Raw genomic sequence first — 144179 nt, forward strand, 5'->3', positions numbered from 1 at the left:
GCTAGTGGGAATGTAAAATGGTGCAGATGCTGTGGAAAACAGCACGACAGTTTCTCAAAAAATTAAACATAGAATTACCATACAATCCAGAAATTCTAATTCTGGGTATATACCCAAAAGAACTGAAAGTAGGGCCTTGAACAGATCCTTGCCTACCAATATTCATAGCAGTATTACTCATAACAGCCAAAAGGTGGAAGCAACCGAAATATCCATTGACAGATGAATGGATAAACAAAATGCGCAATGTGATACAATGGAATCAATGGAATGTTATTCAGCCATAAAAGTAAAGGACAATTGGACACATGCTACAATATGGATGAACCTTGAAGACACTGTGTGGAGTGAAATAAGCTCGTCACAAAAAGACAAAGATTGTGATAGAATAGTCAGATTCATAGACACAGAAAGCAGAATGATGACGGCCAGAGTCTGGGAGGGTATGGGGAATGGGGAGTTACTGCTGAATGGGTATCGAGTTTTAGTTTGGGAAGATGAAGAAGTTCTAGAGATGGATGATGGTTGCATGATAATGTGAATATACTAATGCCACTGAACTTTACACTTAAAAGTGATTAAAATGGTAAATTTCACGCTATGTATATTTCAACACACACACACACACACACACACACACACACACACACCCCACACCCGTGCATGGGTGCCTCTGGCTGGCTAAGATTTAAAATAACTTTTAGGCCCTATGCTTGCACCAGCAGGAAGTGAACTGGGAAAGCTGCACATTCTCCAAGGAGGTCATCCTCCCCAAAGCCCATCTCGGATGGGGCCATGAAGGATAGTCAAGGGGCCAGAGGGCACAGCCAGGAGGCATGGAGAACGCTGGACAAAGGAGTCCCTCCGAGAACTCAGGGCCTAATCAAGGAATGTCCCCCGGCCCCAGGGAAGAGGGCTTTGTCAGTCTGACCAGTGGGGATTCAGAACTGCTTTGGACCAGAGACTGCTACACATCTTCAATTCTTCCCTTTCCTGGATACATGTTTGGACTGAGGTTACTCTTGCTCTATCATTGTATATTTTGTTTCTTTAGTTCATAAGGAACCATATCAGAAGCTGACTGAGAGACTTGGAGCTGAATATAGTTACTGGATGGGATCTGGGGTTATCTCCCTTGGGAAGGGGTGTGTTCTCTGTGTGAGAAGAGCAAAAACAGGTATTTGGCTCAGACAGACAGACTGAGGCAGACTGGGCCACACAAAAATCTGTGTTTTCTTCTTCCTAAACCCACATCCAGACTTCATGTCCCAGTATGGTTGCCAGATTTAGCAAATAAAAACACAGGATGCCCAGTGAAATTTGAATTTCAGATAAACAACCAAGAATTTCTTAGTATAAGTATGTCCTGTGCAACATTTGGGACATAATTTTACTGAAAAAAATATCTGTTTACCCTAAATTCAAATTTCACTGAGCATCCTGCTTCTCATCTGGCAACCCGACTTCCCAGCCTCCCTTGCAGTTAGATGAGGTGGGTGACTGAGGTCTGGCTGGCCTCTTAAAACCTCTCCGAAAGCAGAGGACTTTGACCTTCTCGAGTCACAAAATGGAAGGAGCCTGGGTCCCAGATGACTGGGTAGGATAGGCCTCCCTGCCCAAACCTGCACTAGACCACCATGTAAACGAAAAAGGAACTTGTATGATGAAGCCACTGAGTTTTGGAAGTTGTTGATTACAGCAGTTAGTCTATCTTGAATAATATCCCTAATCCCTAAATTCAATAGCTCTTCTCATCCTTTCCTTAACAGCGAATGACCCTGGTAGCCATTTCTTTCTTTTTGAAACTCTCCCTTGGGGCACCTGGGTAGACCGTCTGCCTTGGGCTAGGTCATGGTCCCAGGGTCCTGGGATTGAGCCCCACACCAGGCTCCCTGCTCAATGGGAAGCTCCTTCTCCCTCTCCCACTCCCCCTGCTTGTGTTCCCTCTCTCGCTGTCGCTCTCTAATAAATAAAATCTTTTAAAAAAGAAACTCTCCCTTCCCCAATACTATTTTTTTTCTAGTCCTTTAATGATGATGATGAGGAGGAGGAGGAATAGCCACCGTTCACGAAGTTCTTACTACGGGCCAGGTGCTCTGCTAGTGCTTCATCTAGTATCTCATTTAATCCTTTTTTTTTTTAATATTTTATTTATTTATTCGACAGAGATAGAGACAGCCAGCGAGAGAGGGAACACAAGCAGGGGGAGTGGGAGAGGAAGAAGCAGGCTCATAGCGGAAGAGCCTGATGTGGGGCTCGATCCCAGAACGCCGGGATCACGCCCTGAGCTGAAGGCAGACGCTTAACCGCTGTGCCACCCAGGCGCCCCTCATTTAATCCTCTTAACTACTCTGTGTAGTAGGTGCTATCACCCCCATTTTCAGGGTGAGAAAACAGGTGTAGAGAAGCTGAATCACTTGCCCAAGGTCTTACGGGCCCTCCTCCTCTCTCTACACCTTTTGACAGTCCCATCCAATCGTGGCTGCTGTAATGATCATGTCTTGTGTGGATGGCTCCCTGACCTCTCCTGGTCTCCACTTGCACGTTTCCTGGCATGTGAATGTGCTGATGGCATCGCAAACTCAGCTTGTCCCAAGTGTGCAGCTACTCCTGTGTCACACTGTTCTGAATACTTTTCACTTAATTTCCACGACAACCCTGAGATAGATGTTATTTATATCTACGAGGTAGACAGGGTTATCCACATTTCACAGACGAGTGAACTGGGGCCCAGAGGTTCAGTATCTGGCTCAAGTTTACACAGGAGGACACAGCAGCTCTCCACGACAATACCTCAGTTCTACTCCAACTGAGCTCTCCCTGTCCTGTTCCACTGCCTGCTTCCTATACTCATTCTCTGCCCTTAACTTCCAAATCCTCCCCGTCCTTCAGGGCCCAGCTCGAAGGCTATTCCCCCACCAGGTCTGTTCGGGTAGTCCAAGCTGGAAGGGATCTTCACCTTGTGTGAATTTACAGAGGACTTACTCTGTACCTCACTTATCTTTTCGTAAGCATACAAGCAAAACTTTAATTCCCCCTCACCATAAAAAGTTCGAGAAAGGTACAGAGCAAGAAGTTTATGTGGCCCTTCGGTCCCCAGAATTTATCAGTTTCTACCTTTTTTTTTAAGATTTTATTTATTTGGGATGCCTGGCTGGCCCAGTGGGTTAAGCGACTGCCTCTGGCTCAGGTCATGATTACAGGGTCCTGGGATTGAGTCCCGCGTCAGGCTCCCTGCTCAGCAGGGACCCTGCTTCTCCCTCTGCCTGTTCTGTCTGCTCTCCTTGCCACTCCCCCTGCTTGGGCTCACTCTCTCTCTCTCTGACAAATAAATAAATAAAGTATTTTTAAAAATATGTTTAAAAAAAAGATTGTATTTATTTATCTGAGAGAGGGCACGAGTGGGGGGCGGAGCAGAGGGAGAGGGACAGACTTCCTGCTGAGCGGGGAACTGGATATGGGACTCAATCCCAGAACCCTGAAATCATGACCTGAGCCAAAGACAGACACTTAACCAACTGAGCCACCCAGGCGCCCCTACCAGTTTCTATGTTGATTAAAGTTTCTGTGTATCTGCTACCAACTCTATTAGACGATTATTTGAGGACAGGACGCATAGCGAGTCATGTCATCTTTAGTCCCTAAAATAGGCATTCATAAACAATTGTTGAAAGAATTGATCAATTTCAAAGCCTCTGAGCCTGCACACACTACATTTTTAGACGAAGGTGAGAAGGTCTGTTCAGGAAAAGAAGCGATTTTTCCCCAAGGGGACTGGTAAAGACATGTCAAACACTCCCTCTCCTCCCACCTTCATTAAAGAACAAAAAAGCATCTACTTCTTAGGTGTATGAAGCGTCTGGTTTCTGTTTTAGCTGGGTCTCAGAAGGAAATGACTTTTCTCTGAAATTGTAGACGCCCAACCCAGCTGCAGCATTGTTAGGCCTCAGGGTAAACAGGAAGCTTCCCGCCTTGGGCCCTTCATGTCCCTCTCCCAGACTATTAAAGACTGTTAATAGGATGGTAAAAGGACAGCTGCTGGCCATAAAATCAGCCCATTCCTTAGATCCTTGGAGAATAGCAACTAGATCCCTCCAAGTTCAGAAAGAAAACTATGTCCGTCTCCAGGTCGCACACCAGGTGTGTCCACCTAGCTGGGGTCCTCAGTTATCTCCTCTATGATCAACTGTAACCACAATGGCCTTTTCAGAATACCAAAATTTGGTTCCTTGGTATTAGTTGAGGTGGGATTTCCATTTATAGGGTTTCTGGTCCTTGAAATTATTTGTTTCTGGGAGCAATCCATCCTGATCATCCCCCAAAAAGAGGTAAAGAAGAGACTCCATGAGAGCAAAGGATCTAGCGTTCCTACCTCTGAAACAGGGCTGAAACAGGACCTCAAGTCTTCCTGCACACAGGGTGGAAGTCCCTGGATTTGCAGCTGTTGGTGAGGAGGGAGGGAACAGTTCCTGCCAACTGGAGGGACACTAGGGCAGGGGTTATCCTCTTTTGCCAAGAAGGGCACTCGGGTGTCTTGGCAGAAGGCAGAGGGCTGCCCTGATCTGTGTGTACATTTTCAGAAGCATTTGACTCTGGACCAAATGCTCTCAGCTGTGCTAAAGCCGGGGCGATGGATGGGAAATGCTTATTGGGCAGGCTGACTAGAAGCTCCAACAGAGGGTGCTGGGGCTCGGCCAGGAGCTTCCCTTCAGCTGGCAAGTTCAGCTCTCTGTCATGGTCAGAGGGAGTGTGTCAAAATTCCAATTCTTGGTGCTCTCCAGAAGCTATGATTACCCATCTATTTTGAAGTTTCTGCTTGTTGGAATCTTTAGCTCAAATAGGGAATGAGGGGTGATGACGCAGAGCCTCTTACCTCGCTCAAAGGGTGAGCACAGACAGCTCAGCAGGGGTCAATGCTCTTACCACCAGCACAGTGATGCGCTCATAACCAAACGGGGGCCAGGAAGACACCATTTCATTCAACCTTGGACTTACCCACAATTTATCAATTCATGCTGCCCTGTTGGCTCCCAATCAAGCACGGGCACTTGGGCACGGCAGGAAAACCCATCACCACCTTGACCGTTTACTTGGCTGGCACAGACTGACTCGCCCAGGACAGGGAGCCTTATTTGCCACGTGTCACTGCTTTCCCTCATTCAAAGGAAAGGTTGCTTAAGTTACTCCTCAGAGTTGCCCCTGAAGAGGGGGAGTTTCTTCTGAGCACTGGAAGCAGGAGAACTGGATATCTTCGCTTAAAATCACATGTTTGAGCTTCTACATAAGAGTTTAGACCAGGATGATCCCATTGCTTAAGGCAGCTCTTAAGATCTTAGAGCAGAAAGGGACCTACTAGATTATATGGCCCACCCGCCTCGCCTCTCCCAGGAGGATACTATCATTTCCCCCAGTTTCAGAAGAGGTCACTAAGGCTGTGGAAACTCTCCCAAGGTCATACAACTGGTAAATGGGGTTTTACTGAGAGGACTAGAATCCAGGTCTCCCGGTTCTTTGTGCAATGTTCTTTTTACCATGATTTTTTCCTTAAGTATTTTGTATTATTTTAAAAAAATGTAATTCAGGGGCGCCTGGGTAGCTCAGCCAAAGTGTGTGACTCTTGATCTCAGCTCAGGTCTTGATCTCAGGGTCATGAGTTCAAGTCCTGCCCAGTGTGAAGCCTACTTAAAAATAAATAAATAAATAGAAATGCAATTCATTGCATGCATAACCAAAAGTTGTTTACTTTGCATATCTTTGTAAGATTTTTCATATAAATAAATGAACAAATCATGAAAATAATCAGAAACAATGTCCCATTTTAAAAAGATCGTCCTACCTATTACTGCCGGTACACTGTTCAGGCCTCCACCATCATGTGTGGACTATTACCAGCCTGTCAGCTAGAGCCTTTGACGAAACTGACATTTAAATACTTTACATTTAAATTTACATGTGGGTCAGCGGTAAGTTTACAACTATCTCTGCTATGTTTGGTTGACGAGACAAATGCAAGTGTACTTTTGACTTGGAGAGTAAGATTTCTTCACTTACAGAGAAAATAGGTACTACTCTAAAATTTGCCATAGCCAGACCAAATGGCTCTCCAGTGGCTCACACTTCTTCCATTCCTGACCAACCTTCAGAGAGACTGGAGGTTCCTAAAGGACAAAGCAAGGGTCCCAGGGCAACAGAGTCCCAGTGTGTATCTGTACTTCCAGACCCCTGAGACTCCAGGTCAAGTCCAAGGTAGGAAGTTGCAATGTAGGAGCAGTCCCAGGAGCCAGTAAGACAGGAAGTAACCCAGAATGCATCGTGTAACTAGAGAACAGGTTTTCCAGTTGTATAAAAGTCCCATGATAGAATTTCTGGGGACCTTTTGTCCTGGTAGGGAGTCCCCTGCAAGGGGCTTCCAAGGCACAGTCTCTAGGGATCTCAGCAGTGGCTCATGATTCTGAAGCAAATAAGCTGGAAACCAGTATACAACAGGAGTAGAGGAACCCAGAAACCTGGTAAGAACCTGGAAAGCATAAGAGGGGGAAAACCCACACATTTATTGGAATATCACTGCTTCCTTGGACCAGCCCGGGGCTTTCCTGCTGCTGGGTAAACTACAGCCCCATGACTAGAAATGGATTGTTCTGGAAAAGAGATTCAGTAGAACTTAGGACCTGCCTCATAAAGAGCTGTGCGTGACACCAGCCAGGTGACCTCAATGTTACAAATAAGCAGAGCTACAGACTTATTACCACAGTAATGGGCCAATCAATACTAAAAACTATGGGGTCCAATTTTAGCCTAGAGCCTGGACTCTAACCGCTAGGCTGTGCCACAGGGCTTTGGGAACCTGAAGTGGTTCCCTCATCCCCCAGAGGGAAGGCAAAACAGAGGGAAAGGGGGCAGGGGATCCTGTGGCTCAACATTTTCCCTCCTAGGGGAATTCAGAGCCAAGTCTCCCCATGGCCTCCCTCATCTAAGCTGGAAACTCGAAGCTATGCTGGCACTCACTCTACTAGTTAATCCAGCTGCAAACACAGAATGCTACTTTCTATTTCCCCTGTGCCTCTTACTCACGCAGCCTGGAGAACTCCACAAACAGCTGATGTGCACCTCCAAGAGGCAGAAGCTGCTAAGGAGTGGCCAGCATGGGGGAACCGACAACCTCGGGGTTATGTGGGAACGGGGGCCATAGCCAGGAATAAAAAAATGGGAAGTATCAAAGGCTGCCCACCCCTCGATCGCCTCCCCCACCCCAAACATTGCACAAGGGATCTCCTCCAAAGACTGAGCACCTGCCAGAGCTGAGAGCGCCTCAAGTCAACATCCAAGGAGACACTCGCTATAACCGGTGTAACTGTACAGTCGGGGAAGTTCCCGCGCTCTCCTCTGTGCTTACTCCTTTATCTCCGTCACATCAGGTCCTTCCACGACTCTCGTGTCTCTGCACGCACCCTTCATTTGCCCAGAATACTCTTCCTCTGCTTCTTAAATGCAATTCCTTCTTACTCTTTAGGACCCAGCCTTAATAGGACACCCTCCTCAACTCCTTTAGTCTATTAGCTTCTTTTTCCTCTGTGTTTCCACAATATTTATCGCAAAACAGCAACTCCTCTTCCATCCCACTGTACTAGAATTTTATCTGTTAAGTTTCTGTCTCCCAGTTTCTACCATGAGACCCACTAGGGCAGCAATCTTATCTCACTCATGTTCCATTCCTCAGTGGTCTGACCCAGGGTCTGGACAAAGAAAGCCCCCAAAGGGTTGGTGACTGAATAAATTAGGCACAGGTCACTCAAATGGGAGAAGCTAGCAGGCTTCCTTGACCCTGGCCAAGGGGTTCTGCCTGTATTCACGCCCCTACCCCAGTCAGGAGCCCACCTCACCTGAACATGCATGCACAGACCGCCAAACAGCAACAGCGCCACAGCGTGGACCAGGTACACAAACACCCGAGGGCCGAGGAATCCAGGGTCAGGTTTCTCCAGGGTCTTATTGTTCTTGCTCCTTTGCATCCCAAGTGTAAGGCAGAGCCAAGGGTGGGTGGTCACATATGTCCATGTTGCCCAGGCAACCAGTATAGCCACTGGCACGGCCAGTAGGAAGTTGGGCACCTGCTTGAGCTCATAGTATCTCAAAAAGCCAACATTCCAGTAGACATCCTGGATATAGCTATATATTAGGGGAAGTTCCCAGGAGCACCAAGGCGGCTCATTTCCTTCCACAATCCGGTAGCCCTTGTCCGCAGCTAACTGCAGCAAGGGCTTAGGGATGGGGCGGGCTGAGCCTGACAGACAGAACTGGGTATAGGCATAATACTGAAAGAGGGCAAAGGGAAGGCCAAGCATGAACACAGACAGGAACACAGAGCCCATCAGCTTCGAGAGCGGTCTCAGAGGATTCAGCACCATGAGAGAGGACAGAAAGCCTTGGCACTGAGAATACACGAGGAAGCCAATGCTGACCAGCCCATTGGAGCGTACGCCAGTGGCGAGGGCAAAGAGGAGTCCACTAGTCCAGCTTCGGCCCCTTTCCAGCTGCCCCATGGCGCTGAATGTCAAGAGGGCAAACAAAGCTTCTGAGTAACCAGCTGCCAGAAAGACATTGGCGGGGCTGAGGCAGAAGAGTAGGGCTCCATAGAAGGCCTGGCGGGGACAGCACAAAACCAGACAGCCCAGGTCGTGAAGTGCAACAGCAGCCAGCACAGAGAACAAGGAATTGAACAACGCTACTGAGATTAACAGGCAACTCCGTAGGTTCAGTAATGCCCGCAGAGGCCTCAGTAGTTCAGCTCCCACCAAGAGAGCCAGGGGGAAGCCAGGGAAGAAGGCAAAGTTGTGCTCATACAGATAGCCATGCTCGGCAATGAACAGGAAGTGTTCGGCGTCCCAGCGAGACAGGCCACCCAGGAGACCTTCCACAAGGTGGTCCACAGAGCCTGAGGGGGCGAGGCGAGGAGGAGAGAAGGCTTCTGCACGGTGATCGGGGATGATGGCATTGAAGAGAGCCTGTGGGATGAAGGAGAACTAGGATGTCGGTTGAGCAATTGGAAGGAAAGAATTACCATTTAATAAAATGAGGAAGAACAGACTTGTTGGAGGACAACCAGGAGTTCAGTTCTAGACTAGCAAGTTTGAGTTATACATTCCAGGGCAGAGGTCAACGAGGCAGTGAGATAGAGGAGTCTGAGGGTCAGGAGAGCTATCAGGGCTGGAGACATAAATTTAGATGTCATAATTGCACAGAAGGTATTCAAAGACACGAGACTGAATGAGATCACCTGGGGAGGGTGGAAGCAGGGCTAGAGAAAAGAGATCTGAGGATTGGGCCCTGGCCGTGTCAACATCTAGAGGCTTGAAGGAGCGTGAGGATCCAGAGGGAAGATAAAGAAGGAACAGTCATTGAGGTACGAGGAAAACCAGGAGAGCAGGGTATCTTAGAACCAAGTGAAGCAAAGGAGTGATCAATTCTGTTAAATGCTGCTAGCAGGTCAAGGAAGATGGGGTCTGAAAAGCGACCGCTGGATTTAGAAATGTGTAGGTCACTAAATTTGAAAGAGCTATTTCAGTGGAGTGGAGGCTAGAGAAGACTGCCAGGACTGGGTCCGGCAGAGAAGGGGAGAAGGAAGACGGCGCACACAGACAACTATCTGGATGAGTTTGGCTGTAAATGGGGTAGTAGGTAAATGACAATATGGGACAGAAGTATTTATGAATGGGAATAATCCGGTGGAAAGAAAACCACTGAGCATGCAGGGGCGAGGGGAGAATTGCTGGAGCAGGCAAAAGGGGGTGGGAACTGCTACGCAGGTGGAGGAGCAAGGCTGAGAGAGGACAGCAGGGTTCGGCCCGCTTTGGCAGTGGAGGCACACAGGTGCAGATGCAGGCATGGGAAGGAAGTGGTGGGAGCAGGCACAAGGTCACTTCTGATTGCATCTATTTTTCTGAGTTTTCGCTCAGGGAAGCAAGTTGGGGAAAAGGTCTTAGGGACTTGAATAAAAAGATAAACATGTAAAATAAGTCATCTATGACCCTAGTTCTCGAAATAGGCTGTGCACTGGAATCATCCCGGGCGTTTCAAAAATACTGATGTCTGGATGTCGGGGTCCCTCCCCCAGAATTAATGATTCAACTGGTATGGGATACAGCCTGGACATTGAGATTTTTTTTTCTAAGCTCCCCCAGGTGATTCTGATGTACAGAACAATTTCAGAGAATGGCAGGATGAATGGGCCAGGGAACTACACTAAGATCGCCAGGTAGCACTAAAGAACTCGCTTGGGCCAAAGATCTTGAAGAAAAAGAGACTAGTCAATAAAGCTGTGTGTTTCTCTCTAGGCATGATGCAGAAGTAGAGAGAGAATGAAACTGAACCGTGGCTGGGCTTCTGTCTTGTGACTAAGCCGGGGAGAAGGGAGCAAGCAAGTTGTGCACGTGTGCCTGGTGGATCATGGAATCTAGCTGGGTAAGGAGGGGTGCAGAAGCCAGAAGGTGGGTGAGGCACAGTGAAACGGAGGTAGAATCAGTGGATCAGAAGTCCTGAGGGGGTGGAAGAGCCGTTAGAACTGGGGTATTAGAGGGAGTGAGCTGGAAAGATAGGAGATAGTGGTTAGTTGTATCAGCTTTATTAATATTGAAACCACCAAGAAATCAACAGGAGTGCTGGAAAGAGCAACAGTGAATCAGGAGCTAAAACCTTCAAGGAATGAGCTGTCACTAACAGAGATGACAGCAACAATGAAGGGTAACTGGGGAGATCATCTGATGGCATGAGCTTTAAAGCTGGAAGAGGGTGGGGGAGAGAGAGGGATAATGAAATAGCATTATTGTCAAATGTCTTTTTGCATCATTAGACTGTCAGCTACTCAAAGGAAAAGAGACCATGACTTTTCCTTCTCACCACCAAGCACAGCTCTGGGAACAGAGCAGGCACTTGATACAACCCTGGTGGTTGAGTGAGAGGAGAGGAGACATACGCATTTCCAAATCACCATCTGAATTAGTCCTGCCTCCCTATCCCAGATGCCAGTTCACAGTCCTGCCCCGGGGGGGCCTGCCAATCACTCATCAGATGCTGTTCAAAGCCATCACTGGGTCCGTTTCCCCAGCCCCACAACTGGGGTATAACCCCATTCTTAAGGCTCTTTCTCTTTTTGGTCAGTTTCTTTATCAGGCCACTTTAAACAGTGAAAACGAATGGGACAGGAGTGACAGTCACAGATAACAGCCCTAGACTCCAAGCTGAAGCTACTTTTAACTAAACCTGGGACCCAGCAGAGGCTGCTATGCCTCATAGTGCAGGAAGGGAGAAAGGAGGTTTCCAGAAAGGAAAAAGAGAACCCTGAGAAGATGGCATTTGTGGAAAAAGAGCACACATAATTATGCTAATATAACACCCCTAGATTGTTGACATACATTCAACAACACATACTGAGAACATACTAAGCACTGCGCACTGTGCTAGGCACCAGAGAGAATTCATATATATGTGAAATTTGATTAAAATATGTATCAAGAAGAGGCTGAGGGGGGAAGGAAGTTGCAAAAGTGCAAATGCACTCTGAGGCTTTTGGTGGGTGAGGCAGCAAGGGGAGACACCTGGGGGAAGAGCGGGGGACACTGCTGACTAACCGAATACACACAGACGGCCTCAGGACAGTGTCACTGAACTGACTGCCACCGTGCTCAGTCTCCTGGTAAGGGGACCCAGGGCAATGCCTTGGGCTGTCTAGCTCTAAAGGTATCTGTGGTTACAGAACCTCATGGTCTATTGGAAAGACCACTAGCTCAGGAGTTAGGAAAGCTGGGGTCTGATTCCGGCCCTTCTCTAACCTGCTATGTATCTTTAGGGAAGCCATTGAACCTTTCGGGCCTCTGCTGCTTCATGTGTAAAACAAGGGATTAATAGACCATTTCTGGGGCACCTGGCTGGCTCGGTTGGTAGAGCATGCGACTCTTAATCTTGGGGTCCTAAGTTCGAGCTCCATGTTGGGTGTGGAGTTTACTTAAAATAAATAAATAAAATCTTTTAAAAAACCACAGACCATTTCTAAGAGTCCTGCCCACCTTTCGGTTATCAGGTATGGGTGTCTACAGTTTCAAACACATGGAAGGGCACAACTGGGAGGGAGAAAGAATATGGGGACGATTCTTAGTGCCTAGCCCAGTCACGTGGCAACAGCATGTTCAGGACAAAAGATCAGAGACTGACCTGCAGCACCAGAGTCAGGACGCGGCAGCTGACTGCAAACCTCAGCACCTCTTTCCTGGACGGGTCCAGGGGCCACATCCTCTCACCACCGGGAATTCAGGGGTGTTGCTGCCTGGACTGAGCTTCCTCAGGCTTCTAAACTCCAAAACCCAAGGAGGAAATGTCACACATGGGACGAAAGTAAATTGTTATTTTTTTTTTTCCCACAAAACTAAATCCTTGAAAGCATTCTCCACAGGAGACTCCCCCTTCAGCATTACAGGGCAAATTTAACTGCCTAACTGCCCCGATGAGGGAAAAGCATCTTGAAGACAGATGGGACCACTTGGTGTCACTTTGAAGCACTGTATTGTCAGGAAAATTCTACACAGATAGGCATGCAGTTGGCAACTAGGCTCACAGAAAATCTTCAAAAGCCTGTTGGCTACCCCTGTGCAGGAACTAAAAACTCGGGTTCAAGTCCTGACTTTGTCACTCGCAAGTTCTCATTCAGTCCTTCTGAGTCTCAGTTCTTTAGGTATAAAATGGGATCAGACTGCTGTTGGTTTTTTTTTCCCCAGACTATTTTCTCTCACAAAATTGTCATGATGGTGAAGTGGACGAAAGTGTGAAGAAGTACCACCAAATCCATGTTGTGGTTGCTATTATTTGGTGTGTGCCCTTTTCCCCTTGCCCAGAATAATAAACTAGATCCCAAACCAGAGTCCCAAAAGTGGGGCACAGAACTCAACTGGAAGACCATAATGACTACACACTCTAGCCTAGCTCTCTGATGTGTGTTCAGCTGGTCTGTTAAATTAAGTGGAGAAGGAAAAGAAAACCACCACTCAGCAGGACTTCAGCCAGCTCACATTGCTAAAACAAACTGAGGGGGAAGACAGAGTCGACTACTAGGGATGGAGAAAACTGCTATTTCCCCATCTCTTTGTTGGAATGGGAGCAATGTATAAACAATTGCAAAGCCATTCTGAGGCAAGGAATGAACTTTAAAGCTTTTTTTTTTTTTTCCCTTAAACACAACTCCTTGGGCTAAAAGAAGTAGCAATGGCTCCTACAGAACATTCAAACACCAGTCTGGGAAACCAGAAGTGGGGGCAAGAGCACCAGAGGCAGCTCACTGATTTGGGGTGAACTATCCCTAAAGGAAAAAACATTTCAACTGAGAAATTAACAGGGAGGGCAGGAAGACTTTTCTTTCTTATCTGACTAATATCTATCAAACCTGTAGGTACCATTTATTTCTGGAATTCTCTGATGCTCACCAGACTATTGGATATGCTCTCATTATACTCTGCTTCGTCGTCTTTACTGTTATGGCTTATTTAAGTTGCTTGTGAGGGCAGCGGCTTTGTCTATCTTGCTCCCAACCATACCTCCAGGGCCTGGCATTACAACAGGCATTTCAAGCCTGTGTGAGTGGAAGGGGTGAAAACAAGATATGGCATCACCAGTTCACTGGCTTGGGATATAAAATCACTGCTTTAAGTATTCCTCCCACTATATCTCACGTTAAGATCGAGACCCAAGTCACAGAAGCCACAGGAAAATACAATTTCTCCAGCAAGGGTGCAATAGCAACAATACACTTGGTGTATCGGCCAATAGCAACAGTACACTTTCCTCAGCACAAGGGGGCGCCTGCTGCTCACTCCATCACGAGGAGGCCTGGAGGAAGGGAGGGGCCGACAACGCCACACCGGTTTGCTCATCAAAATTCAGTTCAAAGGCAAGCTTTTGAAAACCCCACAGAGCCGCGGTAGTTTGTGAATCCACCCAACATTTCCAGCATCCGACTCGCGGAATCTAGAGGAATTGTAGAAACAAGTACGGCCAACCTCACACGGCCGCTGATTCTGTAGGCTACGGTGAATTCACTTTTTCCCTTCCTTCCCTTCCCACCCACATGGGGAAGAAAAGTTGGGGACAGAAAAGCACTTAACCCACCTCTGCCTCTTCACCAGGCTTCCATTCTTCCTTTCCTTTCTCCAGAGTCAAGCTCTAGCCCCAGCGACCACAGGAGACTTGTAACCTACACTTAGCTTACAGGTAAACCAAGTAAAAACAAAATAAAGCCAGTGAGTTGTCCCTCTCGGGTAGTTGAAGACCTCACTTCCCAACAACCCCTTTGCGAAATCAGACTCTTGAATTGGCAGGACACTTAGATCAACTAGTTTTACCGTATTTTCCCGTGAGATAAATATGCCAAGTACTGAGTAATAAAAATCTCCATGGTTTTTACATCAGAGATCTCATTAGACCCTGTGAGGCCAGTATAATTACCATCGCCATTTTATGGATGTGGAAACTGAGGCTCTTTGGGGTCAAGTGACACACCCTAGGCTATATTTAAAGAGAATGTCATCTTTTCCCTTCCTGGAACCTCATGGTCTTCCCACCGGCCTTCAACCGGGCTAAAGGGGATGTGCTCTTCCAGAGCCAGGGTAACCACCCAGGACTCCAAGTCCCATACTTGTCCAAAGACAGCGCATGCTCTTACTGGGTACGCTTAGGGAAGGCAAGGCCCTAGCTGAGACTCCGGGGAAGCCTAAGTTGGAGCCCTGGACCCTTGGAGTAAGACAACGTCCTCTGTAGAGTGGGGAAGTCTCCGTGACTTCTGCCAGCCCCAGCCGGGTCCGAAGCCCATTCTAAACCTTTCCTTTCGGACACAGTCCCAAACGGGCAGTGGGCACCTCCTCTCCCCAAAGGGGCCGCGGCTCAGGGGCTACTCCCGAGGGGGCCGGCTGGGCCGGCCCGACCCGGCCTACGGCCGGAAGGCAGGGGAGGGCAGGAGTCTGTAAAGGAAGTGGCGGCACCGGGAGGCCGCTATGGCGGAGGGGCGGGGCTCCCCGCTTCTCGGCGGCCTCCGCCTCATTTCCCTCGGCCTCCGTTTGACGACTTCCCTCCCCCCACCCCGAGAACTCCAAGGCTCCCGAGCTGGCGCCGGGTCCACAGCGCCGGCCCGTCTCGACCTCCCAGGCGGGGCCCGAACCTCAGCTCCTCCATCCGGGACCCCGAGCGGCCCGCGCCTGCGCACCGGCTCCGCCGAGGCGGCCCCGCCCCCCTCCTGCCCGGACTCGGAGCTGCCCCGCCCCCCTCCGCGGCGGCCATGTTGACTCCGGGCGCGCGGGGCGGGGACGGCGTAGCCTCAAGACTCCGTGCCCTCCGCCTTGGCACCTTCCCGCCTTGGTGACACCTGAAGAGTTTCCTCTGGCGCTTCGCGCGCCTCAAGTCCCCTCCCCCGCCTTCAGTTAGCCCGTCCGTGCTGCTGTGGCAGAGTCGGCGCTCTCGCCCGGGTTGCATCCCGCAAACATCCACTGAGTTCCCCAATGTGTGTGTGCGGAGGAGGCTCTCGGAGTTGGGGGCCGCCCCGCGGCCTCTTCACAGCAGCCAGAGCCGCACTTTCCCCGCTGTCAGGCATCAGCCGCTCAGCACAGGGCCTGGCACACAATCGATGGTCTCTGAATAGAAAGAAGCGTTGGGGTTTCTGTGGCCGGCAGTGGCACCCTACGTCCCGGGTGTGAGGAAAGTGGGGGATCCCCCTGCCTTTCCCCTCCTCCAGATACCGGGGACCTCGTGTCCTACTTCGATCCTCAGCCCCCCCTCAGGTGGCTAGTGAGGACGGTGCCCAGAACGCCCCCCAGGACTCTTCTTCCTCATTCAAACAGTTGCTTTCGTAGGAAGTGGGGCCAAAAAAGAAGAAGCAGCGGCAGCTAACTCAACAAAACCGGCTGTTAGGGAGGAGCGGAGGAGCGGCCAGTGGGTACCCCTGTAACGGAAACTGTTAGAACAACTTTGCACCCTCCTTCAAGGAAATAGATAATAAATCCTACTCCGTTGGTGGATTTCTTGTTTCTCAGGATTCCAAAGCCTTCTGTGGTTTCAGTTATCGGCCTTCTAAACGGAGCTGGGGTCTGGGTTAGCCTCTGGCCACAGACCTGGCGAGGGAGGGGTTTATCTTCTGCCACAGCTACGAACGTGGGTGGGAACAAAGGGATGGTTGCTATCTCTCCAGGCAGAGAAGACTAGCCTACATCAGTTCTGTGGGGGCCAGGGATGGCTCTTTCTGATTCTGACTCATTTCAGGCTCTGACACCGAAGCTGTCCTAAGATACTGTTGTGTGTAAGGTGGATCAAGTAGAAATCACATGTTAGTCCTGAGTTGGAGGAGGGAAAAAGATGGAGAAGACTCTTCCCCAGTTATTTCAGTGACACACACTTGTTCTCAGCTCCAGAGGCCTGTCAGTGAATCCGCAAAGCTGTGGTGCACACTCGTGACTGGGGCCTGAGGTTGTGGCTTGAATCTCTAGAAGTCCATGAGGCTCCCAGCAGCACTCTGTTTGCAGAGACAAAACCGAGCAATGAACTGTACTTGCTTTGTGAATTCACAAGAGAAAAAGACATGCATTCTTAAGGTTTCCTCCATCCATACCAAATTCCCTCAAAAATCTGTTTGTAAAAAGGACAGGGGTCTCCTGTGACAAGTCAGAATGTTTTCCAACGGCTCAACTGTCACCCGTTAGAGGCAGAACTTTGTCCAGATCTTCAGCTCTACTTTCCAGCAATTTCTCCTTCCTTTCCTTCTCTGCTACCCACCCCCCTCCTCTTCCGCTCTGTTTCCTGTTTCATTTTCTGGCTCCTGCTCTGACAGGAAAACAAGAAAGCTGAACCTTGTGCTCTCAAAGCCCTGGCTTGTCAGAATGGAGGAAGACTGGGTGGGATGGGAGGGGGTTCTACAAGGGCCTCCAAGACTGTGGGTAAGTAATTGAGGCGGCAGCTCTCTCCAGTCTGCTTTTAGAGTCTGCAGCTAAAATGGAGCCTGCATCTACACAGGGAGCCAGCTGAGCAACCAGCACTGTGGGAGAGCCAGGGAGACAGAGATGTATCCAAGGGCCCCAGAAAGACTCTATACCACCCAGCCAGTACCAGTAAGAAGCAAATATCCCCGTGCCACCAATAAATGGTTTCATAATACAAATCCCTGACCTAAACAATACAAGCAATGCATCACTGTTTCTAGAATCCTAGAAGGTAAGAGAGTTACAGCATTTGTTTCTTGACCTTGCCTGGCTCTGCTCTTGCTGCTTCCCCTGCTTGAAGTGCCTCACTGCCAGACCACCCTTTGGCCAGCCCACTACCTTCAGGTCTCAGCGGAAAGGTGGCCTCCTCAGGGAGGCTTTCTCCCACTACCCAGCCACATCCAGCACCCTGTACTAACCCATCACTCTGTTCTGTTATCTTCGTAGCACCTATCACCACCTGATTGTCCTGTCTATGAATTTTACTGCTTTCATTGTCTGTTTCCCTCTTATGGAAAATATGCTTGTGAGAGCAGGGGCCACATTCACCAAAGTATTACCAGCATTCAGAACAGTGCTTCGCACATTGTGTGTACGGTAAAGATCTGGTTTATAAATCAGTTTGTTTAACCTGATACCTAAATTTTATGGATGTGGGAACTAGGCTCAGAAAAGGGAAGTGGCTAGCCTGAAGTTACAGGGCTGGTGGCACAGGCAAGACTTGAATTCAGATCTCCAGGCTGGTTTTTTTCCTGCCATTCCACACTATTTTAAACTTTCTCAGGTTTACTTCTTTCCCTCTCTTCCTTTTGTTCCGTACAACTAAGAATCTGTACAGGCTATGCCAAGAACCCTGCATTGGGCACACCGTGTCTTAACAGCTCCCATGCGCTCTTTCCTCTACTAAATTCCTATCTTACCTCTTTGATTTAGTCCACAGAATAGGAGTGCCTACTACGTGACAGGGGATGAGGCAGTAGTAGCACTGAGCAAGACAAACACAGTCCTCGTCCTCATGGAGATGACGGTAATATCTACCTCATGGGTTCTATAGTGCTTGGCCCAAAGCGCTCGATGAAGACGGGCTGTTGTAATTCCCTGAACAAAAAGGGGGAAGAGCGATGTTCCCACTGGAGGTGTGAAGAAGGAAGTTCGGTAGTTCTCATGGAGCACTCACCATGCTGGAGCAACCCGACAACTCATTTCTTTCTGCAGCTGCCTTGCTTGGCTCCTGTACCATGTCCGAAGATGGCCTTGGCCCCAGACTGGGCAGAGGAACAGACCAGTGTATCCATTCTCAGTAATTCAGTTTCAGACACAAACCTTTCCATGGCCCCAGTCCTATGTGAATGATGGGATAGCTGACCCTGATCTTGGCTTTGAGGCCACGCCATTATGGGACAAAAGTGACCACACTAGCTTCTGATTCTGTCACTGCCAGCTTAGCAGGCAGGGGCTAATGCCTGTGATGACAGGCAGAACTTTATGCTCCATCTTTTCTTTGTGGGCATTCACTGGCAGTTTCCAAGGGTGCTGGGTGACATTTACGTCCATCCTGAAATCTGGGGTGGCACCAGTCAGGTTTTGGACATTCCTTTTGGCCTCTGTTGTATCATTTGAAGATGTCCAACCACCGCAGGACAAAGACCCCACCCTGCCTCTCAATTGCAGGAGCCAAACACTGATCCTTTAAAGGCCATGGACACTAAATATTTTTCACCCTTCCTTCGGTGTTTGCCTTTCAGTAGTTAGAAAACCTTGACCCCACTGAGAGGCCTAGTGGGAAGGGCCTTAGCCACTTGGGGGTGGCAGGGGCTGCAAGGCAAAAGAGCCAATGAGGTTGAGAGTATTGTTTAGGCCAGACTTGGCAGCTCTCCAGCTATGAAAGAAGGTTAAGGTCATTTGGGGGGTGGGGAGGGAGGAGCCTGGGAAAAGAACTACTGGCCACACCTCTGGGTTCTCTACTGGCGAGGTTCTATTTACTTCTCAAAAGCAAATTACTCACAGCTCAGTGGCTAGCAGTTCTCTCAGCCTGTGGTAACTCCAGTCAGAAACTGGAGACCAGGCAAGGCTCCCCCTGCATTGCAGGGGAGCAGATGAAAGGAACCCAGGAAACCAAACTCCTAGGTAATGCTCCACACATAGCCCAGAAATGCACTTTCTAGACTAGAAAATGGAGTTCAAGAGGCCCAGTACAAAAATAGCCATTAGCAACACCACTCACCAAAATATAGATATGAAAAGTTTCCCATGTAGTTTTTTTCCAGAAGAGTCCTTGGAAGGCATCTGGGTTGACGAAGGTTAGCCATTGTCTCTACCTCCCCCTCAATCAATAGGGGAATAATGATTATTCATTCCTGACCCTGACCCAAATATTAACAACCACACTTAGTTCGATGAACACCTGATTGAAATTCTTGGGACAATTTTTACCTCATGCTGAATATGACAAAAACAAATGTTGCCTACTGAGCTCCACAGCCAGATTCAGTTACTCCTGGTTGTCCTCTGACCCAGGAAGGAGGGCTTTGGTCATGGGACCTCGCTTGGTGTGTGAGCTCAAACCAGCCACTTTCCTCAAGTGTAAAATGGGAGCCAGAATACTGACTCACAGGTACAATCTTCAATCCTTCCTTGTAGGATTATTTGATGTACTGTGTCTGGTACACAAGTAGGTACTCACTAGGAAACTGTTGTTTCAAGTTTCACTTCTAAGTGTCCACAACAACGGTATTTTCTCTGTTACTGCTTCTGGTCCCTCCATTGTTTCCCTAAGGAAGGAGATGAACAGAGAAGCCATATATTGCAATGTTAGCCTTATAAAAGTAACTGCATCTAGCCAACATCTACAATTTTATTCAACAACTACTTCAGTGGTCACCCTGTGTCGTAGGACCCGGATGTAGCAGTGAACAAAATAATGCCCTGAGAGAGCTTACATTCTAGTGGGAGATGACAGGTGAGTATAACATACGGTTGACCCTTGAACAGCAAACAGGGTTTTAACTGCGTGGGTCCACTTAATTTTTTTTTTTATACAGTGCAGTACTATAAATGTATTCTCTCTTCCTTACGATTTTCTTAACATTTTTTCCCTCTCCCTTGATTGTAGGCATACTGTGTGTTATACACGTAACATACAAAATATGTGTTAATCCACTGTTTATGTATCAGTAAGGCTTCCGGTCAACAGAAGGCTATTAATGTTAGGTTTGGGGGGAGTCAAAAGTTAATACATGTATTTCTGGGGGTTGCCTGGCTGGCTCAGTTGGTAAAGGATGTGACTCTTGATCTCGGGCTCATGAGCTCATGACTTCAAGCCCCATGTTGCGGGTAAAGATTACTTAAAAAACAAAAAGTAAAAATAAATAAAAGCAACATTTGTAAAATTTGAAAAAAAATAAGAGTATTTTTGCCTGGGTGGGGTGTTGGCACCCCCAGTCTCCGCACTGTTCAAGGGGCAACCGTATAATAGGCCGCAAGTAACAAGGGCCACAAAAAATAAGGCAGAGAGGGAAATAAGGTAGGGGAGCAGACATTGCTATTTTAAATAAGGTGGCTAGAGAACGGTTCACCGACATAGTATTCGAGCAAAGATCCAAAGAAGAGGACTTCAGCCACGGAGTTATCTGGTCAAAGGGTATTCTGGACGGAGGGGACAGGAGGTGCAAAGGCCCGAGATGGAATCATTCCTATGTGGGGGAGTGAGCAACGGGGAAGAGAGAAGGGGCCCAGAGAGCTAACAGCAAGCCAGACAACTGAGGGCCTCGCAGGTCATTCTAAGTATTTACTCAGAGTGAGAAGACTGAAGGATTTTGATCTTGGGTTTTAAAGGGAGTGTCTGAGTGCTATGTCGAGAATAGGTTCAACCAGGCGAAGCAGAAACAAGGTCAGTTTGGAGGATACGTCAGGATTTAAGAACGATACGATAGTGTCTTGAACTACAGTGGTAGTGGCTCAACTGAGGGTTCTTTTTTGGAAAGGGCGAACACACTGGATGTGGAAATGAAAGCAGTTTTTTGTTTTCCCAAGCAATGGAGCTGTTTACTGGGAAAAGTATGGGAAAAGCAGATTTCTAGGGAAAGATAGGGCATTTTAGCTCGGAGGTGTTCAAATTAAACTTCCACACAGTTAAATTGGAGGCTGCCTTGAGATAAATGCTTGTCTGTTAAAAATTTCTTAGAAAAGCAGATATCCTCCCTTAGCCAGCTATTTCCAAAAACAAAAAAATTTTTTTTTCTAGAGTATCACCAATTTCTTTGGCTATTTATACCCATTTTATTTCAAGAGGCTAACGTGCCTTTTATGCCTAGAACTTCCCCTTGCAGGTGAAATCATCGCAGATGCTTTCTTAAATTTACTTACACTGTGGAAGGTAAAGCGGAATATGGTATAGAAATGACAGGGTCCAGGATGCCACCATTCAGGGAAGAGAGCACACCAAGGGAGATTTCCAAGAACAGGACCAGCAACTCCCACCCTCCCCACCCGCCAAAGGTCAAGCTGTTAAATAGTTTGAAAACAGCAAAAAGCCTCACAAACGTCTTACCAAGATTTAATGTACATTTATTCTTAACACGTGGAACATATAGTATAAAGATTTCATACTGAATAAATGATATTCATTAAGCCAAAAAAGGAAAAAAGGAGGAATTTACATCAAGTTTTAGCTACATTGTTTGAAATACAAATATGCAGATTTTATCACTGAAAAAATCTCAATTGTGTTTCTTCATCAGGAACTTCAACTGAATCTAGAACTTTTTCACACCTCGATTAGAAAGAAAACAAAACAAAACAAAAACCCAGAAAAAAATAAACTATAAGTTGATTGGCTGCTGAGACAGCAAGGACTTTTTACAGAGACCTGTACAGCATCGCGCCAAGAGGGGCGATGTCTGGCAAGAGATTAAATAGCTGTGTCTCACTTTGTGCAGGTCACCAACTTGTTAACTCGTCATACTATAAAGGGGCAGCTGGGAGGGGGACCAAACTGTGGGGATCCAAGGGTATGTGCAATGTACAACGTCATATATATACACACGTGGCAGCGCAGCCGCTGCAGCTAAAGGTTAAAACCAGTTCTAAGAGGTGATCTCAGGGTTATTCATACAATCAAGGAGGAGAGAAAGAGGTCAGGGTGTTGTAGGTTCACACATGATACTTTGGGGGAAAAGCCTTTTTTTTTTTTTTCTCCTCAACATTTAACTAAAAACATTTTTAAAAACTACAGCTTGCTGCTGACCCAGCGTTTTCTCTTGTTTCCATGTGAGACATTATTATTACAGTATGTTTACAGTATCAGGTGTACAGTACAGTACATGAAAGGGTCTACACTCTACTGCACAGGCCTCTCCAGTGAACAGGGTCTGTCCACAACTGCGAACTTCTCGGCTCCTGCAAGATTGTGAATGTACAACAATAAACCACACACAGTTCAGCAGTCACCTTTTTTGTCCTTCAGAGGTTTTTTTTTTTGTATTTTTTTCCTTTTTTTTTTTTTTTTTTTTTACCATTAAAAACAGTTATGAAATGTGGCATCCCGTTGATGCAAGGGCCGGGAAAGCCATTTTTATTTTATTTTTTTTTCCCCAAACTCACTGTAAACGACAGTAACTTTGGTTAAAATAAAAAAGTCTTCTATGTAGGCAGAGCTTTGTCTTTTCAAATAGGGTGGGGTCCTGAGGGGGGTAAGGTGAGGACAAGGAACAGAAAGGTGTGAGGGGGGAGGAGGGGGAGAGGAGGAGGAAAGAGAAACAGGAGAGACTTTTTACCCAAGGGAGAAGCTGGACAGCACAGGGTAAACTGGATTCTGAGGTGGTTTTGCATAAATAAAGGGCAACAGTCAGTTTCTAAGTTCTCCACACACGCACACACACACAGGGAGGGAGGTGTCCCACGGCTGTCATGACTGGCCAATCAAAAACAGTACATCACAAATGACTTGTGAAACCAATGAGTTCATCAACGGTGATACCGAGATGTCCAACAGCCGTGACTCGTACAGCGTGAACTCCGAGTGGTTCTCGTCCACCTTGGCCAGGGCCAGCAGCGCGCGGGCAGCCCGCCGCATCATGTCCACGCTAGTTGGCTCGAAGGGCGGGTTCTGCATGTGGAGCAGGCTGGCCTGGCTCTGCTGGAACTGGGTGGCAGCAAGGCTGTCCTCCAGGAAGCCGAGGAGGTTGCCGATGCTGCCCTTCTGCACGGCGATGGCGCGGGCTGCCAGGCTGTCGCCCTGCGCCAGGTTGGCCAGCAGTACCACGGCCATCTCCCGGCATACCGGGTTCTTTCGGTCACTGAGGAAGCGCACCATGGTGCTATACAACTTCTCCAGGCGGCTGAAGGGGGGCGTGGCCAGGATCAGGTCCACATTGTTGTCCTGGATGCTGAGTTTGCTGAGGGTTTCCAAGACCAGTCTCTGGGGGGAGAGGACGGCGTTGGGGCCCAGGGTGGAGAAGGGGTCCTGGGCTTCAGCGGAAGGGCAGACTGCCCAGTGTAGGAGTCCGTCCAGGACAGGCAGGCAAATGCTCTCGGGGTACGGGGAGAGGTCCAACTGCCCCGAGATGTTGGCGAGTGTGACCAAGGTGTTTTCCCGGAGCATCTCCAAGCAGTCCCACCACCACTCCACTTTGTTGCAGCTCACCCCTTGGTCCTGCTCCTCCTCCTTCTCGTAAGTCAGTGGGGCCTGCTTCCGCTCTGGGTGCTTGTGGTGCAGGAGGATCAGCTTGCCCAGGATCAGCAGCAGCCCTGGGTGTTTGGACATCTCAAAGTCATTGCCTGGCACAAACGACAGGCTTCGGATGGTATTGGAGACACAGACGCAGCGCTTGGCGAGGGAATCCTGCCAGTCCAGAAGGGTACACAGTGGGGTCTCATCTTTACTGTGGGGTTCGTCCTCTAGGATCTTGATGTTCCGGTGGCTCTGTGCCGGGCTGATGCTGAATGGAAACTTGCTGCTCTCCTTGGTGGCCTCTGCACTCTTAGCTCCCTCCTCGGTCAACGTGCTGGACCGGGTGGACAACATGTCATCCATTGTGGCTGTGATCCGTTTTTCTGGAGGGCCGTCAGGCGGGGGGCCCTCCTGTTCTGTTGTCCCTGGTGTACCCTCTGCTGCTGTGACATGTTTCCGGGTGACTGGTGGGCAGGGCACATGAGGCCGGGTCGGCAGCAGCTCTGTCTTGCTCTCAAAGTGGGTCTGGATATGCTCAGTGGTGTCCCCCCCACCAATCCGCCAGTGCAGCAGGCCACTGTCAAACTCCTGCACGCGCCCAAGCTTATCTGAGCAGTCCACCACAAACGGGTCATTCTTCTGCACGATCTTTACTGGAAGCTTGTCAAACTTACTAATCAGTTTCTCCTCACTACTCTCTGAGGCTGCCTTGTCCTTGCCCGAAAAGGCCATCTCCTCGTCATTTTCCACTACTTCCTCCTCTTCTTCCTCCTCTAGTTTAGGACCTAGAAGGTCTTCCTCCTCCTCCCCCTCCACGGGGGCTGGACTAGACGCCTTGCTGAATCTCCCAGGGTCCAGTAGTGTTCTCTGTCCTGGGTCACCCACCTCATACTCCTTTAAAATGCCAAAGATCTCGATCAGGCAACGTCGGAAATATTCCACAAGGAGCTCTAGCAAACCTGGGAGCTAAAAGAGAAAAACAGGAAATAAATGAAGGGAGAAGAGTGGGCCAAAGGAGAGAATCCTTGACCTGGGAGGCCTCCCACGGTCTTCTACTTAATCTCCCCCACTCTCCTTGTAGGTCAGACATCAGTATCCCTGGGAGAGACCGAGCTGCTCCTTTCCCGAAGGCTCTCCACACAGCAAGTCATTCAATCTCTCCTACGTCCAGCACACAGTTCTTCCTTCTGCTCAGCCTACCTTCATGTAAGCCTGCCTCCAGAATGGACATGCTGACCAACAGCTCTGTACCTCACCATCTCTTGGCCTTCTTTTTCCCAACCAATTCCTGCTTTTCTTCACCAGACCCAGCTTCCCACCTGCTGGTCTTTGCCACTGTCTCTCTTGGGACACTCTACATTCCACTGTCAAGTATAGCTCAAGACTAGGCATGGTGGGATGACCCCTTCAACACGAGCTGAGAGAGGGAAAGCAGTGTGGACAGATGTTCACCTGCTCTCTTCTTCAAGCTCCCCAACATTCCAGGAGGCTGGACCTCCATGAATCAATCATGCAACGTAATGAGTGGGATGAGGCTTCAGTCCTCCAAACATTGGTCCAAGCTGGTGCTAGGTAGACCCAAATTCCAGCTTGGATCTGTATAGGCCATTTACCTCTAGAAGAAAACACTAACCTCCAGTCAAGATTAATCCCGGCTGAAGAGAGTAAAGCAGAATGGAAAAAATAAGGGCTTTAGAATTAGAAAGATCTAGGTTTGCGTTCTGGCTTTTCTAGGAACTAGGCGTGTAATTTATACTCTCTAACCTATACTACTCCTATCTTTCCATTGAACACGATGGAAATTCCTACACCTGACACAGTTGTTCTGAGGTCTAAATGGAATATACCAAATGCCTGGCATATGGGAATTGCTCAATCAATAGCTGTTCCTTTCCTTTTCACGGGGGGCAATTTTATGTAATGGACATAAAGTCAGGCTTTGGAATCAGAAAGACTGCTGACGGCTGCGTGAACTTGGGCAAAGAGAAGACTCTGAGCCTGTTTCCTCATCTCTAAGAGGCCACATGTGTCTCAGAAAGCTGTTGTGAGGATGACTTGAAAGAAAATATATGAAGGACCTAACACAAAGTGACGGCACAAGAAATGGTTAACTCTTAATAACAATGCCCTCTAGTCAGTTCCCTGATAGATGGGTTGGGTACTAAGGAGGATCAAAAGAAAGAGTGGGATGGTGCAGCACAACTCTTCCCAGCTGTTGGGGAGACTCGAGGTGCACGTCCTGTGGGGAGAGGATCTGGAGAATCACCTCGGCAAGAACAGAATTAAAATACCACCACCACCACCACCACCACCACCCGCAAGCAGACTTCACTCCACTTCCCCTTCTACACCTTAGGAAAATGGGCTCAATAGAGAGCTCCTATATTCACAGCGGATGAAGACAGGGAAGAAGAAACTGCCGTGCTCACTAATGAAGACCACAGGTTTTTCTTGGTAGTCTTGAAAGTTGGTGTCTTCACTCACATCAACAGAATCTGCATTTCTTACCTATACCAAAAAGTTTCTCCCAAATTCCCTTTGAAGTCAATCCTGATACCTTACACAAATTATTATTGTTCTCAGTGTTCTGGGCCCGTGGCCAGTGGCAAAGTACTGGCATGGAATCAAAGCACTGGCACGGAAGATACCAGAAAGTGAGCGAGAGAGGGGAGACCACGTTGGCTGGGGATGGCTTAATTCCCTGTGTCACTTAGTGCAGTCTGCTTCCAGAAGATCCCAGGCCCTCCCATTCGTCCAATCTTTCCCAGGCACCTGTACTCACCTGACTGAGGTTGAAGGTCATGATGCTGTTGTCATCATACAGCAGGATGTTAATGGTGTCTAATGCCCATGTGCTCTCTGCCAGCAGCCCAGACTTGAGGGACATCATTACCCGCCATGCCTCCGGGGTTCCTGAAATAAACCTCCATGTCGCCCATCTACCAAGCCCAGGTTGGCCGGATGCTCCCCCAGGGCTGGCCCATCAGTCAGGCTACTCTGAAGATAACACATGGCGGGAGGCAGTTCCTATCTAGGATAGGACACACATCTGCTTCTAGGCTCCCTTAGGACATCATTGCATGGCGCTTGCTTTGGTAAAGCCTGAAATCAGCTGTTTTCCTTATCCAAAGTTCTTTGGCTCTATTTTAGACAAAATTAGACCAAGATCTTAACCCATCAGAGTATTAGGATGGAGAAAGAAAAATGGACAAGTTTTTCAGGGGCAGATGAAGCAACCTGGTCAGGGAGTCTCCTTACCGATGTCTTTCATCGTGAGCCGCCTCCTCTGCTTCAACACAGGCTGTGTTGCTTCGACAGAGCCAGGTGGGAAGGTGATGTCCCGCCGAATCATGGGTGGCTGCACGGGGGCAGGTGCTATGTGCGAGGCAGGTACTGGGGGACCTGCCTTTTGCATCTTCATCCCAGAGTGTAGGAATGGAGACTTGCTAGGAGAGGTGCGGTTCTCCATTGGCCGGGGCAGGGGAGCGGGGCTGGATACCTGAGGAATGTGATTCTGCATGCTTGGCGGGGGCTGGTAGTTGGATGGAGGGGGCCTTGTCATGGGGGGCACGGGGGCAGAGGGACCATATGGGGGCTGACGTGTGCCATGGGAAGGCCACGGGCCTTCATGGTTGGCCCTCTGATCCGTATGCAGCATTTCATCTGTTCGGTTCACGCCATGATAGGCGGGGCCCTGGGGGGCAGAGGCAGTGCTCTGCCTGTTGGTGTAATTGTAGGTCATGTCATTACGCCCCTGCCACATGGTGCCTTGCTGAGCAACCTCAGCTGATGCTTGTATGGGGCCGCCCATCATCTGCGGTGGCATGTTCTGCTGGGCATTGGAGCCGGGGGGTGCAGAGACACGGTCTCGGCCAAACTGGAATGGAAACTGGTTCTGGGGGCCGCCCGCTGGTCGGCGCTCAGTAGCAGCAGTGGCAGTGGCAGGATAGGCGTTGCCATACTGGTTGTACACATCTTGCTGAGGGGAAGGCTGGGCAGCTTGCTGCTGGCTGGCAGGCTGGGGCTGGGCTGGGGGCAACTGCTGCTGTTGGGGCTGCCCCTGCCCCGTGCTGTACGGCACACTGTACATCTCCCCTTCGTGCCGCTTGGCTGGAGGGCCGTATGTGCCATCCATTGGCCGTTTGTAATTCTAAGACAGGGACAAGGAGAGGGGAAGTTAATATTCTGCACTCAGGGACAGAAGACCCACAGCCGCCAAGATGGCTACACTGGACACTTGCCAGGTATACTTCTGTGCCCCCAGGAGAGGACATGGACTCCAAGGGAAGAAAGGAATCACCTTTACAAATGATCTTTTCAAGTTGTTTCTGAAAGCAAGCATCAGTCCCTATTTCCCCCTGGGTCCCCCTTTCTTGAGGTAGAAAAATGCAGCAAAGTTCAAAAATCAAAATAAGGTCGGTTTCTAGATCTTTTGGAGAACTAGAGAGACTGGACTGGAATCTAAACAGGGATGAGACGGAGGGCTCGGCTCTTCAGCAGAACTATGTGGCTAGGAGAATACCGAAGTATCTAGAGCAAGCCCTTCTTAAACTTTTCAACTTGGTCTTCTAACCGGCTCTCAAGGGGAACCTGCTGCCCGCCTCACCTGCTGCTGCTGCTGATACATTGTGGTCTGCTGGCTGGGGAAGGGGCTGCCGGAAGGGGTGCCTTGAGTGGAGAACTGATTGCCATAGGAATCATGTCTGCAGGAGGGAGAGAAACAGAGGATCAGGGTGGGAAACGGCGAAGCCTGAGCCAGAGCGGCACGAACACCAGCCTTCACTCACCGTTGCTGCTGCTGCTGCTGCTGCGGGGGGTAGCGGCTGGGAGAATACATCCCCGAGTCTGGGTTGGAAGGCATGAGATTCGGCTGTGGGGCTCCAGTGCCCATGTTTCCCTCAGGTCCTATTCCAGGCTCCGTCCTAAACACAATTGGAGAAGTGGATTGAGTCCACAATAGCTGTGGGAGGCTGGGGTGGGACAGGAGCAGGGGCCATGCTCACCTCACTCTGTCATAAGGACCTCCATAGGGATAGTGCTGTCGCGGTCCCATCGCCACATTTCCCAGCCCAGGGCCGGCAGCTCGGCTGTAGGGGTCTCCCATTCCGCCATTGGGGCCCTGCCCTGAGGACATGAAGGGATCGCTCCCTGGAGCTGTGCGCAGAAAGGAAGGCAGTGAGCAAACTAGTAAGCCAGCAGGCCTAGCAACCTACACCTTGCCTGCCCCAAAGATCAAGCCTTCTTCAGGGCTCGGGTTTGTTCCTATGGTTTCCCTGACAGGTTCAGAAGAGATCTAAAGAGGCTCCAACCAGCAAAGAGCATATACTTGTTAAGGTATGATAAGGTGAGCCTAGGGAGAGGGAGACAAGAAAGGAGGTAGGGATGAAGAGTGGTGGTTAGGTCTGGAAAGGCCTTATCTCTGAGAATGGCTTGACAAGAACCCTGAACCACTCTCAAGATATTCCCCCATTTCCTGGCCCCGTCCTCAAGCAGTTGGTCACCTTTCCTCATGCCGCCATAAGGATCCTTATTTGGCTCGTAGGACATGCGCCCCATCATGTCAGAGGTATTCATACTGGGCTGGTACCCAGGGTTTGGAGTCATGGAATTCCGCTTCTGGAATGTGGGGTCACTTCCATCAGGAAAGGCATCCTGGATCCCAACCGAATTGCTCCTGCTCCAGAGTGAGGAAAGACAATTAAACCCCAAATAAAGCAATTCCTCCAGTAAGCAGGGCACATGAGAGTCCCTGGCTGGGCGGGCAAAGCAGGGACCACACTGGGCTGCACAGAAGCTCATGCACTTCTGCCCAGGTCCTCCAAACCACCTGCCCCAGCACCTGGCCTTACCTCATGCCTGGCAAGGGGGGGATCTGACTGTGTGGTGTGGATGCTGGAGTTGGTGGTTTCAGGTCTCCTCCTTCTGCCATGGAACTGCTGGTTGACTGAGGTGTCTGTGGCCCCTGCATAGACCCAGATCCCGCTGTGGACAGAGATGTGGGGTGAGCCAGCAAGTGTTTAACTTTCACAGAAATACACAAATGCCTTGGGATCTCTTTGGAGGGATTGTTATAGGGCTAAAGCTGGGGTTCTTTAAAGCCTAAATCACCCTTCTCAGCAGGGGATATGTAAGGCCAAGTAATGAAGGAAATTTGAGGGTTCTCCTTCTTCTTTCTTTTTTTTAATAAAGGCTCCGTACCCAGTATGGAAGCTGACGTGGGGCTTGAACGACCCCGAGATCAAGACCTGAGCTGTGACCAAGAGTCGGACGCTTAACTGACTGAGCCACCCAGGTGCCCTGGGGAATTTCAGGTTTCTGCTGCTCCCTGCTACTGTTTCACATTTGGAGAACAGGAGTAGTGTGGTGATGCCATCACCATGCTAGTGATTTCCTTGAGTCTCTCCCAGCTTCCCTGACTACTTTTCTTTACTTCCCCAAGGACCCTGTCTAACCTACTAAACCCCATAATGCTGGTGCACAAGTTCCCAGTCAGAGCCCCTGGAACCCTAGGTAGGAAGGCTCCATCTTGCCCCAAACCGGCAGTGTACTTTAGGAACCTAGGAGCTCCTACTCACAAGCATCTAGCAGTGTCACCTCTCAGGTTCCAATGTTCCTCTAAGCTGATGAGAGCAGAACTACCAGTAATTAATGTTTCCATTAGTTACCATTCCCAGCAGCAGATATCCCACTGCTTAGGCCTCCCCAGCTGATGAGTCATCTCAGGCACTCATTACACCCTCAGAGGTCAATACCAGGGCACATGTGTTTACACCCACCTTCTAGGAGCCCTGGCCTTCTTCCCTCCCCAAGCTTGCCCAGGCCCCAGCCTCCTCTCAGAAAGGAGGGTGGGCAGAGGCACTCCCATCAGAGAGTTCCATTCATATCCCCTCCCCACCCCCTCCTGCCCATTCATTAGCATCTCAGCTCCCTGGGGAATTCAGGGCTCTAGTCTGAGCTGCATTCTGAGGCGCTGACATCAGTGGGCCAAAGCTCCCAGATGGCCCTGCCTCACTGCGATTTGTCAGATTTCCCCACTCCTCTGGTGTCCCTCCTACTCGCTAGTTTACAAACATTTGGCAAGACGCCAGGTGCACAATGAAAATTAAAACTTAAGGGCTGCTGCAGACTACCTCTCAAGGGAGTCGCCACTGCCCGCCCTTTAGTTCTGCCAACGTGGTAAGCCCTGGGGTAGGGCAGGGCAGAGCACGTGTCCTTGGGGCCAGGCACTGCTGAATAAGGAGCCTGGGCCCTTGCATGCTACCCGTGAAGGGTGAGCCTTAGTAGAGCTGCTCACCCGATCCTTACCAGGAGAGGGAGGCTGGATCTTGGGCTGGGACTTCTTGGAATCAGCAGCTGCAAAGATGTCTGGGGGAGGATCTTCTCCCCGTTCAATCTTGCACTCAAAGGCATAGAGACACTGGATGTACTGCTTTTTCAAGGAGCTGGCAGCACTGCTTGAGGTGCCCACATTGAGGTTGGTCGCAAGTTCCCGCCATTTTTTGTTCTTGTTGACCTGTACAATCAACCAGAAGAGTCGAGGTACATCTTCCACCTGGTCTTCCTGCTCACAAGCCCCAAACCCCGTCAGGCTGCCAGGCACTCATCTCTTATGGAATCGCGGTTCTCAGTGAACCGCCAAAGTTAACCCCCTCAGTGCGTAGTCCACAAGAAATGTTAAATCCAAGCTAGCTTCCCTCTACCCTCAGCAGGCTCTATCCATAGATCACTGCAACGAGTAGACAGTGCTTATTCAGAAGAGGGCAAATTTCACATCACTATTAATGGGAGAGAACAGAATTCAGAAGGTACGATGCTTTACACAAGTATATACTACTGAAAAATGGTGTGGAGATCACCATCAGATCCAAACCCCTTCAAAGGCAACAATAAACATCAGTATTGTCCAAAACGGAGTCGTGGCAGTATCAGCTACCGTTCTGCCTGACTTACTTTGTCAAACTGGAAGTTTCCATATCTGGGCCGTTTTCTCGTGGGGCTCTTTGCAAATTGTACATTCTTGTGCCACTGCTGCCCTGCTTCTCAGTGACATGGCACTAACTACAAGCCCCCTTCCCTCACCACTGTCTTGACTGCCCAGGAGACATTTCAGGCCCTCTAACTTCTCTGTGCCCTCCCAGCAGCCAGCCTACACTGGTCTCCTTTCCTAAGCTTCAGGACACAGTGACCAAGACCATTCCCCAATCCCTACAATCAGATGGTCTTTCTGCTCTAGCCAGGCAGGTCTCCTTCTTCATGTATTCTTATGCTAACTCATCCACCTCAAAGGCTGGGAACACCAGTTTTCCTGTCCCAACCCACAAAGAAAGCTCAACATGTTGTAGTATCTACTGACCTGGTACCTGTGATACCAGAGAGAAGAGTCATAAGGAAGCAAAGAGAGGGACAACCTAGATGGCGGGGAGGTGACCAGGAACACTGCCCAGAGCAGGCTAACATCTGAGCTGAAGCCTGAAGGTCAGAGATGGCACTGGTTGGGTATATACCAAACTCGCTCCTATCTCCATGCCATCTAGGCTGGTCAACTGGATGACCCCTTCCTCCACCTACACCCTACTAATCCTTCACAGAAACTCAAACTCATCTTCTGCCTTCCTGAAGCTTCACAAACTAACTTATAATGGCACTTTCTCCTCTGAACTCTCACGGTCTTTAGCATTCGGTTATATCACAGCACCTAAAAGGCTGGCATCCTTTCACAAACTGGAAGACAGGTGCAGGCTTCGGGATTCCCTCTGTACTGCATCCTAGGTTTGGTGAATCCAGAAGCCCAGCCAATCAAAAGTATGTCGAACCTAACCTGATGCCCCCTCCCTTTCCCTACAGGCAGGAGAAGCCCGACCAGGAGAACTCAATACTGGGGAGAATGGCAGGGAATAAGCCCAGGGTCACCTCAGAAGCCTGCTATGGCTTTGCTTCCCACGCCGGTTATGCGGCGGTGTGCACGTGTCTTGTTTTGTTTTGTTTTCCTTTGTGGGGGAGGGGAATAAAGCCTGAAGGGAGAAGGAATTCATAACTGACTGTTGGTTGGCTTCATTCCAATCACTTTCTTTTCTGCTGGTGACAGCTGTTTTCCTCTTCTGATTTAGAAGGTTTGGAATACGTCTCTCCCTGCCACGCCTCCCCCTGAGCTCAGCCACAAACTCAGATCCAACAGCAGGCTCCTGATCCGATGACTACAGAACACACACGGGAGGAAAGTTTGCAGCACTGCCTCAACTACAGGCCTCCTGGGCGGAGTGTAAGGCGAAGCTGTAAGGTGTCAGAGCAGGGGCAAGGCTCAGGGTGCTGTGCAGCTCAGAGGTTTTTAGCACAGATTAATGCACTCACTTAAGTCTGCCATATGGAATAACTGAACACAACTTCCCCGCCTGCTTCATCCTTCGTAAGCGATTTCTATTAAGTAGCTCCTGAAATCCCATCTTCACTGGGATTGGAAGGAAAGGGTCAGCAACTACTCTGGCTACGCCTGTACCATCTTGGAGACCAATTTACATGGCAGAAATCTTGCTGCCAGCTTTGCGTATTATTTCTAGCTTTTGACAAGTCTAGCAGGATACACACTATCCCTACTTTACGAATAAGGCAAGTTAGGGCTCAGAGTGGTCATACACCTTGATTAATGTCACACGTGTTAAGTGGCTAAGAAAGAATTCAAAACCAGACCCATCTCTCCAAACCATGCCCTTGCTTACTATGCCAAACTGCCTCCTGCATTTTCCCTATCTTCGCACCCCAGTGAGACCCTAGATGTATGGTAAACTCAACGCTAATTACTTCATACTATCCAGGGGAGGGCTCAGCCTCTTGTCTTTGTCTTATCTTCTGGAAGCCCTGTGCTTCCAGTCTGTCAGTATGTGCCTCAGAGAGCAGGAGACGGTGATGTCCCTGTGGGATGCTTGGCACCAGGTGAAGCCACTGAGTACCTAGAGAGAGGCTTGTTGAAACCACAGAGGAAGCCAAGTGCTAGGCACTCACCTGAGTCAATCCACCAATCTCCTTCACAGACACATAGAGGCGATAGAGGTCCAGAGGTTTCCTACCCACAGCAGGCAGATTTGTCATGCCCATGGCCTTCTCCTCCGTGAAGGCCAGATAACGGTCCACCCACATCTTCCTCTCAGGCTCACCACCCAGCTCATACAACTTGGTGATCTTCTCATTGGTTGTAGTAGAAGAACTGGATTTCTGGAAGGGGCAGGTCAAGATTCATAGGAACCGGTCAGATTCAAAGCCTATGCTAAGGGTGGTCTCAGAAGTCCCTTGATTAGGGCAGTGGTAAAGCTTCTTATTCTGGGGTAGACACTAACATGTACCTTGCCTTTGCAAGGTCAAAAGACCAAATGGGAAATAGAAATTCTTCCTGTAAAGGAAGGAAGCTAACACTGCCTATATATTATGCATAGGGTGCCGTGCTAGACGCCTTTATATACTAGGCATTATTAATAATCCTCCTCTTAAAAGATAAGGAAGCAGGCACAGGAGGCCATTCCTAAAATCTCATCCTTTTTAAGTAACAGAGCTAAGTGTCAAACCCTTATCCACCTGACAACAATGTCACTATACTACTCCCATGCTATTACCCAGGAGCCTGGGCATGCTTTTATAGAGTGTTTCAGAGAACTCAAGAAACTCAAAATGTGATTTTCAGACAATGGGATGGACTAAAATGAAAAGAAACTTCCTCCTCTCAAGAAAGGAAGGGTCTCCTACCTGCTTGAAAGGCTTTGGATGTTAACTATCCTGTCTCAGACAGGAGGATGGCTAAAAGGGTCTCAGAGTCAGAGGTGAAGGTCCACAGGACATGGCAGCTATACATTTTTATTTCCCCTACTTTATAAGATAGGGAAAATTGGGTATGACAAAGGGCAGAAATGTTTCAAATGATTCAAACACTGAGCAGGTACCCAGACTGCCGCACGACCCAACAGAGAGCACACTCAGGACCATCCTATAGGGAGGCCAAGCAAGGACCCAAACCCCCACCTGCCTCATCTTCCTCTTTATAGAACACAGGGCACCAACCATTCCTGCTGCTCTGAGTAAGGACCAGGAAGAGAAGAGCAACTAGTTGCCCATGGCACATACCACCTATCAATGCATGAGGACAGGGTGCACAGTTTCACAAAGGGCAATACAGAGAACTCTACACTGCAGGCCTGGCATTTCCTCTATCACAGACAGCTGTGAGAACATTGTGTTATTTACATCAGGACCCTTTAGGCTAATTGAAACCTAATTCAATGAGCTATTAGCCTGGGACCCTTTATGATTAGAAGAGGCAAGAGTAGCCTTTTCTGAGAAGATCTAATCCGTGTCATAAAAGGCTAGAGTCTAGTCACCCTCTTTTCTTTTTCCTTCCTATCCCTGGAAAGGATGGGACAGAGAGTTGAGAGGAGTCAGGATATAAATCATTACCTTGGATTTGGATTCTGTCTTGGGTGTCCCATCTGCCTTGTTGTTCATTTTGGTGGCTGGAGTTAACTTGACATCCCCAAGGCCCATCATCTCTGGGCTGGCTGCCATCCCTATAAAAGAGAAAAAAAGTCCCAAGTCCAATAAGTTTGTGACATGAAGATCATGCTGGAAGAAATTCCTGGGGTGAGCAAGGACTTGGACCTACCTGCTGAATTGTTGGCCATGGTCCCACCCATGGGATACGGGGGTCCCTGAGGGTTGATCATGCCAGCCATACTATTAATCCCTTGTCCGTAGGGAGGTCCAGTTCCCATCATGCCCCCCTGATTCATATTGGGGTAGCCTGGTGGCCTGAGGAAGAAGGTGTAAAGTGAGAGAGAGATAAGAGTTAGAGACACTGAGCTTTCAGATTTGGACCTGAGCTAAATAGAGTTTGTGAGCCAAGATCATCTAGTAAGGCTTACAAGGAAAAAGTTTATGAGTTTCCCAAACCACAACCACATACCACCTGACCTAGACATTCCTACCTACTACCTCTCATGAAAGGTTCTAAGATGGTTCAGGCTCCAAACAGGAAAACATAGCTCAATTTTAAAGGATAGAATCCTTGAAGAAGGGACCCCTACCGTGTCTCTTAAGTACTGTCTCTCTCTAAGGCACCTCCAGTGTCAAAATGTGTTTCCATTTAAGGGCCCTCTCTATGGCAAAAGCCCTAGATTTTACCACTCTGTCATGACAAATCCCAACCAACCTTGACCCCTCACTGCGTAGTACCTGGAGGTGCTTTCTTGATGGACCTACTACAAACTCCATGCTTCCATCGTTCTGAAGTACTACCAAACCCATCTCTTTACCATTAATCACCCTAGTCCACCTTAGCTCATCAGCATTCCAGTAAGACAAGAGTCACTGTAAGACCTGTAGCCACCAACAATGGGGTACACAGAGCCTTCAAAAGCCAGTGGAAGCATATTCACTGAAGTGAACGGCCACCAAAGTGAGTGTCCAAGGAAGAACGGATGAATCTTCAAAGTCATTAAACCAAATCACATGAGCTCTCTGCACTTCAGTGCCAGATTCAAACACAAAGAACCATACAGAACGGTAGAGAAATGGCAAACCACAACCCTACCATCCTCTATTTCTCACAATACAGATCCAAATCATGTGTATCATTAAAATCCTTTTGGAAATGAAAATACTAGATTGACAGAAGGAATGGATAACTCTGAAAACTTATTTTACTTATCAAAATAACCTATGCTTTAGGAAGTTCTTTACATACAATATCTAGTCATGTGAAACTGGATACCAAATGAAGATGCTTAAGAATCAGCACTTTTGTTGTTGTTGTTGTTTTCCACTGTAAGGAAACCCAGTTTTCTAAAGAGCTCTCAATAAAATACATATTTACCAAGATGGCATGGTTCAGATCCAGAAGCATCTCAACAACCCAAATCACTTTACAATTTATTTCCTTCCGCTGACACCCTCTTCACTTCCCAGGCCTTACCTGTTTTGGATAGAGTTGGCAGCAACATGCATGGCGACAGCAGTTTCTTGAGTTTTCCGGTTCATGCCCCCTGGTGGGGGACACATCCCTGACCCAACCTGAGGTGGCATATTGGCCATGTTAGGGCCATAAGGCCGGTTGCCCATGGAGGCATGACTCATTCTCCCTGGAGGGAGTGTGCCATAAGGTGGGATGCCAGGCTGCCCATGCATCTGACCTCCAGCACCCATAGGGTTCATGCTTCCGGCCATGCCTGCACTGGGGTAGTTAGCATTGGGCAAGGCATTATAGTTTGGTTGCCTGGGGTAGCCTCCTGGGAAGGAAAGAAGAAGAGAAGATGCAGAGACTTGGTTAGTGACTCATTAGCAACTCCTTAATCTCACTCAGCTCTAAAACTCCAAAGATAATAAATGATAGGAATCACTCACTATTTGGTCTGATAAGAGACCAACTTCATGGCAGCCTTCACCCCATTAAAAAAAAAAAAGTAAAGGGGAGGCCAGGAACATAAAAAGGCAGGCCTCAGTTGTCCTCTCATCCTAAGGCCAGCACAGCACAGAGCAAGGCTGGCTGGCAGGCAAGAGTAGCTTTGCTGCTACCCAGGCCCAACTCCCAGAACTCATTCCTTTCTACATGGGCAATCTCCTGTCTCTTCCATGCTCTGTGTAAGACACTCAGCTTTAGATCCATCCAGGGCTCATTCTGAGCAAAGATACATTCTATTAAGACTAATTTACTTTTTTTTTTTTTAAGATTTTATTTATTTATTCGACAGAGATAGAGACAGCCAGCGAGAGAGGGAACACAAGCAGGGGGAGTGGGAGAGGAAGAAGCAGGCTCCCAGCGGAGGAGCCTGATGTGGGGCTCGATCCCATAACGCCGGGATCACGCCCTGAGCCGAAGGCAGACGCTTAACCGCTGTGCCACTCAGGTGCCCCAAGACTAATTTACTTTAATGACCATTAAGTGTCTGCCCAGTCTTGGGCTAAACGCCTTCTCCCCATTTTATGGATCAAAGAGGCTCAGGGATATTCAGGGACTTTCCCATGGCGACAGTCCCACCCCATTCTAGGGCCTGGCTTTGGTGGATTTAAAGCAAAGGGCAGCCCTACTCTTACAACCCAGATAGCAGCGTCTGTATACACCTCTGTGTACTCCTAACAGGGTAGCATACTCACCCTGCGGGCCGTACTGACTCCCCTGGGGACCGTAGCTCCCCATGGAGTTCTGCTGGTAGGAGCCCATGCCTGTGTGCATCTGTCCACCCGAAGGCTGACGCGGAGATAAGGCCGAGCCGGGCTGGGGGGAACTGTACTGGGGCATCTGGGGGTTCCTCTGCATGTAACCTGTTCGTGGGTAGTGTCCATATATTACCTCAGTACAATGAGAACAAAGTTCTCCCTTATCATAGGACCTCACATAGGACCTCACATCTACATTTTCTTTAGCAACTACTTGCATGAAGTCTCTATCTTATTTGCTATATAATTATGTGCTCTTTTAGGCACCCTCCAAAGTGACATAGTCATTAACCAGGGCATGCCAACTGTTTCTACTAAATGGGGGTCTGAAAAGACAAACAGCAATGACAACAAAATAGGACAGGATTTAAAGGGTAAAGATTTGATGCCAAGTCTTCAGTATTTGCTGACCAAATTAGACACAACGTAGGGAGGAATCCAACAGAACACAAACACTGAGGAACAACGCTGGGGGTAACACAGTACTGGAGCCGCCAACATGGTCAAGCCCACTCTAACTTCAACAATTTGTTGCTGGGATTGTCCTAAGCTTCCTGGTCATATAATTCTCCAAAAGCAATTGCACAAGATAATCAAATGGCTCCCTCAGACTTCTGCACCTCCCTGAAAGCCCAGGGTCTCACCTCGATCTTGGGCAATGCTCGATTGGTTCATGGAAGGATGCATGATGCTGTCCGACTGGCCACTGGGTGGCCGAGGTGGCATCTGGTTGCCTGCTCCAAACAGAGAAAGAAGCCAATCATGGCTAAGCCTGGAAATTCTAGCTAGGAGGTCATTTCAGAGCTGGAAATGGCTCCTGGCAAGGCCAAACCTCCCAATACCACATATACAGAGGGACCCCACCAAGGGGATCCTAGCTCTCTTCTTCAAATGCTGAAGGGAAACTTTGCAGACGTGAACCAGAGATGCTCTTTGTGGCAGTGGAAGGCTAGGGCTTCCTGATATCACTGGGGGCCAGTCCCTTTTCCCTCTCCCCGAAGTCCAGCACTTGAAGGTACCTGGCACTGCAGCAGGCGAGAGTGGTCCTGAGCGAGACTGAGCAACACTGGCGGGAGAGCCAACAGGGGACGGGGAGGGGCCTCGGATGCCAGGCAGGTGAGGGGAGGTATGAGGAGAAAAAGGAGACTGAGCTGGATTACTCTGCTCTCCTTGGCTGCTGGAAATCCCTGATGTGCTCACTCCAGGGCTCAGAGCTCCTTCTGTCCCCATGGGGAGATCGTCTATTGAACCAGACAGATCCTGAAACATACACACAAGGATATGGATTAGCAGTGTTAGGCACAAAGACTATTCTTTCAACAGCTGTACTACACAATTAATATTTTCCCTAGACAACGAAGAGCAAACACACTGCACAAGTTACGTAGTCATGATACTAAAGCTTACAGATGGCAAACTCTATTCAGAGTATTCAGAGTCAGACAGAAAATATTCTAGACTCTGTGAGCCATTAGTCTTTGTCACAACTACTCAACTCTGCCACCATAGTGCAAAAGAAGTCACAGATAAACATCAAAAAGTGGGTGGACTGTGTTCTAATAAAACTTTATTTATAAAAACAAGTAACTAGCCCACAAGCTGTAGTTTGCTGACGCATGGTCTATCTACCAGAGCAGATCATCTAGCACTTTCATCTTCTCTCCTGTCCCCAACTTCTATAGTCTTAAGAAAGCTGCTCTTTCAGTGAGCCTTTAGTTCTTTTCCGATGGGGAAACTTGACAAAACACTGCCAGGATGGCACCAGGAGCTAGCTATAGGAGAATGTTAAACAAGTTTGGGCAACATTCACAGATCCCCTCTCCATCAGATTATTATAACCTCCATTTACCAAGGATGCACTTGCTCCAAGCTACCACACAGTAAACATACAGGGTAGGACGTGGAAAAGGGATATGTTGTATAGGAAAGACAATTCCTTAACTGCCAAGAAAATCTGGGACTATATTCCTAACAAGTGGCCCATAACAAGGATGAACAAATGTTCACCAGCTAAACAAATCACAGTTTTCCTCCTAGCTTTGTTTTTTCAGTGAGAACGTGATGTTTATTAGGGGCTTTGCTTACCTTGAATTTATCAGTAAAAAGGTTCACTCTAGGTTAGTAAACTCCTGAGATTAGCAACCAGGAGCTCAATATGAAAAATATTCACCACAGGAAATGCACACCCAGCCCCAACTTCATTCTCCAGCAATATCACTGGTTCAACACCACGCAGTAACTTCAGGCTGGGAACTAACTATGCCCTGAACAAAGGATGAGAGCTTTGGGTAGGGGCTCAGATCTGGGAAAAACCTAATGCTCAAACAGTTAAAAAAGAAGTTCTCTTAAAGAGACACACCTGAAGAGAAAGAAGATCCAAAATGGCCTGAGTTAAGTCTATTCCTATTCCTACAACAAGCTCACCCTAATGAGATTAGTTCAAGATGACACTGACCCTGGAGTCTGACAATAACATTGAAGGCCAGAGGGCACCTCTTAGGCTCTCCCCCAAGTACCAGGCTGGTTGGACCTTCTGCAAATCAGCTGGTTACTTCACCAAGCTGGGAACATTTCTGCTGAGTTCTATGGAATAAAGCTTGCCCTGAAGGCAAGACAGGCAGGTAGGTATGCATTTGTGCCTGTATCCAGCTCTCCAATGTTAGCTCAGAAGTCAGAAAATGCTAGCATTCCTGTAAGAAGCAGACCTAGCACCCCAGAGCATGCTTTAAATATGCATAAGATTAGTCCCAGCATGGAAAAGAACTCAAGAAGGCTCTTTTGTAGGTATCAGGAGGGGGTCTTCCCTTCCAAAGGACTAAAGTACCTGGAGCTATAAAAAGCCCTGGATTCATCCCAAGAAAGGAGGATTCCACCCCCATGTTGAAGACCAACCTATACAAGGGACACCTGACTTCTGAGCCCAGGAGAATAAACTCAAAGAGGCAGCAAGAAGACAAGAGAAACCAACTGTGTAGACCCTGAAAGCCACTTGTTAGGCCCTGATCTGTAACATAAACCACAGCTCAAAGCTCTCTTTTGGGACCAGTAGGTTCCCTAAGCATTCCTTCCTTCAGTACCCATTCCTTATTGATCTGCCAGCTTCCGGTAATATGAACTACCTGCTTACAGAAAAAAGAAATCAGTGTATTTTGAAACAGAATAGGAATCAAAGGTCCATCCATAAGAACTTGGCCCTATTCAAATGACTTCGGAAAATTAAGTGTTTTGGACATTTATTTATTTATTTGGAGAGAGAGCTTACGTGCACGTGCTTGCACATGCAAGTGGGGGGAGGGGCTGAGGGAGAGGGAAAGAGAGATTTCTCAAGTAGACTTGCCACTGAGGGCAGAGCCCTAGGCAGGGCTCGATCCCAGGACCCTGAGGTCAGACCTGAGCCAAAACCAAGAGTCAGATGCTTAACCGACTGAGCCACCCAGGCACCCCTGAATATTTTTGTTTTTAATTAAACAAAATATGAATATTCTCATGGTAAAAATAGTTCAGATGGTATAGGTAAAGCCAAAGTTCCCCTTTGCTCTCTTTCTGCTGCCTTCGACTGAGGAATCCCTGCTCAACTTGGTATATACCCTTGGAAATCTTCTGAGGAACTGAGGGGGAGGTGGTTAAAAAAGGAAGGAAAAAACCCAACAACAACCCACTAACCACTGCTATGGGACAGGGCCTATGGATGGCTCCTTCAGCCACACTTCTGTTAAAAACCAGGTTCTCCACAGATCCACAAGTGAATGTGCTAGTCCAGCTGAGAGATCCCAGGAGCCTGAAGAAAACACTGGCAGACTCTGGGACTGGGCTCTCGGGAGCCTGGAGATGAGATATCTGTGGTGGCAGTGTAGTGGCTTCCCTCACAGAGGCACTGTGAGCAGGACTGTCAGTTTTGGTAAAGTGCCCTGAGCTCCTTGGAGAAAAAGTGCTAAATAAACCACTGTCAACAGCAGCCCCACGTGGGCTGGGATGCCTGGGCACAGAATAATAGTGGGGAAGGAAGCAGCATTAACCTTCTTATCTCTCTGATTTGGTTGGTTTGAGGCCAATCTCTCAAACTGTCATTTTCAGCAGATGGCTACTGGTCAGCATAGGGGTAGTTGATTTAAAAGAAAAAGTTTTTTTAAAAAAATATTTTACTGGGGCGCCTGGGTGGCACAGCGGTTAAGCGTCTGCCTTCGGCTCAGGGCGTGATCCCGGCGTTACGGGATCGAGCCCCACATCAGGCTCCTCCACTGTGAGCCTGCTTCTTCCTCTCCCACTCCCCCTGCTGTGTTCCCTCTCTCGCTGGCTGTCTCTATCTCTGTTAAATAAATAAATAAAATATTTTTTAAAAAATATTTTATTTATTTATGGGGGGGGAGAGCTAGAAAGAACTAGAGAGAACACAAGCAGGGGGGAGTGGCAGAGAGAGAGGGAGAAGCAGACTTCTTACTGAGCAGGGAGCCCAATGCGGGACTCGATCCCAGGACCCAGAGATCATGACCTGAGCTGAAGGGAGGTGCTTAACTGACTGAGATACCCAGGCACCCCTGTTTTTTGTTTTTTTTTTTAAGGAACCAGAATGTTAGCATAGGAAGGGACAAATCATTTGCCATTTACCATTTGAGCATGTATCATGTGCCAGGCACTTCATGGAGTTCCTTAATTTTCTACTATTCTCGGAAGCAGGCACTACTACAATTAACATGCTGAAGATGTGCGCACTGATGCTCGGAGAGCTCGGGTTACACGCCCAAGGCACCCAGCAAGTAAGCAGCAGAAACTAGATTCTGAACCCAGGTCTGCTGAACTCCAAAGCCTATGTTCTTTCTCTTTCCATTATGCTGTGATACTATATGGACTAAGAAAAAGTACCCCACCTTTGAGTTAAGAGAACAAGACCTAGTTCTTGGTACTTATCATCTGTGGCCTTGGACAAGCTGGCAACAAGCTGGGCCTGGTTTTCTGTTATACAATAGGGGGACTGGACAAATCGGAGTTTGTGGTAACCCAGGGTCATACGCATGAAACTCCACTGGCACTATATGGTTGGGGCCATATGGAACATGCAGTACCAGCAGTACCAGGCTGGAACGAGAGCTATGACAACGCACAAGCAGTGTGAGATGTGAGACCTATCGATCAGTCCCAGTGGCCTAATCACAGTAAATGTTTTCATTGGGCAATGGGAGGGCCTGGTGGGGAGGAAGACTCCAAAAGAAGTGTCTCCCCTCTACATGAACAGATATTGCTCTGAACTCCATGTCCTTTTACTACTTGGGACACACCTCTGCTTTCTACCCCACAAAAAGCCAGTTTTTCAGGTCTTTTGTTCCACAAAAAGCCGGATGTCTGATTGTTGAGTCAGACCTCCATGTGCCGGACAAGTCTGGCTTTCCGCAACACACCTATCACGCAAAGTTCAATCAACCCAAGCCCCTCCTCTCCCTGGCAGGGGCTACTTTTAGCATTTCAAAACTCAGGTATCTGTCTCGGTTCTTCCAAATGGGCCCACCTAACAGGTATCTTCCAGGAGGTCTACTGAAAGAACTGTAGCAATGCCCCTCACGTGGAAAGATCTCTTTTCCCAGGTTTGCTCTCTTCCAAGCATAATCCTGCTGAGAGATGGGAGGTGAGGATCAGCCCACTCAGTGCCCTGCCAGTTCCAAGGAAGCAGAAGGGCCAGGGAGAATTTCCTCACGTGTTTCCAACGTGTTTCATGCATTTTATTGCTCATCTACCATGCAGATCAAAAGCGTTGGAGCAGGTCCAACTATTTCACACAGAATCTCACACTCCAGGCTGGCTACAGCCCCGAAAGCCTTCGTTTCTTCACTTGAAATACTGCCCAATGTTATTTTGGGATGTGACCTGATAGAGGAAGCCCACAGGGACTCCATGACGATAACCGTTCCAGCTGTGATTGGTTGCCCAGCCCCAGCAAGTGCCAGCATGGGTTTGTCAGGCTCTGCTGACAAACAGAACTCAGCAGCTAACACCTTCTCTTCACACCACAACAAAACCATGCCTGAAATCACACAGTCCATACCTCGTTGGGGGGAGGGAGGTTGGGGGAGGCTTGCTAGTGCTCTCACATGAAGGGCTGCAAGTTCTAACATGAATTGGCTGCCTGATGAAGTACATTTTCAAGCAGGAAGATACCAGATCATGGTTAGAGGAAGGGAGTTTAAACAGTCTCCTGATAGAGCCTGAGGATGACATCAGTTCATTTTGCCGAGCAGATTAAATAACATCAACAGGCAAGTCTAAAGAACAGGCTCATGGATACACTCAAATCAGGGTTTTCTCATAAATTTGGATGAGTCCTTGAGAAATGGAGCTTTGTTAACCCCCAGATGGAGTTCTCGTTCTCTTTCAGTTGAGAAGAGCTTTTGCCAAGTTGTGCTGACTACTGGCGGGGAAACCACCCACCAAGAGAACCAGGTAAATTCTACGTATATACTTAGAGAAAGAAAGAGAGAGAGAGAGAGTGAGTGTGTGTGTGTGTATGTGTGTGTGTGTGTGTTGGGAACATTGCAATTCAGCCACACTCACTTAAATGACTTTTCCTTGAACGAAAAAAAACCAAACGCACAGCCTGAAATGACCAAATCTGCACTGGCATTTCTCAAGTGTTTTTCCGGCAGCATACCTAACAGATCCATGGCCACGGCAGGAGGCTGCTCCCATGCCGGAGAATGGGAGGAAATCCTGAAGAACACAGAAAAGGTTGGGAGACCTGACCCTTGAAGAAAGGCAGACAGCATTTCTGTCTGGAAAGGAGAGAAACTTCAAGGAAAAAGGAGTACGGCAAACATAATTATACAGGAACTACTTAAGGCAAGTAAGTTTTGGGGAGACCATAAAGACTTCCTTAAGCAACTTATTTGTCAAGGGTCAGGGGAGAAGAGGCTACCTCTACCAAACAGTTCTAAAAAATATTCAGTACAATAAAGCTTCATTCATAGGTTCTCTTTTCCTCAGTCTTTGCTCAATGAAGAAAGGGTGATCTGACCCACCCAGACTGGTGGGGACTCCAGACTTACAGAACTCTGATGAGTGGTCACAGCCCAACAGATGAGCTGCCACCTCTGCCCCGAGAGCAGGATAGCCAGCGCTGGCTGAAATGCCAAGACCGAATCAATACACAGAATGGGATGCCCCTTACTACCGGCGGTAGTTTCGAGTCAGGGGCTAAGCAGGTGGTTGAAAAGGGGAAAGGGAAGACACAGAAGCTGGCACCATCTTTCCAGCTTAGGACCAAACACCAGCTCCTGCTTGAACTACACCCACTGTTTGGAATAGCAGAACTGCTCTGGGAAAAGCTAAGAGAACTTGATTTCCTAACCCCTACCCCAAGTTTCCAAAAATCCCTCACCAAACTCCTCTTCTCTCTCTCGACAATAGGCTATTGTTCTGGGGATAATGGGTCATTTCTTCCCAGTACCTTCTGGCTGCCTGATGGAGGATGCACAGTAAAGAAGTGTCAGAACTCTTCTGGTCTCCAGAACGCTTTTCAGGGGCCCACCTCCAAGAGAAAATCCCCTATGTATATATGTCAAAATTCATAAAATAAAACTCAGGGAGACCAAATCTCTAAATTTAAAGGATGCTGGAAAGCGGAATATAAGAAGTCTCTTTGTATTTCCCCCTTGAAGGGAAGCAGAACGGACACAAATACGTGGCTCTCACGTGCTTAGCCCTCAGGTACATGGCTGGCTCACATGTAATTCTCACAACCACCTTTAGATGCAGATACCTCTCCCGTTTTACCAGAGAAGGAGCTCACAAGTGAAACGACGTGCCCAAGGCCAGAGAGATACGACGTGAAGAACTCGAGTTCAAACCACACTCCTCTGACTCCAGAGCTCTTTCTACTGTAAGGTGGAAGCGTGCCACTACCAGACGCTACAGGTTCCACGCGCCAAACAAAGCCTGGCCACAGTCTGCCTCCGGACATGCTGAGTGACTACCTCCCTGGCTCTAACACGTCAACCTCACCAGGCCTTGCTTGGCTCCTCTGTAGAAGGAAAAGACTAGATAATTTAACTCTGCAAATCTACAATGCTACACTCCCCTCTTGCCTACTCGCTTTTCTCATAAACCATTCTTCCTTTCTAAACCTTCTTTCATAGTTTATTTCAAATCAGCCCTTTCATCTATAACTCTCAATTTAAACTTACTATTGCTACAATAAATGGTACAGTACTTTTTCTCACCTCTGAGTGCTTAGAAGGGTACTTAATGTACAGGGAGTAGGGGGAAGGAGAGAGTGTCATAGAATCTAGGGACACCCTCAGGAAGCTAAGTCCCATGTAGGCTGGTATCTGATCTCTGCTGGTATTCATACTGAATGTGCTCTACCCCTATTATCAGGCACAGAGGTGTGGCCCAGAGAGAAAAGTCAAAACATCCGTGGCCTCTAGATGGCCTCATCTCAAACCCTCACCCAGCCCTGCAGTCACCCTTCTGAACTGTAGGACAATTAGGCCTTGTTTAGGGGCGCCATTCCCCAAACTCTAAGGTGGGGAAGCTACTTTCTGGGGGGCAGAGGCCAAACAAGCTTCAACCCCCTGTCCGCAGCTGTGAACCACCGGGGTTGCCGGTGGGGGGAAGGCACCAGAGCTCTCCTCTAACAAAGCAGGGTGGCCCATTGCCCAGTCACTGAAGAGAACTGGGTGGGAAGGCCAATTACCTCAAGTCGAGCTATAGGTGCTAATGACTAAAGTCATTTTTTGCCTTGGAGACTTCAAAGATAAGAACAGCTTTGTGGGGACAAAGCCTCCACAGTCAGCACAACTTCCCTGGCCCTTCACCCTCACCCCAGAGGCGATGCTCAGAGTCTCTCCAAGGGCTCCTCTTGGACCCACTGTCGCAGGATTGATGGCAATGTGCTGAATCTGCCTGGGGGATCACAGCAGGACCAGGCTAGATCCTATGTTATTAGTGACCAGAAAAATGCCAGGCACACAAAAGACAACACGTTTGAGAAGTTACTCAATGAATGTTCTACTCAAAAGCATCCTCTGTAGACCCAATCGCTATTAGTCTTCTCTCTTTCCTTTAACCTTGACCCCCCCCCACCATAATCCCATACCTGAGCTCTAGACCTCCACATGGAGAGAGGGACTCTTGGGTGCTGGCCATCAAGGGAATGAACTCTCCTGTCTAAAACTGCAAAGTACAACCCCGAATAGGCCCCAGCCACTTGGGTGAGAGCACTTGACAGAACTGCAGTGCAGGGAAGGAACGTCTGGAAAGGAGGCTGTTGGGAGGCGGGGCTCTGTGTCACTGGAGAAATTTCAATCTAATTGCAAAAATGCGAGAACCCGCTGTCCTAACCCACCTCAGCAAAATCTCTTGAGGTAGAGCTACCCCTTCGGGTGGGGGCCGAGGGCGCTTCTGGGGTGAGAAAGGGGAGAAGAAAGACTGTGGCGCTGCCTGCACCCCTGCGGTGGGAGCCCCTGCAAACAGCAGCCCGGCCCCTGCAGCGGCCATTGATTTTCCAGGGGTCGATATTCTGCTCCCACAGATCTGCTCGGCTAGAGGTTTAATCACATTGAGTGCTTCTGCTCAACATCTCCCCTGCACCTCCCCCTCCCCAAACCAATAAAACAAACACCAAACACAAGCAGAGTCGGCAATGGGTAGATGGCTCTCCCCACAGCTGGCCCTCACCCCCAGAAAATTCTAAATACCAGCTCCAAGGGAGCCAAGGCTACGTGGGCTCTCGACACGAAGCTGCAGGGACAGACCCACAGGTGTCAAAGCACCTTTTAACCCATTGAACAACACTGCATACAGACCCTTCTAATAATTCCGAGATCCTACATTAAAAACTCCAGTTTCCCAACTGGTGAAAAAAATAGATCCTAGAACTCCCCACAGTGCAGCCATCAGTTGAAACTTTGTTTTCCAGTTTGTCACAGTCCCCCCCAGGCCTGTAAATTACCATGTTACCTACCTGACCAGCCTTGGACACACACCCCTCCCCTGCAATGGCTTCTCACTTGGGCCAGGAGAGAATGCCTTATTAGTCAGAAACCACCTCTTTGCCAAAAATGTACAGTGTTTTAAGGGTCACTAGCTAACAGACTCAAATCTGAAAAAAAATGAAACTGGGTCAGAGCTGGGCCTGAGTTAGAGCAGTCAAGAACAGTGCATATTTATGGAAAAGGGCTGTTCTAATCCCAGCAGGAAACAAGCACTGTAAAGCTCGAGAAAGCAAAGAAGTTAGGAACTCCCTACTTTCCCCAAGTTAAGCATTTCCTGCTAGGAAAGCCAACCACATAGACCTTGTTCCACCATGATCATCAGCTGAAATCCTAGAACTCGAGCAAGGCGGGGGCGGGGGGCGGGGAAGGGGGAGAGGAAAGAAACACAGAAAAGAAGACAGAGTCCTAGATATGAGAAGTGTAAGGGAGAGGGGGTGTGGCCTTAGGCTTCCACCTCACCTAGCCGCTCCTCAGAATTATAGGCAACCAGAAAGCAAGCAAGGATACAACGTGCACAACTGGGAAGGCGAGGTTGGCACTGTGCTGAACACAGCTTAGACCAAGGTCTAGGGAGCTCGATGGACTCCTTGATTTGCTATTTAAACCCCTAAATATATATTTGCCAGTGGTCTTCCCTACCATGGCCTACTGGTCTAGATAAAATCTGAAGATTTGAGGGAAGGTATGCAACAAACAGACCTGAGAGTAAGGACTGAATAGCATCTTAAACCAGAAGAACAACTCTGAACATAGGGAAAGACATAGTCAAGTTCTAAAAGTAAAAGATGAGGGGAAAATGACCAAATACTCTTAATAACAGTTCCTCTGAACACTGATTCCATTTATTTGGAACTTGATTTTTCTCCTACCTTCCCCCGAATGTCAGGAAATTACCTTCACTTATCTCAGTAAACAATATTCAATATTCCTCCCACATCAAAGCTGGCCTTACGGGACAGGTTTGCCGACTCTCAGCTTGAGCCTTCAACTCTTAGTTTCCACTTTCAACAAGGCACAGCTTCTTAGCTTTCCTGGGAAAGGTCAAATGGGAAGCAAGCTAGCTAGCCTCTTGAAGGTGAGCTCCGCCCAATGGCAATCAGAGACTATGTCACAATACCAGCCAATTCCATGCTGACACCAAGTGGGGAAGATGGAAGAGGTTCAGGCTGTGGACGTGGATGGCACAAGAGAGCAAGCACTGGTCCCCAAAGATTGAATGCCAGCTATCTTAGAAACATGAAAAAAAGACAACAGAACTAATACTATGCTTGATTTATCAGGTATGTTACTATAGCTCCATACCCAGGGTTCCTCCCCTCTGGACCAAGTTTGGTGGAACAGATTCTCACTCTGGTGTAGGGGGCCCTAGTGGTTTCTGAAGGATAGAATTTCTAGGACGGCCTGGTTTATTTCTTGTTCAAAAAGCCCAACACTCCTCTAGCCTGGTCCCCCCACCCCCTGACAGATGAGACACAACTTGGCACACATCTGGGGCCTGGCTTTCTGATTTTGTTGGGTCTTCTTGGAGAAGGACAATGGCAGAAGCCAGGGCATGTACTTCACTGAGGTAATCTCCCACACAGCTTTGCAGAAGGTTATAAGAGCACCAACAGGGAGGCTCCTGGGTGCCTCAGTCAGTTAAGCATTTGCCTTCAGCTCAGGTCGTGATCCTGGGTCCTGGGATCGAGCCCCACATAAGGCCCCCTGCTCAGCAGGGAGTCTGCTTCTCCCTCTCCCTCTGCCCCTTCTCCCGCTCGGGCTCGCTCTCTGTCTCAAATAAATAAAATCTTAAAAAAAAAAAGCACCAATAGGAGAGAAAGGGAAGTAGGGTGGGGGGTGGAAGAAAGCCATGGTCACCAAGGCAACTGAATCCATCCATATGTTGACTCAGGAAATTGCAGGAAATTCTAGTTTTTGAGGTTTCTTCCTTCCAGGGTATTTCCTACATCTTCCTGGAGAGCAGACCTAAATCCAGAAACTATAGTATCACTACCTTTGCCTAGAAATAGCCCCACATCTCTACATACCTCTTCCTCCTCTCCAAAGAGAAGAGAATATGGCATTCTTCTTTCTCTTAAAGGAGATTTTTACCGATCCTTTATAGGAGTTGGTCCTAAAAGTAAAAGCACTGGACTGGAAGTCAGGGAACCTAATGTCCTCATTTACTGAATGACCTTGGACAAGTCCTTTACCCTTTCTGGGTCTTAGGTTCCTCATATGTAAGATTAAGGGGTAAAGGGGAGGAGTGTAATGTCTGTGTTAGCGTAGTGAACATTCTGTGGACCAGCTCACGCTGTCCCCATTCTACTCTTAATTGTAGAGGTTCAAAAGCTAAAAACCACGTTTCCCAGAATCCCTTGTGAATGGGTTTAGATACAATTCAGGTCTACTAATTAGGAGCAAACTCAAGATTAGATCAAAGTATGGCAGAGACCGTATTTCTGTCTCCTTCACTCGTTCCTGCAACAGCATGCCGGCTTCCTCTTCCAATAAGCCCAAATCCCTATATTAAATCCCTCTCTGGGGCGCCTGGGTGGCTCAGTTGTTAAGCGTCTGCCTTCGGCTCAGGGCATGATCCCAGGGTCCTGGGATCGAGCCCTGCATTGGGCTCCCTGATCTGCTGGGAGCCTGCTTCTTCCTCTCCCACTCCCCCTGCCTGTGTTCCCTCTCTCACTGGCTCTGTCAAATAAATAACTAAAATCTTAAAAAAATAAAATAAAAAAAAAATCCCTCTCTATTAAACATACCTAAGCCTAGGGTTCACTGTAGAAACCACTCCACCTGACACAGGATTATCAGATGATCCCAAAAGAATAGTTGTGAAGGAGAGAGAACAGTTATTCACAAAGCATATTCTCTGCCAAGACAGCATCTTCTGGATGGGAAATGGGCAAGATGGAAGAGTCTAAGAACTTTAAAATACACTTGTCCAGAACAAGCTCCTTTACTTCTTCCCTTTTTTACAACCTCCCTGTACTTTCTCCCTCCCACTCGAACCCCAGAGTGGGGGTGGGGGGGGGCTGCTGAACTGTTCACACAGGATAGAAGGCTGAGTCAGCACATGCTTTCTTTCCATCTCTACACTCTCTGCAAGCTTTTACTCTGCTGAGGATAGTATTACCTGCCCAACCCCGTATAAGTATCTCTGGACTTTAGGGAGGTTTGGGCTAGAAACGGTACCAAGTATCTTCCGCAGCAGCAAGAAATATGTTTATAAGCTCCAGGTGAGAAAGAACCAGTCCTGACAACCCTGCACAGCTGAGGAGTGAAGACAGGTTTGGCTGCAAAAGATCCCAGCTCGTCTTCTTATAGCAATTTCTGGTCTAAGCAATGAGCCACCAGCTTCCTGTAGCAGGGCTGGGGACAAACTAAAGAACAAGATCAAATCCAAGGGGTATGGTTTGCTTGATGGGAAGGAGGAACTTCCTGCCCGTCCTCAGAAGGGCTAACTGACCCCGAGGGCCATCACACCAGAAGTAAGGCTCAGTTCGTTTTCAGACTGAAGTTGTTCTGAAGAAAACAAAAGGCTCTAGCAAGAGGAATCTGTGTGAGACACACAGGCAGGAAGCAGAGCTGAGCCACCAGTGACTAGAATAGAAACAGGAAATGGGCCCAGGAACAAGCATACAGAAATGCACGGCTAGAAGCACAGGCTCCAGCAGGCACCAGGCAGTATCAGGGCCGGAGCAGCGTGACTGAGATGGAGAAGCGGATTGGCTAGCCCTGCCAGAGAACCAGCGTTCTAGAGAAGGGACGGCTACTTGCACGAAGTACACGCTGCTCTGAGCAGTCTGGGCAGATATGACAGAGGGGGTGGGGATTTCCTTTCTGAGACTTTTTGAGAGCACCTGGGCTATAATTCAAGGGGAGCAAGCACAGATACACAGTCAGATATAAAGAAAACAGGTCACCAATCTCAGAAAGGCCCAGCTTCTCTGAGTACCAAAATTGCTGGTGGCATTTTTGTTGGTCCCTCAAAAATAAGCCATCAAAAGCCTAGGCAAAAACTGTCAGCCTGTTTCCTTTTACCATGAAATGTGACAAAAGGCAACACAGTGTAAAATTTAAATCCTTCAAGCATTCGGATTTTTTAAGCCTTCAGAGGATTTCTGTCACTCCCCTCAGTAAACCTAGACAACAAAAAGCTGGCCTCCAGGCTCAGGTGGGCAGCAAGAACCTGGGGCTGCTCAGCACAGGTTTACCGAGTAGCCAGCTGCCTGGCCCAGGTGCTAGATGCAGACCCGATGCCCAAGCAGAGGCGCCTGCGTCATGCCAGGCCAACATGAAGAAACTGGGGAAATCCCAGAGAAAGTATTTCAGCTAGGTTTTGAAGCCAAGATAGGAGTTTGCCAGGCATTAAGAGAGCAGGAAAGTGGATGGGCAGACATCTCTAGCACGAAGACAAAGGCAGGAAGGACTGGGGATTGTGAGGAGCTTGAGGCACACCCGGGCGGCTGGAGAGAAGGCTACACAGGTCTGCTGGGAGCTGCGGATGGTCCCACAGTGGGCTCTGGCCTGTAGGCATGGGGAACCAGGACCCCAAAGCACCACGAAACAAGTGGTGGTGGTCTCCCACTCCTATCCCCCACACTCAGAGATTATTTAAATGTTACTAGACACAGTAAAACTCCTTGTATTCCAAAGTCCCCAGCTTGATACTTCCTTTGAATATTTTACTCTCCGTTCTCTGGGTCTAACTCCTTGCTTCTAAAACCATTAGACAAATGAATCACCTGGGGATCTTGTTAACAGTATTGGATTCAATAAAGCTGGGCGGGACCCAAGAACCTGCATTTCTAAGACAATTCCCAGGTGATGTCTGTGCTGGTAGATAATGGACCCCATTTTTTCAGAAGGAAGGCTCTACTTCATTAACATTAGCATTAATCAGGACACTGCTCTAAGAAGAAAGGCACAGAAAAGTACTTGCTCCCGTCCAACTCAAGGGGAACCAAAGAGCCAAACTCTAGTCAACTTTCCACTTTTTGAGGGGATTCCCTAGTTGGTTAGTTCCTCCAGCAGACCTGCCCTATCGATTTGGACATGTTCCCTCTCCCATCCTTCCCTGTACTGCAGCTGCCCTTTTCACAACTCATCTGTGCCTCCGCGACAAGAAGGCCTGGGAAAACGAAAGAAATGGAAATCCTTTCAGGACAAGACCAGTAAATATTAAATGGCAAAGGGGTTGAGGCTTTTGGCTGAACTTGAAGAGAGGATCAGATTGTCTTTCTTCTGCTGGGTGGGATGCTAGAGGAAATATTCCACCTGAAGTAGCAGAGACAGCTGGATTCAAATCCTGGTTCTGACCCTTAGTTTCTTCTAATATAAAAAAGGAGTGGTTGCTCAGTACATTTCAATTCCTGCTCTTCTAGGAGGACTGGTGTTGCCTGTAAGCTCCGTTCCTGGCCTCTCTCCTGCCCTCTTAAGATCTGGATTCTATGGGAACAACATAGTTCCCTCCCATTTCCTCTTTCCAGATCACTGTAACCCAAGCTCCTGGGGTCTGAGAACATCAGAGTAGTAAAACATGAGTGCTAATAGCTACAGTGTTACTATGTGAAATCTAAAGAAGGACTTAGAAACCCAAATGATTAAAAAAAAAATCTGTAGATAATTTAATAGACATTAAAAATCCTAATCCTATTCTCTACCTCATTCCCAGCAGCAATAACCTCCACCACCACCTAACCAGAAGAAACAAGTGTGATCCAGCTCTTCAACAGCAGCCTCTAAGACTTTTCCAGTCAAGGGTACAGTGTCCTTTGTGAGCCAACCCAGTGAGTGCCCTTGATTCCTTTCTTTCACAACTCCTGAGAGATAAGTCTGTTTATACCCTCCTAATATTCTGCCAGCATCTTCACCCTTCTATCTGCCTTATACACATGCGGGTCTTCAGGTGAAGCAGAGGAATTTGGGCTGATTCAGCTGCCCCTTCCCTTCAATGCCTTTCAGGAATGCTCTTTACCTTTACACCTTTCCCTTGTTCCTTTCCTCCAGACCTCAGAAATCAGATCCTCTCCACATGTAAAAAGGAACCCCATAACCTGCTTCCTGACAAATCCAACTTTATATTCTTTGAAATATAAATGTGATGTGGACCATCCCTCCCCCTCTCCCGCCACCCTGGGCTTCCATAAACAGGACACAATCCTAGTCCTCCTCCAAGCTCACCAGCTATCTGCTGGGCGCTTCTACCTGATGACCACAGGCACTGTCCAGGGCTCCCACTGGCTCCTCCCTCCATAAGCCATGGCCTGGGAGGCCTCCTTCATTCCGAGGTTTAACTGTGAATCACTCCACAGACTGCTCTTGGACTCGACCCAGACTCAATCAACTCTTATCCAAGTTGCAGTCTCCTGTTTCCAACTAGCAGCTAAGCATTTGTTTTTAAACATCTCACTACATGGAACTTAGCTTTTCCCCCAAAATGAGTTTTCCTATTAACCTTTCTATTTCTGTCAATGAGATCTTTCTCCCCACCCCCCTTGAAGATCATTAAATTTTCTACTCACTTTCTCTCAGTTCTGCAGAATATTTCCTGCACAGCTCAGAACTGGGACTAGTTGGCTATGCAAACAAGACAGAGGGGTACAACTCCACACTTCTCGCCAGAATTATTTCAACAGTTTAACTTCTCCCCTTGCTTCCAGACTTTCCCCTTGTCTCACCACACTACACATGAATGGATTATTTTTTATAACATTAGTTTTATCATGTTACTGCTCTAATAGCGTATCTGTAGGCCTCTAAGATCAAACTAAAATGGCTTACTTGGCCCACCAGGGCCTTAACCCCTGTAATCTAGTTTTCCTTCCTGTTACTCCCTACCCCCTAGAAGCCTGATCCTGACCAGTCCCCCAGTATCACATATACTATACCCCACCCCCACCTGGCCACTGCTCATGCTGTACTTTTCCTTTCCAACCACCCAAGTATATCCATGTCTAGGTCATTCTAAACTTCTGCCATGTTTTCCCTCAACTATTTAGACACAAATGATCACTGACTTGACCAAACTAGGAAAGCACCCATTGTAACATTCAGGCATACATTCTTCTATCTGTTTTACTAACGAAACAAAGAAGAATATTTGAGGGCAGCAACCATGTCATATTCAAATCACAGGCTACCTCAGAAGTCATCAAGGCCTAACCCTTGTCTAATGCCTGTCTGCCTTCTATAGAATACCCACAGCAAACAGTGTACTAGCTTTTACTCGAGGGACAGGAAACGTAGCCACTTTTTTTTTTTTAAATATCCTTATCCTCCAGATCACAAAAGAACTTGTGTCATACTTGGGCTTAAACCCATAGGCAACAGGTAGCCAGAGGTTTTTTTAAAGCAGTAATGTTAACTTGCCAGATTTTTTTTAAAAAGATATATTTATTTATCTGAGAGTCAGAGAAAGAGAGAGAGACATAAGCAGACTCCCCACTGAGCAGGGAACCTGACAACGATGGAGGGCTCAATCCCAGGACCCTGAGATCATGACCTGAGCCGAAACCAAGAGTCGGACACTTAACCTGACTAAACCACCCAGGCGCCCCCAGATTTGATTTTTTAAGATGAGTACTCTGATGATTATGATGAGGACAGACTTGGAGGGAAAAGAAACAGAACGGCCAGGGGTAAGACACTAGGTGGGAGGTAGGGGCCTTAAAAAAAAAAAAAAAAAAAGGCAACGGGTAGGACAGGGGAAACCAGATTCAAAAAGCCATTTCTGAGGTAGACTGGGATTTGGTGACCAACTTCTGGAAGGGATCCAGTGAGCGCCACATGGAAAACTTCCAGGGTGGTACTGCAGTCAAAGGCTGCTCTACCCCCAGGAATAGACTGCACTGAGGCCGCGGCTGCAGGCAGTCTGTTTCTCCCAAGTCTCTTTTCTTTCCACTATTTTCAAGCCACGGCCTTCCCTCCAGATCACCAAGAGTCAAACTACAGTGTAAGTCACCACTGTTATTTAATTACCACCGTGGCTTCCTAGTCTTGTGATTTTTTTCTTCCCTTTTCAAAGGACTACTACTACCTAAGCTCAGTTATTCAAGTATGGTTTTTAGAACTTTAGCACCACCTGAGAGCATGCTAGAAATGCAAATTCGTAGCTTCCACCCTTACACCCACTGAATCAGAATCTCTCTGGGTAGGTCAGTAATCTGTGTTTTAATTAATCTCCAGATGATTCTCAGTGCATGCTAAAGTTTGAGAAGCATTGATCTAGTTAACCTTTCCAGATCTGGGCTTTCAATCCTGATCTATTTTCCACCACTGAATGGAAACTCTATCCCAAGTACACTTTCAGACTATAATGTAAATTTACAAATGCGCCTCAGTAAGAAAAAAATTGGGAAGCATTCATTATTCTAGGGAAACCACATACACTTGAATGAATCACTTAAACAGAAGCTTTTAAAGATGCAACTCCAAGTCATTCCCAGAAATGATTATAATCAAAAGTCAGATACCAATTTTCAGATAAAGACCCTTAAAGATTTAGCCCAAACTAAAGGAAATTAAAGACTTAATGAAACATCTAGAGGTTTGCTTACCCATCCCTTACAAGAACCTTCTTACCATAAGGTGAAGTAGTAGCTATTTTACAAGATAGATGACAAACCCTAACCTCACTTCTTCCTAAGGTCACTGTCAGGAAGCACAAATAAATTAATCCATCCTCTAAAATGGAGTTTAGGCCTTCCCCTAACAGGCTGTGATCCTGCCTTGCCCTCGCAGTGAAAACAACAATCTTACAATATGGTCAAGCTGTCCCCTGTCAGACGTACACTTTCTGAGTGAACACTGTAATAAATACTGCTCAGGTTCATTTGTTCACTGAACTGGAGCCTACTTTGTGCCAGGCACTATGGTGGCCATGAGCAAGACAGAGACAGTCAGCCCTCACTGAGCTTGTGTTAAATATGTAATTAAAATTACGCTTGAGATAAATACTGACAAAAAACAGTTTGGATTAGTGGATCTCTACCAGGGCTACAAATCAGAATCATCAGGGGCAGCTTCTAACCACAGCAAAGCCCAAGCCCCATCAACCCCAAACAATTCAGAACTCTGTGAACCCCAGTCATTGGTTTTTAAGATCATCTGCTCCCCAGGTAATGCTAACGTGCAACCAAGGTAGATTACCACTGGTCTGGTACTTCACGTGATAGATGTTAGGGGCACACAGGTCAGTAACACAGTGCCTGCCCTCCAGAAGCTTACCATCAAGTGGAAGAGACCCAAGTGTAGAGGTATGAGCAAATTGCTCTGCTGACATAAAGCAAAGAAACCTCAGATATAGGATAGTGTTTCTCCTGGTATACGGATGGGGAAGTGATCCCAGAGGGCTGTATAAGGTGCTTTTACCTATGTTAGCAAGGTTTGATTTCTAAAGATGGGTCCTCTGGCACTGAATCATTCTTTATACCTTTTAATAGGTCTTAAATATTGCATTTTTTTAAAAATAAAAACTGACTTTATTCAGTGAGGGCACCATAGAAGCTATTTAAGCTGTTTTGACATTTGATTAGGAAGGAGTTTTTTTTTTTTTTTAAAAGATTTTATTTATTTATTTGACAGAGATAGAGACAGCCAGCGAGAGAGGGAACACAAGCAGGGGGAGTGGGAGAGGAAGAAGCAGGCTCATAGCGGAAGAGCCTGATGTGGGGCTCGATCCCACAACGCCAGGATCACGCCCTGAGCCGAAGGCAGACGCTTAACCGCTGTGCCACCCAGGCGCCCCTGGAAGGAGTTTTCTGAGGAAATAATCTTGAACAAGATTATTGAAATATGAACAAGGAGTTAGGAAGAAATGTGTATTAGGCAAAGGGAAGGGTCTGTGCAGAGGTCTAGAAGCAGAAAAAAGCACGGGGCCTTACAAAACTGAGACAAAGTCGATAACAAGGCAAAGGGCAAAGAAGGATGAAGTAGAGGTTCTCAAAGCGCCATCCCTGGCCTACCAGCATCAGCAGCATCAAGGAATTTGTTAGAAACGCAAAGTCTCAGGCCTCATTCCAGACCGAAATCAGAAGCGGGGGGCAGCCTACGTAATATTAAGGATTTTGGATTTTATTCTAAGATTAATGAAAAATAATTGAGAGGTTTTAAACAGAGGGATAACATAATCAGGATAATAGCAGCTAAATGGTTTGGCATTAATAGCTGAGCAAAAACTCCTCAAAATCTAATTTTTGTAATAATCAGGATCAAAAACTATAATGAGTCTTTAAATCAAGGGTCACAATCATAAGGCCTTTAGGGCTAAGTGGGGAAGGTGAATGAGCAAAGAGGAGGATGTGGAAAACTGGAGAGGCCGTCCAGTCAGCCTAGCTTTTGTTCTGGGGCCAAACACAAAGAGGTGCCCCATAAACATCTGCTGAGTGAAAGAATCCACCGCAAATCTGGGGATCCCTTGACACAACTGCTTCAGAAAAGAGTGGGTCCCTTCTAGGGAATCTCGACTTCTCCGTTCTTCAAATGTGACCATTTCCCAGCCTGGCTAGGCAAACCTGGCATCAAACCAAAATTTCAAAGAATAACCACCTTTTGTTTCTTAGTCCAAATAGCAGAGGGATAAAAAGCAATTCAACAAACAAGATGCCAATAACCCAGCCAGCTCACCTCCCACGTAGAGCTTCTACCACAGAGTAAATGACCCATTTGGACGAATCTATAGCAGAAGCCTGAGCTTGGGAATGCTCCTTGCGATAGGCTGCCCAGGAACAACCCTCCCCTGGGCCCACGAGCTGCCGCTGTCTTCGCTTCAGCGGGTCAAATCAGAAACTCTGGATTTGACGGTACAAGGCTCTCAACCCTTAGAAGACATGAGATGTGTTTATAGGCTAGGCTTCTCAGGACTGAAAAATAACAAATACAGTTCCGCTGGAAGATTACTAGGAGCAAGCAGAAACTTTCTGATGGGGAGCAACTTAAAACACTGGCAAACACTTTGGTTTCTTGCCACAGTAGCACCTCACCCAGATTTAGCTACAGACCACAGATGATGAGGGAGTAGTTACACATTTCTGACTGAATCAGGTTAAAAAACACATTCCAGTGAAGTTTGGGATGCAGAAAAGGATTGCAACAGTCGTTAATGAAAAGGGAACAAAGAGGGACTGCCTTATTCAGACACAACCTCGCCCAATTCCTCAACTGAGAAAGTCAACAGTCTCAGGGGTCCCATCTGACAGTGGCTATTCATCCTGGCCTGGGATGCCTGCACAACGGGTACTGAGGGACTCTGGGGACCTTGCCCTATGCAGATTATGGCTCAGAGATATTCAGGGGAAGCCAGGAGAGGCTTCATGATGAAGAGAGTTCCTGCCTCCTAACTATTCCTTAGAGATCCAGAGACCATTTTCTCCCAAGTCAGAATAACTGAAGAGGTAGACTTCAAATCGGAGTAGAATCAAAATTTCAAAAGACTTTTTTATCTAGAAACTCAGCCAAACATGTCTATTTACTAACTGAAGCAGGATTTGTAATGGAGGGTTTGCTACCAATGGTCTTACTAGACTTTAGAGCAGCCTATTTTAATCCCGTGCCCAGCAGATTAATTTTCAGAGTCTGTGTGACTTGCCCACATATAGTACCCAGAGCTAAGACTAGGTGTAAATGTTCCTAAAACCAGTCTACTATTAACTAGTTGGTGCTGTCTCTCAGGTATCAAGTAGAGTCCCTCTGCCCTCTGAGATGATAATGGGAATCTCTGACCTTTATGGAGTGCCCACAATGCATGAGCGCTCTATTTTAACCTATCTCATGTTAATAACCACTCCATGAAGTGGGTACTTTTAGGTTCATTTTACAGATGCAAAAACGAAGGCAGGGGAAGGTTAAGCGACTTGCCCAAGGCTACGGAGTTGGTGGCTGAGTCAAAACGCAGACCCAGGAATTCTGGCTCTAGAGCCCAAGCTCTTCATCAGCAGAGTGTACTGCCTTTCTCAGGATACAGTCAGTCCATCCATAAACAGCAATCAAGCATCAGGGCACCAGGCACTCTACTAGACCAAAGCACCTATTCACACACAACCACCAGAAAAACTGCTCTGACTCAGCCCGTGCTCGATGGGACAATCCATGCTGGATGCACCCCAGATCGGTGTACCTCCTAGCTAAATACTAAGACGAAAACTTAAAAATTAAACCCTCGAAAATAAGGTCAAAACAACCCTGAAACTTCCCTCAACTTTGATGGAGAGCAGACAGTGCTTACAATACCTTCATCTTCTCTGTCCCTTACCTGGTCCATGCCTCAGAGCCCAAGATTTAAAAAACAAAACGCAAAACCAAAAAAACTCTAAATAGCGATCACCAAACCTATTCCCCAGGCAGCCAGCCAAAACAGACATTCCACAAGGTCAGTCCATAAATTCCTATTTAGAATTTTCAACCTGAATTCAAGGAATAGCTCATTGTTTATTTAGGTCATACCACCAAAACATCCACCAGAAACCAGTTTTCTTTGCTTTCCTCTCTGTCCCATCATCTTTTAGAGGTTGGCAAGAATACTCACAGGCAAGCTTGAGGGTCTTGACTGAAGACTCAGGTTCATATCTTCTTGCCCTCCCTTACTGGAGGTCATTGAGGGGGCTGAGGATGCCTGAGACCCAAATGAATCTTGAGATAACTCCTAAAATAAGAAAAACAAATGCTGTGAAGGCCCGGTATTGGTAAACCAGGCAAGCTTGCTTCATGGTGAAAGGGCTACAGGACTGTCTCACAGAGGGCAGGTGGGAGCAAAACCGCCCAACGGCCCACAATATTATCTGAAGGCAGAAAAATACAAGGTGTGGCTCTTAAGACAAGTAGGTCAATGAGCACCAGGTGGCGTACAGAAGGGTTGGATCACTATACTGTAGACCTGAAACTAATATGACATTGTACGTTAACTGGAAGTAAAATAAAAACTTAAAGTTGTTTAATTAAAAAGAAAAAAGAGGAAAGAATGTCAACAGTGGATTTAAGACTCTGAACAGCACTGCTGACCATTTATCGCCACAGACAGCTATTCCTTGGGGTTAAATGCTAAAGTATGACTACCTACAAGTTTTTTTAATCTATCAAGTAAGGAAACCAATTAATTAAAAAAAAAAAAACAAAAAAAACCTCATGCTAGAACCTCTGCATTAAACTGAGTATTGCTTCCTCCAAAGGTATTACCTGGGGATGAGTTATTTATTGAATAATGCCACCAATGCACAGAATCTTTAGTGGACCTGTCAACACTCGGTCATTTCTCCTCTTTTGTGCTCTTCAAAGAATAAAGCCCAAATTGTTATTTTTAGGCTTTATCACCTACCTTGTTCACAGACATGGCTACAAATGATTTTTAGCTATTTCCTAAAATCAAGTCCACCTTCAACAAATGAAAGGACTTGCCACCACTGAGAATATTCCAAAGAATGTGATGTCAGCACTGATGGCAATTTCAAACGAAGGGGTCCAAAATATTTTGAGCAATAGCAGAATGTAATGGCAGCTGGAATGAACGTACAGTACAGCCTCCCAAAGAAACTTTTTGAGAACACCAAACTCAGTTGGATGCTCAAGTTCTGAATGCTAGTTTATAAAACACAAAAACAAAACCAGTCCCATTATCTTTAATTTCTTATCGGATCTATGCATCTTTCCATTGCCCTATTTCTTCATCACTTAGAAGAGCCACGGGTTTTTATGCAGTTAAGAAGGTTATGCCTTTATTAGTTCAATCAATCCAGTTAGCATGTTTACCCAGAGTTTAATTGGTTTTTAAGTGCACATTAGAGAACCAATTTGTATGGCAAAGTTCTCCTGACACCAAGCCCCAAGCTGTCTGTGGTCACATGCAGGGAAGGGCGAGAGGCAGGGGCACCTTACCTGTGGTGGAGGGAAGCGCTGCTGGGAATAGGCAGTTTGCTGTGACTGCTGAGACTGGGGCTGAGGGTACGCAGCCTGCTGGGAGAGCGTCGAGGAGGCTGGCTGCTGAGGTTGCTGCTGCTGGTAGGGAGACTGTGCCTGCGGCTGTGAGTACGGGGGCTGGCTCTGGGGGTGCTGTTGGGTGGTGGACTGCTGGGAGGGGTATGGAGTCGGGGACTGCTGATGTGGAGGCTGGGATGGCTGCTGGGAATAGGGAGGCTGAGAAGCCTGGAGCTGTGGTGGCTGAGACTGCGGCTGCTGCTGATAGGAAGGCTGGGCGTGAGGGTTCTGGGATGGTGGCTGCTGGGAGTAGGGCGGCTGCTGCTGCTGGGGGTGAGGACTTTGCTGGTTGTAATATGGAGTCTGGCCCTGTTGACCATACCCACTGGGGCCTTGTTGTCCATAAGGAGGAATCTGTAGGAAAGGAAAGGATACTTTTAGCACAGACTCTTCTGGATTAAGAAAGGTATTCTGTCAGAAACTACAGTCTGAGGATGGGTATAGAAAGCAGGCAAGCCAAGCCTGCCACTTAGAAGGCCCATGATTTTTCCTATCATCCCTCTCTGAACTGAGCCAGGACAGACAGCCCAGCTGGGTTACTAGTTGGTTCGTTTACAAGTGGACTGCATTCATCCACAGAAAATTTATACCGTTTAATATCTGGGCAACTTACAAGAGTTCGAGAGCAGCCGTTTTCACCAGTGAACCTCCTCTTTATCGTGGCCTAGACTGTTTTTGTAAGTGCTAGGAATCTGTATCCTAGCCACAACGAATAGTCAACAGCAGCCTGGCTCAGCCGACTAAAAACGAAGGGTTTAGTAACCCAGACAGTGTGCAAATCGCTAAGCTACTCCGGTTCTCTTTTTCATTCTGTCTTCATTCAAAAAAATATCTAAAAGCCTACTTGCTCACTTGTACCAGGCTCAGTTCTAGGCACTGGGGGTACATCTGGTAAGTAGGCAAAAACAAAAACAACCAACCCAGTAATATCCACCCATCTCTCCCCCATCTGCTCACTGGAGGGGGAAAAAAAAAACCCCAGAGTGACAGTATCCTATTTTCCATATTTAAGGGCATACTTTGCTTTAAAGTCTTAGAAGTTAGGTTTTATATTCTGTCCATCACCATTTTCAGTATGAGTATTACTCAAATATAAATGATAGAAAATGCTGTCAAAACAAAAAATGACAATAAAGAGATAGTGGTGCAGATGGCCAGACAAAGGAGATGAAGGAAATCTTAACATTTATAACAGCACTGTTAGCATCACTACCATTCAATCTTCCCCTTTTCTTCTATTCCCAGTCCCTCCTAATCTTTCATTTTAAATCAGACAGCTATATGTCGAACGCCTTGGGAAACAAGAAGGGCCTGTTCCATCCCCAGGGCACATGGCACAAGGGGCTATTCCTGGTTGCAGTGGATAGGTGCCCGACCCCTGCCTTCTCCCCCGCCTCCTTCAGAGATCACTACTCATGTAGTGATCTACACGATCTCAGCCAGGTTAAAGGACACAGATATGTACAGCCTGTGGCCAGGGAACAGTTCTTCGAGTACATGTGAGATGATGCCCACAACCTTGGCCTTGTAAGCAGCATACTGCAGACAACTGAGCCCACTGGCCTATGCTCCTTTAGAGAGGTTTACATGCCAAAGACTCATTCTGATTCTACAGTTCAAGACCAGATCACGGACAGCAACAAGGGTCAAGGTAATTGGAGTCACCATCTACCTGCTGTGCATAAGAGAGGCCGCCCATGGCACTCTGCGCCCGGCCCTGCATGGCCATCGGGTACCGCTGTGGGGTCTGGGACCCATATGGCTGCCCTGGGTACCCATGTCCTTGCTGCGGTCCTGATGAAGGTCCCTGTTGTTGCGAGTATGGGTTAGTCCCGCCATATGGCTGAGGTCTCATCTTGCCCATCTGATCCATTGGACTGGATGGCTACAAAATAAAAAGCATTTTATTAACCTAAAGCTTTAGTCACCACTGGCCAATATATGTACATAAACCCAAGTGTACAGGTCTGTATGCCACACAGGAGAACAGTTATTGTGAAAAAGTAGTGGTACAGACCCAGTAATTCTTGGGCAAGTCATTTAACCTTCCTCATAACCTTGATTTTACCATATGCGAAAGGGAATTACCACTACGAAAGCTATGTACTACTTTGTAAGTGCGGTACTCCTTGAGACGCAAGGGACAGGCTAGGTGTGGAGCAAGGAATACATGTACACTCTGGTACAGAAAATCAGAACAAAGGCCCTTCAGCTGGAAAAGGATGGTGCTGCTCTACTCTGCCATGATCTGTTCAACACCACCAAAACTAATGCTTCTGTGGTTGGGGATTCAAATACATAAGCATCTAGATGCTTCCATTCTTTAAATGATGGAATCTTTTTTCTTGCGTATCTGTAGTTTATTTACACTATGGCACAAGCACTTAAATTTATGCTTCTAGATGGGTAACATGGCTAAGTTAGAGTTGTTGACTCTGAATTTAGAGCCTTGGGCATCTCAACTGAAAAGTTCACCTCCTTTAATATTTAAGAGTTTGAATGTGTAAGGAGGATAGAACTTTTGTCTCCTTATAGGACAGGATATAAAGGTACACCAATAATGGAAGCTCAAAGTATAATTCACAAGTATTTGGTTACAAACATAGCTTTCTTTTCAGCTCTTTGTGGGACAACAGGTTCAATCAGCTCATTCACTTTCTGACATAACTCTATCCTACTGGAGCTATATAGGACAGAGCCCAGCATGTTTTCCAGCCAGAGATGCCTACCTATACTGATTGGCTGGGGGTGGAGGGGATGTCATCTCTAAACACTTTAAGTAGATACACCCGAGTTGAAGAGTAGGCCTGGACTTGACACAAAACTTGAAAACTGAATCTTAAATTGGGAATGGGGAATAGATATTAATGCTCTGGGCCTGAATATCATTAGCTCTCAAATTAAGGAGTTCAGTGGTTCTCAAACTTTAGCATGCATCAAAATCACCTAGAGGGCTTTTTAAAACACAGACTGATGAGACCCACCCCCAGGGTGTCTGATTCTATAGGTTCAGGGTTGGTCCTAGGCTATGCACTTGTAATAATTTCCCAGTGGTGTTGATGCTGCTGGTCCAGGGGCCACACTGTTAAGAACCACTGGTCTAGATTACACCTAGGGTCCCTTCCTGTTCTGCTTTTCTGTAATTAATATTCTATAATTAAAGGTGGATAAGACCTTAAAAAACAATAAACGCCCTCTAAGATAAGTGGAGGGAGGCACATTCAGATAACTGGTTCTCTGTACATGTCTTTTTTGGGGGGCAGAGTACTACCTAAGTGTTTTATGACAGAAGGAAAGTTGAGCTGTCATGAGGAAAATGGATAAGACAAAAAGCCACAGAAACTATCCTTCTAAACACCAAAAGGAAAAAAAGAGAGGCAAAATTCTTAAGCTGCAGCAAAGTCTCAGCTAAAAGGGTTAACAGTGAGGATGGAAGCACCCTTCAAGTTTCTAAACTGCAGTGAACCACAGTAAAACTGTATCCCAAATCACTACTACATGTCAATATTATTAAAGTGCTGTTTCCAACGATCATACCTACCAAATTTTTGCCCAAGTCCTGCCTCTGTATCAGAAGCTCCAATAAAATCTCAGTCATTAATTCTGGAGCTACATGAATTCTTTTGGGACTATTTAGGAAATTCAAATTTAACAACAACTGGACTAGTAAGTAATAAATAGCATGTGGTCTTCCCCAGGTACACCTGGCAATGAAGCGAAAACATCACCAGTCTCTCCCATAAAGAGCTCAGGGGCTTACACAGCCACATTATGCCACATACAACGACCAGATCCTCAGTTCATCCCCAACTGCGGCTGCTGTCCATGTGGCCCCCAGGTGAAGAGACTACATTTGCTCAACAGAAAGACCAGCCCACTCTAGGTATCTCTGTCAATCCAGGTGGCCCCACAACACAAGAGGGGCAGTCATTACCATGGTTACTGTGGAGCTTCTAGAGCAGTAGCTATCAACCAGGGCTACAGGTCAGAATTGTCTGTGAAGCTGCACAAATGCCTGGGTCTCTCCCCATAGATTCCAATTTAGGGAGTCTGGAAGGGCTTGGGCTCCCTGACCCCCTCCACCCCTTAAGATCCTTGGATGATCCTCATGTGTATTATTACTAAGTGAGATCTAGAGACACGCTGTCCAATAAAATTTTCTGTGACATGTGACTATTAGGTACTTGAAATATGGCTAGTGTGACTGAGGAACTGAATTATTTTTTTTAAAGATTTTTTTATTTATTCATTTGAGAGTGAGAAAGAGCCAGCTAGAGCCCAACGGGGGGGGGGGTATAGAGGGAGAGGAAGAAGCAGACTCCATATGAGCAGGGAGCCCAATGCTGGGCTTGATCCCAGGATCCTGGGATTAAGACCCAAGCCAAAGGCAGACACTTAACTGACTGAGCCACCAAGATGCCCTGGGACAAAATTATTTTTATTTCCTTTTAATTCAAATAACCACATGTAGCTAGTGACTGTCATACTGGACTGCACAGTTCTAGAGCAGTGCTCCCAAATCATTTTCATCTTTCCCTGTTCACACCAATACTCCAAAATTCCTGTCTACATCCTATACAGTATTGCACAGAAAGAGCAAAGAATGTAGTAAATCTATAGACTTGGGTTCAAATTCTAACTCTATCACTGTCTGATCTTGATCGTAAGTCCATCTAAACAGTGAAAAGTTTTTCACCTAAAATGCACATAACTTGGAGCGCCTGGGTGGCTCAGCTGGGTAAGCATCTGACTCTTGGGTTCAGCTCAGGTCATGATCTCAGGGTTGTGAGATCCAGCCCTGCGTTGGACTCTGCCCTCAGATGGGAGTCTGCTTGGGATTCTCTCCCTCTCCCTCTGCCCCTCCCCACAATCTCTCTAAATAAATAAATAAATCTTTAAAAAATAAAATGCACATAACACACTACACACAGTGCCACTTAAATCCCAATGAACAGTAGCTATTATCAATAATGATAAATAGCGCTGCTGCCTGGTTCTAAAGCCCTCCGGTGTGCTCCAGTTCTACACATTTTTCAGTCTCACACCCACATGGGGCATGCCCAGCTCTGCACAATGGACCCTGCCCTGCCCTCCTGTCCACAACGGCTTCCACTGGCAGAAACTCAACCCCTCAACATGAAGGCACTTCCCATTCTTCAGCACACTCTGATCTCTCACATTTCTAAATTTCCTATAGTAAATTCTGTCAGAATCGTAAGATTTGGCACTCAGTTGTCTAGTTAACTGACTGCATCTCTCAAGACTATGTTCTAGGAAGCCAGAGATCGGGTGTTTTACCTTCAAAGTCATCCCCCTCGACCCCCTGCCAGACCCCAACTGCAGAGCTAGGGCTCAGTAACTTCAATGTCCTAGGCTGCCCTACTGTAAGAAGTAGGTAGGGGATGCTACGGGGAGAAAGCCCAGATCAGACCATCTAGCCATAGGTCCAGGAGCACACCCTAAACCAGGCTATGACTTTGAGGGAAGAAAAAAAATATGGACTGAACTGAAAGAAAAAAGAGGGCAGGGTAGAACAGGCAGCCAAGGGAGAACACGCACACTTTTGAGAAGAATCTTAAGTGCCATGGTATACCAGAGAGGTTTTCAAACTGCAAAGGTATCCCCGAACACAGCTTAGAAACAAAAGGCTAAAAATAAAAAGCAAGTTACCTTTTCCTCCCTCACGTCTAGGGTCCTGTACTCCCAGTGGAGGACAGTTACTTAGAGGGGGCTAGTTAATACAGGTTTCAAGGATTCCTCCATCAGCTTTAGGAAATCTTTGCAGACCAAAAATAAATGCAAGTCAAAGAAATTCTTATTCTAAAAATAAAATTAGGACCTTTCCCCTTCTCAGACATCAGGTTTCCGACCCCCTCCCTTCACCAAAGGTTTATAATCAACAGAATACGCAGCTTTGCAAACTAAAACATATTCAGTTCAAATAATCTGACTATTCTGGTCTCATGTCAAGTTAAACATCTGCTCATATCAGAATGGGAGGTAAGTAGAGACCTAACTCACACTTCTGACATTTAAAACCACTGTGAAAGATTTGTGATTTGCAGTTATAGATGAAATGCCATCTTACAATCTCTCATAACAGAGAAGGGGCCTTAAATCATCACTGATCAGTTTTATTGGAAAATAGCAATTTCAAGCCAGAAAAATCCCTACTAAATGCAAGACAGAAAAGCCAGTATCAGCAGTCTGCAGGCACCAAGGAAGAGGCAGGGAAACACCAAACTCTGGCTGCAAAGAGCCAGAGATTCCACTCCGGGAATGATGGAGAGGAAATCCTTTCAATGGGAAACCACAGGAGTAGATTACTGTGATTATACTTCAAAAGCAAAGGCTCTGCCACAAAGACACATAAATGAGAGGAAAATGATGCCCCCCTGATCAGGGAAGTCAGGCCCCTTGCTATATACTCTCCTGCATTCATAAAAAATAAAAGTAAAAAAGGGGAAAAGAGCCATAGGGGGAAAAAATCCATCTCCATCCACCACTTATCTCTTTCCAGATCACTGGCCATGTTACAAACCGCCTGCCAAAAAAAATGCATCAAAAGATGCAGTTTAGGGGCATCAAAGGCCAGGATGCCTGGTAGGCTGGACCCTCTGAATATATTCAGAACAGCTTGTGGACTAACCATTTGCATAGAATCCCCCTATTCCAGGCAAAAGGAATTAGCCCAGACCAGTGGGCTAATGGAATCCTGAACAACTTATTGCACCAAGGAGAGCCATAACAACCCTCAGGGGTGCCAAGATATAACAAACTGGACTTCAAATTCTCCAACTTCTGACCATGACTGATTGTGAAGCGAGCAGAGAAGACCGCCCCCAATGCCTCCTCCTTCAAACTTCCAAGCAGAAAGATACTATTCACCAAAATGTATCACTCCATGTTCCCCTGACACCAAGAAAGATAAACTTAATTTTCTTGAAATAAAAGTCCAACCGGAGGAAAGCTCCAGACTTCAGTCCCAATCCAAAGATACAGAAAGGAAGTGACCAGGCAACAAACCTAAGGGGCCAGATTTGGTACCCAAAGACTGGCAAGAACAGGAATAGAGAGGGACGGGCCAGGGCTGTGGAAAAGGCGTCCATCAGAAAGCAGAAGTCTTGACTACCACTTGCTCTGTCATCCTAAATGCCAACTAGTTGGGGCCAGTATAAACTTAGTGCCACAACCTGGAATTTGGACGTCTAAATATTATTTCTTACTCCTTGTGCTTTCAATTCATTCCTGGCCAGATTTGTTGTATGACTTTTAATAATAACAATAAAAAAAAGCATCCCTGGCTCTTTAACCGAAAGAACCCCCTAATTGATTCCCACAGTAATTAACCTGCATTTTACCTCAGAGAGCGGTAGTTAAGGAAGTCGGCACTGCTATTTATAACTCATCTCAAATTGAGGGCAGACTGCCTAAAATCTAACACATCCCAGCTGTACTCCTGTTTGAACTGGGGCCAAGGGAATTTTTTAAAGCAATCTTGGCACCGAATGAATGACACCAACAGTATGAGAGCGCGAGCGGTTGTGTTGTGGTGACGTAGCACTGGAGGTGGAATGGGAGGGGGCCAGTGTACTGTGATCCCTCTCGTGCACGCCTGCTGCTTGCTGAGTCCCAGTACAGTAAGCTGGGAACCGCCCACTGAGAGCCAAACACAGGAAAAGGCTTTTCCTGTGGAACGCCTTGAAGTGAGAAACACATGGCTAATCTGCATAAACGCGAAGCCACACCGCCCCTGCCAGGAAGGTTAGTGCTCGTAATCTCTGGCCATGAAGCTGGCTGCCTGGGAGGACTTGGACTGGCGCCTGATAACCCAGAAAGAGCCGAGAGAACAGATGGGTAAGGACCCCGGCAGAAAACAGCCCCAGGTCACGTGACTCGCCACATGGCCCCGCCAGCACAAACTATTGTCTGGCTGCGGAGCTCCCATACAAAGGCACCCGGCCTCAGCTTCCTGTGATTACAGGGACAGGCGGCAGCTGTTGATCCAGTTCCCATTCGGGACCCTCCCCTGTTGAGGGGCATTCCAGGCAGGGACAAATATAAAAGGTAAGGCCTCTCCCAATCAACGCTTTCAGCTTCCCCTAAGCTCCACGTGGCTCCACTGGGATCCTAGGATGGACAGAGCAGACTCCCCTAAAAAGAATCACCCTTTATACCCTGGTATACGTTAGCTAACCAGAATAAATCATTCTCATTGTGCACTCTTCCCCCCGGCCACACAGACATCTGTATCCAGAGCCGCCTCATCCTTTTCTTACTCTTCCAGTATTTCATGGCTTTGAAAACTGGTCAAGGACCCCTACCCGACCTGAAGAGAAATTGCCCAGAAACCTGCTTGTTTAGTCTCATCCCCAAACTCTGCCTCTTAAAATAAAGAGACTTCTTTCCTTTTGTTTTGCATTTTAACAGTCAGGTTTCCCTGTTCGTGACCTAGGACAACAATAAGACATTCCTTAACCTCCTATTTGGCCTCACCAGAGACATTATTTAAGATTTTCTAAAGCTAAGTTGATGATAGGAAAAGAAAGATACCTCTTCAGACATACCAACACCTGACCCAGGAAATCAAACCCACTTGGCCCAAGATTCTTATTCTTCTTACCCTGAGAATCACACCCCAAATTTTCTACTTCACAAGAGATAGAAACCAATTCATTCTAGCTCTAGTTCATTCAAGTTCTAAATAAACTGGTCATCTGCCTATGGTGAGAGAGAACAACTACCACTCCAAAGAGGTTTAAAAAAAATCTTTCAAAATTCCCTAAGTGTCCAAATTGAATATAAATTTAAAAATCCAAACTCAGGGGCGCCTGGGTGGCTCAGTTAGTTAAGTGTCTGCCTTTGGCTAGGGTCATGATCGCAGAGTCCTGGGATCAAGTCCCACATCGGGCTCCCTGCTCATCGGGGGGTCTGTTTCTCCCTCTCCCTCTGCCCACTTGTGCCCTCTCTAATTAATTAATTAATTAATTAAATCTTTTATAAAAAATCCAAACTCAATGAAAAGTTCTATCAACCTTATTCTGTTTACAGAAATAATTCTAAAGATTAGGGCATGCTCCTCTTTGCAGACTAAGAACTCATTTCAAAGCCGTCACCTGAAGCACCAGCCTGACCAAATCCCTAGGTGGGGCCGCACCCAGACCTCGGACTTGATCTTTCGACCCATGCTGTCTCTACAAGTGACGGAGAACAAGGCGCTTCTCTCCCTTGCACAGAGATTATTTAGGCTACTGTGCTCCATCCTTCCAGATCAGATGATCAAGAAAACTTACTAAGGGTAGAAAAAAAGAGACCAAAGGGTAAGAGTCATTGAATCATCTAGCAAAACTCAAACAGATTATGAGAGCCAACTGTAATAACCACCTCACAGCTGTCCACCCAAAAGAGGCATGCCAGAAAAACCACAACCAGGTGGCTGGTATTTTCTTTATTTCTTCTTTGGTTCCAGAAGGAGCCCTTCAAATAGTGCCGCAACAGCACCAAACTAACGAACTCAACAAATGATAAAGTCCTTCTCAGCCAGAGCACTTTCCTTAGCCACCTTTCACAGAGAAAATGCTCTTCTGAAAATGATGAAGATCACTTTTTTGAAAGACCAAATTTAGCTAACCAATCTCTCCCATTTCTAATGAATTACAAAAGCCTCTGAGGAAACCACACAACTTCTTGAGAAAGAATTCCTCTTTAGGTACTGCCTCAATCCCAGGTTTTAAAACAGTAAGGCCCCGAGAAGACGATTACACAGGAACTGAAATGCCTTTTGATAAAATTAAACATCCCCTTCTTTACAACTTTTTAATCTCAAGAGTAAGGCAGCAGCACAACATGGTGAAAAGTACTAGACTGAGGACACCCGGGTCCCCATCCTAGTTCTATGACCAATTCCCTGGGGTGCGCTGGGGGGTGGGGAGGGGCAGCAGCAAAGCACTAGGCAGGTTGTACCTTAACCTCCTCAGCAACACAATGGAATCCTGCCCTCCAGATTCTGAATCAGCAGCTCTGGGATAGGGCCAGGAATCTCCTTAGGTGATTCTCATGTCCAGTCTGGGAGCATTTGGGCTACATGCCCTGTTTCCGAACTCCTCCCATCTCCAGTACCAAGTGACTCTAGAAAGATGCACGTTCAGTTTCCTTAGCCAAACAATGGTCTGAAGAGGGCAGTGCCTGGCCAATAGAGAAACCATCAGGAATGCACCTCAGATTCCCAGATTTCTAAATAAGCAGCATTCTCAGTCAAAGCCAAGCTTTCCCAAATTCCCACACCGAGTCCCTGTGTTGTCTTGTTCACCTAAACACGTATCACTAACATACTATATACTTTACTTATCCTGCTCATGGTGTGTATCCTAGACTAGAATATACGCTCCGGAACGGTGAAGATGTGTGTGTAAACCAAACTTTCCTCCTTTAAAAGTAGGAAAGGAAAGGGGACTGTGGAAGAGAAAGTGAAATTCTAGAGGCCTTGCAATTCCTAACCTTGTTCATGCAGAGGAAATGCTTTGGCCCTGGGTGGCCAGTCCTACACAATGGTTAAGAGCTCTGCCTTTCCGAGGCCTTCAACTTCTGTCCCTCAGTTTCTGCATCAACAGAATAGAGACAATAGTAGTAGTGCCCTCCGAGTGGAATGAATGAATGAATACATTAAAGCAAAACCCTCTCCTTCAAACCAGCTGGACATGCTCTGGCCTCACCCATCTCTCCACCAGGAATACGCTTTCTTCAGGTATTAGTATAGCTCTCTTCCACATCAAATAACACTTTAACTTGGCCTTCCCTGGTAAACCCATCCAAAATTTCAATCCTGCACACCTCTTAGACCTGGTCCATGATTAACCTTTCTTCCGAGGATGTATCACTAGAACACTCTACGGTTTACTATTTACCTTGTTTAATGTCTATATCCTAGACTCAAATATTTAAGTGGGTATGTGTCTAGAGATACTAGAGGTGAATGTGTTTAATTGACTGCTATAGCCTCTAGCACCCAAAATGTTAGCTATTATCATCCTACACAAGTCCCAAATTTCTAGAAACAAAGCTTAGCAACTAGAACACTTAAGGTCTGGTCCCATACACTCAAGACCAGAAACCCGAAGTGGTCAATCAGAGGTTAGCTAACAAACTGAAGTCATGCTTTTTAAAAAAGAGAAAAAAGCACAGGCTTTGATACTACATTGAGCAAGTCACTTCCCTTGGCACCAGAATCATCTGTAAAATGGGGATTAAAAACTGTCTAACAAAGATACAAGAGAGCTGAAACGATTAAATATGTGAAATGCTTGTTAACGTACCAGTTCATAAACTACACATACAACAGACACTACTTCCCTTTACCCTCAATGAGAGAAAAAGTAGAATGGGTTGAAAGCAGTTTCAAAATACCTGCTTAAAAATCAAGAACACACAAGTCAGACATCAAAAGGGTTGATCAGTCCAGTTTTCAAGCTCTACCTACTTTCAGTCTGTTCTCCCAAAGCAAGCCCAAGGAATCTCCTCCCAAGAATCCTGACAGTAAAGCCCAATAGTTTTCAACCAGAACAATACTAAACCCCTGAGAAGTGTTTGGAAATAAATGTATGAAAGTGCCTTTTTTTGGTTATCACATCAACTCTGTGGTGCTACTGGCATTTATTACCTGGGGAGCAGGATGCCAAATGTCCTGCAATGCATCTCCACACAAAGAAGAGCCTCGATGAGAAACAATGGACTCTAGCCCATTACAAGTCCAATCTTAGATGGAGAATTTCCTGTAACACTTGACCCTGGAGCAGTGAAGGGAAAGGGAATCAGAACTGACCAGTACCCATCCCAAGAGCCCAACATTACAAAGCCACCCAGTAGCCAAGGTAATCATAAATAAAAACTTACTTTAAAAAGTAGTTGGAAGATAATTTACTGAAGGCGGTACTTCTCCAGCACATTTATTACAATTTAATCATGGTTATTTGTAATTATTTACTTACATCTTTCCCCACTAGAAAGTACTCCATGGAAGCAGAAATTATGAATCCTATGTTCACAACACAGTGACTGATACATTGTAGATGATCAGTAAGTATTTGTTGCATTACTGTAAGCAACCTGCAAATGGAAGGTAGGTACTCACAGGTTTTCCAAAAAAAGTTCTGCCGTAAGACTTCTTACATTGGCAAGTAAGTCAATAACAGGATTGGGCAATTAAGTGAGCTAAAAAGTTATTATCCCAGAAATTCCTGAGAAGTGTCTAGGAAATCTTGATGGTATGCAAGAAAGACAGGTTGGGATACTGCATCCCAGTATGTGCTCAATAATTAAAAACAATGTATAGACCTTGCTACCCACATGAAGTGGTATGGGTTGACACCAGGAAAAGGTACTTCCTCCCACAAACCATTCTTTCGTGTTTCTTTTAGGGAAAGGACCTTACTGTGGATGGACCACAAGCCCAACTGAGTGGCACAGTCTCTTAGACATTTGCTGCCCTGTTTACTTGTCCCTTATCATTAAGTGATATGGTGCACTTCAGGAACACAGAGAGAGCCAAGGGTCACGTAACCTTATAAACAAAGCTTCACCCAGGAGGGTACATAGCAACTTTTCAATAAAGACAACACTTCTAAGTCACACCTACTACTTCTGACCTAGTTTCTAAAATACTCCTCCTCCTTCCATATTAAACTACTTCACAGATAACTGCTCAAAAACAAACAAAAAAGGCAAAGGCAAAAACTGCTCCTAGTCGCAAAACTTTAAGGCCTCATTTGCTTTCTCTTTAAAAAGCTCTCATTTTCCCCCACTCCTTTTATTTTATCTATAACTCCAAACTTGGACTGGTCTTGCATGGGTTATATAAAAAGATCCTAAATTTCTCTAAGTGCACAGTTCTACATCCTGCCAAAATTTCTCCTTCTGTACTAAAAAAGGTATCTGTGACACATCACTGAGCTGTAGAACTTGATTTACATGCAGTCGGAGATTCCGTTTGTCATCAATCCAATCAAGTCCTGTAAAGACACTGAGAAGCAGCAATGCCACTGTGTTTATTTAATTCCTGGGGCTGCCTTGGACCACTTTCCAAAAATGCCAGTCTTTCACCTGGTCCCCCTAAGTCCACTCTCAACTATAACAGGCACAATCAAATAAGTTAAAGAATGGCTCAGGTACGGCCAACCTTATTAAGATTATAGGTGCCTCCAAATCCTCAGGCTTTTTTAAGGTCAGCAATTCCCTGAATGAAAAGCCATATAGTCCTATAAAGTCTCCAGTTCTTTTCAAAGCTCCAAAAGTACATTGGTACCAACCTCCTCTACAGCACAGTTCACACAAATGTGTACAGGAGACCCTAGCTGGCTTCACCATTTATACCAGAAATATACCTGGACCAAAGTAACCAGCTATCTTTTCTGAAGTTTGTCTCTCCTCTTTATTTGCTATCTCTGGCCCGGATAATCAAATTAAGGTGGATACCTGGCATGCTAAGTTATGCAAATCTAGCTAAAATTTTCCTTTTCTTCACCCCCCACCCCCAAATCTGTTTTAGTTTTAGCTCATACACTCTTTGGAGATTGTCTTATTCAAGGCACACAGAATTTCCTTTTGGTGAATGTGTCTGGGTGGATGAACCCAGCTATCTCAATCTCATTTTATTTTAACCCAAAATACCATAACGAGACCACATATTGGTCACTTGAGGTTTTATGTAGGGGTTTTAAAGAAGCTGATTCAAAGCTGCATTGGGAAAGCAGAGGATTCAAATCACAGACTAGAAAGAAAAACAATAATGTTACAAATCTGTCCTATACCAACACAACCCCAAAAACAGATTAAGGAGGGCTAAGAAACAGTCAGTCTCCAGACCAAAGGCAATAAAGTGGGAAAGAGAGTAGAAGAGGCAGAGATCATTTAGGAAAACTTCTGTTTATTAGTTAATTAAACAAAGGCACTTCCTGCCTCTACTTAGGGCAGGCACCTCCCACAGAGGTACACAGGTACCAGCCGATCTGAAAATGGTGTAAGTTGCATCTCCAGTACTTTAAAGACATTTTACCAGCTCTACATACTAGGCCTCCATGTGCTCTGCATTCTACCAACAGAGTCGGACATCAAAAGAGAGAATGAAAAAGGGAAAAAAACAAGAAACAGAAAATCAAGCTAGAAGGCAGAGGGATGATAAAGTGAGATTAAAACACACAAGCACACACAAAGAACATGACTCGCTACTAGAATTATTTGTCTGTACCTACGAATGTCAAATCAAACTGTCAGCACACTGCCTCCTAGAACCCCTGGCATTCAACGCAGCTGGGCCATAGTGATCACAGCTTCACTCCTTAGGCAGGAGGGAAAAGATGCCTGGTACGAGGAAACTTGTTTTTAATGGGAATGATACCGAAACCACATCAGCTTTCAGAAAGCGCAGGTGTACCTGAACACTGGTTCTCTGCTAGGTCTTTGCATTGTTACTATTAATTACCAGACCATTTCTCAAACTTCCATTTCTGTGCCAAGCACAATCATTATTTATTAAGTCATACAACTGGGGACAGGTCTTGGCTCAAACGTCCACTCCTCAGAGAGACCTCAGCTACTTCGAAGATGGGCAGCTTGTCAGGAGCTGACTTAGAGAGTTTATTGCTAGGACTTCACAAGGGACACAAGGAAAGGAATCACAGCAAAACTCTGGCTAGCCACTGGGGTCTAAGGGTTGAGAGAGGGAGGGAGGTCATTGAGGATGACCTACTAAGAGACCACCAGATCACCAAAGGCCCTGTTCTCAGATCAGCTGGCCATCACGAGCAGAAGGGACATCATGGCGTGTAATTGAAGCTTCCAAAACTGGGCTGAGTAACATTTTCAGGATTCACTTTCTTAGGCAATTTACTTGGCTGGTCATACTTGCTGACCACACAGTCACAATCCTAAAATGAATATTTCCACCTTCATCAAACAACCAGTTCCACAGATTCAGATTATCCTCATGCTGCGTGTCACCAAAGAGCTAAGAGAAAGAGAAATGGAAGGCAGGGAGTCCCCAAGCCCTATAAAGAAACAGACCTGTTTAGTCACTGAATTCATCATTATTGCACAGAAGATTCATCTCAAAAGTATTTCCTTTCTTCTCCCCCAACCCCAAGCACTTTTAACCTTTTCTCTATCCAGTAATTCTCACATCATGGGAAGAGCAGATACCTCTGCGATATTAGCCTACGGTGTAATCTGGAAGAAGTCCCTCAAGTAATTCAGATATACTCTGTAGCTCAGTTGGCCATAAATGCATAAATCCGGTAGTTCTAACTTGGGTGTGCATCACAATGGCCTGGAGGGCTTGTTAAAACACCCTGCTAGAGTCCTGGATTCAGTAGGTCTGGATGAGTATTTGCATTTTGTTCATTCTCTTTTAAGTAGGTTCCACACCCAGCACGGAGCCCAATGTGGAGCTTGAACTCATGACCCTGAGATCAAGACCTGAGCTGAAATCAAGAGTTGGACACTTAGGGGCGCCTGGGTGGCACAGCGGTTAAGCGTCTGCCTTCGGCTCAGGGTGTGATCCCGGCGTTCTGGGATCGAGCCCCACATCGGGCTCCTCCGCTATGAGCCTACTTCTTCCTCTCCCACTCCCCCTGCTTGTGTTCCCTCTCTCGCTGGCTGTCTCTATCTCTGTCGAATAAATAAATAAAATCTTTAGAAAAAAAAAAAAAAAAGAGTTGGACACTTAGCCAACTTAGTCACCCAGGCACCCCTTTACGTTTCTAAACAGGGCCCATGTAATGCTGATGCTAACAGTCAGGGACCCCAAGGAGAACCACTGCACTAATCTCTCTCTCAAACTAGGATAAGAGGTACTTAACAAAATTTGTTGGGTTTTTTTTTTTAAGCATTAATATAACTTACATGTAGCTAAGAACTATGGGATAGCTTTTAATTCAGTGAAGACCAACTGTCCTTAACCACTCAGTACTATTCCCCTATCAAGTAAGGGCCTCTACCAACTGGGAGTCATGTTCAAGTTTTATTTCATAATAGTACTTTCACATATCTTATTAATATTTATTGAAATCTGCAAGGTAGATATTTTTCCTCATTATATAGTTGAGGATACAGATTCAGAGAAGTGAAGTGACTTGCTTAAAGTCACACAGCCTAAAGGAAATTTAAACCTTGGTTTTAGAGCTGACTCTGCTGTGAAACTTTGTGTGAGGTACTTAATCTTTATGTGTTCACTTTCCCCAAGTGGAAATTAAGACAACAATCCTTGCCTCTCCCGCAAGTACTCCAAGTCATAGAAAGTAAAATCAATCTGCAAACACTCTCATAATACAGGTTACTCTCACTTAGATCAAAGTGAAGGAGTCTATCTCTGAGCCTCAATCCACCCCTACCCTCACTCTTCTCAAAGATCCCTCCCAAAAAGAAAAATGGCCTGACAACCAAATGCTGCCAACTCTTACCATTGGGGGCACGTGGCTGTTCATCAGAAACTTAAAATAAAATTCTAGATGGACAGAAATCTAGGCATAATGTAAAACTGTAACTAAAGGCTTTTCGGTCTTTCACCCCATTTAAGAGTTCCAGGCTATTGCAAAAATAATGTCCCAATAAGTCTTAGTGCTTAAATAATTTATTTTGAAGAAGCAAATTTAGTATTTTATAATGTTACAGCTCTGGAGAATCAGACAAACCTGGATTCATATCAGAACTCTACCTTTTACTAGCTTTTTGCTCTAGGGCAAATTTCTAATTTTTACTCCATTTCCTCATCTGTAGTGTGGAGGAGTGACAATAGAACTCGCCTCTCACGGTTTTGAAGATTAAATAAGTAAATTCATAGACAGACCCAGCATAGCAACTGGCACATCGTAAGTGCACAAATGCATGGTTGTTACTATTAAAACTCATCCTCAGAATGCCATCGTTTGAAAATTGGGATATCAGTGAGATTCTCAACCTATCCCCAGCCCACGACAAAGTTATGGACAGAACTGTTCCCCAAATCCTTTATAATAGCTCCAAAGAGCTATCTTTGGCAGCCAGATTCCTAAACAGGTAAAAAGTTAGACGTCTACTACTGCCGGTCCAACCCAAGAACTTCACCACCTGAGGATCAGAACAGAGAGAAAGCAATCTGTACGCACCAGACCAGACAGGGTAACGAACAGCAACTAATTCCCAGCATTTCTGCTCAGGTGACTTGTTCACTAAGGACAAGAGAAAGCTATAATAAGGTCCACCCAGAGAGAGAGCGAAATCACCGTGCAAGAAGAGCCCAAAGACACATTTGTTTCCTCTAAAAGGAAGCGCCCGGCACTATGTAGCCTTTAATCATCTACCACGTGGCTGAACTCACACTCTGCTTAAAGTAGACCAGGCATAAGTCCGTTGAGAGTAAACAGCTGGACCCAGATGCACTCATGCCCGGCAAGCAAGCTGTGACCTCAAGGAAAACAGGAGGCAAAATAAAAAACACCAAGCACACAGCAAATGGGTTTTTAAATGACTGATATCACACCAAACCCTAAACCCCCCTGCTGCCGTCATGCTGGTGCTAGATCTTGCGCAGGGAGTTCCTTTTAACAGAGATGTCTATAAACAAGCAAGCTGAAAGCTAACAAGTTTAAGAGGGAAAAAGCATACAAAATCTTGGCGGCTGGTGATGAGCCACAGAAAATCATGAATGTGCCCGTGCCAAGGGAGGAGGAAGTCTAATATCTAACATTGCAGACTTGGGAACCCAGAAGCAACGAAGCCATAAGGAAGCCCAAATGCAAAAGAGGGAAAAAAGCACATGGCACATTTCCTCTTCATATGGGTGGCAATTTAAGCAGCACTCTGGGCCTGCAGAGCACATAGCCCCGGTGTCCAAAGCCCCTTAGTATTTCATATCAACGTTAACTTCCTGGAGGGCGACAAAAATCTGTCCTGGATTACTGGGTGATTTCTAATATGTACCATAACCAACACTAAGTCAACATTTTAGGGATCAAATTTCCTACTCTGCAGCATGTTGGAATGCATTCTTGGCATTAGACTTCTCATCACAGTACACCCTTGGAAAATGCAGAAGCCACTGGGAAATAAAGACTCAACCTGTCCCAAGACCATCTTCTGGTATGCATAAATGACTAACAAAAACAAATGAAAGTTCACTCAGATGTCCTTTAACATTCAATAAAAACTAATTCTATCCCATTTGAATGGGGGGAGGAACAATTTCGGGGAATACTCAAGGTAGTTAAGTCAACATTCACCCTAACCTGGATTCCTCTAAAACCTAGACAGACTAAGGAGTTCATTTCAGGCCCCCTACTCACCTGCTATCCATCACAGATAAGCCACTGTGCCCCAATTCTGAGTTACTGGAAACTCACTTTGCAAAATGCCCAAATGCCAAGGCAAAAGAAGTTGGAAGAGAGATCTCTAAACTAGAATCTGCATTCAAGACTCCATACTTGTATACTGGAACAGTGTGACCTAGCCTCCTCTTCCAGGTGAAAGCACTGTAGTAGCCTGGCACTGGACTCCATGTGTCTTCAGCTGTTAAGCATCCACTTACAGCCCTTGAAAAGTGCCAGAAATCATGTGTGGTCCAATTGCACATGGACCAGCAGGTAAAGAGAAACCCAAATCACTGCCATTTCAGAGGTTCCCGTAAGGAATAAGCATGTGTTTGCAGCATTTATGAGCTTCCTGGCCACAGCCAACCTAATCAAAAACAATATTAAAGGCCATTTCTGTGAACAGATGGGCAAACTGCGTATGTGCAGGCTTACCCACCCATCAACCCTCAATATAAGGTCTGATCCAAGCAACTCAGCTTCAGCACAGCTCTCAACTCTTTAGAAATAGCAGCAGCCTAAGTGTCTGGACAGGTACTTCGCGGCTCTTGTTCTGTTTAAGAAAAGTTGATTAACTCTGCCAAAAAAAGAAAAAAAAACCCAAGCTCTCCAACCAAAGTTGAACCACCGTCATTGCAGAGTTGTCCAGGGCACACAACCCTGAAGGTGACACAACCTTCCAAACCCAAAATTACTACAAAAGAGCCCCTGAAACTGGCCAAGAACTTGGCAGGTTGTACTAAAGGCCCCACATAACCACAAGAACCACTAAGACCCTGGAGCCACTCTCTTTCACAGAATTTTACAGTTACAGTCCAAATTCTCAAAGTCACCAGCATGAAGCAACTACAGGTCTGGAAATGGTTGTGTAATGTGGATCCTATAAAGCCCATGGCACTCAGGGTAGCATTATGAAAAAGCAAATTAATATTTTAACTTTCCCCCTCTTGAACATTAAGCTTCATGAATCACCGCCTCTGAAAAGCTGTCCCAGGTTAACCCTGCCCAACTCTGATTGCTCCTTATTCTTGAACTCCTTCAGCCCATACGCTTAGTTTGGTCTACACCCATTTATAAAACCCTGCTTTGCAAGTCTTCCAGATGGGTGCACATAAGCATGCTTCCCCAAGAAAACTAAATTCCTCTGAAGTAGACACTGTCTCTTTTAAGTCCCTTCCTAGTATCTAACTGGTGTGTTCACACAGGGCTACTTCCTACTCCCAGTTGAATCTCCGAATCCTCCTGAGCTAGAAATCATGCTCTCAGCAATGAGCCTGATGTTCTAATACCCTCACCACCATCACTGAGAAAGGCCTGGGCAACCAATGTCCGTGCAACCCAAGTTTTTATATTTTGTTTTAAAACAAGCTGATAGCCTTTGGTAAGTTAAGTTAGAGGAACCTAAAAATTACGGTCAGGACCATGATGACATTCATATTCCCTACTACTATGCTAAGTCAAACAGGCACTTCCAGGACTCTGGTCTATAAAAACACTCGTGAAGAAAACTGGTGTTAGAGTCAGTGGATTCTGTTTAAAAAGAGACTTTGAGAAGATAAATCTGGTTATCTCACAAGGCTACCAAAGTAGAGTACCACAGGCACACAGCTAAAATACTTCTAAACTATTTCTTCCTCCATAAAAAGAATGTTTCACTGAAGGAACCCAGAAATGTTTTTAATCCTAAAATGGCAATTTCAAAAACAAAGATTGAATCTACCCATATAACCCTTCAGGCAGGATTTAGTGAGTCCCTCAACATTTGGACTTTGTACTAACCCAGGAAACTGGGAACATTAATTTTAACACACATACACACACACACATATATATATATGCTGCACAGAAGGAGTCCAGTAAAAACTATACAAATAAACCCAGCACATAAAGTGGGCTTATAATCCTGAGAGCCACAGCAAAACAGAGGCTGAGGATGACGCTGAAGTTGCAGTATCTTTTTTTTTTCTTCCTCCTTTCTGGTATTCCAAAAATGCAAACCCAACCCTAAAAACATCTCACCAAACTACAAAACCTTTCCGAAAGAACAAGGCTTTAAAACTCAAAGTCTCATAAACCAAGCTTTTGCAGCACTTACCTCACTACTGAAACTTAGGATCTTCCTTCCAAACTTCTGTTTATTTTCACTCTGAAACTGCAATCCATTTCGAACAGGGGCTCCATGTGCCCTGAACTTAGCCCGGAGCCAGCACCATGGAGGCTTCTCTTCCAGGGCAGCATCTTTTCACTTCCAATCTCTTTTAGATCATCTCTCCCTATCTCCATGTCTCCACACCCCCATACTACCCCCTTCCCTACCCACATTTCTTTCTCTCCAATGTTATTTTATTCCACCACATGAGAACAGACTAGCATTATCTTTGCTTGAAAACTGTTTATTAATTTGCCTGTCAAACATTCTATAGAGCCGTTTACATCTTACTACAGAACCCTCCTGGGTACATATTGACAGCTCAGCAAGTATTTACACAAAGCTCTGAAACATTTGGTTCCTTCAGAGAGGAAGAAGCTGCTGTGTCAAGCGGAGAATTATCAAACACCTTTTCCTCTACCTTTTCCCCTCTTTTATAAAGGAAAGCTTCCTTCTAGCATACTTCTAAGATGCCTAAACTACTAAGCCAGGAGGAGAAAGAACGGAAACTCAGGTGTGTTGGAGAAGGGCAAGAACAGCATTTCCAGGAGCACTTGCAAATCACACCACGTCGTTTAAAAAACCAAAGGTATGAGAAAAGGCAACAGGCCTATGAAACTGACCCCGTAAATGCTTAGCTTTTCCTGTTCCAGTCTCAGGAACTTTTGCTCCTCTCTCAGCAAAACTTACAGGGCAAGTTCAGGCACTCAGATTACAACCAACTGCCCAAACCAGACCTAGACCTGCCCAAACACCCAAAGAGTCTAGAGAACTTAAAGCTACCACTCCCCACCTTCCTATCCCCCCTAAAAGAAACAGAGTGTTAATGTTATGAATATCTACTCCCTACCCCACCCTGAATCTACTCCCAAAATCCCCTCTTGGGGATTCTGAAGCAACTATTTTTCAAGTCTTGCTTTAAGGAAGTTTGCCCAATTTTTCAATTAATGTTTAGTGTTTTATCCACCAGCCAGGTGGAATGATTAATAACAACATAAACAGTTTCAAAGCAAAATAGTTTGGTAGGGCTTTTTCTGTAAAGGGCCACAGATCACTGTGGTACCCAACTGTTCGGAGTTGGTTCCTGTAAATCCTCAGGAGAACACAGCCTTGAGTTCTTCAGGCCCAAGGGAAGAAAGATGGTCTCAAGACCCCTACTGGTCCATGTACAGGAAGAGGCTGTCCTCATAACAAGTCAGGTATGGAAGCACAGCCCAATGTGTAGCATCAGAGAGGAAGAAGGCCATGCAGTCCACCAACTTCACTTGACTGATGAAGAGAAAATAAAACCGAGGTCAATGGCTTGCCCCAAATCACACAGCTTGATCTAGAGCTGCATGTGAAACCAAAGCCTCTCGCTCCTGAGTCTTGTGCTCTTTACCGCTCACCACTATGTCACACACGACTCAGTGTGCATCAATAATGATAATGACGAATCTAAACAGGGAGAAACCCAGAGATAAAAGCCATGGGAATCAGGACTCCATTTTAGAGACTGAGGTATCCCAGCTCAATGGCAGGAAAGAACAATTCAGAGCCAATTTATTTTGAAAACATATTTTAACCATATATTTGCTTAGTTCGGTGGCTTCTAGAATTTTGGGATTTGAAGCCAATCAATACAATCTTGGGGGGGGGGGCCTGACCATACTTTGTTAGCCTATTTCCACATTTTAAAAAAAGATCACTAACCTCGTTGCTAAAGCCTACTGTAGACATCACACCCTACAGGAATCAACCCAACAGATGAAAGTTTAATGCAATCCAAAACATCTTATTACAGCAGGTGCCCCTTGTCATGGTTACTTTGTGTCACACACAAAGGAAGGAACCTTGAAAAGTCCTTTTATGGCCCAATATAAAGAAGCCAACCTTGGTCCTGATGCTTTCTCTTCTCTTGCCACCATCCCAACCCCCATCACCCCTAGTTCTCTCATGGACAGTAGAGAAACATGAAGCCTCACAACTAAGTACTGTCTCAGTGTGGTTTTCCTGGTCCCTCCTACTTGAGAGAGCTCCAAGAGTCCTGTATTTTAGCCAGCCCAGAATTTCTGCCAGTAGGCATTCCCATAATAAGCTCAAGATTCCTGTATTTGTTTCCCAGGAGTCGGAAATATCATTTGATATTTCCATAGCAAGAACTAACAGCCAAATTTCTACAGTCAAATCCATTTTGATCCTGGGCTACATATTCTATTTCATTTTTTACTTTGATGAGCTGATACTACTCTCAAGGTACTACGGCTAAAAGCATCCCAAATAAAAAGCTTTGCATAAGGTTCAAGTGCATAGGTGACCAAAAAGTATTTCATCAGTAGCAGGATTCAACACCTTGAGACACAGTATTACTTATGGAAAGCAATAAACGAAAAGTTTGCCTGCTGGGATCTTCTCGCTCCTGTGAAAAAGACAGAGCCACAACACAAACACTTAGCTAATCTTTAGTTCATAAAGGCAGAGTCAAATGAGAACATTACCACCTTAGCTGTGTCAATCAATTCTCTGCAAAACAGTCTTAATCCAAGACTGAGAAAGGGGCAGAACAAGACCCTGTTATTTAAGAATGCTTAAGAATAAGGGTTCATGGTCTGACAAGAGCTTTATCCTTAAGTAGCAAAGAGGAATTCATATCAAAATCTATCCACCTACATCCTTCATGGAGACTACCACAAAACTGCAAGTTGTGCGGTCTCTTCCACAAGTGAATGCTCACCAGCCCATTCTCTGGGCATCAGGGGAGTGAGGAGGCAACTGAACTGAAGTTGAATAGGAACCCATGTTGTATTAAGTGCTAGGTATGGTGATGTTAAAAGTGAATCCAAAAATTCACCCAGAGGCAGCACAAACAAGCTTCCAGACAGGGACTACATCTATTTTTCTACCATTTACTCAGCACAGAGTACAGTACCTAGCATACAGAAAGTGCTCAAATATTTAACGACTGAAAAACAGAAATCACTTTATGGCAAAAGTTGGTTTTATCCCCCCCTAAAAACAAAGTGTTTGCCTGAATATCCCCAAACCAGCTGAATTCAAATTAATTTTTGCTTTTAAATGAGTCTTGACTTACCCCCAAATTATTTCTTCTAATAGTTTAAGAAAGGTAAATGGCTCAGACTCCCTCCCCTCAAGGGGAAAGAGATGTAATATGTCACTTATCCAGAGACAAGAGAATGTTCTCTTTTCGAAGACAAACTTATCCTCTAGAACCAGAAATTCCATTTAAAATTCCCGTTTCTTGACCAAACACAACATTATAGACAATGTGGAGTCAAGGCACAGAGCTCTAAATCTGCCATTTAACACAGCTATTTTCAAAATTCCCAGCTCAAGAGAAGAGAAAAGCAGTTCTAGGATGAGGAAGGAACACAGCTAATCAGTGAACAAAATCTCGTAACAGGAAGGTACAACTGGGTACTGCTGGGGGCTGGGGGCATGAAGAGTTTTTCCCCTCTTTCAAAAGATACACAACTCCATAGAATATCCAGTATTCCTGACTATACTGAAGAAAGAACATGAACAGGTACTCAGAGCAAAATAAACAGAATGCATAAAAATGTACCTAAAAGTTGTCATTTCTAAGCAAACATCAAATATCATTATAGGTGATATCTTTATTATCTTGGAAGATAGAAAAAAATGGAACATACCTTAAAATGCAAAGAAAAAAAATAGATGACCTCTATTTCAAAGCTCTAAAATGACTGACGACAAAACAGGAAACTAGCCTTTTTAATATCCCAGGAACAAATGATAAATTTTACCAAACCAGGCCTTTAGGAGAAAGTCCCTCACAAGATCATGAAAGATGTCAGCTTCTCTTTAAATTGAGCTGTTTTCCCAAAGTTCAATTAACAAAAGAAGTGTTAACAAGATTCAACATGTAAACAAAGAATGAGGCCAGTCTTCCTTAAAACAGAACACTTGAACCTAATATGAAATTCTCTCAGAAAGCTTCCAGTTCTTTAAAAAAAAAAAAAAAAAAAAGTTTTCTCTTACCCCCTCCCATAAAGATCCCACATTTGTCACTCAATAAAAACCCAGTAAAACAATTTCAATTCTGCAAAGCGAACAGGGTCAAAATTACTCAAGACAAACGCATCTTCAGAGCCATCAAAGAAGTCATTTATACCATCAGGAAAGTCACAAAACCAAAACAAACAGCAAACCCATTGTAGAGAAAAACTCAGCTACTGTTCTGACAACACAGAATCTATTTCAGGCTGCATAAAACATAACAAGCAAAATAAATCCAAGGTACAAGCAAAATGCCACTGCCTCCTCTTTTGTTTCGGCACAATGTAACAAGGGCAGCCTGTCTGGGGCTCTGCTCCTGCTGATACAGTATTGCTGCTTAAACCTCCCTCCTCAAGGTCACAGCCAATTTCAGCTCTGGAATAAAAGGCAGATAGTGGCAGCGATGGTTTGGGTTATCACTGGCAGAAAAGCAGAGTGTAAAAGTTTATGAGCTCATCAGGATTGTTGTACCATTACATCAGAGGCAATTATAAATGGCCAAGAGCAGGAGATGGGGAGCCAATCAGATCACAGATAGGATGTCAACCTAAGACCAACTGTCTCCTGGCTTTGACAGAAGGATTTTACCTCCATAATTCAAATCCCAAACCAAAGCAATCTGCACTTACTACTCCAATCACTCAGCTGTTTACCAGCACTTCCAGGGAGAAGCCCAGGCCACTGGGCCGACGGAGACTAAGACAGGAGATGGCCCGGGCTGCCCTGGGTGAACCGCAGCCGGCCTCTAGCTGCCCCCAAGCAGGCCCCTGCCCTCCCCCGAGATACCCCAGAGCCCGAGGGGCCCCTCCTTGAAAGCACAGATGGGGAACGGCCTAGAGGAAGGCAGGAGGGCGGGCAGAGAGGAGCGGCAGGTGAGCAAAGAATTGTTCACTCAACTCCCGAGCTCCTACCACTGCACACCACTAACCTGAGCCCCCAGCACCCCCCTCACCCCGGGCCAGGCCCTTCCCCGCACATTCTGCCCCGCACCCCCTTGAAGACCCCAGGAGTTCGAAGGGACCAGGGGAGAGGGAGAAGGGGAGCATATACCTCAGGGAAAGCCCCACACAAAGGCTGAAGGAGGGAAGGAGAGGAAGGCAGACAGGCAGCCATTTTAAGAGAAGAGCCAGACAATGGCAGCTCCCCAGCAGTGGGGGCCCCAGACTGGGGGTAGCCCAAGGCTGTGGTCTGCTCCCCGCAGCCGCCACCCACTCCCAGGACCCCGCTCGCCCCAGCCCCCTCCCCACTCAGCTGTGTACCTGCGGGGTCCGGGCGAGCGGCTGCCCCCCGCCGCCGCTGCTCCCGGGGCTCATGGGCGCGTGGTGGCTCCTTTGTTGGGCCCCTCCCGAGGCGGCTGCCGCCGCCGCCGCCGCCGCCGCCGCAGCCCCCCAGCATTGCGAGGCCATGTCCGCCGGGCCCTTGCCGGCGCCCCCGTCTTGGGGCCCGCCGCCGTAGTCGCCCCCGGGGTAGCCCTGGTAGCCCCGGGCCGAGCTGGGCGACGTGAGCAGTTGGTTGAGGGTGGGGGTGGCGGTGGGCTGGGGGGTTCCCCCGCCGGCCGCTGAGGGGCCGCCTCCCCCCATGGCCCCGAAGCGCTGCTGAGCGAAGGACGAAGACGACGAGGAGGCGGAGGCGCTGGAGGAGGGAGGCGGCTTGGAGCCGGCGGCCGCCGCCGCGCCGGAGCCCGGAGTGCCACCTCTCGGGGAGCTCAGCGCGTAGGCCTGGGGGGGCGGGGGGTAGGCGCTGCGGTTGGGGTAGTAGGAGTTGTACTGGTGGTTGGGGAAGCCGTGGTCGTGCGAGTTCTGCTGGGGCCCCGCGTAGGGCTCCAGGCCCCCGCCGCCGCCGCCGCTCTGCAGCGCTGCCAGGCCAGGGCTTTGTTGTCCGCCATGTTGTTGGTGGAAGACGGCGGCCGCCGCGGCGGCGACGGCAGACGGGCTCCGGCCGTAGGGTTGCCCGAAGCCGTAGGCTGGGGGCGGCAAGGCGGCCGCGGCTGAGTGAGGAGGCGCCCCCACCCCATCGCTGCTGCCGCCGCCGCCGCCGCCGGGCGGCTCCGTGAGGTTATTGTTCAGGGCGGGCCTAGGGCCCGCGTTCCCGTTCGAGTTCTTCAGGTCCGGCTCCGCGCCGGGCCCGCCGCCGGCGCCGGCTCCACCGCCGCCGCCACCCCCATTGCTCTCGGCCCCGTCCTGCAGCTCCTTTCCCAGCGGCTGCGGCGGCCCCACGGCGGGGCCCTCGCTTTCCTGCCCGGCGGCTGCCTTCATTTCCCCGCGCTCGGCCGCTGCCGCCGCCGCCGCCGCCTCGCCCCCCGCCTCCTCCCGCTGCTGCTGCTCCGCTTTCTTCAGCTCCGAGGGCGGCGGCGGCGGGTTGCCCAGGCTGCTGGCGGCGGCGGGGGCGACCTGCGCGGCCATGATCCCCGCTGTCTCGTCCGCGGAGAGACCCGGCCCTGTCTTCGTCTTCTCCCCCCCTCCCACCCCGCCCCGGGGCCGAGTCCCCCGGGCTGCCCTCCCCACCCGCCCGGGCGGGCCTCGCGGGGCTCCGCTGCTGCGCGGCGCTCGCTCGCTCGCTCCTCTCCCCCCCGCCCCGCCGGCTCAGGCTCCGGGCTGGCGGCGGCGGAGGAGGAGGAGGCGGCGGCGGCCGAGGCGCCGGCGGCTCAGCTGCTCCCGGCTCTGTAGGCTCGGGACCCGGCTCTCCCGGCTCATTCCCCCCAAGCCCTTGCCTGGGAATGAGGGGGGCGGTGGAGGCTCCGCTCCCCAGGGCCTGGCCCCGCTGTGACTCTCCGCTTTCTGCTGCCGGAGAAAGGAGGAGGGAGGGAGGGAGGGAGGCGAGGGGGAGGGGGCGGGGAGGGAGGGAGGGAGCGGGGGGAGGGGGACCCGGGACGGGCGGGCTGGAGGGCGCGCGGCAGCAGCCCGGGCGCCGGGAGGCAGAGTCGGAGCGCTGACCGGGCCGGGCGCCCTGCCTCCCCTCCCCGGCCGCGGCGCGGACCGAGGCTGCTGCGCGGCAGCGGGCTGGCGAGCGGGCGGGCGGCCGGACTGAGCGGCTAGAGCGCCCCACTCTCCTCCGAGTCCCCCTCACTCCGACACGAGGCTCAGCACTGCCATTTTACCCAGCGCCGTCGCGGCCGCCTGGCAAACCCGGAACGGAGCGCGGAGCGGGCGCAGGCCATGGAACGGACTCGCTCCCTTCCCCTCACAAAGGAGGAGGGGAGAGAACGAGCCGCGGCGGCGGCAGGCCCTCTGCCGCTTTCGCTCGGCAGCGCCGCCGCCGAAGGCTTCGGGAAAAACCCGGCCCGGAGCCCGCGCCTCCCCGGAGCCTGCTCCGCCTCCCTCCTGGCGTTCCTATCCGGGTCGGTCCCCTCCAGGCCGCACCGAGGGGAGCGGGCAGCGTGAACTTTACTCGCGGCTGCAAAATTGGCCTGAGCCCGAGACCGCGGCCGCCTCGGCCCAGGCCTAACCCCCTGGCAGCGGGCCTGGTGTCTTGGCTGCTACTTAGCACCTCTACAGCACTTTTCTTCAAAGCCTTTTACAAACCCGCTCTTAAAGACCCAGCTGAGTGAGCGAGCAGGGCCTTACATTTTACCCCCTTTGCAAATCCAGCGGAATGACAGATCATTGTTCAGACTTTCCGTTTTCCCACTCCCCTCCCTCATTAGACGGCCTCGTAAGGCCCTGGGCGCGTGAGGTCCGATTATCCCCATTTTATAGAATTGGAAGACAGAGGTGAAGGGACTACCCTGTCAGAGGGCAGAGGAGGGTGATTTTAAAAAGTAGCAGAGTCCCCGTCTACTTAGCCTTAAAAACCAACCAAAAAAACGATCAAGTCGTGCCATATTCAGCAATGGGATCAGAATGTAAGAATGGGTTTGAGATCAAAGCTGATCATCTCAACCTTAGATTATCTCAACACTAACATAAAGTGATCACCACTGAAGCTAATTTAGGGGCAAATGACAGCCTTCTAGCAGGAGAACCCAAGCCCAGTCTTTTCCTCTTAAGAGAACTTAGACCACAATGACCATAATCCCGGTCTCCGAAGACGATACCTATAAGACTGTGAACAGCAGACAGAAAAGGCTCCAGGGACTGGAGGAAACTGAGCATTCAAAGGAACCAATGCAGAAGAGGGATGGCCACATGGAGGGAAACCATTTTCTCCTTACTTCAAGAGAGAAAGGGGGCAGTCTAACAGGTCACTTAAAAAATGGATGCAACCAAATTTGTTTTCTATCCTCCAGTGTAAAGATTCTTCAAAGTTTACTATTATATTCCAAGAGATGCAGATTGAGCTAGAGGTATACACAGAAAACTCTAGACCTACAGCCCTACCAAATCCCAGCAACAGCCTTTTCCTCCAAGCTGACTTGGAATGCTCTGACGTGACAGGCTACAAAAGCCAGAGGGGATTCCAGCTCCTCACCAGGCCCAAGGCTGCCTTGGGAGAGGCCCAGGCCAGTGTAGTCACTGGACGCCAGGGCCTCTTTTCCCCTCAGATTTTATAAATGGAGACTTCATAGCCACAGATCCATTATCTTAGAACTTCCAGATCCTGCAGGCCTCTTGGACAAGTTCTGGCCATGCCACCGGTCACCGTGAATAATTCCAAAAACCTGAGGTCGTTACTACTCTGAAGAAAACTTAATATCATCTTACACTAAAAAGGCAAAACCTTCCTGTTAATCTAAGCCTGGTGGGTTTGTTTTTTTTTCCCCCCTCAAGCCAAGAACCAAACTACCAGGCTCTGACTGACTGGAATGGGCCAGTGCCCTCATTTCACTCACAATCCTCAGGGGCAGCTACTCTCCTGGTGCATTAGGTCCTAGAAACCAAATTATAGGCTGCCTCATAAATGGAGCTTGGCTATTTAATCAACTGCTTCTGAGCTGGCAAACAGTCCTGAGTCCTGCACACAAATGAGGAATTTTTACATGCAATTACCCTGCCATTTTCCTCAGAGCTGGAGTGTAATGGGAAACCTGGAGCCCAGTGAAAATCTGGAAGCCAGAATGGATTTGTCTCCAGAGAAAGCCCTCATCCCCTTTTTTTCAATGGCTGTGAAATTCGGAAAGTGCCAAAATCTCTTTCCTACACGTGGGCACGCTGTTTTGAAAACAGCCACCATTTTTATCTAGCAATAAGGTAAAGTGCACAAAAATCTATCCACTTGGGCTGGAGGAGGTAATGTGGGATTTCTCCTTTATCATTTGAAAAAAAATCTCAAATCCTTTAGGGTCCTCTTCCACCCCTACCTTTAGAGCCCCATACCACTATCCCAGGGACTGCCGAGTTGAAGGGAACTTTTTTAGAAACTGGCCCATCAGCTTTCCCTAGGGGCAATGGCAGCGGGAAAGGGGGGGAGGGGAGGAGCTGGGCACGTGGCTGGCCGGAGCTCCAAGACACAGGTTTGGGGCTGCGGGTTCTCCCCGTGGAGTTTTCTCCCCCACAGCCCCAGTGTTTTAACCCCACACCCAGGCAGCTCAGGAATCCCGGCGCAGATTGGAGAACTAGGACTAGGACAGCGCTACCCTCACGAAAGCGCCTCAGCCACCAACAGCCTGATGGCAAATATGGACTGAATCGTTGACATGGAAACCGGACTAAAGTCTTGCTCGCTCCCTCACAAGAGAGTTCTTATCGCCATCCCCGACCGCACAGCACTTGGCAAACGTGGACTGGATCTCCCGCCCAGCGGATCAGGCGGAGTTTCTGCGCTCAGCTTTAACTCCAGCGGCTGCGGCAGCCAAGGAGGGGGGCAGGGCTGCCAGGACAAACCGACTGAAAATGGCAGAGGATGTGCTCTCATTTTATCCGGCTTGTACAGTATGCATGGATTGGGCCCGAAATAAGGGAACAACCCTATTAAAATCCACGCAGGCAAATGCAAAATGTGGAACCGAGGCCTGGAGGACTTGCTAAGAGAGGAAAACGTTTGCTGGGAGGACAGCCCTTCCTTTCTCGCAATTTTGCTTCCCCTAAGTGTCCGAAATATAAAACTCAACAAACAAACAAAAGATCGGGCTCGGCTCCTTCCCTTCCCCACTTCTTTTGGGAAGAGGCGTTTTAAGCCCCGGGATCCTAGTGAGGGTCTGCTTCGGTTCTGAATAAGGCGCGGGGTATCGGTGGAAAGCTGGCTTGTGGCCCCCACACGCGTCCCCGCCGCGGCAAGGCAGCAGACACCCAGCGGAGCTCTCCCGAGTACGAACTGGAGCTGCGAGTTTGAGCAAAAGGGCAACTATGTCAGTTGACGGAAGCCAGAAGCAGAGTTCAAATCCTGGCGTGGATTTCCGTCTGGAACTGCCTGCTTCTTAAAGTTTGTAACTCCGTGTTCAGAAACAGCCCCAGTGGAGGCTTTGGGAGCAGTGTGAAAGTCTAGCACTACCATCTGACAGCGAGCAGCAAAACTTTGGGCTGCATATTAAGCGAGGAAAGTGGATTGAAGCGAGAGTCAAGGCAATTCATTATATTATCTGCTCCCAGATGGGGGCCGTAAGATACGAACTGGATCGCCACGGAGAAAAATGGAATGGAGTCTAAATGGCTCTCAATAGCTCTTAGCGGTAAAATTATGCCTGCCCAGCACCTAGAATCCTGAAGCAGCAACCCCAGAGGCATCGAGCTTGCCGGGCGCTCAACAATTGCTTGTGTAGATGCTTTCCTCCACTTGTCTCAAAGTTTTAAAATAGTTTGGAGGAATTTACATTTAGAATAATAAGGGAAACATTTTGAGAAATGTTAATTTTTGAATGAGGCTTTCTTTTTTTCCCCTAGGAGAAGAGTAGCTCTGCAAAAATACCTTAGGATGTAAATCAACTTGCTTTTTTTATACCAATATAAAATGAGAATTACCCACTATCAAATAAAATAAAGATCCAGGCTGGTCTGGTTTTTGGCAGATTTCAAACAAAACCCAGGTTCAATCTAACATTAGGAAATAGGTACCAACTCTCACACTCTAATATGTACCTTTTCCTTATCCATCAGTCTCATTGGTGAGCTTGCTGCCTAGTCTTTTGGAGAAGACAGAGTAAAACTACTAACAATATTTTAAAGACAAACAAACATACCTGAACTGGAGTTTTATAAAACCACTAGGCAGATCGGGAATTTGAACTTTTCTGCTGAGCCTCACTGAAGGTTTGTATTCACTAACTGATAAAAAAAAAATAGTATATGAAAAATCTACTTGCAAAAAAGCTTGTAAGCCACTTTATAGTCCATCAGAAGAGAAACTTAATGATTTTGTATTTGGTACTTATTACACTAAGTTGTTTTTAGGTTTGGAGAGCTAAGTACCAACAATATTACCAAGAAAAGATAAGGTCAGCAATCTTAATATTGAAGGCTATTCCTCAGGAACAGGAAAAGTCTGTTATCTTTGACTTCCCATATTAAACCAATGTAGGCTGCTTTTATTTTGGTTTACTTTAAAACCAATCTAGGAAAACTTCACACATGTAGAATGATTGTAAGGGAAATGTTTGAAAGTTGAGGGTAGAGGAGAAAATCAGAAGGAAAATCAAATATTCTAGGTGGGTATTTCCTTCAGCCCTGATTGCATAAAGCTTTTGTACACTGCCATTTTACTGAGATAGGAAAAAGAGTCAGTGGGGAAATTTCTCGTAGCAACTCTGGAATGGATCTGGAATGGAGTCTTTTGCTCCAACACAAGTTCTGTAGAAGAGAGTGGGAAAGAGAAGGAAACACTGTGTGAATACTGACAAAATGGAGGGAGGCAGGCCTGCAGCTCTGTAAAACAGGATGGGAGGCTGAAACAGCAAATGTGCTGCCTGTTCTCTGCAACACAGCCCCCTCAAGAGAATACTCCAGCATGATCATCCCAGGCTTTTTATGTAAGAATCAAAGAAAATCCAAAGGAACCTATTAGGCATAAGACAGGAAGTGAATGGCCCCTAAGGGAAAGCATTCTGACTAGCTTTAATAGAATTGAAACCCAACTATCCCTACAGAAAGAAAGTGGCTTCTTCCAAAGATAAAAGAAAAGTGGACCAAACAAAAAAGTGAGCCGTGAGATACTGTAGTGGTAGTGTTGTGGCACTCCAGTGAGATGCAGAACGTACCAATGACACCAAAGGAAAGCTGCCAGGAAAAACTACAGTGGGTTTTGGCACTTTTCCAAATTATCACTTTCTGCCTGGAAATTTAACAACATTGGATTCAGAAGCTACCAGAGGGGCTGGAGGGTGGGGACGGGCAGGTTAGTGCTCATCGGCCTACTCCTCCAAAGATACTACTGGAAACCTGTGTACAAATGTGTTGTTCAGCCAGTCTTGCTGTGGAGGGAGAAAACAGGAGACAAAGGAGAAACAACCCAACACACTTCATCGAGCCTAGCCGGCCAGCCATTGAAAAACAGCACTGAACCCCCACCACACACACATACACATACTCCTCTCTACCATAGTGTGTTTTCATTAATAGAATCTATCCACGAACTACCCTCAAATAGAAGAATATACAATGCCGTGCGACATTAAGCATTATTTTTGTCCTGAACACCAAGCCCAGGATGTAGATTATACATTTCTTAAATGTGAGGTCCCTTTTGACTCAGAACAGTCCAAGAACTCATTTATTTTTTTTACCCGACCAACCACAGCTACCTAAAAATATGGATATTCTGTCCAGCAAAAACTGGAGTTTATGGCTAATGTCGTGTTTCCCCTTTAGCCCAGCCAAAGTTGGAAGTCCAGTGTATTCTAGAAAAGGAGTATTATAGTTGACTCCACACCTACTCTCTGTTTTTTTATGAACTAGCAGCCAGTGTTTCTAAGATGGAATCATGGGAGAGTTGGAGTACTACATGGCCTTCAAAAAGATCTTCTCTAGGAAAATACTTAGAGGTAAAGAGGTAACCCTGACTGGCTACTGAGGATTCTTAGTAAATCCATCATTAGCATAATTTGTAACTGATCGTGGAGGGGTTTGATAGAAACCATTTTTATAAACTTAACCAAATACTATAGATCACGGGCACTCAGTTTCCCCCTTGAATATTCCCCTTTCATGGTGAAGCAACTTTACTGTATGCACCTGACCTTCTCCAGCAATCCTTGAGTTGCATGTGCTGTTCTGACCCAATTTATACCAAAATGGGTCTTCTGAGGCTCAGAAATCTTGCGAGCATGTCACTATTTCAACTGGAAGTAAATAGCATGACTATTGCTAATAATAAGATCATTCCAAAGCCATATTTATATACTTCATTCAGTACCTTGTTCCTTGCTTTTTTTTTTTTTTTTTTTTTAAGATTTTATTTACTTATTTGAGAAAGAGAACACAAGTTGGGGAGGGGGGATGTGGAGGGAGAGGGAGAAGCAGACTACCTGCTGAGTAAGGAGCCTGAAGCCCAGGGCCCTGAGATCATGACCTCAGCTGAAGGCAGATGCTTAACTGACTAAGCCACCCAGACATCCTTCTTGTCCCTTGCTTTATTTATATATATATATATATATATATATATATATATATATATATATATATATTTTTTTTTTTTTTTAAGATTTTATTTATTTATTTGACAGAGAGAGTGAGAGAGCACAAGCAGGGGGAACAGTAGAGGGAGAGGGAGAAGCAGGGCTGGATCCCAGGACCCTGGGATCATGACCTGAGCCAAAGGCAGATGCTTAACTCTCTGAGCTACCCATAGCTCATAGCTATGCTATGTTTGGCATAGACTTTTTTTTTTAAGATTTATTTATTTATTTTGAGAGAGAGAGAGGGCATGATCAGGAGAGGGAGAGGGAAAGAGAATCTCTAGCAGACTCCACGCTGAGTGTGGAGCCTGACGTAGGGATCTAGCTCACCACCCTGAGATTTCCTGAACCAGAGCCAAGAGTTGGAAGCCACCCAGATGCCTCTTTGGCATAGACATTTCTGAAGTCCCAGAGTAAAACTCACAGGACAGCCTTGTGATAGCAAGAGTGCTAAGACTAAATGCAATAACAAACAGGAACAGTCATGCTGAGCCATAACCACTCACTGACATCACCTTTTGACTGCCTGTGAGTGATTCATATTCTCAATGATCTGCTAATTGAAGATTAATTAACTTAGTAGGCTCTTCACCGTTGCGCATTATAGGATCTGACCTAGTGTCTCCCTTACCTCTACCCCACACACGAACACATACACACACACACTCTGACATCACGATGCCAAAATGAGAAATATTTGATAGGAACAACAGGAGAAACATTTTCTAAACAACTAAAAATATGAAGGGGACTGGATAATAAAGGACACTTGTTTTCTACTTTATTTAAGGTTTTTACTTCTATACTTCAACCCCAGGACACACACACACAAATATACACAAACACAAATATACATATTCCACATACATAAAGAATTCAGAGAATTCTTTATAAAATAGGTTTTTAAAAAAAGGCTTCTTCATTTTTTTTTTAAAAAGGGATCACAGGTGCCAGCCAGGATTAGGGTTATACCAAACATTACCAAACATATTCTGTGCTGCCATTTTCCAAACTAAGTGAAACAGAACAAAAACATGGAGAAGGAATTTATAGGAATGGAGTACTACAAAGACAGATGAAAACTCTGTTAGGGGTCTTCTTTTGGGAGATGAGTGGGGTGGGGGTGAGTTAGGAAGGACAAGATTTAAAGGAGGATGACCTACCTAATATTCAAGGCAAAGAGCCTACCATTTGAGAGAGCTATCTCAACATTTGAGACAAATGTCCAGACTTTCATTTTAAGTCAGATTTCCAAATGGCTGAATTCGTTTATAAACCGTAATGATCAAGATTTTATTTTTTAAAAAGATTTTATTTATTTATGTGAGAGAGAGAAATCACAAGAAGGGCGAAGGGGAGAGGGAGAGGGAGAAGCAGGCTCCCGCTGTGCAAGGAGCCTGATGCGGGGCTCAATCCCAGGACCCTGGGATCATGACCTGAGCCGAAGGCAGACGTTTATCCGACTGAGCCACCAGGCACCTCCAAGATTTTAAACAGACTCAGGAAATCTAATCATGTGAACTATGTATGCTCAGATACATCAGAACAGAGGCTCTCCATGAGTCAACTGACTATCTCTGGGCTATGATGCTTTAAAACCAGTCTAGAATTTTCCACTTTTTGATTTGGGATATAAATTCTCTCATTGAGTTTACTATGAATGGGAGCCCTTGGACATCACTCTGCTGTGATGTCCGATATTGCATATACACTACCTTTGTACCTCCTATAAAGTACTGTAGGCTGATGTCTACCTAAGAGGAAAGACGATGCCTCCAAAATAGTAGAGGCTTTTTTTCATTCAAAATCTATAAGTTCTTAGCGCTCAGGTCAAGATCCCTCATTTTCAAACAAAGCTGATGAAGAAAGAGAAAAGAGAAACAAAAACTTAAGACACGGCGATACCCATTCTATAGGTCCTTGAGATTTGGGTGAGTACAGAGAAAATAATGGATGATAAAAGTGCTGTGAGATCACTGGCCTAGTTATCAAAGGTATTATTATTAATAATACTAATGCTCTTAGATGCAGGTTCTGTTTTAGTCATTCTCTTCCCCTAGTGAGAATTAAGAGAAGTGAATTAGGAGAACTTCTCCTGCTCCTCCCTCTTTTCTCTCTTCCCTCTTTTTTGGTCTCAGGGTCACATAGGCTCTCATGTCTGGCACCTGTGCTTGGACTAAACAGTACAAAAGTGTCCACGAGGTACGACTTATGCCACGTGGCTGCTCTCAGAGCTCCGGCTCCCGCACGTAACACCGCTCCTAACAGGGGCTCCCGCGTAGACTGGAACCCGGTGCTCCTCGGGCAGCTCTGTGGAATCATGAGACACTTGCTCTACCTACTTGGCTGACTCCAAGTTTAGGACGGTCTTTGGTCTTTTTAACAAGAGAAACGACTGTCCGCCAAAATGAATGGCTAAGATGCACCAAATCAAATAATGTCCTTAATTGGAAAGATGAGGAAGAAAAGAACAAGCCGGACTTAGTGTCCCTTTAACTGCAGCTCTGCAACAGAACCCTGGTGCTGGATGAGGAAACAGCACACAGCCTTCCAACCTTTTGATCCTTGCTGTTGAGGACAAGAATTTGATCTTTAGGTCAGTGTTTGGAGGGTTTCAAAATGAGTGACCTGGGAAGTCCCCAGCCAGCAGCTAGCACTTCCTCACTCCAAGAACGTGTGGCTTTTCCTGGCAGGGGGCTGGTGTCTCCAGTTCAGTCTCTTTGAGCACCGCGTGCAGCAGGGATGAGAAAACAGAACAGTTAACAGAAGAAATTCTAAATATTCAAAGCTGCATTGAACAGGTAGAACCCCTTGTTTTCTTTATCAAATTTGAAAATACGTGTTCGAGAAAACTCTTTGTAAAGTAGGTTTTTAAAAAACGTCATCTTCAAAACCAGTTTTCCGTAGGAGTGATGTTTACCTTAAACTCCAAACATTATAAAAGTTGGAGTGATGTTTACCTTAAACTCTAAACATTTACCAGTTGACAGCATTAGAATCTTCTATAATTTAAAAATCAAATAGGGAAGAAAACAAAGTCTCGTCTCCATACTGCTTAGGCCTTCATATAGGTGATGAAGAGTACATGGTGATAGGATGTGTTGGCAAGAGGTTAAATTTATAAAAGTGTAAATAAAGGGAAGAAATCCATTTTACTAATGCTGCATGGCGGGAACTTGCCAGTGACAATGTTTGCCACATTTTCTTCCAGAAACCAGGAAACACAAGGAGATGAAGTCAGCGTAAAAGTCAAAAGCATATGAAAAGTAAACAGACACATTGGGCAGCCTCTGTATCTCTGTAACTTCCAGAGAAGAGCCCAAGCATAACATAAGAGAACAAGTCACCTGGGTACTCACCTAGCAGTGCAGGCCATGGACCTACTAGGTCAGAGAGCCTCAAGAAGGAAGGAGTGACAATCCTTGCACCAGCCCAAGCCGCATGCCTGGGGTGTCATGTCGTTTGCAGCAGGAATCCCTCTTCCACGGGGAGCTTTTAAGGAGCAGCTCCGTTCCAAAACAGGGTTTTCCAAATTGCCTCTCTCTCTAGGCTTCCCCAAGGGCCAGGCATTAGGAGAACTTGCCTGCGGTACCTGTAAAGGAAAGGAAAATAACAGAGGCCCTAAAATGAAAGTAAGCAACTCAGTTTGAAAATTTTTTCAACAGAAGTAAAGATCCTTGTTGTTGAATTATTTCAGCTTCACACTTAAGAACCAAGGAGACTGGGGCGCCTGACTGGTTCATTCAAGAGCATGTGACTCTTGATCTTGGAGTCATGAGTTCAAGCCCCACGTTGGGTGTAGAGATTACCTAAATAAACAAAATGTAAAAAAAAAAGAGAGAGAATCAAGGAGACAAAAATTCCTTATCGAATATCTGAACTTCTACTTTGAATTCCTTCATATCAGAACGAATTAAAAAAATAACTCTATGTATGAAAAATTATATTTCATATGGATTTTACTAGAGCTCTAAACAACAATGCCTTTTTCAAATGGGTAAAGAAAAATAATCTTAAAGAAGCGCTCCTGGGACGCCTGGGTGGCTCAGTCAGTTAAGCATCTGCCTTCGGCTCAGATCATGATCCTGGGGTCCTAGGATTGAGCTTCTCCCTCTGCCCCTCCCCCTGCTCATGCTCTCTCTCAAATAAATAAATAAAATCTTTAAAAAAATAATAGTAATCTTATGAGTGACCACTATGTGCACACCATATAGTCTCTAATACTCACAAAATCCACTGAGATAGATAGCATTGTCTCCAATCTAGAAACGACGATACTGACACTCAGATAAAGTAATCCAAGGCCCTGACACCGGTAAATGACAGAGTCAGGATTCAAACCTAGCTCTCTTACAAATTCCAAATCTTAACTTTTCAATAAAAATAGATAATAAATTCCATAGTGTACTTTAGTAATGTGCTTTTTCAAGACATTAGTATAAACTGTTATTAAAAGCATCATATATATATATATGCCACTATACATATAAATGCCACTATCAAGTATGAGGTCAAAATAAAACTATTTAACTGGTCTTTTCACTTTATTATTATTTTTAAAGATTTATTTACTTATTTCAAAGGGAGAAAGCACAAGTGGGGATGGGGGGAGGGACTGGCAGAGGAAGAGGGAGAAACTCAAGCAGACTCCGCACTGAGAGTGGAGACTGATGCGGGGCTCTATCTCAGGACTCTGAGATCAGACTTGACCAAAAACAAGAGTCAGACTCCTTCATCAACTGTGCCACCCAGGCGCCCCAGATCTCTTAACTTTAGTTCAGAGCTGACATAATACTGATCCCAATCAGACAATAAACATAATTTCATTGGGTGTCTTAGAGTCTCTCTATTCAAAATGTGGTTCTAAGACTAGAAGTTTCAGATTCACCTAGGAGCTTCTTAGAAATGCACAATGTCAGGTCCCATTTCAGACCTTCTGAAACATAATCTGCATTCTTTTTTTTTTTTTTTTAAGATTTTATGTATTTATTCGACAGAGATAGAGACAGCCAGCGGGAGAGGGAACACAAGCAGGGGGAGTGGGAGAGGAAGAAGCAGGCTCCTAGTGGAGGAGCCTGATGTGGGGCTCGATCCCATAACGCCGGGATCACGCCCTGAGCTGAAGGCAGACGCTTAACGACTGCACCACCCAGGCGCCCCCGTAATCTGCATCCTGACAAGATCCTTAGGTGCTTTGTATGAAACTTAAAGTTTAAGTGGCACTGTCTTAGAGATGGGTGATTCCAGAAAAAGGGATACCTTTCCCCCATACTGAGGCCGTCCTTATTCCTAAGACCAGGGAGGGAGGGAATGGTAAGAATAAACTCACATTATTACCTTTCCTCTCTGTTTTTTAACTAAATGTTCATCAGTCATTCTTTTTTTTTTTTTAGTAACAGCTTTGTTGAGGTATATTAAAACTCACCCATTAAAGTGCACAATTCAATGGTTTTTAGCTTACTCAGAGTTGTGCAACTGTCACCACAATTTTAGAACATTTCATCACCCCCAAATGAAACCCCATACTCTTTAGCAGTCACCCCCATTCGCCCCAGCCCCAACCCTAGGCAACCACTAATCTTTCTGTCTCTACAGGTTTGCCTCTTTTGGACCTCTCATGCAATACAATACAAAACAATATATGGTCTTTTGTGATTGGCTTCTTTCACTTACCATGTTCTCAGACTTCATCCATGTTGTTCATCAGTCCGTCTTAATCCTTCCTCATAAGTGGTAGTTACTCCTTCAACAGAGGTGTGGGTGCCAGGCAATGGGACCCATCAGCCACTCCTCCCTGGGCAACTCCCGAGTGCCCCTGCTCCCCTAGGAGAAGCCTTGCTCTTCCCATTACTAGCTGTCCTAATAAGGAGGTCTTTCACAGAGTTCCCTTTTCCCATCTTCTCCCTGGGATTTCGCAGCTCAAGTACAGCTGGCCCTTGGCCAAGTTTCTCTCCACAACACCTGCAGCCACTACCAGTGCTGCCACCTTATGCCCATTTCTTGAAGCAGTGGACACGGGGTCAGGCACTGTCTTCCTCCCCAGAGCCCTGCTCTTTGCTGTTTCCCCAGCAGTCAAGGTTGTGACTCATGACAGAGTGTGACCAGGAGAGGTCGAGGGTGTGCTGTGTGGAAACACACTCCTGGTACCTTCAAACAACCGACAGGCAGAGAAAGAAACAAGTGCAAACGCACTTGGGGCTAAAGGGGACATGATTTTGCAATCTCTCTTCCTGATTCTCTCGGCTGTTTCTCCAGCTACCATTTCTCTTCCTCTCTTCAGTTCACTTTCATTTCCCTATGCTAGTCTTCACAGAATAGGGAACCTAAACATCTCTCCCCTTTCCTTTCTACCTGGATTGTTTTCTCTTGTGCTTCCAGTAGCACAACGGTTGGGTACTTAGGCATTTGGGTATGCCAAGTTACTTCTTAAAAGACAGAGTCGGTCTCTACATTCTGCCCCGCTAAACAGCAGATCAAGGAAAAGGTTTTTTTTTGTTCTCCAAAATCAAGATGCTCTTTAATAAACGAAGAATTCTTGATACGAAACGTAAATGATCAGTCCCAAAGAAAAACTAGCATAATAACAAAAACACTTCCCCTTGTTGCTGGCAGCCGGATTTGGAACCTTGCCTGAGTTCATCTCGGGGTATGTAGCTTGACTGCAGATTGTCGTACACTGCCCTGTACTCCCTGAGCAGCCCAGATGTCCCCAGGCCATGCCCTTAGCCCTGGGGAAGGGTTTCCAAGCTAAGGCTTCGGGTACCTCGAGCTCTCATCGCCAATCCTCGCAGTCCTTCAAGAAATGTTTGGACGCTACCACACAGCAGCCCTGTGCTGTACGCAAGGCAGACAAGGATCCCGTCCGTCTCCCTTGTTCTGCGCAAGGAGATGTGGAGGAGGGTGTCTGATGGTACCCTGCAGCCCTAGTAGACCTGTCATGTGTTTGGCGGATTCCCTCAGTGTGTCTTAATGAATCCCGCTCTCTCTGAGTGAAAGCAGGCAAGAAAGACCTTGCTGTCTTGGACATCAGGAAGAAAAGCAGATGGACTCATGTGGTCCTGGCTGGTAGCCTTGCAGAACCTTCTGCCTTCAACTTACTCTGACACTCGAATAACCTGAGAGCCACAGAGGTATCACAAAGGCTAAGAACCATAGTGCTCATGGACTTCGTGATATTACTGAGTTCTTAAATAATAGCTTATGTGTATTAGGCATTGCTTAGACATTATTCTTATGTATAATCTCTGTGAATTTATATGGTTTCATATTATGTAGCAGCAAACATAATTCACATTGTGGGTTTGTTTGTATGATCATCTTTAATTCTTGGGAACTTAGAAAAGGCATTGCGGGGCGCCTGGGTACCGCAGTCGTTAAGCCTCTGCCTTCGGCTCAGGGCAAGACCCCGGTGTTCTGGGATCGAGCCCCACATTGGGCTTCTCCGCTGGGAGCCTGCTTCTTCCTCTCCCACTCCCCTGCTATGTTCCCTCTCTCGCTGGCTGTCTGTCTGTCACATAAATAAAATAAAATCTTTAAAAAAAAAAAAGAAAAGAAAAGGTGTTGCATACCTTTTCTATTTTCTACTTTTTGTCTTCCACAGAGCGGGGCGTGCCAATGGGAACTTGTTAAACTTTTACCGTTGGTCAGCTTGTAGTGGAATGCATTCTTTATTTTCTCTTGCTTGGGGGTCAAAGCAACCAAACAGATCTAAAGACGCATTTAGAAGACCTGTCAACATAAACTGGTGTGTATTTGCTCTGTCTTTGCTATTACAATTCAGAAAAGCTCCATTTATCTACATCTTTGAAAAATGTGAAAAGTCTGAATCTGTTTTCTAAATAATTGAAAGTAATCCCTTTAAGAATAAAATGCTTAAAAATCTGCCTTTAATAAAATATTATTTTAAATAAAATAGATTTCTGCATTCTTGAAACATATAGCAAATTTAATTTAACTTGTTATTTTCTTGGTTATTATTAGCATTCATAACTAGAGTGTGGGCGCCTGGGTGGCTCAGTCCGTTATGCGTCTTGTCTTTGGCTCAGGTCATGATCCCAGGGTCCTGGGATCAAGTCCCCGCATCGGGCTCCCTGCTTGGTGGGGAGTCTGCTTCTCCCTTTATCCCTCCCCCTCTGCTTGTGCTCCCTCTTTCTCTCTCATGCTTTCTCTCACACACTCTCTCAAATAAATAAATAAAACCTTAAAAAAAAAAGAACTACAGTGCAAAGTGATGCATCTTCAAGAAACACAGATATAGTCTAGGCTTTTTGCTCTAACCCAAATGGTCCCAGGTTGGTGTGTTTTCATGTTCTTTTATGTCCTTCTAATAATTTTCTTTTTTCTTTTCTTCTTCTTTTTTTTTTTTTTGCATTCCTAATCTTCACTTTATTTATTTTTAAATTTTAATTCCAGTAGAGTTAACACACAGTGGTATACTAGTTTCAGGTGTACAATGTAGTGATTCAACAGTTCCATACATTACTCAATGCTCATCGCGATAAGTGTACTCTTAATCCACTTCACCTGTTTCGCCCATCCCCCCCATCCACCTCCCCTCTGGTAACCATCTGTTTGTTCTCTATAGTTAAGAATCTGCTTTTGGTTTATCTCTTTTTTTCTCTGTTCATTTGTTTTGTTTCTTAAGTTCCACAGATGAGTGAAATCATATGGTTTTTGTCTTTCTCTGACCGACTTATTTCACTTAGCATAATACTATGCAGATCTACCCATTGTTGAAAATGGCAAGATTTCATTCTTTTTTATGGCTGAGTAATATTCCATTACGCACCACACACACACGCCACATCTTTATCTTTATCCATTCGTCTATCAATGAACACTTGGGCTGCTTCCACACCAATAATTTTCTTTCTGGCTTTTTGCCCCCTATTTTGTTAAGATATTAGATAGTACCTCTTACTACTTCCTGGGTGCCTGGCTTTGGCAGTCCTCTACCTAATCTGTGTCCTCGGAAACCAGATAACCAAGTTTATTAGCATTGTGTGTAAAGTGAGAGCAAATAGGTTTTGAATCTGAGAGTCTTTCCTAAAAATGAGTAGTACTGGCTTTTCAAAGCAGTTCAATGTTCCTTTTTTTTTTTAATTTTTCTTAAGATTTTATTTATTTATTTGACAGAGAGAGAGCGCACAAGCAGGGGGAGCAGCAGAGGGAGAGGGAGAAGCAGGCTCTCCGCTGAGCAGGGAGCCTGACACAGGGCTTGATCCCAGGACCCTGGGATCATGACCTGAGCCAAAGGCAGATGCTTAACCAACTGAGCTACCCAGGTGCCCCTCAATGTTCCTTTTTATTTGCTACAATATTCTCAATTCCCTACAGATACCCTAGATTGTTAGATAAATTACTTTCTTTAGAAAACTGAGGTGTTATCACAATACTTTTCTGCTAACATCTGGCTATTAGCCAGATACGATTTTTTTTCATCAAAAGTTCTTGGTGGGGCACCTGGGTGGCTCAGTTGGTTAGGCATCTGCCTTCCACTCAGGTCATGATCCCAGAGTTCTGGGACCGAGCCCCATGTCAGGCTCCCTGCTCAGCAAGGAGTCTGCTTCTCCCTCTGCCCCTCCCCCTCCCCCTGCTCCTGCTCTCTCTCTCTCAAATAAAAAATAATAAAATATTTTTTTACAGTTCTTCTTTGTTTCTAAACTATTGTTTTTAGTTCCTCCTTATTTCTGATTTAGAAACCATTAGTCCTTCCAATATGGGCATAAAGAAAACCTAAATAACTTAGAAACCTGGTAAAATTTCAAGATCTTGTAGATTACAGAGAATTTTCAAAATACGATATTTTTTTCTGAAAAGAAAAACGTCTGAGTTGTAGTTTTAAGTTAAAACCAACGTACTTGGGCATCTGGGTGGCTCAGTAGGTTAAGTGTCTGCCTTTGGCTCAGGTCATGATCTCGGGGTCCCCCATAGAGCCCCACATCAGCCTCCCTGCTCAGCAGAGAGCCTGCTTCCCCCTCTCCCTCTGCTGCTCCCCCTGCTTGTGCACACTCTCTCTCTGTCAAATAAATAAATAAAATCTTTAAAAATAAAAAAAATAAAACCAACATACTCAATTTAAAAAATGTTACAACTACCATTTTACATTGAGCGTCCAATATATGCCAGGTGTACATATTTTCTTCTCTCTACTTAGAACATCTCTGCAAAATATGTAACAACCCTAATTTACATTTGTGGGAAGCTAAAGCTAATAGACATTAAGTGACTTAAACAGGGTTATAGGAATAATAAGTATAAGAGCCGAGATTAAAATCCAATCCTGAATCAACGGTCTGGACTCTCTTTTCTTTTTTCTTTTTAAAAACAGAAAACAGGGGAGCCTGGGTGGCTCATTCGTTAAGCGTCTGCCTTCAGCTCAGGGCGTGATCCCGGCGTTCTGGGATCGAGCCCCGCATCAGGCTCCTCTGCTGGGAGCCTGCTTCTTCCTCTCCCACTCCCCCTGCTGTGTTCCCTCTCTCGCCAGCTGTCTCTCTCTCTGTCAAATAAATACATAAAATCTTTAAAAAAATAAAAATAAAAACAGAAAACAAAAATTTACTTGTCAAATAATGGTCTAGAAGATTCTGGACTGCAGGCAGCTCTGCTCCACCTGGTCAATCAAGGACTTGGGTTCTTTTCATATTGATGTTTTGCTCTCTCTTATGGGGATTTCACCTCTTTACGTGGTCAAAACTCAGTCTCAGGCACATCTGTTCCAACTTGCTCTGGATTGGCAGTGGCCAAACAGGAGCAGGCAAGGAAAATTCAAATGCCCATGTGTTGAGAGAAAGGAGAAATAGGGGATCTGGATGCCCCTGGATGAATGAGGGTTAGGGACCAGGGATGCCCATCTCCCTAATTCTACCCACCTCATTCCTCATTCCCGTACCTAGAAAGCTACTCTCAAAGTCTGCATCCTTTCTATTAAGCCAAACTGCCTTCCTTCTACGATTGTTTGAGAGGTAATAGGAGGGTATTCAGCATGTATTCTGATAATTGTGGTCAACTTGACCATGGGCCTATTGGTGATAAATGTAACCAACCAGCCGTGTCTGTAATCAACAATTATTATTTGAAGATAAAGTGAAAGTGGTTCTTTTCAGCCACTAGAATCTCCCCTTGAAGGAGGGGTTGGGGATGACTTGGACTAGCCCAGCTTGAGCCAAAGGTTGTATGTTTAAAAGGCCATTATTGGGTTTCATAAGAGCAGACCTAAAGCCATCTGAGGAAAGCCAAATGCTCAAATATTAGGCTATCAGGGATATGAACACCCCATCCAGATGCAAAGGCAAATATTGGGTTGATGGAATATAGAGTTGAAATTTTGGTGAGAACAAGTACAGAAATAGTTCAATAAGAAGAAATCTTAGATGAAGCCGCTGATAGTTCGGTCAGAAGAACACGCGACTCTTAATCTCAGGATTGTGAATTCGAAGCCCCACTTTGGGTGTGGAGATTACTTTAATAAATAAGTAAATCTTAAAAAAAAGAAGAAGAAGAAATCTTGGGCAATTTTCTAAAATACCCGTTTCTGGAAGATAGGTAGAGGGTCAATCTGGTTTAAAGCAGACAGGGTCTTCCATGCAGATATATGAGATGACTTAAGTCACAGGACCTATTCACACGGTCCGTCAGCCGATGGCATGGGCCTCTGATGAATACATGACAATAAGAATTGTGCTTTTCTCAGTTCTTATTTAGTATTTACAGCAGCTTTTTGAAGCCTTTGATTCTTTAGTTTTTCTTCCTTATCCCATTAATTGTGACAAGCACCAATTCTGGTTCGCCTCAGTTAATTCCTGTTTTCTTCTATTTTCTGCTTCTGCCTTAGGTTAGTTGTAGGCTGTGTTATAAATGACATGTATACTACCGCATTAGAGTTTCTACCCACACCGCTTCTACCCAGTTAGCCATACTATTCCATGACTCTTTAGCCAACTCCATCCTTGGGTTGGGTTTTGCGTTTTTTCCTTGACTTTTTTCCCTTCAGATTTTCACATTTCTAGCTTTGTCTATTCCTTGGCCTTCTGCACACCTACTACTTTTTGCCTAGAAGATGTGAAACATCTCATCTTCGATGTGGTCAGCGGGGTTGGGATTCTAGGGGTTCTCCTTTCTTCAGATGCTCTACCCCATCAAATTTGGGGTCAAAACTCAGTTGTGGTCAAAACTCAGTTGAACTAAAAGTTAACTAAAGTCAATAATGTAGCCTTCAAAGCTTTTCTTTGGATCTTGGTGTGAGGAGGAGGGGAAAGTAGGGATGTGGGCTGGGAGCTGTGGTGCCGTGTTTATGTTGTATCTCATGTTTTCCTGTTAGCATCTTGTTCCTTCAGTTCCTATGGTTGTAAGCTGCAGTGATTGAGGGTTAACCTAGTGTAGGCTTATGCCACTAAATGCTCCACTCCAGTGTATTATGCTATATCTCTTCATAGCTTATCTCAGGATGCTCCCTTCAGTGAAAGTACTTTCATGGCTCCTCCAATCTCATCTCCAATGTCCCCTGTGTGGGAAGCAGTCTTTAATTCTCCTAGCCTGGGGTTGGCAAACATTTTTAGTAAAGAACCAGAGGGTAAACATTTTATGCTATACAAGCCAAGAGCAATGAGAGTGCCACTTAATGCCTCAGTCTCGATGACGGCACTCTACCGTTGCAGTGCAAAAGCAGTCAAGAGACAATAGACAAACTGGAGTGGCTGTACAGCAATAAAACTTTATGTATAAAAACAGACAGTGAGCTAGATTTGCTCCACGATCTGTGATTTATTGACCCCTACTCTACTTAGATATTTCTTTTCCAACCTAATTGTTCAGGCCTCCATGATCCCATTTGTACTGTAAGTGTACCTCCAGCAGACTATAAGCACCTTGAGGGCAAGTATTCTGTCTTTACATCTCTCTGAACTGAGCAACACTGAACTGCTAATGATTACAGGTACTCTGTAAACATTTATGGAAAAAGTGGAGAAGAAAGGTAGGAAGACGTGGGGTTCTTAAGTAGGAAACAGGATCATGCAAATCCTCTACTGACAGGCAATTGCATATGAACTTCACCGAGTAACACGAACAGATGTTGTTTGTAAAATGGCTGCGTTAGGCTCTTCTGGAAAGTTCGATTTCAGCAGGTTTGCATTTGGAGATTTATATATGTGCTAGTCAACCTCCAAGATGCCCCTTAGTAATCCTTACATCCTGGTACATCCCATGCTGAACCGTGATGATCTAGTAACCAATAAGGTACTGTGGAAATAGAAGTGTCAGGGTGCCTGGGTGGCGCAGTTGTTAAGCGTCTGCCTTCGGCTCAGGGCGTGATCCCAGCGTTCTGGGATCGAGCCCCACATCAGACTCCTCTGCTGGGAGCCTGCTTCTTCCTCTCCCACTCCCCCTGCTTGTGATCCCTCTCTCGCTGGCTGTCTCTCTCTGTCAAATAAATAAATAAAATCTTTAAAAAAAATAGTGTATGACTTCTGAGACAAGTCATAAAGGACATGCGGCTTCTGCCCTGCTCTCTCTCGGATCACTCTCTCTGGAGGAAACTAGCTACTATGTCTTGAAGACAAGCAGCTGTATGGAGTGGTCCATGGAACAAAGAAATGAGGCTTCTTGCCAACAGCCACATGAGTGAGCCATCCTGGAATTGGATCTTCCCTTCCTCCGTTAAGCCTTAGATGGCTGCTGTTTCAACTGACATTTTGACTATAAACTGATAAGAGATTCTGAGCCATACTACTTAGACTCTCCTGAAATCCTGACTCATGAAAACTATATGAGATAATCTTTATTATTGTCTTAAGCTGCTAGTTTTGGAAATTATTTGTTATACAGCAATAGATAACATACAATATGCGAAGGGGCTTTCATTCTATCTAAAATCCCTATAGTCTTTCAGAACACCTTGTTAGCATTTCTTCTACCATTTAAAATATCTAACTCTATACTTGTTTGATGTCTGTCTGTCTCTTTAATTGGGGGACAGACTACAACTAATTTTTCATTAAGCACAATTCCCAGCATTCAGGAGGCATTCAAATATATATATAATATATAAATATTAAATATATATAATATATAAATATTAAATATATATAATATATAAATATTAAATATATATATTTATTATATATATAAAATATATATTTTTAGTAGATATCTAGTAACAAACAAAATAAAGAATCTTAAACCCAAGAGTGATTTGTTCCCAACGTTTTGTGTCCCTAAAACATATTATAATGGTGTCTTTCCAAAAATCATCCTTCACATAGGATTAAAACGTTTACGGGCCTCTATCGTAGCATTATCACACCAAATAGGAGTTGGCCGTCTATGAGCTCCATGAGGGCAAGGACTTTAGCTTATCACATTGCATTTCCAATATTGGCAAGTGCCCCCTACAAAGGTATTCAGTAAATGCTTGCTGACTGATAAATTCAGTGATCACTTTCTGGAATGGCTAAAGGTGGACTTCCCATGATACTGTACAAAACCTGAAATTGTGCCATACCACTCAGTATTGCAGTTTGGGGAATTCTTTGCTTTGTTGTAACGATCGCCAGTTACATTGAATTAAAAAATAAAACCCTCTAAATAATGCCTCCCAACCAAACCAAATTTAAATCAGAGGCCCTACTCAGACAGTAAATCCGAGCAAAGCTAGCAACATCCTTTATCCCAAATGCTGTTCCAGTTCAGCAGGTGGGAACACGGGAAGCAGACATTTCATAAGACGTATGGGTCTACAGACTAGTCAACACCTGTTTATGCTGAACCAGCAAATCCAAGGATACCAAGATTCTGCAGTTAGAAGGGCTCTCTTGTGGGGCGCCTGGGTGGCTCAGTCGGTTGAGCGCAAACCCCGCATCAGGCTCCTTGCTCAGTGGGGAGCCTGCTTCTCCCTCTCCCTCTTCCTGCTGCTCCCCCTGCTTGTGCCTGCTCTCTCTCTGTCAGATACATAAATAAAATATATTTTTTTAAAAGCAGGGCTCTCTTGAAAGACAATGCCATTCAAAATATTAGAAAGTTCAAAGGGTAATAGGATTTGGAAAATTCGTGATACATGCGATTGTAAAGCCCAGAGCAAAATGCCTTGAGACCGTATAGTATTTACAGTAATACTTACAAAGGGTCATGGGTATAAATACCATTATTATGGGTGTCCACAAGTTAACAGATACCTTTAAAATTAATTTTTCTTTTGGGGCACCTGGCTGGCTCAGTCAGTAGAACATGCTACTCTTGATCTCAGGGTCATGAGTTCAACCCCACGTGCAGCATAGAGCTTACTTAAAAAAAATAAAAAATTAAATTTTTATTTTATGTTATTGTGGAAATTTACAAGACAACTATTAAAGTCACTCTCAGTGGAAAAGTACATCTAAAGTACATGTTATACCAGAACATATCAGTGATCCGTCTTGACTTCAACTAAAGCTGCTTATACAAATTATAAGTATACACTCAAATTAAAATTAGCAAGAGTATCAGTTGATTTAGGGATGACCGAGAGTTGAATCAGTTAATTTTCTCCTGTTACTTACAGTTCCTATTGCAGCGGCTACTAATATAACTTATTTATATTAATGTATCTATATAGAGTTCCATCATTAAAGTAATGAAGTCATACCTTTCACTAGTGACCCTTCTGTTGATGCCTCCTCATGCCATTTACAAGGAATTGCTACAAAATAATAACAAAAACAAATCTCGGGGGCGCCTGGGTGGCACAGCAGTTAAGCGTCTGCCTTTAGCTCAGGGCGTGATCCCAGCGTTATGGGATCGAGCCCCACATCAGGCTCCTCTGCTGGGAGCCTGCTTCTTCCTCTCCCACTCCCCCTGCTTGTGTTCCCTCTCTCGCTGGCTGTCTCTATCTCTGTCAAATAAATAAATAAAATCTTTAAAAAAAAAAAACAAATCTCTCTTAAATGGCCAAAGTGTAATGACCATGAAACACAAATCCTAGTAAAGAACCAAAGATTTTTAAGCTGATTCGTCTTTCTTTAAGCGGATTCTTTGAGGGTACTCCCACGCTGAAACAGTTTCCTTTAGATTGCCACAAAGGGGAGAGCACAGTAATGCCAGCGATGGACCACACAGCTCTGAAGAGGGACAAAGTCAAAGAAGCCACCAACATAAACCTAGTGTTCAAATGGAACATTCAAGTGTGATGCTTTAGGCCTGGGCTCTGTTTATATGATGATATAAAAAGCATCTCAACCCCAGTTGTGGTTTGCTCACCAAGAGTCTTTCATTGCAACGGTCATGAGGAAAGGAGCTTTGTTAACAGATAAAGCTGACAAAGCTGTTAATTAACAGTTCCTAAGAAGTAACCATGAAGGCCTAAGTTATAACTTTCACAGAAGTAGCCAACTTTATTATGCTCCAATTTAATATATCCAGTTTCATCATATATTCTCAAGCTACAATGGCAATCATTCATTCAACATATATTTTTTAAAGTCCTACAATTGGGGCAACTGGGTGGCTCAGTCAGTTAAGCGAACAACTCTTGATTTCGGCTCAGGTCAGGATCTCAGGGTCATGAGATTGAGCCCCGTGGCGGGCTCCATGCTCAGTGAGGAGTCTACTTGAGATTTTCTCTCCCTCTCCCTCTGCCCCTCCACCCGCTTGCACTCCCTCTCTCAAATAAATAAATGAATCTTAAAAAATATATAAAGACCTGCGATTTTCCTGGTACTGATTTAGGTGTTCAGGTTTCAGAGGTAAACAACGTGAACAAAAGACTCTACCCTTAAAAACTCACATTTTAGGGGCGCCTGGGTGGCACAGTCATTAAGCGTCTGCCTTCGGCTCAGGGCGTGATCCCAGCGTTCTGGGATCGAGCCCCACATCAGGCTCTTCCGCTGGGAGCCTGCTTCTTCCTCTCCCACTCCCTCTGCTTGTGTTCCCTCTCTGGCTGGCTGTCTCTGTCAAATAAACAAATAGAATCTTTAAAAAAAAAACTTACGTTTTAGTGATGGAAGACAGATAATTAAAAAATAATTAAAATATAGGTAGTATGTATGTCCGATGATTCAATGGAGAAAAATAAAACAGGAAAGGGGGAAAGAGAATGCCAGGGTTAGGCAAGGTTGCAACTTTAAACAAGACGATGAGGAAGTACCTCAGTGGAAAAGAAACATCAAGCAAAAATCTGAAGTGAATGTGGGAGTTAAATAATTGGCTCAGGCTGCCATAACATAATACCATAGATTGTGGGGCTTAAACAATAGACATTTCTTTTCTAACAGTTTGGGAGGCTAGAAATCTGAGATTAGGGCGTCAGGATAGCTGGGTTCTGGTAAGAGCTCTCTTCCTGGCTTGCAGACGGTAGCCTTCTTATTATGGTCTCACCTGGACTTTCCTGGGTGTGTACACATGGAGAGACCGAGTGAGAGAACGCTCTGGTGTTTCTTCTTAGGTGGACACTAATCCTATTAGATCAGAACCCCACCCTCATGACCTCATGCAACCTTAATTACCTTCATAAAAACCCTATCTCCAAATAGTTACATCAGGGGTTAGGGTTTCAACGTATGAATTTGGGTGGGGGGCACAATTCAGTCCATAGTAGGGAGGGAGCACTGCAGATATCTGGGGGAAAATGTTTTAGGCAGAGAGTTTGGGCCAGAGATATAAGTAAGGGAGTTATTAGCATACAGATGATATTTATTTTTTATTTTTATTTATTTATTTTTTAAAGATTTTATTTATTTATGTGACAGAGAGAGAGACAGCCAGCGAGAGAGGGAACACAAGCAGGGGGAGTGGGAGAGGAAGAAGCAGGCTCCCAGCGGAGGAGCCCGATGTGGGACTTGATCCCGGAACGCCAGGATCACGCCCTGAGCCGAAGGCAGCCGCCTAACGACTGCGCTACCCAGGCGCCCCGATATTTATTTTTTAAAAAAGATTTATTTATTTGTCAGAGAAAGAGAGCACAAGCAGGGGGAGCTTCAGCCAGAGGGAGAAGCAGGCCCCCCACCGAACAAGGAGCCCAATGTGGGACTTGATCCCAGGACCCTGGGATCATGACCTGAGCAGAAGGCGGACGCTTAACCGACTGATCCACCCAGGCGTCCCATACAGACTATATTTAAAGCCATCAGGCTGGAGGTGCCTGGGTGTCTCAGTCAGTTATGCGTCTGTCTTCAGCTGAGGTCATGATCCCAGGGTCCTGGGATCAAGCCCCACATCAGACTCCCTGCTTGGTGGGGAGTCTGCTTCTCCCTCTGCCTCTGCCCCTCCCCCTGCTTGTGCTCTCTCTCTCTCAAATAAATGAAATCTTTAAAAAAAAATAAAGCCATCAGGCTAGATGAAATCACCAACAGAGTGACTGTTGAGAAGAGATACAATTCCAAGGTCTGCATTCTGCTGCACTCCAATGTTTAAAGGTCAGAGAGATGAGGAAGAAGCAGCAAAGGAGACTGAGATGGAGCAGCCAGTGAGGTAGGAGAAAACCAGGCGGGTGTAGGATCCTAGAAGCCTAACAAATAAAGCACAGTATTTCAAGAAGGAAGGGGTGAGAGCTGTGTTAAATAAGAATGAAGCCTGAGACCTGACCATTGGAGGTTACTGGTGACTCTATCAAGAGCAATTCTGATGCAGCATTAAGGGTAAAAGCCTGGTTGGAGTAGGAGCAAGACAGACTGAGTGGAGAGGAATTGAAAACATTGAACAGAAAAGCAACAAAAGAAAAAGTAGACAAATTGGACTATATCAAAATTTAAAACATTTTACTGCAAATGATAGATACCATCAAGAGAATGAAAAGAAAGGGGACCTGGCTGACTCAGTCCCTGGAGCCTGAGACTCTGGATCTTGGGGTTGTGAGTTTGAGACCCACACTGGGTAGAGAGATTACATAAAAATAAAATCTTTTAAAAAAAAAGATTTTATTTATTTATTTGAGAGAGAGAGAACGAGTAGGGGGAGGGGCAGAAGGAGATGCAGACTTCCTTGGGGGAAGGGAGACCCATGAGGGACTTGATCCCAGGGCCCTGGGATCATAACCTGAGCGAAAGGCAGACACAACTGACTGAGCCACTCAGGCGCCCCTTAAAAATAAAATCTTTAAAAAAAAAAAAAAAGAGGGGCGCCTGGGTGGCTCAGTCAGTTAAGCATCTGCCTTTGGCTCAGGTCATGATCCTGGGGTCCTGTGATCGAGCCCCTCATCAGGCTCCCTGCTCAGGGGGGGAATCTGCTTCCCTCTCTCCCTCTGTCTGCTCCTCCCCCTGCTTGTACACACACTCCCTCTCTCTCTCTCTGTCAAATAAATAAATAAATAAAATCTTAAAAAAAAAAGAGTGAAAAGACAACCTACAACATGGAAGAAAATATTTACAAATCTGATAAGGGACTGGTATACAGAATATACACTAAAAACTCTTACAACTCAACAACAACAAAACAAGCAACCCAATTTTTTTCAAATGCACACAGGATTTGAATAGACATTCCTCCAAGTAAGATATGCAAATGACCACGAAGCACATGCATAGATGCCCAACATCATTAGCTACTGGAGAAATGCAAATCAAAACGATAGAGAGGGGCACTGGGTGGCTCAGCTGGTTAGGCAGCCTACTCTCGATCTCAGCTCAGGTCTTGATCTCAGCGTCCTGAGTTCAAGCCCTGCACTGGGCTCTGAGCTGGGCATGGAGCCTACTTAGAAACAAAAAAACAAAAACAAACCATAATGAGATATCAAATCACACCCATTAGGATGGTTATAATCAGAAAGGAGACAAGTGCTGGTGAGGGTGCAGAAACTGGAACCTCATATATTGCTGGTAGGTATGTAAAGTGACGTAGCATTTTAGAGAACCGTTTGGCAATTGCTCAGAAGTTGAACACAGAGTTATCCTATAGCAATTTCACTTCTAGGTATATATCGAAGAGAAATAAAAATATATGTTCACACAAAAACTTGTATGCAAAAAGTGTAGGTGAATGTTCCCAGGAGGATTATTCGTAATAGCCTCCGAACGGAAACAATCCAAAAATGTTCATCAACTGATGAATGGGTAAATGAAAGTGATATATTCAAACAGTGGAATTGTTATTCCGCAATCAAATGGAATCAAGGACTGATATATGCTCCAACCTGAATGATCTCGAAGACATTATGCTAAATGAAAGAATCCAGTCACGAAAGACCACATATTGTTTGATTCCATTATACAAAAAGTCCAGAAGAGGCAAATCCATGAGACAAAAAGATCAGTGATTAGGCAAGGCTCTATAGGATAGGGGTGATTAAGGAGCAGGGGGTTTCTTTTGGGGATGATGAACATATTCTAAAATCGATGGTGGAGACGGTTGCACAACTCTGTGAATACGTTTAAACCATCGACCTGTATACTGTAAATAAGTGAATTTTATGGTATGTGAATTGTACCCAATGAACATATTTTTTAAAAATCGCATAATGATGACTTGAGGAACAAAGACATAAATCTCTAGTGGATACGTACTCAACATCACGACCACTTGGGATTCAATTCTAAGTATATCTGATTCCAGAGCCTGTGTGTTCTTAACCACTCTTCTAAACTACCTCCCAAGGATCGTTTCCTTAGGTTAGATTTCCAAAAGTAGAATTAATTACTGAGACAAAGAATATGAACAATTTACGGGAAGGGCTAAAGGAGTCCATGCAGCCATCTGGACTTGCCAGGTACATGGCTCCCTTCTAGGCAAAGTGATCCAAACCGCTCTTTCCTCTTCAAGTGCTATGACTCATACAACCTGTTTTGAATGAAACGAACCTGGCTATCAGCTGATTAACACATGAGCCAAAGGCAACTATGCGTACATTAGCGAGCTAAGGCACCGAGGCAGCAATGGTAGCTGTGTTCAAAAGCAGCGCTCAGGGTGCCTGGATGGCTCAGTTGGTTAAACATCTGCTTTCGGCTTGAGTCATGATCTCAGAGTCCTGGGATCCAGACCCACATCAGGCGCTCTGCTCAGTGGGGAGTCTGCTTCTCCCTGCTTCTCTTCTCTGTCCTCTCTCTCTCTTTCTCTTTCGCAAATAAATAAAATCTTAAAAAAAAAAAAAAAAGCAGCACTCAGTACTGAATAATGGCAAGTCAACCCAATCAAATTCTCTCTTTAGAGACATAAATGCCAGATGAACAAAAGGAAGGCAAGTAACTGAAGCCTAAGTTGTCGAGATTTTAGCAGCTTTGTGGTAAGTACAGAGCATGAATTATTTGTAGGGAAGCTTTCAGTTGTCATCTAAAGAGTGAACCCAAACACCTCTTTTTTTTTTTTTAAGATTTTATTTATTTATTTGACAGAGATAGAGACAGCCAGGGAGAGAGGGAACACAAGCAGGGGGAGTGGGAGAGGAAGAAGCAGGCTCAGAGCGGAGGAGCCTGATGTGGGGCTCGATCCCATAACGCCGGGATCACGCCCTGAGCCGAAGGCAGACGCTTAACTGCTGTGCCACCCAGGCGCCCCGAACCCAAACACCTCTTGAAGACAAGCTCACCCAGAAGGAACCCATGCACACAGCACACTGGAGTGGAGTCACTCACTGCTACTGATACTAGTAAATTAGTAGTGATACGAATGCTACTACTGCTAGTATCACCCGTATGATAAAAATCTAATCATATGAAGCAGTCTCCAAGGGGTTTGCCAAGAGAAACCAAGTCATTTCATCAGGTCAAATCATAGTGTCAATAAAAAATTTTAAATAAATTATCTTCTGTTCGGGGGGAGCAGAAATGAACAGAAGTTAGAACATCTAATCCAACAAGGCCTCTAAACCTTCTAAATCTTCATCTCTCCTTAAACCTTGAACCCCTTTTCTACCCTGCACTCAGCTAATGAATTTGCCTTCTCTGTTACTGGGAAAAGAAAGGCAATCAGATAGGAACTGTCTCATCTTCTCACCACCAAAACCATCCTACCCCCATCAGCACTCATATCCTCTGTCTTCTTTCCCGTGACAAAGGGAAAGTGTCCCTGTTCCTATTAAAGGCCAATCAACCCACTTAAGCTCTGTGTCCCATCCCCTTCAGCTCAGTCACAGACTTTGCTTCTGAAATTGTCCCTAATCTCTCCTGCATCATTGATTCGTCCCTTTCTACTGGAAACATGTAAGCATGCTCTAGCACTTCCTTACCCATCCTTAAAGAAACTCTTCTGGGGATTTTTAAAAAATACTTTTGGAGTGGGGAAGGTTTTGATACAAAACTCGGATAAATTCAACTATGTAAAAATTTAAAATGATACAAAACTCGGATAAATTCAACTATGTAAAAATTTAAAATTTCTGGACAGAAAAACATAAATAAAGTGAAAGGACATTATCTGCAACTCATATCACGGAGGGCTAATGTGCCTAATATATTAAGACCTCCTACAAGAAAAAGACCAACGACTCATTAGGAGAATGAACAAAAGGGAAGAAGAGACAATTCAAAGAAATACAAATAGCTTTTAAACTTTTGAAAATATATTCAACCTCACTCAAAATATAAGAATAAAATTAAAGGTACAAGAAACCATTTTCACTTACTAGATTGGCAAAGATAAAAAAAATTGATAACCTATTGTGTGGGGAAACAGGTCTTCTCGTCATTGCTGGTAGGAAATATATGCTACAAATTATATAGAAACATTTTGGCACCATATCTATCAAACTCACAAATGGACTTACCCTTTGACTCAGCAATTCTAAGTAATTTTATCCTACAGATACGTATTTCCACACATGTGAAAAGACTTATGTATAAAGTTGCAGCTTTATTTGTAATAACAAAAGTTTGGAAACCACCTAAGTATTCATCAGTAGGGATCACTAGAGGATTGAATAAATAAATTATTGTATAATAACATAATTCAACCCTAAAGAAAGCAGAAGACTTTTTTATATACCTATATAGAACAATCTTTAAGATATGTTGATGAATAAAAAAGCAAGGGGCAGAAACACTATGTACAGTGAGCTACCATGAGTATATTTATTTAAAAGGAGGGAAGATAGAAGAATATATATACGAATATATATGTAAATATTTGCTCGTATATACGGAGAATATTTCCAGAAGGATTTGTAAGAGACTGGAAACATTGAAATGAGGAAGGAAAACATTGTGACCAAGGGAAAGGTATGGGAGTGAGATTTTCACCGTATATCATTTTGTGACCATGTAATGTAATCTATTGAAAATTTTTTTATTTAAAAATATTTTTAAAGTTTTCCCTGGGGGCGCCTGGGTGGCACAGCGGTTAAGCGTCTGCCTTCGGCTCAGGGCGTGATCCCAGCGTTATGGGATCGAGCCCCACATCAGGCTCTTCCGCTATGAGCCTGCTTCTTCCTCTTCCACTCCCCCTGCTTGTGTTCCCTCTCTCGCTGGCTGTCTCTATCTCTGTCGAATAAATAAATAAAATCTTTAAAAAAAAATGTTTAAAGTTTTCCCTGTCCCACCTCCCTCCTATCACCCTATTTCTTTACAAAACTACTCAAAGCATTTGTTTCTATTTGCCGTTTCTACTTCTCATCTCCATTCTCTCTTGAATCCATTCAAAAATAGCTTGTGTCCCTGCCATTTTTTTTTTAAGAGAGGCTGAGAGAGTGGGGGGAGAGGAGCAGAGGGGGAGAGAGAGAGAGAATCTCAAGCAAGCTCCACATCCAGCCTGGGCCCGACGTGGGGCTCAATCTCACGACCCTGAGATCATGACCTGAGCCCAAATCAAGAGTCAGATGTTTAACTGACTGAGCCACCCAGGTGCCCCTGTCTCCACCATTCTTCTACTGAAACTGCCTTTTCCAGGTCATTATAACCTTTATCTTGCCAAATCCAATGGCCATATCTCTACCTTCATCTTAACCTCCCACAGTATTCAACACTGTCAACTACTCCCTCCTTGAAGTCATTTCTTTTCTTGGCTTGAAGAATACTTCATTCTCCTAGAGTTCTTCTGGCCTCCTTGGTCATGTTTCATCTTGGTTGGATCCTTCTCTTCCTCTATCTAATTTTAGAAGATTGACTGCCTTTGGTTCTTTACTGCTGTATCCACACTTTGCCCTAGGTGATCCTATCTAGTCCCATAGCTTTAAATACTGCCAGTGATCACCTAATTAATAATCCGGCTCCACTTCTCTTCCCTAAGCCCCCAAGCTCATAATTCTATATTTAGTTTTTCAAGGAACACTAACCTGTTTTCTAAAATATTGCACCATTTTACATTCCCACCAGCAATATGTAAGGGTGCCAATTTCTCCATATTCTCATCAACAATTATTATCTGTCTTTCATAGTATAGCCATCCTAGTAGATGTGATGTGATATCTCACTGTGGTTTTTATTTGCATCTTCCTAATGAATAATGATGTTCAGCATCATTCATGTTCTTGTTGACAATTGTATATCTTCTTTGGAAAAATGTCTACTCTAATCCTTTGCCCATTTTTTAATTGGGTTGTTTCAGGGTTTGTTTGTTTGGTTGGGTTGTTTTTTGTTTTTTGTTTTTTGTCCTTGTTGAGTTGTAGAAGTTCTTTATGTACTCTAGATATTAATCCCTTATCAGATATATGATTTGCAAATATTTTCTCCCATTCTGTGTGTTGCCTTTTACTCTGTTGATAGTATCTTTTGATGCACAAAAGTTTTGCATTTTGATGAAGTTCAATTTATCTATTTTTTCTTTTGTTGCCTGTGTTTTTGGTATCATATCCAAAGAAACCATTGCCAAATCCAATGACATGAAGCTTTTCCTCTATTTTTTCTTCTAAGAGTTTTATAGTTTTCATACTTACATTTATGTCTTTGATCCATTTTTAGTTAATTTCTGTGTGTGGTGTAAGATAAGACTCTTTTGCATGTGGATATCCAGTTTCTCACTACTATTTGTTGAAAAGACTGGTCTTTCCCCCATTAAATGGTCTTGACACCTTGTTAAAAATCATTTGGCCATAAATGCAAAGGTTTATTTCAGGATTCTCTTTTCTATTCCATTGGTCCTGTCTGTTTTTGTGCAACGTAGACTTTTAAAGATCCCATTTTTAACTCTTCAGATTGGCAATATATCAAAACATTGATAAATTCAGTATTGAAAGAAAGTGAAGAGATGAGAACTCTTATACACTGCTGAGGAAAATGAGAATTGCTATGACCTTTTTGGAAAGAAATGTGATAGTATCAAAATTTAAGATATTCTTTTTTTTTTAATTTTTAAAGACTTTATTTATTTATTTGACAGAGAGAGAGCACAGGCAGGGGGAGTGGAAGAGGGAGAGGGAGAAACAGGCTCCCCACTGAGCAGGGAGCCTGACATGGAGCTTGATCCCAGAACCCTGGGATCATGACCCGAGCCAAAGGCAGATGCTTAACTGACTGAGCCACCAAGGCACCCTGATACTTTTTTTAAAAAGATTTATTTATTTAATTTTGAGAGAGAGAGAAAGTGAGGGGAAGGGCAGAGGGACAGAATGTTCAAGCAGACTCCCCATTGAGCGCAGAGCCTGTTGCAGGGCTTGATTCCATGACCCGCGAGATCATGACCTGAGCCAAAATCATGAGTGGGACGTTCAAACGACTGAGCCACCCAGGCGCCCCTAAGATATTCTTTTAATGCAGTATGTGGGATCTTTTTTATAGAAATAAAAAGACTAGTGGGGCACCTGAGTGGTTCAGTCAGTTAAGCACTGGACTCATGATTTCTGTTCAACTCATGATCAATGGGTCATGAGATCGAGCCCCGGGTCAGGCTCCATGCTCAGTGGAGAGTCTGCTTGAGATTTTCTCTCCTTCTCCCTCTGCCCCTCCCCCCATTTTCTCTCTCAAATAATCTTTTTTTTTTTTAAGATTTTTTATTTATTTATTCGACAGGATAGAGACAGCCAGCTAGAGAGGGAACACAAGCAGGGGGAGTGGGAGAGGAAGAAGCAGGCTCAGAGCAGAGGAGTCTGATGTGGGGCTCGATCCCATAATGCCGGGATCACGCCCTGAGCAGAAGGCAGACGCTTAACCGCTGTGCCACCCAGGCACCCCTCTCTCTCAAATAATCTTAAAAAAAAAAAAAAGAAATAAAAAAACTAGTACCTAAGTATATGTGTACAAAGATACTTACTGTGGCATCATTTGTAGTGGGAAGAGGCTGGACTGAAAAATGGTCAGGTAGCTACTCTCTCTACATCTTTCTCTCTCTGTAGTCACATGTTTTCTCCCCTCTGTTTCTCTATTTCTTCCTGGACTTGCAAATGGACCAACAAGGTCACTGGGTAGGAGTCTCTCTGATCTTACAAATCTCAGTGCTCACCATCACCTTAGTCTAGGGTTTCCATTTTGCTCATTTACAAACCTGCTATTTTATTGTCACTTTTATTTATTTATTTTTAAAAGATTTATTTATATTAGAAAGAGAGAGCACACGTGTGAGTAGGGGGAGAGGCAGAGGGAGAGAGAATCCTAAAGCAGACTCCCTGCCGAGTGCAGAGCACCCCCAAGCAGTGCAGGGCTTGATCCCAGGACCCTGAGATTACGACCTGAGCAGAAATCAGGAGTTGGCAGCTTAACCTGCTGAGCCACCCAGGCACCCCTTTTATATCACTTTTAATAGTTTCTAGTTGTCTGCCAAGTTTTTCAAGTTTGGTTTGTATCTCTTCGAACATCACAGAGTTGTTTTATAGTTTGCGTCCAATGATTGCAACATACAGAATCCCTGTGGATCTGTTTCTATTATCTGTTGTTTCTCCTCCTTACTCATGGTGTCTTATCTCCTTGTGTGTCTGGTTATCTTTGTGCTGGACACTGTATTTGAAAAAACAATTTTTTATATAAGTAATTTGAGGCTGAAGATAATGATATTGTCCTTCAAAGAGGATTTTTATTTACTCTTGCTACTAGCAGTTAGGGCCAATCTAATACAAGTTCAGGCCATGAGATTTTTCTGGGCCACTTAGATGACATGAAGTCAGCCTGAGGTCTGTATGAGGGTTAGTTTACTTTTTGTGTTCCCCTACACCTATAATGCAGCATTTTAAAGTCTTGGTCAAGGAGGGTGATATGTCAGAGTTACCACCCTTTATGGGCACTGGACTCCAACTTTTGTCCCCATCACCTCTACCAAAAGTCTACCAGAAGTGCAGCTTAGTTTGAGTCACTGCTTCTGAATCAATAAGTGTAGTGAATGCTTCCAGACAAAAGCAGCAGGAGTGTAAGGTTCATCATTCCAAATTCCTCACCTGTCCAAAATCTTGGCCCAGTAATTCCTCACTATCTTCTTGTCATTAGATGCTTTTAGAGAATGCTTTTTGTGTTTCATCAGGCTTGTTTAGCTGTCTTCAGTAGGAGGGTTGGCTTGAATTACATAGTCTATCATTACTAACAACGAAAGTCCATTCAGTTTATTTTATTTCTGCAAGAGAAAATTTCATTAGCTCCAGTCAAGGGCCCATTCCTGCTCTTGTGGCCAAGGGTCTAAGGTCATTTAATATACAGAACATTCAATAGCTCTGAGAAGGGCAGGTTCCTAAGAAGGGGATATGAGCATAGAAGAAATGATTGGCATCTTTAATATACCAAATTACTTGCTGTTCTCCAAATGTACCCTCCTACATCATATTCCTATGCTTTTTTACGTGCTGTCTCCTCAGCCAGGATTTGTTCCCCTCTGTTCACTAGGGAAACTCCTATTTCTTTTTCAAGACTTCAAATTAGACTACCTTATCTCAAAAACAAGCAATCAAAAACAAACAAACAAACAAACAAAAAGCTACCTCTTCTATATGCTGTTTGTAATGTGCATAAATCTTTTCATAGTAATTATTCTATCCTGAAGGATAGGAATTATTATTATTATTGTTATTGTTATTATTATTATTATTTTGCTGATATGACCTGACATTGTGCCAGACACATTCAACAAATATTTGTTGAGAAATGAATGGATGTGAGTAAAGAACAACTTTTTTCTATGTTTCCTCAGATCTTACGTTCTATGATTCTATAAAACTCCTACTCTAAAAAATAACTTATTTCAGTGGTTTGTAATTCACTAGACCTTACTTAGTAATTACAAAAACCTTTTTCCATTGCCTGCTAGGAATAAATAATACAGGTATGTTTTGAGAAACAGTAGACAATGATATAGTTTTAGAGGCAATTTCCTAATTTCTTTTACTTTACTAGATTTGGTACTCTCAGATTCTGACTCGTTTTCTTTGTTTTCCTGCTTGGAAGACAAGGCTTCAGACTCATTCATTAGCTTTATGGCTACTTCACGCTTTGCCCATCTCCCTCTTCATTCCCACAACCACCCCCTCCATTTTTATCTCTTCTTCCTTCTAATTTTTCATTCGTTCTTTATCCAAAGGACATTCACTGATCACAAAACTGGTCAAATGCAGCAAAAGAAACACACAACTTTATATCTACAGAGTTCTGTAACTTCTCTGAAAATCAGAGACCTAAAGCATATATCAAGTGTAATAAGGAGTCATAGCAATTTTTAACAAATTCAGAACATTCCTCAGGGACCCCTATCAACCAGTTCTAACAGTTGCACTACAAGGGAGAAATGGAAAAATCTTTGTGAATACCAAGAAGTCACCTTTTGAATATCTTTTTGAGAAAGATTAGGAGGGCAGTGGCTAGATAGGTCACTCATTAGCAATCACCTTCACCAGGGTAAGGAAAACAGAAAGCGTCTGTTTAACCATATTCCCAAAAAAGTAGAGACTAGGAAGAAAACAGACTGAAAACAATAGTAGCTCTTTCAGGAGCAATAAAAAGAGAGTTGAAGTGTGACCAGTTGTACAAAGTTGGAAGGATACAAGAAAAAAATACCATTAAGTAGTTGTTTCAACTCTAATGTGAAGATAGCCACTGTCTTTCGAAAAGAATCAGTAGCCCAAAACTAAAGAAGCAAAATAAAAATTATAAAGTTTTACCCAAAGAATGAATCACAAAGGGGATTTACTAGGTTTTTTCCTAAAATATGCTTATTCATTAATAATAAGAAATTTCTGATATTCCATAGGTACAGATAATTTGAGCCATTTCTTTGATCTTTTGAAAGGCTTCCTTTTCAATTGTCGTAGCTTCAAGTTCCCAGAATCATTAGTGACTACCTAAGTGGTTTTATTATAATTTCCCAATGCCTGCATGGGAATTCTCAGCCTATGATATTCAAGAATCTCACATGCTCCAACCCGATATTTATATTTTTTGTATACAGAAGAAAAAAATTATTTAAGTTGAGGGGAGGGCTAAAGAAAAGAGAGAGTATACCAACACATTTTTAAAGGCTGCTTTGGCAAATGCTTGGATGAACAAATGGTTAGCCAGGAAGAGTTGGGAGGGAAGCCAGAGATGGCACAAGTGGTTGATCACGCCTTGGGAACACTATCTTAAAGAGTAACTGGCCACTTCTGTAATATTTTTGCCCAAAATGTTTAACTTTAATAGTAAAGAAATAATCAGATTAATCCAAATTAAGGTGTTATCTCCCCCCCAAAATGGTACTATTATGGGGGGGGGGAGTGACAAAATTGTTCTAGAATAAAGAAAACTAAAGAACTAAATAAAGACACCTGAGGACAAAATGCAATCTTGAATTTAAAAAAAAAAAGAGCCATAGAGTAAATTAGGAGGACAATTGAGAAAATTTAAATATGGATCATATACTAGGTAATAAAATTGTGTTAGATTTCTTAAGAAAGACAATCGTATTATGATTATGTAGATGTATTGGGCTGAATGGTGGCCCCAAAAAAGATATGTCCACGTCCTAATCCCCAGAACTTTGAATGTTATTTGGGAAAAGGGTTTTGTAGATGTAATTAAGTTAAAAATCTTGAGATGAGGAGATCGACCTGAGTTTTCTGGGTAATTGCTAAATCCACTGAGAAGTGTCCCTATAAAAGACACATAGAGGGGCACCCGGTGGTTCAGTTAGCTGAGTGACTGACTTTTGATTTCGGCTCAGGTCATGATCTCATAGCTGAGAGATCAGTCCCTGTGTGTTGGGCTCCACACTGGGTGTGGAGCCTGCTTGAGATTCTCTCTCTCCCTCAGCCTTTCTCCCCCCTTTGCCCCTGCTCATAGGCACGTGTTCTCTCTCTCTAAAAAAATTAAAAATTAAAAAAAAATTTTTAAATAAGAGAGACACATAGAGGAAACAGAGAAGAAGAGGCAATGTGACCACAGAGGCAGAGAATGGAATGATGTGACCACAAGTCAAGGAATGCAGACAGCCACTAAAAGCTGAAAGAGGCAAAGGATTCTCCCATAGAGTCTCCAGAGGAAGTGTGGCCCTGCCAACGCCTTGATTTTGGACTTCTGACCTCCAGAACTGTGAAAGAATACATTTCCTTCGTTTTAAGCCACCAAGTTTGCGGTAATTTGTTACAGCGGCCACAAAAACAAATACTGTAAGAAAATATATCTATTTTTATTTAGGCAATACATGCTAAAATATTTAGCACATTTACGAAAGTGCCATGTGAGAGGAAACCAGAGAGGAAGACAAACCATAAGAGACTCTTAATCTCAGGAAACAAACTGAGGGTTGCTGGAGTGGAGGGGGCTGGGAGGGATGGGGTGGCTGGGTGACGGACACTGGAGAGGGTCTGTGTTGTGGGGAGCATTGTGTATTGGGTAAGACTGATGAATCACAGACCTGTACCCCTGAAACAAATAATACATTATATGTTAACGAAAAATAAATTTTAAAAAGTGCCATAATGCCTGCAACTTGCAACTTACTTTTGAAAGTATCTTAAAACATTTTTAAAGTATATATGTGTGTGTTTTAAAGATATATACATACACATATATAGTAAACAAGGCAAAATATTTATGTTCACATTGATAAATTCGGATGAAGGATACATGGCATGGTCACTGCATTATTCTTTCCGTCTCTATGTAGAATTGAAGTTTGTAAAAAGTTGAAAGTTAGGAAAGAAGAATAAGAGTACTTCTCTAGCTCCGAATAAAGATTTACTGGCCATACTGGGGCTGTCATCTCTTAAAAGCAGCATTTATGGCACAAGGACAGTTATTTCAGAAAGTCTCTTGGAAATTTCAAATCAACACCAGCAGCATCTGCTCCCTTATATGCCTCACCCAACCCTCAAGATGGAAGGGCTACGAGAAGAATCTAACGTTCCTGAATGACAGCTAAGCAGGCTCTATATCTGACTCATAATCTGGGGTGGCCAGTTTAAACAAAGCCAGGATGAACTTAGAAGGTAAATTTATTTCTGACCTTCCTCTTCTTCAGACTCACAATCATTTGCATTACCAATAATTCCACCTGCACACATAGGTTCCTCCACATCCTGCCTTTGTGGAGAAAAATACAGAGACCATTAACTTGAAAGGTGCTAATATGACTAAAGCCCCCTGGAGAAGCAACACAAACCTAAAGTAATAGTTTTAAGAAATAATACAAATACTATAAGCAGTATTGAGACCAAACAAATTCAGAGCTCCAGTTAAACTCTTTGCTCTCAAAGTTGAAAATTAAGTGAAAGCAATTTTTACAAGTCAGGAAAATAAATACTGTGGAAATTCGGAAAACATGGACTAATCAGCTCAATTCTGTAATGACACATGACCAAATGGGATCTGTACAAGTGGCAAATAACAAAATAAACCAAGGATATTGATCTGCATTCATACATGTTGCTAATTTAAGGAGAGAACTAGGTAAATGTCTTTCTGTATCCTAATGATAAAAGTATAATCAATTATTTCAATTTAATTTTCCACTCATTCATTCAAATATATATGTTTAAAGATTTATTTCTTTATTTGAGAGAGAGAGAGAGGGAGAGAGAGTTAGCAGGGGGAGGGGCAGAGGGAGAGAAGCAGACTTCCCCCTGAGCATGGAGCCTGAAGACCTTGAGATCAGGACCTGAGCTGAAATCAAAAGTCAGATGCTTAACCAACTGAGCCACCCAGGAGCTCCTCATTCAAATATTTTTTGAGCACTTGCTATGTGTAAGGCACTGGGGTTGCCATGGGGTGGGGGGATTTGAAAATAAAAGCTGAAAATGAGATCCTAACATCGAGGTATATATGTATATATATTTTTTGAATTAACGTAATTCATGTACCGTAAAATTTACCATTTAAATTTAAAGTGTACAGGGGTCCCTGGCTGGCTCAGTCAGTGGGGCATGCGACTCTTGGTCTCGGGGTTGTGAGTTCAAACCCTACATTGGGTGAAGAGATTACTTTAAAAAATAAAATCTTAAAAAATTAAAAAATAAATTTAAAGTGTATAATTCAGTAGTTTTGAGTTTTGATATTCACAAAGTTGTGCAAGCACCACCACTATCTAACTTCAGAACATTTTCATCAACCCCAAAGAAAACCTTGTATCTACTTAGCAACCATGTCCCATTTCTACCTCCTCCTAGCCTGTTGTGGCCACTAATCTACTTTCTGTCTCTGAATTTTCCTACTCTGTACATTTCATATAAATGGAATCATACAATATGTAGCCTTTTTAGACTGGCTTCTTACATTTAACATAATGTTTTCAAGTTTCATCCATGTTGTAGCAAATTTCAGTAGTTCATTCTTTTTTTATTTCTAAATAATATTCCATTGTGGTTTTTTGAAAGATTTTATTTATTTATTTGAGAGAGAGAGAGAGCATGAGCAGAGGGGCAGAGGAAGAAGGAGAAGCAGACTCTCCGCTGAGCAGGGAGCCCGACGTGGGGCTTGATCCCAGGACCCTGGGATCATGACCTGAGCCAAAGGCATACTCTTAACTGATTGAGCAGCCCAGGTGCCCTTCCACTGCATTTTTTAAAAATTTTATTTATTTAAGTAATCTCTACACCCAATGTGGGGCTCAAACTCACAACCCTGAGATCAAGAGTCGCATGCTCTCTGATTGAGCCAGCCAGGCATCCCCCATTATACGCTTATACCACATTTTGTTTATCCACTCATCAATCGACAGACACTTGGATTGTTTCCACTTTTAGGCTATTATGAATATTGCTGCTGTGAACGTTTGTGTACAAGTTTTTGTATGAACAAAGTTAATTAATATGGAATAATTAATTAATGTACTAATTATGTATGAATTAATGTGTATCAATGTATTGACACAGAAGTAATGGAATGTAGTAATAAGCATCATGTAGTGGATTTTTATTGCTTTTGGCTTCCCAGCACCTAGTCCTCCTTCCTATTAGTAACAGTACTCATATTCTTTTATGTCTAATAACCTAAGGAAACTTCCAAGGAAGCTGACTTCACACTCAAATCCAGGGTAGAGCTTTTTGACCTAAGTCCAGCACATCCTATCTCCATAGACATTAATTAGTTCAGTGACAGGTGAGTGACCTTAATTCAAGCCAATGAAATATGAAAAGATCTTTGCTGGGGCTTCTGGGAAAGATGCTTCCTTGTTATTCTGAAGTAGCGCCCTTGAGAGATGTTCTTTTACTACTAAAGATGAGGGAAGACATAAAGCCCTCCTAGAAACTGCTACAGCCCTATTGAGATTGAGCATATTGAGCCATATTGAGCAAATTTTGGAAAATCAAATATTTTGAAAAAGAAATGGAAAGAAACCAGGTCTTTGGTAATATTATGGAGCCTCAATACTGAGGATCAAATTTTGCCTGAGTTTTCAGTTAATGACTAGTAAATTCCTTTAAGTGTTTAAGCCAGTTTGAAATGAGTTTTCTGTTGCTTATAATCAAAAGATTACATCATAATATTAATAGAAACTAAATTTTTATAGCACTTTATAATGTAACTCTGAGCTATGTGAATTCAGTGGCGAACACACTGGATTCAGCCTGAAGGAGTCATTAAAGTCTTCATGCAGAAAGTGACATTTGAATTACAACTTGTAACTTAGAAAACATTTACTAAGTATAATGGACTGAACAAAATTAAGCAGATTTCTTTTACTGCAGACCTTCTCAGAGACTTTAATATTCATTCATAATATATTCATAATGTGAATTATAAATATATTCAAGAAAGGGATATATTTGGTGTTTATTTAATTTATTTTGCTCTGAACACCTAGTAGTATCCCAAAGAATCCAGCTGGCTTGATAAAATGGTATTGTTAATGGGTGGCTAAAAGAGAAGAAAAGATCACCTTGCCCGCCTTATTAGAAAATTTTTAGGGGCACCTCGGTGGCTCAGTCGTTAAGCGTCTGCCTTCAGCCCAGGGCGTGATCCCAGGGTCCTGGGATTGAGTCCCATATCGGGCTCCCTGCTCCACTGGGAGCCTGCTTCTTCCTCTCCCACTCCCCACTGCTTGTGTTCCCTCTCTCGCTGGCTGTCTTTCTCTCTGTCAAATAAATAAATAAAATCTTTTTTTAAAAAAAGAAAATTTTTATGAAGATGAAGACAGTTAAAACAAATGTTAAGAGACTGGTAAATTCTGAGTAAGTAGAATGGATCTAGGGAGCTTCTTGACTAAGTCAAGTCCATCAGCTAAACCCTTTAGTCAAGAAGAATTCTGAAGGGGTAGTCATCAACAGTGTCATTCTTTAAAGTTTATCAGTAAAGCTCTTTTTTCCTAGAGTCTTGGAACAAGTTCAACAAATTAAAGATAATACCTATTAGTAAAATAAGCTAAAGTGAAAAAATTTTAAATGTATTGCTCACTGTATTCATAGGAAATACCTGCAGAATAGAGGCATGAGCAATGGGCAACTGATTCCTTTATATTTGGTAAAGCACCCAGTAATCAATCTGTTTGTCACATCTCGGTTTCACTATATAATTGTGAAAGAACCCTGAAATAAATACTACATCTTTTCAGCTCTGGCTATCTAACAGGAACAACTGATAGTTGGAGAAAACTCTGCAAGTTCGTAGGTGATAAAATCAGGGAATTAAGAGTCGTTACTTTATTAAACAGAATCATTAAGTGTCTAAAAACCCATTTACAATTATTGGTGGTAACACCATTTACCACAGATGAACAGTCCTTTCTCTTTGCTTTTCCAAATCAGGTCTATGGATAACAGGGCGATTAAAGCTTGAAAAGGAAAAGAGACCAGAGATATTCATATACGTGTACATTTTTTGTTCTCCAGATAAAATTGTACAACTTTTCCATAAGTTGCTTTCAACAAACGTTTGGTTTACACGTATAAAGATGGTGGGGAGGTGAGGATGGGGGTGGGTTTGGGGATGCGAGTGGAAGATTAACTAATAAAAGAAACCCAAAGACTATTTCTAGAAAACCCACGTGGCAGAAGGAAGAAAATACAAACACTGGCCTTAAGACAAAGTCTCCATTGACTTCTTATATCCATCAGTCAGTGCTTATCCAAATTCCCCTCTGAAGTCGCATCTTGCATACCGCACATCTTACCCATCGAAGGTCAATTTGTCCTCAAGCAGGTAAAGCACACAAAACCAAATTCCTGGGCTGCAAAGATGCAAAAGCTGACAAAATAAGGTGTTTATAGGGAACTTCTTATTAACAGCTAAGTCTTTAAAGGTAGAAAAAATCTGAGCTACTCTTCAAGGTACCAGATTCATATACCAAACATTCACTGCCAAGTTTTGCTATTTAGTGACTGAGTGTCTAGCTGAACTATCTTAAAATACATATAAATTATAAGAAGTTATTATTGCCTTTCCTCTTCCCTTTAAAAATTGCCACAGTAGGGAGCCTGACTGGCTCATTTGGTAGAGCATGTGACTCTTGTTTCAGGGTCATGAGTTCGAACCGCACGTTGGTTTTAGAGACTACTTAAGGAAATTTAAAAAAAAGGGGGGGGGGCTACATTACTACCAGGACCCCAAGACTTGTTCATTACCTTAGTCTTTCACTTCCCTCATGACAATTTTTTTCTTGATATTTTACTCTGTTCCTCTGAACATGATTCCCAAAGGTCTTTTCAAATAAACAATTCAATATTTTAGGAATAAAGATATGGTATATTTTCAGCAGAGTTAAAGGCAATTCAAGACTCTGCTCTCTGGGGCTTAACAAAAGATCACTCACTCATTAAATAATAATATTCTAATTACTTTCAATTGTTTCCACTGGACTATGGAATTTTTTATTGTAGAGACAGATATTATCAACATTATTTTTGCTCAAATTATTTTCAAAATATTGTGTAAGTATAAAACAATGCACTGAAGATACACAAATATACAAGGGTATCTTTCATTATCTTAAAATAAAATTATCACAGCTACTTCCCCATGGTATCACCCCAGGAAGTAAAAATCATGGAATATAACTATTTCTTCACCTTTCATCAGTGGCAAAGATGAAAGAATGCATAAGCGAAGTCTGCTCCGGAATGGTAAAAAGGCGAAACTGAGGAAATAAGGAAGTTCCAGGTGATTGAGGAGAATTGAGAACTAAGTAAAAGATAAGGGTAGGAAAGAGAAAGAGATTGACAGATAGACACAAGGCCATACAGTTGGGCTGCAGTAAATGTAAGATCCAGATAGAACACGGGTGCTGAGATAGAAAGATCAGTGTACTGGGAGTCAGGATATTGCATTCTTGCCACACCTCTCAGCTTTATGAGGCTAGCTGTTGTTTCCTCACCGGAAGTATAAGCAGATTGAACAAACTGCCTCTGATATTCCATCTCTAACTTTCTAAGAATTGATGGAAGTTTCCCAAGTGGTGGAAGGTAATATAAGCCAAGATGGAAATTTAGAGGAATCTGAAGCCTAGCAAGAATCTCACAGTGTGAGGGCAGGAACAGCCACGGTAGGAAAAGAAACTGAGACGTTGAAGAGTCAAGAACAGATACCACATGAACTATCTCCATTTTTCTACCAATGCTGTAAGAAAAGAGAAAATAACCTAATTTAATAACCTAAAATAACCTAATAATGTGCTCACTGCTATTAGGTTGAGCCATATAAAAGTGTTGATAGTTGTTACAAAAATGGCAATTTCGTATGGTTCAACTTAATGTTTTCCATTATCCCACTTGGAGCAAGGAATCCTCATATTGATGATAATTAACTGATTTACTGTGTTTACATAGAAAACAATACATTCGAGTCCTTAATATTTAGATAAAGCTGATATTACTCAGTAACTAGTAGAACTATTAAATGCCCCCCACCATCTATTATTGTGGTTAGATTACTCTCCTTAAAACTACAGTTCTAAGATGCTATATCCCCCAGTATATTATGCCTTAATTTTCTACAAGAAAACTGAATCATAGAATCACAGAAATGAAAACATACAATTTTTTTTTAGAGTACACAGTATTGAAGAGTCTTTGAAATGAAGTGGCCTATGGAAAGAAGTTTAAACAGTAATACACTATCACTCTATAGGAGAAGGGGTAAAAATAATGTCATATAAAAGAAACCAACCATTTACAGAAAAGGTTGGCAGTATGAAAGATGTAGAAGCTACAAGAGTAAAGGGGTATCCCAACTGCACAGTGCAAAAACTTCACGATCCTTGCCTAATCATGAAGGAACTGAAAGAGGCATTTAGTTATGATACTGTGGTTCTCTAGTAGAAGGAACTAGCTCTAAGGAACCAAGACGCTAAAAAAGAGAAGTAAAAAGGGGTGGCTCAATTTTTGCCATCCAAACACAAGCACCAAAGGATTCAGCTGGTGTTGTAAAAAGCAGACGGACATCTGGAGATCTGAGTTTTGTCCCTAACTCTTGTCACTATCTTGTTGTATGACCTTGAGCAAGCCTCCCCTTCCAAAATCTGAATTTTCACCTCTTCAAAGTGAGGAGGTGGAACACATGATCTAAAGCAATATAATTCCAAACTGACAGAAACTTTGAAGAACAGAAGGAACTCCCCTGTCCTTTATCCAAATCCAATTTTATTTACATTTTCTCCATTTCCTTTATTATTCTATCTTTACATATAGACATAAATATATATGTATTTTTTTCTGAGCCATTTGAAACTTAGAGACATCATACTCTTTTACTCCTAAATGTTTCAGTGTGTTATTTATTAAGAACAGGGCCATTCTCTTACGTAGCCACAGTATAGATATAAAAATTAGGACATGTAACATGGTTACAATACTATTATCTGATTCACAATCCATGTTAAATTTTGTCAGTTGTCCTAAACACATTATTTAGGGTTATTTATTTTTTCCTAGTCCAGAAGCAAATCTAAGGTCACGCATTGCATTTAGTTGTCATGTCTCTTTTGCCTCTTTTAATCAGGACCAGTTCCTCAGCCTTTCTTTTTGTTTCCTGACCTTGACATTTTCAAGAGTACAGACCAGTTATTTTGTAAAATGGCTCTCAATTTGGGTTTGTCTGACATTTCCTCATGATTAGATTCAGTCTGTACATTTTTGGCAGGATTACCAGTGAAGTGATGTTGTGTCCTCAGTGCTTCTTATTAAGAGATACATAGAGTCAGTTTGTCCCAATATCTGTGATGTAAGCTTGACGACCTGGTGAAGGCGGTGTTGAAGAGGTTCCTCCACTCTTAACTATTAAGTAGCTTATGGAGAGATACTTTGGAATGTAAATATCCTGCTCCTCATCAAACTTTCGCCCACGAGTTTTAGCATCTATGAATGAGTTTCCTCCTCCCTCATTCCATTTATATTTATTAGTTGTCATCCTACTGATAGGAAAATCTTTCAATTTTCCTACATTTATGTAATGATTACTTATTTGTTTCAGTGCAGACTCATAGACTCTTACTTCATTCAATCGTTTATAACCCATTACTAATAGTAATTATTTTTATTAAAGCAGGGGTTCTTAATCTTTCTTTGTACCATGGACTCCTTTGGCAGTGTGGAAAAGCCTATAGATCTCTTGTCAGAATGTGTTAAAATGCATTAAATAGGGATGTCTGGGTGGCTCAGCTGGTTAAGCACCTGCCTTTGGCTCAGGTCACGATCCCAGGGTCCTGGAATCAAGTTCCGCATGGGCTCCCTGCTTAGTGGGGAGCCTGCTTCTCCCTCTTCCTCTGCCTTCCATTCCCCCTGCTTGTGCGCACTCTCTCTCTCTCACTGTCAAATCAACAAATAAAATCTTAAAAAAATAAACAAAGGGAGAAGGTGGCTTCCTCCTGCCCCCCTCCTCCTCAAAAAAGGAACTAAAAAAAATAATAAATGCCTTAAATATAGAGGATATTACATAGGTTTACAAAGGAAACCTGGGATGTCTGGGTGGCTCAGTCAGTTAAGCTTTGGACTCTTAATTTTGGCTCAGGTCATGATCTCAGGGTCATGAGCTAGAGCCCCACATTGGGCTTTGCACTCAGCAAGAGTCTGCTTAAAATTCTCTCTCCCTCTCCCTCTGCCCAAAATAAATAAATAAATCTTTCTTAAAAAGAGCTTTACAAAGGAAACCTATTATACCAAAATAGTTATCAAAATATTAAAACTCAGGTCCTGGGATCAAGTCCCGCATTGGGCTCCTTGCTGAGGGGAGAGACTGCTTCTCCCTCTGCCTGCCACTCCCCCTGCTTGTACTCTCTTACTCTGTCAAATAAATCAATCAAATCTCTAAAAACAAAACAAAACAAAAACCAAAAAAGACCATAAGTGAAGAGTCCAAGGCCCTTTAGCACTAAGGCAAAAAAGTGGCTCCCTGAAGAATGGTCTGGAGCTGGTTGTGGATGCAGCAGGACCCAAGGAAAAGAAACCGAGCCCAAATAAGAGGAATGACATAGGCGCACCTGGGTGGCTGAGTTGTTAAGCATCTGCCTTTGGCTCAGGTCATGATCCCAGGGTACTGGGATCGAGCCCGGTGTCAGGCTCCTTGCTCAGCAGGAAGCCTGCTTCTCCCTCTCCCACTCCTCCTGCTTGTATTCCCTCTCTCACTGGCTGTCTCTCTGTCAAACAAATAAATAAAATCTTAAAAAGAAGAAGAAGAAGAAGAACAACAACAACAACAACGACATACCCAGGATCCCACAAAGAATGCAGTCAGGAGCAGTGGCCAGAAAAGTCATCTTTAGAAGTCTCGGTGAATGAAAAGACTTAATGGGCAGCTAGCTATTCAAACTGTGGCTTCTAAAATGACTGAAGAAACGAAAGCCTTATGAATTCCAGCTTGGATGCAGGACCAACAATAAGGATCTGTTTATGCTATATGACACAGAGGTTGACAATAAAGGGGGAAAAAAGACCCAAATTCCATTAGGATAAAGGTGATGACTTGCGTCAATTTTTCTATAGGTTTTAGTCTATGATGTGATTTTCCCTTAAGAAATCAGATAGTGCCACTGTCTCCCAGATCAGTGATAATAAAACATAGCAGCCTGACTCTTAATGTCTATGCAGTACTATTGCAGGTTATGCGTAATGATACAGTTACATGCAAGAATTCTTCTTTTTTTGCATACAAGAATTCTGAAAATCATCCCTTGATTTAATAAGAAATAGTACATTTTCACATGTAATTTTTTCATTTTACTTAAGAAAGACTATGTTCTTGAGGTTCTCACAATTTAACTTCTGAACTTGAAAGTTAGAAACAAAATGAGATTGAGCTGAAAACCTAGTTACTTATCTTATAGCACCAATCCCATGAGAGGCATCAGTTTGCAGACTAGGATGTAACATCAAGGTGGAAGTTGCAATGAACTCTGGAAGCAGAAGCAAGAGCCCGGCACACACATTTAGAGTAGCTGAATAGAGCTAAAACTTAAATCATTTTGGAAGGGTAAATTCTTTTTTTAAAGATTTTATTAATTTATTTGACACAGAGAGAAAGAGAAAGGGCACAAGTAGGCAGAGCAGCTGGCAGAGGAAGAGGGAGAAGCAGGCTGCCCACCGAGCAGGGAGCCTGATGCAGGGCTCGATCCCAGGACCCCAGGATCATGACCTGAGCCAAAGGCAGACACTTAACTGACAGAGCCACCCAGGTGCCCCTAGAAGAATAACTTTGAATAATAAAGTTCAAATGCAATGCTTTCTAAATTGGTCAAAAGTATTTAGATTTACGTTATATTTAATCTCTTGTAAGTGAGTTTCTTTGGGGGTGTGTGGTTAAGAGTTTTGGGTCTGTCTAAACTAATCAAAGGGTCTCCCTACTCCTGCTTCATGATGTTTAAATTCCACTGGAAACTGCATTTTACTTCTCTACCACTGGTCTTCCTTAAAACTCCTCACCAAACCTATGCATGTAGGCAAGTGCTTAAATGCAAGACTATTCTGGGGTGCCTGGGTGGCTCAGTCGGTTAAGCGGCTGCCTTCAGCTCGGGCCATGATCCCAGGGCCCTGGGATCGAGCCCCATGTCAGGATCCCTGTGCAGCAGAGAGCCTGCTTCTCCCTCTCCCTCTGTCGCTCTGCCTACTTGGGCTCTCTCTCTATCTCTCTGTCAAATAAATACATAAAATCTTTAAAAAAAAAAAAAGGCAAGATTATTCTATCCTCCCTGAAATAAAAACTGTATTTGTGAACACTCCTGCCAAATTAAATAGTACATAATTTCTAAGGCTTTCCCATCTTTCTACAGCACTTAAAATCTGAAGACCTGCACATCCTTACACTTAAATTTCTCTTTCTTGCCATTCCTATGATCTTATTTTTCAATATTGGACTGTGTCATTATTCACATTTCCATTAAATCACTGCCCACTCCTGCTCCTTTCTGTTTAGATGGTTCTTAACTACTCATTGCTCCCATCTCTTGATCTGCATTTTCAGAACCTGAGAACTGCACATGAACAAAAAGGGAGAATTTTGTAAACCACAGATTAATATATCTTATGAGATTTTAAAAAATGAATTAATTAGAAATAATGAATTTTCACTGATTGGAGCCTACGATAGAGAATTGTATCTCCACTACTAAATTACATGTTAAGAATAGCCCTGTCCTGGGTGGCTCAGTCGGTTAAAGGTCTGACTTCAGCTCAGGTTATGATCTTGAGATCTTAGGTGGAGCCCCTCCTTAGGCTCCACAATCAGCCGGAGTCTGCTTGTCCCTTTCCCTCTCCTTCTGCCTCCTTCCCCCTGTGCGTGCTCTCTCTCTCTCTCTCTCTCTCTCAAATAAATAAAACCTTAAAAAAACAAAAACAAAAAAAGCCCTGTCTTGTCCAACTTTATATCCTACAAAAGACCTAACCGTGCTATCTATGCATCTAGAAAGTACCCATTTGCTGAACGAATGTTCAGAAAGTGTTAGCAACACTCTTAGTCAACTTGACAAAAAACTCCTCTTGTAACAAATCTGGACTGGTTCTTAAGACCATGGTTATGCTTAGAAGACATCAGCCCAAGAAATAGCTTAGAAATATTTACAATAGAGGAAAATCATGGTAAAAGTGTCATTCCAAACAAAATGTAACAAAACAGATCTATATTTACAATGCTTGGCATAAGACTCAAAACATTTGAATCTGAATTAACGAATCTCTAGATATACATAAAATAACACAAGTCTCCTGTTTCCTTAAGTTCCCAGTTACCTCTTTAAAGTTTGTGGTACACAAAAAGTTTACAGTGCTTCTAGATTTCTCTGTGACATCTGTTGCAAGCCTCTCCCAGACTCGAGATAACTCGAGATAGAGCTGAAGCCCATGGCAGTGCTGACTTTGGGAAGAGGGAGAATTCAGGATAATAATAATCAGCCACATTAACAAAAAGGAAAATTATCTTTTAAAATAAAATGGTAGCTTTTTTTAATCGAGGAAACAAATTCCATCAAGATGTTTTCAAAACCTTAAAAAATGATCTCAAATGGGGGAAGGAGTAAGAGAATTACAAGATCTAAGAGAAAACATGACACATCACGTTAAAAAACGATTTTACACTGAACAAATAACCTCTAAACGCCTCTGTGTCCAGGATCTCAAATTGGCCCTTCTTCTGACGTAGTAAATGCTATATAGTTGATTTGGGGTAAATTGTTTCTATAGCTTTTGCTCACTGGTCTGTTTTGGTTTAGCCCCGTAGGACTGAGGGTCCCAAAATAAAGACTGGAGGGCTGTCTTGCCAAGGTTGCTTAAAACTGTAGGAAATCAAGGGTTTATCTTTCCAGTGTCAGTTATGGTTTGATTTGGGGAAGAACTCGAAGAGAATTCGGAATCCAGCCTGTCAGAGCTCTGGACCTTAACTTCCCCATCTGTAAAATGGAGCAGGCGATCGCCACTTAGAGGAGGAATTACAGGATCACAACCCGTGGCTCCGCCAACGTGAAAGCAGCCATCCAGTTGGGGCAAGGAGTAGGCGGCGCGCTGAGAAGAGCGAGAACAGGGCAGTTCGCAGGAAGTGCTTCAGGGTTGGGAGGGGAAATAGAGGGCGGAGGCGGGAATGTGAAAGCCGAGCGCTAGCTGCGGAGTTTGTACCGAAGCTCGGGGGAGGCGGGGCGAAGCTGAGGTGAAGGGGTTAGTCAGTGGATAGGCAAGACGGGCCACCTCCCCCGAAAAGAGAGGGCTGGGTGCGGGGGAAGCTCTGAGGTGGCGGCAGAGGAACGTGGGGGGAGGGGGGAAAACGAACGCTCTCAGGAAAGGGGCGGGAAACGCGCGCCAGCGCGCGCATGCGCGCGCCCCGCTCCTCCAGCTCACAGGCCTGGGTTTCTGACCGCGCGCCCCGCGCCGACGGTGCGGACGTTAGAGAAGGAGGAGTCACGCGGCCCCTTCTCGCCCCGCCGGAACCTAAGAGTCCGACCGCGCGTACCCCGTGGTGGAGGGTCGTCACTTTTTTCTTCAGTGGGGATTTAGGTAGCAGGGAAAGGAAACACGTTTCTCTCCCTTGCTCTTTTTCGTCCCCTTCCCCCACGAAAAATGGGACGGGAGGTCCTGGGCGTGTCAGAGAGAGTCCGCTCCGGGTTTTCCCGCCCACTTTAACTCCGTGAGCGCTTCGACCGCGCTGCGCTTCACTCCACCGGGCGCGCCCGAGCCCTCCGCCGGAACTCGTTCCGCCTCCCCCACACATCTTTCTCCGGCAATGCAAAGTGGGAGCTCGGACCTCCTTGCCTGAGCTCCTCAGTCCAGGCTGTCACCCCCTGTCTTTTCGGGGTTGCGACTCTGACAGCTCCTGGCAGCTAGAATTCTCTATTAAGGTTGCTCTGAGGGACTACTTGATGTCTCCGTGCGCTCGGTGGTGCGGCCGCGCTCTGAGCTCTTCCTGGAAACTCCCGCCTCGGGGAGCCAGGAGAGCCCGGCCGGGGGGGGGGAGGGGAGCGGAGGGGACGCGCACGCCCCCTGTCCCGGGGGAGGGCTCCGCGCCCCCGCCCTCCTCCCCGCGGGGAGGGGAGGGAAGGCGCGAGAGGGGGAGGGGAGGGAGCGGGGCGCGGAAACGAGGGGGGGGCGCGGCTTCCCGCCCCACCCCCCGCCTCGAGAACAACGGGTTCCCGCTGCTGCCCCCTGCCGCCCACAGCGCCCCGCACCCCGCGCCCCTCCCCGGCCCCGAGAGGGGCGTCGGGGGCGCCGCCGCCGCCGGGGCCGTGGGAACCGGAGCCGAGACTTACAAGAACTGACCGGTTTCCTGTCAGAAAACTTCCAGTTACTTTAGAGAAGCCGGTTGGGCCAACTTGGTCCCAGCCGGAGTTGGCCACATTTCACTACAGCCCGGTGACCTCCCTTCTACTTTAAAACAACGGGGAATAATCTTGGGGGAAGCAGTCGGTTGATAAAACCAGGAGCAACACCACGTTGCACCGTTCCGGCTCAAAGGAAATTAAACAAAATACTGATTGTGAGGAATTTTTAAAGGGCTACCCAACAGAAGGAACTCGGGTTTTTCGAGTTAAAGCCCGCCCCCGCCCCCGCAACTGTCTGTACACAAAGATTTCAGTCGTGAGAGTTTACTACAGCAGTACATCTGCTTGTAAGCTTACTTGAGCCTGTAGTCTAAAAAACCTTCGTGAACTTTTAAAAAGGCGTTTGTTTCTGAATCCAACAGGAAAAAAACCAATTCGAAAGAGCCTGAAAAAGTTCAATTAGAATAGCAGCCACATTTCAACATTTCCCAGATTTTGCAATATTAAACTGTGAGGGTTTGTGCCAAATTTTAAGGCAAGAATTCTTACTGCCAAATTACAAATTTCTCAAAATGAGGGGTGTTCAACCAAATTGCTGCCAGACCCCATAAACAGGCACTAACAGCACTGCTATAATTACACCTTATTATCTCCCTCTCTGTCTTACTTGATTCACTGCCGGATAAAATCCTCATCCCGGGCGTCACTAGCTGGCCTTTTTCTGGGGCTGAACAATCGCACACCTCCCATTCCTCAGTGCGCCCAATGCCTCTTCAGTTGTATAACTGATCCTCTATTCCGTTCTTCACAGTCCATCTCTTCCTAAGATGTAACCCAGATAGGTTATTTTCACCTCAGCTTCCCTAGGGACTAAGAAATGAGGAAGATGAAAACAAATTTATCGGAATTACAAGAAAAATTTCTTCTTTGAAGAAAAGGATTTAGGCCAAGAAACCATATTTGTTGTTTAACTCAAGCCCCCTACAGGGATTTAGCATAGTGGGTTGAATGCAGTTAAACCAGCTTAATCACCTTCTTTGTTCTGGGCTCTTTGCATTTATTTAATGTTGTATTTTAACACGATTTGACACAACCTATACTAATTTCTTCTGTTAGTGTAGAGTCTAGTTGTAGACCATACAACATTAGCGAACTTAAGTTTCTGTGGAAACTTTGGCATTTTGTAGAACTCTGTGCTAAACGCTATATGACCAAGACTAAAGAAGAGGGGTGATTTGGGGAGGGGGGAGGGGGGATAGGAAGTCATGTTTTCATTTTTTAAATCCAGAGATTTTTAAAGCACAAAAGATTGGCCATTGTAGACCACTTAATTCTTTTGGTAAGATCTGTAGCTCCACAGCCCTCACTAGGAGTCATATTTACTCATTTTTGTCTGAAAGTTTTGTTTTTGTTGTTGTTGTTTCAATAGGAAGAAAAGAAAGATAATGATGGATCTCATCCCCAATAGATTTTAATTCTTCTAGCTTTTCTCCCTCTTAAATAACAATTCTACCCTGCTTCTCACCAGCCCCAGATTGAGGGACATTCATTCACAAATGACTCTTGAGCCTCCTTCTGAAAGTCTGCTTCCTTATAAAGCCAAAACCTCAATACTAAGGCTCAATGAATTAAGGCTTGTAAAGATGCAGGCGGAAAACTTAAGTGTCTGGGAGAAATAATCTCCTTTCTGTTTTGGTGTTATCCAACATGCAGGAATATCTGTCCTTCACTATGTGTGAGCCAGACACGGTTCTAAGCTCTTTATATGAATTAACTCCTCACAACAGGCCTAAGAAGTGGGTACACTTGTTGCCACTATTTTACAGATGAGGAAATTGAGACACAGAGAAGTTAAGTAACTAGCACAAGAATACCCAGGCTACGATCTGCAGAGTCAAGTTTTGAACCCAGGCTGCTTTCATTATTCTTCTCATCATCCCAGCTGGTTAGTTATCAGTTTAGTAGAGTGAAGAGTCACCATTCGTTCACCACCTTTTGCATTCAGGATGACCAAGTCCTGGGCCATGTTCTTTCCTCTGGAACACCAGTGAAGTGAAATTCGTTGAGATCTGCTTTGGAAAAGCATTTTCAAATCAAACTACTCTCTTGGAAGCCAGCCTCAGACTGTTCGCATATGTATTGTAAATGCTAACCAGGACAGACCCAACCAAATGCACCAGATTCAGAACATGCCTACCTCACATTTTAAAGAAACAAGATGGTTAGAAAGCAGTTTGGATTCTCTGATTTTGAACTAGGTAGGAACCAGGAGGGGAAGTGGGAAGAGATGAGGAGATAGAAACCAAGAAAAAAATAAATGTAACCTATGTGCTCATGCAGAGATCAGTACTACAGTGCAAGGAATGAGGGTCAAGGTCATGCAGAAGAAAAGTATGTGCGTGTATTGTGACAGAACTAGAAAAGGAACATAAACATCAAAACCAAGCACGTGGCAAGGGGAGGCAGTGGGGAGTCAGGTTGGGTTTGCCCTCATATGGAGTTCAGATAAATTAAGTGGAATTGTAGGCTAGATTGATAGAAATAGAGCGTCTGGAACAAGGCGGGGGGGGGGGGGAAGCTCCACTTTATTCTGTTTAGACCACATCTAAGTAATATGTTCCCTTTTAGAAGGATATAATAAAGAGCAGCCACCCAAGATGGTGAGGAGACTCGAAACCCTGGCTTATGAGGAAGAGTTGAAGAATTCATAAGTGATAGAAGAACCATCTTGAAATAACCAAAGGGCTACTGTATGTAAAAGGAATTAAATTTGTGGGGGGGGGGGCGCAAGACTAGAACTGATGATTAGGAGCTTTAGAAACACACATTTAGCTCAGAATATGGAAGAAGTCATGTAAATATGAAATAGACTGTCTTAGAATGTAACAAGCTCCACATCCCTCACTAGAAGCATACAAAATGGGGGTGCCTGGGTGGCTCAGTCGTTAGGCGTCTGCCTTTGGCTCAGGGCGTGATGCCAGCGTTCTGGGATCGAGCCCCACATCAGGCTCCTCTGCTGGGAGCCTGCTTCTTCCTCTCCCACTCCCCCTGCTTGTGTTCCGCCTCTCACTGCCTGTCTCTGTGTCTGTCAAAATAAATAAATAAAAAATCTTAAAAAAAAAAAAGCAGCATACAAAATGCACATGGTGGCTAGACTATTTAATATTCTAGGTGCCTCTCATCCTTGCTCTGCTGTTCACTTAGACACTGTAAAAAGAAGAAAAACAACATAACCCACCTCATTAGTTTGTTGACTAGCACTTAGCACATAGTGATAAGTGATAGCACTCACTAAAAGTCAGCGGATGGTAACATCCCTGAAGTTCTAAGATTTAGTATTTCTAAATTTATCAGTGGGCAATTATTTAAGGCTTGTGTTTATAGATCACTTTTTTTGGCGTTATTATCCTGAATGGTGGCTTGGGTATCACTTAGCAACTTTAGGATATCCTGATGCAACTAAAACTTATTTAGTAGCATCCGGGGAGCAATATTGTGAATTCTACACCATCAGGATCTTAAAGGTTGAATAGTAGCACTACACTGCAATTCTAGAGGCAAACAACATGATAAGATAATGTGGGGTGACTGTAGGAAGGGCGGAGAAAATGAACTTAATAAAATCTGGCAGACTGAGGGAACTTAAGCCTTCCAGCTTTGTGTTAACTGTTGAAAAGCAATAGCTGCTGAGGTCAGTCTTACATTTCACGTACACGGTACAGATGAAATGGCTCATCTTGAGCAAAAGGTGTCATGAAGTCCATGAAACCAACTGGAAAAGCTGTGTACAGAGACAAAGACAAGCCAACCAGTGATCTGGTTACCTGCTCACCCTGGGAAACAAGTTCCGTAAACACTCTGCTATTTCACGGAGAATAAGGCTGACCTCAGCAGCATCTTCAATGAAAAGAAAATGTGTGACTGCTAAAAGGGCCAGTGAAGTGGTCTTAAGCAATCAGACTTACTACTTAAGTTCTTGGTTCCTCCAACCCCAAAGGGAAAATGGAGAGGAGGCTGTACAGCTGTGGAGCAGG

At 45.0% G+C, this 144179-nt stretch overlaps 2 protein-coding genes across 8 annotated transcripts; both read right to left on the bottom strand.

Moving 5' to 3' along the window:
- Positions 1 to 2130: 2130 nt before the first annotated feature.
- On the bottom strand, positions 2131 to 15272 carry PIGV (phosphatidylinositol glycan anchor biosynthesis class V). Of its 6 annotated transcripts, none has more exons than XM_045782178.2 (6): positions 15194 to 15272; positions 14149 to 14243; positions 13467 to 13612; positions 12205 to 12339; positions 7881 to 9002; positions 2131 to 6517 (listed from the first exon to the last, which is right to left on the bottom strand). In XM_045782178.2, exons 4-6 carry the CDS (start codon positions 12280 to 12282, stop codon positions 6236 to 6238), a joined length of 1482 nt encoding a protein of 493 aa, XP_045638134.2. In that variant the 5' UTR covers positions 12283 to 12339; positions 13467 to 13612; positions 14149 to 14243; positions 15194 to 15272; the 3' UTR covers positions 2131 to 6235. The 6 variants fall into 6 exon arrangements, with proteins under 6 accessions (XP_045638134.2, XP_045638133.2, XP_087714685.1 ...); XM_045782177.2 differs by lacking the exon at positions 15194 to 15272 and adding an exon at positions 14702 to 15187; XM_087858559.1 differs by lacking the exon at positions 15194 to 15272 and adding an exon at positions 14485 to 15187.
- Positions 15273 to 21539: 6267 nt separating this feature from the next.
- Positions 21540 to 89100, bottom strand: ARID1A (AT-rich interaction domain 1A). Of its 2 annotated transcripts, none has more exons than XM_045782688.2 (20): positions 87551 to 89100; positions 63466 to 63678; positions 61695 to 62147; positions 60352 to 60468; positions 38880 to 39120; positions 38505 to 38594; positions 37798 to 37965; positions 36620 to 36932; positions 35312 to 35457; positions 35107 to 35216; positions 33667 to 33876; positions 30976 to 31183; positions 29520 to 29652; positions 29172 to 29347; positions 28674 to 28824; positions 28458 to 28592; positions 28277 to 28373; positions 26929 to 27820; positions 26453 to 26583; positions 21540 to 24636 (listed from the first exon to the last, which is right to left on the bottom strand). In XM_045782688.2, exons 1-20 carry the CDS (start codon positions 88691 to 88693, stop codon positions 22906 to 22908), a joined length of 6858 nt encoding a protein of 2285 aa, XP_045638644.1. In that variant the 5' UTR covers positions 88694 to 89100; the 3' UTR covers positions 21540 to 22905. The 2 variants fall into 2 exon arrangements, with proteins under 2 accessions (XP_045638644.1, XP_045638645.1); XM_045782689.2 differs by having other exon boundaries at positions 29172 to 29344; positions 87551 to 89099.
- Between the last annotated feature and the right edge of the window lie 55079 nt (positions 89101 to 144179).

The sequence above is a fragment of the Ursus americanus genome, chromosome 33 (assembly GCF_024610735.1).
Source record: "Ursus americanus isolate L20-20 chromosome 33, mUrsAme1.1.p, whole genome shotgun sequence".
Taxonomy (NCBI): Eukaryota; Metazoa; Chordata; class Mammalia; order Carnivora; family Ursidae; genus Ursus; species Ursus americanus.

What these genes read in the sequence shown, in the direction of transcription:
- PIGV (XM_045782173.2), bottom strand. Translation starts at nt 12,282, where the DNA reads ATGTGGCCCCTGGACCCGTCCAGGAAAGAGGTGCTGAGGTTTGCAGTC. An exon ending in TCCTGACTCTGGTGCTGCAG is followed by an intron (nt 9,003 to 12,204) that starts GTCAGTCTCTGA and finishes TTCATCCCACAG; the next exon opens with GCTCTCTTCAATGCCATCAT. An exon ending in GTCTGTGCATGCATGTTCAG is followed by an intron (nt 6,518 to 7,880) that starts GTGAGGTGGGCT and finishes TATGCTTTCCAG; the next exon opens with GTTCTTACCAGGTTTCTGGG.
- ARID1A (XM_045782688.2), bottom strand. Translation starts at nt 88,693, where the DNA reads ATGGCCGCGCAGGTCGCCCCCGCCGCCGCCAGCAGCCTGGGCAACCCG. An exon ending in TTATGGCGGCATGAGGAAAG is followed by an intron (nt 28,825 to 29,171) that starts GTGACCAACTGC and finishes TTCTGCGCACAG; the next exon opens with CTCCAGGGAGCGATCCCTTC. An exon ending in TGACCTTCAACCTCAGTCAG is followed by an intron (nt 24,637 to 26,452) that starts GTGAGTACAGGT and finishes TTTCTCTTTTAG; the next exon opens with CTCCCAGGTTTGCTAGAGCT.